Source organism: Erpetoichthys calabaricus, chromosome 1 (assembly GCF_900747795.2).
Source record: "Erpetoichthys calabaricus chromosome 1, fErpCal1.3, whole genome shotgun sequence".
NCBI classification, from domain to species: domain Eukaryota; kingdom Metazoa; phylum Chordata; class Cladistia; order Polypteriformes; family Polypteridae; genus Erpetoichthys; species Erpetoichthys calabaricus.
Genome location: NC_041394.2, coordinates 57,872,509 through 58,016,687, shown reverse-complemented (window position 1 = coordinate 58,016,687; position 144,179 = coordinate 57,872,509). Strand labels below are relative to the sequence as shown.

The following is a 144,179-nucleotide window of genomic DNA, read 5'->3' as shown; positions in this document are numbered from 1 at the left end:
CATAATGGAAGCACTTCTTTATCATACGGAAGCCTCCCAAAGCAGTGATGTGTATTTTCAACAGCACCCCAAGGACCCCGACAGGGTCACTCTTCAAAACTAAAAGTCTCAGGCAAACCTGTGGAAGTCCAGTCTGGGACTAATCCAGAGGAGCACTGCCACCTCTTATACTTGGGGATGAACAGTTCAGAATTTCCCAGTCCATCTATTAGTCTTTTATCCTGACTTGGATAAGAATCAAAAACCATAACAGCCAGGATGCACCTCCTCTCATGTTGTTCCTTCCAGCCTGGCAAGAAGTCACCTTCTATCCCAGTCACGACACCAGTCCATCCACAGTGGCTCTTGAAATATATTGATTTACAAAGGTCCTTGCTAGGGTCGTCCTCAATAGGATCCGTGATCATTTGCTCACCTACCAGCGACCAGAACAGTCTGGTTTTACGCCTAAGAAGTCTACCATCAACCGCATCCTGGCACTGAAGGTTCTCATGGAGTGCAAACGTGAATATTGGCAGAGTTTCTTTGCAGCCTTTGTCGATTTTTTGCAAAGCGTTCGATTCAGTTGATCGAGCTGCCTTGTGGGACACCCTGAGGGTTCGCGGGATCCTCTCGAGGTTGCTGGATATCATGGCCGGCATGTACACTGATACTGTGAGTGCTGTGCAGAGTTGAGGCAAGACCTCTGTATTTTTCCCTGTTGATTCTGGGGTTCGTCAGGGGTGTGTTCTTGCTCCTACTCTGTTCAATGCTTGTATGGAATGGGTGTTGGGCAAGGTCGTGGGGTCCAGCGGCTGTAGGGCATCTGTTGGTGAAGAAAGGTTCACAGATCTTGACTTTGCTGACAATGCTGTGATCTTTGCGGAGTCAATGGAGGCTCTGATCGGGGTGCTCGAGAGACTCAGTGAGGAGTCTGAGTGTCTGGGCTTGTGAGTGACCTGGATAAAAAACAAGATTCAGGCTTTTAATGACTTCTTGGACACAGCCATCAGCAGTGTGTCTGTTTGCAGAGAGAATGTTGACCTTGTCGAGAGGTTTACTTATCTTGGCAGTGTCATTCATGTCTCTGGTGATTCTTCCTATGAAGTCAGTAGACGGATTGGGAGAGCATGGGGGGTCATGAGGTCGCTGGAAAGGGGTGTGTGGTGCTCCTGATATCTATGCAAAAGAACGAAGGTCCAAGTCTTTAGAGTCCTGGTTCTTCCTGTCTTGTTATATGGTTGTGAGACATGGATGCTATCCAGTGACCTGAGACAAAGACTGGACTCCTTTGGTACTGTGTCTCTTTGGAGAATCCTTGGGTACCACTGGTTTGACTTTGTGTCGAATGAGCGGTTTGTCACGGAGTCCCGAATGAAGCACATTACCTGCATTGTGAGGGAGCGTCAGTTACGGCGCTACGGCCATGTGGCGCATTTCTCCAAGGGTGATCCGGTTCATAAGATCATAAGATCCTCATTGTTGGAGACCCGAGTTGCTGGACCAGACCATGGGGTTGCCCACGTAACACCTGGCTGTGGCAGATAGACAGTCATTTCCGGAGGGTGGGACTGGACCGCGTGTCTGCCTGGGGGGTTGCAAACCGGGATCCTGAGTTGTTTCGTCGTGTAGTGGGTGCGGCAATGCACTGTACCAGTGCATGCTCCCCAACTTGACTTGACTTGATTAGAGACAGGATTGTGACATGCATTATATAATAAGAACTAACTACTGCATTCTAACAGCATGGGGGCAATATCACATACTCATCAGAAATGATGGCAGCATTGCTAGTGTGCCTGGCATCTGGGTATACTACAACCCAGCTCCTATCTTTCCAGTTGCTATGCTTTGGTATCAATTACAAAACTGCATCTTATGTTTTACTGGAATGCAGCAAGTATTAGTTACTTTCAGATAATTCAGAGCTTTTTTTGTATCTTGGTTTTTAGAATTTTCATCATCATCATCATCGTCATGGTTTTCATTCCTCTTTTCCAGTTGTTTTGGTTATTTATGTTGCTACTTGCACACTAGTAGCTATAACACTGAAGTAGCTTCGGCCTTTTGCCATTCATTGTTTTCTGTCCTGGGTCCTACTCCACTCATTGTTAATTTTTAATATTATGATAAAACCAATGGAGGAAACAACTCAAAAATAAAGTGAATTAATATGAAAATAAAAAAAAAGATTTAAGAATTTACAGAAATGCAAATATTTCCAAAGTTCTTATAAATGCACACCTTACACTATTGTACTTTTCTAAATATGGAATAACAGAAGAAAAAAAAGCCCAGCTCTTTAAAGATTGATATCAGTTAGAGTGACTGATTGTGACACTGGTTTAAATTAAAACCTTCAGCTTTCGTGGACCCCAGGACTACAAAGCACTGTATTGGGCGCAAGGCAGGAACCAAAATTCTGGATGGGTTGCACACACATGTAGTCACTCCAGCCAGATGTTCAATGATTTTCTTATGCCACAACAATAGACTTAAAGGAGTTCTTTAACAGTATTTTAGCATTTCTTTTAAACAATGTCTGTGTTATGGCATCTGCAAAGATTTTTCTTTTTGCTTTAACATCAGGTGGTTTGATGGGAGAAAGAGAAAGAAAGAGGAAAAGCTGAAGCTTGCAGTTTAATGGAGCACTTTGAACATAGAAAGAAATTACCGTAACCATCCTGAGCTATTTGGAGGGAGCTGTGCATGCAACTTTTTATATATCTGTCCATTTAATGCTGTAATTTTATGATTACTTTAGGTATCAATAGCAACCAGTTTTACTTCGTTTCACTGCCCTTGGTGTTTATCACATTTACGATCATCACAACCTTCCTGCTTATTTGGAAATGGTGCAAGAGGAGTGGTGAGTTTGGAAAATGCAATGATTTAAAATTATTTCTGTTCTAAATTAGCTCAAAAAGAAAGGGCTAACTTGAGCTACTAAAACATGACAATAACAGTACATTAATGACATTTTAATTACATAGAAGTTAACATTTTATTAAGTTCTGCTAAGTTGATGAATTTCCTGTCAGTATTAGAAACAATCTTGGAGGAAAAGTGTACTGTTTTCTGTGCCCTCCAAACTTTAAATGTTTGAAATGTACTGTACCTTTAATTAAAATAAGGATTACTTAAAATGATACAGTACTATGAAATAATTCGAGGTGCAGACCTTACTAAGGTGTGCAGATTTATTCAGTAGAAGTGGAACAGGAGCAAGAGCAGCATGCTACCTTTTTTTTTACCTGATTAAATTTATTTGAAATGGGAAAACACTATAAACATTTGGTTGTTATTTTTATTTGTAATCAGTGTTCATTAATATTTTGCTGTGATTTGTTAATTTGATTTAAAATCAGTGCTTATTTTTGTTTCTACAGGGAGAATGGGAGGTAAAATTGACATTGACAAGGTAGTACATCCTTTTCATATTTTAGACACCCCAATGTTACAAGCTAAATGTTGGATGTAATACGTGAAAACACTTTTTTAAATTACATAAACAAAACCCACACATTAGTCTATTGACATTGTTACAGCCAGTACAGTGGAACCTTGGTTCACGACCATAATTCGTTCCAAAACTCTGGTCATAACCCGATTTGGTTGTGAACCGAAGTAATTTCCCCCATAGGATTGTATGTAAATACAATTAATCTGTTCCAGACCATATGAACTGTATGTAAATATATTTTTTTTTAAGTTTTAAGCACAAATATAGTTAATTAAACCATAGAATGCACAGCATAATAGTAAACTAAATGTAAAAACACTGAGAAAACCTTGTACAACAGAGAAAACTAACACTGCAATAGTTTGCGCTATAGCGCTACCAACTGCTGGCTAAAAACACTTTTTTTAATGAGTTTTAAGCACAGGGAAAAAATTAACATTTGAAAAAATCCATAATTTAATAAACCACCAAGAAAAGTAACATTGCAGCAATGTACGCTACGAACCAATCGCTCTAAACAGAAGTGAAAACAAAAACAAACCCAGTGCATTCTTTAACAGCCTTTTCTCTATGTCCAGCCCTCTCTCTCGCTCGCTCGCCTGAGTGTGTGTCTCTCTCGCTCGCCTGAGTGTGTGTCTCTCTTGCGCGCCTGTGTGTGTGTCTCTCTCTCGCGCGCCTGTGTGTGTGTGTGTGTGTGTGTGTCTCTCTCTCGCGCCTGTGTGTGTATGTGTCTCTCTCTCGTGTGTATGTGTGTGTCTCTCACTCATGTGTCTCTCTCTCGTGTATGTGTCGCGCTCTCTCGCTCTCTCTCTCTTGCTTGCTGCACAGGAAATGCACAGGGAGAGACTGAACACGTACAAACCGAAAGGGAAACTGGCTTGTTCGTATACCGAGTGTGGGGTTGTGAACAGATATAAAAGTTTGGCGAACTGGAAGAAAGATGCTGTCTGAAGAAGTGCAGCCATCCTGAGAAGCCATGCTGAGTGTGTGTCTATGTGTGAGTGTGAGTGACTGAATTAGAGACAGACTGATATTAAACACTTAAAAAGAACAATTGACGAGACCCATTCACCTTCTTATATACAGTTGGCCATCAATCTCAGGAAGAATCTTGACTTTGGTGTTACCTCTGAATCCACGTCAGTGTTGTGAGTCAGAGGCACAATATCAACATCAAATACTCAATGTCAGAAACAGAAATACAAATGAATATTTATAAATTTCCAATTTTAGTTCAGTGAACAAAGTGCTAAACCATATTTCATATAAGTAATGGAAGTGATTAATAATCGTGATTATAACTACTCCACAACAGTAAAATGTATAAGTTCATGCACCCTTTAAATTGTCAAAAAAAAAAAGAAGCAATGGCTTAACAGGGCTCTAGCCTTCAAGCCCCAAGTCGGAACAAACAGCACATGAGCAAAGGTATGCCGCAAACATTGAAAACTGGAAACAGTGGTGCCAGGCACTAAAGAAATTTCACATACTCCATAAAGAAAAATTTTTATCTCAATAAGAAATTGTATTATACACATAATTGAAAAATTGAAAAAGATTGTGATATCCAAGTTTACTACTTATCTAATGTTTGTAGCACAGCGCCATCTGCTGGATGATGTGGTGCAGTGCCCCATTTTCCTTGAATAAAGGGATGCCATGGTTAGCAACAGTAAACTGGCCGTCTTCATAAACCACATTTTAAATACAGGAAAACTGGACAAGCACCTTTTTGGTTTAATGTACCTGAACTTTGAAACTGATTACCACTCTTTTTTAGACAGTCAACATCAGGACAGCTAATACGTTTATGAAGTGCTGAGAGCGTAACTTTTTAACTCTTTGATTAGTTAGAATAATTTTTGTATTTTGTACATCTTCTGTTAGAATTGTATTTGTTTCAATTTAATATAGAGTTTTTTCTTGCATTGCTTGTTTTTAGTGATGACCAAAATTAAAATTGAAGTAGCCAAAGTGCTCAGTGGTATAGTGGTTAAGGCTTTGGACTTTAATCCTTCATTTTGTGGGTTAAAATCCCACTATTGGCATTCTGTGACTGTGAGTAAGTCACTTGACCTACCTCTGACCCAAAAGAAAATGTATCCAATTGTATCATAAATGCTGTAATTTGCCTTGGACAAAGGCATCAGTGACATAAGTAAATGTCATTGTTTTGTGTTGCAAAAATATATTGTGCTCTGCTTCTAGCAAGATTCCTGCCTGGGAGCATTTTTGTGCATTAATTCCATTAATTCTGCCACTCATTTAGTACTTGAATAATGACCACTAATGAAAAAAGAAAAATCTCCAGAAGTGTGCATCTCCTCAACTAGGATATGGCGGTGGAGGTTTGGCAGTGACAACTGTCCATGTACTGAGTTTTACTGTAGAGAAGACACAGTAATGTGTACAGTACAATAGCATGTTTTAGTGTGTCTTCATGTGGAAAAGCTCATCATATTTTTAAAAACCGTACTGTACTCCTCCGCATAGAGGCATAAACAGAATTGATGTCACTGGAATGTCATGGATTAAATGCTTTATGCAGCCTTATAAAAGAGCACAGTTAAACACAAACATGTGATGGAGGTTTTAGGAAGAAGTATTCCTTGATTTCCACCCAAAAAAGAACTTTAAAAGCTCCCAAAAAACTCATTAGTTAGTTTAGCATTTCACAATTGCAAAATTAATGTTAGTGTTAGTTTCACAAGTCTATATTAATTCAAACTTTCCTGTTTTGCTCATCACTATTTGCTTTAATATTTTGATTTTAGGTAATTTATTTTACCGGTTATATTATATTTTATTATACAGTGCATTGTTCTTAATATTCTGTATTTTTTCTGTTTGTAAATAACTTTGAACTGCTTGTTTTCATGAAGCGTGCTGCATAAATTTATTATTGTTATTACTACCATTATTGTGAGTGATTGTGTCCATAAAATGCATGACTCCCAGAAACAGCTGCCAAGACATTTCTTGACACAATGTTGCACTATATTTTGGGTAATAGTATAGCTGCATTAATATAAAACGGAAGTACTTTGAATATTGTCATGTTTCTGATTTTTGCAGAATGAGCCAGGTGATGAAGAACCAGAACTTCATTACGCAAGCCTGCAAAATCTGCCTGTCAAAGACCAACGCACCCCTGAAGAAAATCACAATACAGCATTGTATTCTTCAGTGTCAATCCGTCATGAAAAAGAGCAGGACCAAAATGTAACAGCATTGCACCAAGAGGCTTAGCAATGCTTCATATGTTTGACACCACAAGTGTTTATTATACATTTCATGTCTGGTTGTGCAGTTTTGCCACTTTCTCATAATAAATACACGATAAACTGAATTGTTGATCACATGTTTGAGATTCCAGATTATGGTATACATGGCAAAGGTTAAATGCCACTTCACTTCATTAATATAGTCTATATGTAAAAATATGATTTATGTAATTGGAATAATCACACCTGTCTCTGATTATTGTATTAAATTAATTATTTACAGGTTTGCATTATTTAGTGATAACCGCTGAGTGATAAAATGACACATTTAAAAAACGTGGAAAAGATGGTTACTGGTTAGGAAAGCACTTACTTCAGAATTGAGCAGACATATTTTAGAGATTTCTTGTAATTATTAATTTTTATGAATTGATCAAGAGATTATTTATGACATCTAACTCTAAATTCTAAATGATGATGTTTTATCATTTTCTACCGAGTTTTTTCCAGTTATAACTTTGCCGACTCAGTAGATAATAGTTTATTCATATTTTTAATTCCTTGTGCAATATTTAATTTGCCATTTGGCCATTTTGTTCTCAGCCTTATCTCATCTTTGAATTTCCAAAATCAATCATTTCTCATAAAATGGAAAAAAGTTTTTGATAAAAAACCTCTAAATTGGCTTGACGTGACTCAATGTGGGTGTATTGTGCATGTGTGTGTGTGCCTTGCCCTACATGATCCACAGTTTGTTCCTTCCTTTCTTGCGCCCAGTGCTTTCTGGATAAAATTTGTCCTCTGTAATCTTAAAACCAAAATGAAACTAAGCAGGTAAAATAATCAACTTCTTATTAGACTGTCTGCATCAGCTACTGTAACTTCCTAATGGCAGGTACTCCTTCTAATCTTTTAGTTGGTTCAGAACTGTGCTGCAATAGTCCTTAGATAGATCCACAACAGTGAGCACATAACAGCCATCCTGCTCTGCCTTCACTGTCTCTCTCTCTCTATTATAGGACTGAATATAAAATTCTGTTGCTAACCTAGTAAGCTTTAAATGGCGTTGCACCAGACTACACCTGTATCCTCCTTCATCACTATGCTCCTGTTCACCCATGAAGGCCTACTGATTCTGGCAGTCTTGTTGTGCTCCAGACTGTCCTGCACTCTGTGGCTGACAGAACCTTCAGCTCTATTGCACCCAGACTTTGGAACAATCTCCATAAATTAATAAGATAAACTGGCTCAATTCATTCTTTCAAAAAATAACTTAACACTTATTTTTTTAGGAAGGCATTTACCTTACAAACAATATGATCGTTCTTTCAGTTTATCCTTTTTGTCAAGACACTCAGGATGATTTGCATCTGTATCTCAAATTCTGCTATTTGTTCAGGGTTTTCTTGTAGGGTTTTGTATTTTTATTCTGGTTTATTGCCTCTTATTCTATTTTAAAGCTGTGTTTATCCTGTATTTCTGTTTATTTAGTGTTTTCAGTGTGGTGTAGACCCTGTTTGTTCATTCTAAGTTTCTGTGAAGAGCTTTATATAAATAAAAAGTATTATTATTATTTAATTTTACATTTTGACAATATGAAAAGACATTTGTTGTATCTATTTGGCCTACATCTGTAGTTCTGTGACTTTTTCATTATCACTGACCATGAATCCCCAGAGGTTTATTTTTCTACTAATGTTACTGGCTAGAGATTTTCATCTACTCCGTCATCAACTGGCCATATTTACATTGTAATGTTAATGGAATTTACATCGTCATAACTTGTTTCTCAGCCATTAATATTAACTTTTTAACGTAATTTGTGCATTTATTTATGTAAATATCGTTTGGCTTAGTAATCTACTGTTAGTATTTAACAGTATTCTATAAATATATGTTAGTGTACTGTTATAGGAGAAGAATTATATACAAGTTAAAATGAATTGAAAAGTTTAGAAATTAGAATGGTGTGGTCTTAAGTGTACCCTATTAAGGTATGACACTCTAAGGGTGTGTGATGGCACTAGACTCACTTGCTCTTTTTCAATTACATTTTCCATTCTATACACTATACCATGGGTGGCAAACTCCAGCCCTGGAGTGCCACAGTGGCTGCAGGTTTTCATTCTAACCCTTTTCCTAATCAGTGACCAGTTTTCACCGCTAATTAACTTCTTTTTCCCTTCATTTTAATAGCCCTGCTTTTAAGGATTCAGTGCTCTGAATTAATAATTTTCTTCATTAAATGACAGCCAAACAGAAATCAAATATGAAACAAGTCAACAGTTGACCAGCTAAATTGGGGCTTCAAACTCCAACTAATTTCACTCCAACCAGTTTCTTAATTAGAAGCCGATTCTTGCTGTTAATTAAACTCGTTATTTAATTCTATGGCTTGTTGCTGCTCTCATTCTGATACAGCAGACATTTCCATAACTGTTGATTTTCTGTTTTTTCTAAGTACATTGTCAAAATGTTTTGGGGACCTGAGAGATCAACCTTACTGAGACCTTCACCTTTCTTTATTTTCAGATATTGTGTGATGGGCACGGGTGAGCTGGTCAGGTGGCACCTTGTTTTGTGTCTCATTATTGTTTGGCAGCTGATTAAAGAAAAAGAAACAACTAAGGGGCCTAAATCAAGTTAATTAAAATGAAGGCAAAAGAAGTTAATTAGCAGCAAACACTAATGAAGAAGATGGTTAGAATGAAAACCTGCAGCCACTGCGGCACTTCAGGACTGGAGTTTGCCACCTCTGCACTATACACTCCTTATCATCCATGTCATGCCAACTTCTATAGAAACTTCTTTTTAATTTAATTTTAAAAACACACTTCATGTAGTATGAAGTTAAAATGTAATTGTTGAATAACTAATTTGCTCATAACTTTAAGCTTTCTAATATATTCCATTGACTTTCTGGAAGTGAATTCCTTTATTTTACTGAAATGTACAAATACAAAAGTTTCTAAAAAAGTTGTAACAGTTTTTAAGCTGAAGTTTTCAACATTCTTTGTTGGTACTGAAAGAAATGTTTTACTCTGCCTTAAGAGCTAAAAAAAATAATAAAGATATAAATCATGAGCAATGGCATTCTCTTTGTGTGTCGTTATGGCTTTTCTTCTAAATCCAGAAGACATACACATCAGGAAAGTCAGAATTTCTCAATAAGCTCTGTATGAGGAGAATTGGTCTGTCTGGCATTAACCTGTCCCCGAGTGAATGGCCCCTGCATTCAGGGTGGGTTCCTACCTTGTGATCAGTGCTACCAGTCTGTGTGACCCTTAACTGGATGAATCAGAAATTTGTCCTTATTCTTCAGTTAAGTTCACTTTCACAGCTTATGTCTATGATGTTAATGGACAGAGGACTGACTGCTAGTCCATCTTTGCCGGGCTCATACCTTGTGTCCAGTGATTTTGGGATAGTCTGTGTAACCTTACAACTGGAATGAACAGCTTCAGAAAATAGATGGATAGAAGGTATCAGGGTCCAGACAGTGTATAGAGTGTGTAATTTGGAAACTTATTTTCATTGCTGCTTGTAAATGGGTCTGTCCTTTTTGTGTAATTTGCTTATGATCTCTTGGGCATCATTGCATTTTTCACTGCTGTGGTTGAGATGAGACTTAGAACCTCCAAATATGAGATGATGGCTCTCGCAAGCAAAACAGTAGCTTGCTCCCCCCCAACTAGGTATCATGTGATTGCATTCTCATCCCAAACTATAGTGGATTACACTACTGCAAGCAAGCATGGAAGATTCAACCAAAAGAGGTAGGCCTAAAGCCACTGCTGAAATTAACACTTCAAACTCAGCCTCATTTATTTTTTTTCTGCTTTGATTTAACTGGCTATAACCTGATCATCCTTCACTCAATATTCATGTTCTTCCCCTCAAATTAAAGGGCAGAAAATTCTCTTTCAGAATTTTCACACCTAGAGAATTATTTAAGTTATACACATATGTTGCAGCAGAAAAAACGACAAAATTCAGTAATGTTTTTACCAAAAAATGCACTTTCAATGTTATTCTTATTTGCATAGGTGTTGAAATAAGCTTCAAAACACTATAAAAGTGACAGTAAATATATGAGCACAACCAGAAAAAAATATTTATGAAATATCTGCATGTAATATGTCTAGTTTTACTATTTTGAAGAAGTACAAAAATCAGAAATCTTTTTCGATGTTTTTACTGTTTTCAAGTAAGTATCCAAAGCACATATATCCTTTACTGACGACCAACGGCCTATGTAACAACTTACTATGTCACAATTTCTATAGTTAGTAAACAACAATTATACCGTGTATCCAAACTACAGCCCTAAAAATTGCAACATTCAAAAACAGCTTTACAAAATAAATAAATAAAATTCTGAAATTCACAAAGTGGAAAACATAGAAAGTGGAAGGTGGCATCATTTGATCATTTAGTAGACAACAGTCTGTCCATCAAATTGCACACAATTGAATCAGGAAGCCATTTTGGGGAAAGGTGTTGCTATGATACAGCCATTCGACCATCTTTGAGGGGAGAAAGAAAAACATTGCAACGTGGTATCGGAGTACGCAACATGGCATTTGAATGGTAAAATGTTCTACTTTACTTATAGCAATGAGGAAATCAATGATTCTTTGCAGTTTTTTTTTAAGAATTTTGAAATATTTTTAGTGCCACAAGCAGGTCCAAAACAAAAATGCTGAGTTTAAAGGGTTAATAAAGGATAGACATATTACTGAGATAGCCAGTCATTTTATGGGATTTACATATTCACACTTTCCACCTAACTGGTTCATATCCTGGGTTAATAGTGTTCAAATCTAACACTCACAGGTTAATGGAGAAGCTCCTGAAAGTTGCACAAAGGATATGTGGCCAATGACAACACTGTTGAGCTTGGTTTTTCTCTATTGATTGGCCATTATTGAAGAACCAGGATATAATGGAGAAAATCTTTTATTTTAGGCTGGTTGTGTTCTGGGCGGCACGGTGGCGCAGTGGGTAGCGCTGCTGCCTCGCAGCTGGGAGACCTGGGGACCTGGGGACCTGGGTTCGCTTCCCGGGTCCTCCCTGCGTGGAGTTTGCATGTTCTCCCCATGTTCTCCCCGTGTCTGCGTGAGTTTCCTCCGGGCGCTCCGGTTTCCTCCCACAGTCCAAAGACATGCAGGTTAGGTGGATTGGCGATTCTAAATTGGCCCTAGTGTGTGCTTGGTGTGTGGGTGTGTTTGTGTGTGTCCTGCGGTGGGTTGGCACCCTGCCCGGGATTGGTTCCTGCCTTGTGCCCTGTGTTGGCTGGGATTGGCTCCAGTAGACCCCCGTGACCCTGTGTTCGGGTTCAGCGGGTTGGAAAATGGATGGATGGATGGATGGATGGTTGTGTTCTGTGCTAAAATATCTATAATATGTAAGCATTAATTCAGCACTGTTATGCAAATATTACTTCCAATTAAATGAAAGGACAACACTTGCAAGGACAAAACTGCACTAATCTCTAAGAATTTCTACCTTTTGTTCAAGTTATTTCAGGATAAGTTTACGCTAGGACCAAAGAACCGCCAATCAAAGCTAATCAAATGTGACTGTCAATCATAGGGATTAGATCACTAGGAGTTACAGTGATTGGTTAGCATCTAAGATGACTGATTTACATTTGCTATAAAATAGTGATAGTAGAGCTACCCCTGCTTATGGCAATAATACTGTTGTTTTGCAAGGGAACTCTTTGATTCAGCTGCTAGTCAGAGAGTGAAGCTTGTTTCTTCCACATCCTCAGAATGTTTGCATGTAAAATGTATATATATCTATATTTCTATTGAAGATGTTCATGGTACACATTCTGAAAATATATGAGGAAGAGGTAAGTTTTTATATTGGAAAAGGCCTTTCAAATGTTACATTTGTGATACCTACAAATTAATTATACCACCTAACATTTACAGTTTTTTGCCCTAATGTGCCAGTAATTTCAAATATTTTTTCATGTTACAACATTATTGAAGCAGAACTTGCAATTTAGGGAAGTGATGACTTTTATGGCTAATTCTAGTAAATAAACAATACTGCAGATGTTGTTCTTAATCCCAAAGGTATTGCCACGTTTGTTACATGTCAATTCCTCTCCCATAGCTCCAGTGACTTAACTCTATATACAGCTTCAAGGCATGTAAGGAGCAAAAGATTCATATATACATCTTGAGAATGTTTAATTCACAAACACTATAATAATTCAGACTTTATTACATACCACAGATTAACAAAAAGGGTTACAACTGCATAAACATGTCAGAAATGAAGTAGGCGATGGACTGTTTGTGCTCGATTGAAATCAAATTTGTCCACACTTTTTTGCCTCATATCACACATGGTTTTAATGCATCCACTCCCATACCTCTCCCAGCTATTTTTTTCCAAGCTACATTAAACAATTGAAGTCATTAGATTTTTATTTTTTAGTCCTAGCCTACATTAAACCACTGAGTAAAGCATAGATTTAAAAAAGGTTAATAACGATACCTCAGTTAAATTATTTCTCCTCTGAGGCTCCTCATTGTTACCAGCATGGAAGTCTATTATAATCTGAAGTGAAGAAAATTGTTATAATGATTTAGACAAGAGAAGCTTCCCACCTGGTATGTCACCACACCTGAAATACATGCAAAGATGCTTAAAGACCTTAAAAACGTGTTGCATAAACAAAAGCTAAATAAAAGAATAGCACAATATGCAAAAAAACAGAACAAATAACAACACCTCTGCTTCCCATCTGGGTTTGCTTTCAGAGATTGTTGTCCTGTCTGGCTGATAGGGTGGCTTAGTGATTTTCACACATTTAAGGTACCAATACACAGCCTTTGCACTCAGTGGCAACTGGTGAAAAATATTTTGGGGGGAAGCAGCACTTATATATTTTGTAGTGCTTTTCACATCTATTTATTTTATAGTGCCTTTCATATCTATCTATCTATCTATCTATCTATCTATCTATCTATCTATCTATCTATCTATCTATCTATCTATCTATCTATCTATCTATCTATCTATCTATCTATCTATCTATCTATCTATCTATCTATCTATCTATCTATCTATCTATCTATCTATCTATCTATCTATCTGGCCATTCCACGTGCTCTCATTGTCCTCATCATAGTGTCAATGCACATCTTGGCCTGTCCAGTAACAGACCCATAGGACAAATCCAGGCTAAAATATATTACACCCTTTCCACCATGCTGCCCAATCTGATGCCAGCTTTTCCATATCTGCTGTGCTTCGCAGTCCCCTTATTCTTCCCATAACTTGCTCTATAGATGTGGAAAGGAAGAGGTGCATCTGCCACCAAAATTTTATACTACACCTGGCTCAAAATTGCCCAATCCTCTGCCAACTTGCCCAGTTCCCCAATCTGCCAAAACCCACACCATTATGTCTGCACCCCCATCTCTTTAATCTTCCAACAACATGGAGTTCTGTCTCTCCTATAACACATCCATACCATAAATCCAATCCAAATCTTATTCTGCCTCTGCTAATGCATTGTCTAGTCCTTGGCCATTTCCACTACATTCCATAAATCCATATCATACAATCACTAACCCTCTGATTTTTCTGCATCCCACCCACAGAGTCATTCCCATCCTAATTTTATTGTACACTTGCTGCCAGTCTGCCCAGTTCTATGCAAGTTTGCCAGGCTTACCTCACCTGGACACAAATTCACATTGTAAGATCCACAGATCCCCACATCTAAAAACGTAACTTGCCCCCAACCTGTCTTGCACTACACCCACAGGACAAGTCCAACCTAAATCTTATTCTGCCTTTACAATCAAGATACCTATATTTCCTTTAACATAAATTTTGCCCTCCTTTCCTTCATGCCTGAAAACTTCTCAGTTACTTTCTGCCTAAACTGAGTCATTTTACTAAGCCTGCCAAAACATTTAGCCTCATGTTATTGTCTACATCAGTGTTTCCCAACTTTTTTGTCTGTAGTGGCACACTTTTTGTACCCAGAATCATCCCAAGGCATGCCACTATTTTACTAATGACAAACACGTTATATCTCATACAAGTGTTCAACTGCCAGAAGGAGCGGGACTATTGGAGAAACCAGTAAAAAAAGGAGTTCCAAGATGAGCGTTTGCAAACACAGCACTTAGTGAGTACTTTGGTGGCATCTCCAAGCTGCTTCGCCGCTTTTCCTCCCCCTTTCTGCCTCAAAGGCAACTCGTATGCCTATTTTTCACCAGCCCTTAAGGAGCTTGCCGGCAATCACACACCCAGGGCAGATACACTCTAGCAGTCAAGAGACATGTCTGAAGTGCTCTACTTTATGCTGCTTCGATTTTTCAGAAAGATGTTTTAGGTCTTGTATCCCCATCATTGTCCACAACACTTCGGTACCAACACGTTACTTACACCACATCCAGTTAGCTAACTCCATTTGTCAGAGCAAGAGAAGGATAAAGACTGCATGTTGAGCCTGTACCTGGTCCTGTGCCTTCCCAAATAACTTTACTGTACATTACTAAATAAAAGTGGCAACTGGCTGTACAACCAAGTATTGTAAGCAAATAAGGATAAAAATTACATATTAAAACCAAAAATGAGATTGGAAAAATTGAGAAGACCAGGGGCCTCATGTATAACGGCGTGCGTAGACGTAGAACTCACACTATAACATGGCGTAAGCACAAAAGCGGGAATGTGCGTACGCACAGAAAAATCCAGATGCAGGAATCTTTGCGTACGCAAACTTCCACGTTCTTCCGCTACATAAATCCCAATCAGCGTGAAAAGTAACGCGAGCGCCTTCTGTACCGCCCCAACTCCTCCCAGAATTACGCCTCTTTGAATATGCACATCAATATGTGAAAAGACAATGGGAAAAGCATGGGGGAAAATATAAGAATTTCAGCGAATACCAAGTGGAGGCAAAGGAAAAACGTACTACAGTATTTGTTGGTTTAAACAGTGGGATAATCAACAAAAGGAAGTTGATCGAGTGACATAGTGTCGGAGAAGTTCACAAAGTCGCACAGTGCCAGAAATAAAAAAGAAGTCACATATCAAAGTCGCTGTGAAAAGGCGAGTCGTAGCCCACCATCTGAGTGTCATATGAAAGCTTATTAGGGTACAGAGAAAAAAATAACAACAACAGCATTTATTTATATAGCACATTTTCATACAAAAAAGTAGCTCAAAGTGCTTTGCATAATGAAGAAAAGAAAAATAAAAGACAAAATAAGAAATGAAAATAATTCAACATTGGTTAACATAGAAAAAGAGTAAGGTACAATGGCCAGGGGGGACAGAAAAAACAAAACAAAACTCCAGACGGCTGAAGAAAAAAATAACATCTGCAGGGTTTCCAGGCCACGAGACCGCCCAGTCCCCTCTGGGCATTCTACCTAACATAATAGGCACACAGTGGGGAAAAAAGCACAAAATGTCAACTTTAATCTCGAAATTTCCACTTTAATCACGTAGTTTATTTTGTCATTAAAGTAGAACATCATAAACTTCATCTTAAAATCGTTTATTTTACTAGTTTCTCAAATCCCATTGTAACTAAAGTAGCATGTTAAATGCTTTGTTCTGTATTTGATCTTCTATGTGCTCTGTGTGTATGAATCACTACGTGCTTCTGTTCTTTCTTTTTCTCCGACAGGACACAGAATCCATTACATTCGTGATATTACAGCTCTCTGAATAATTAAAATACTGAGATGTATATGTGATATCTTTTTCATAATGAAGGAATGAAAGCATGTTATTAAACATGGGAACACGGTGGCAGTTATTGTTCATGTCTCACGCAAGAGGCTTTCAAACATACTAACCTCCAATTCCTGTCCTTACTTTTCTTTCTCTAAATACCCAATCACCACACAATCAGCTCTGTAATAGACGTTAAGCCATCTGTAAGCTTAGAATGCTGATTCTTCAAAATTTTTAAGGAATATTGAAATATGTTCGTAGTACATGTTTAATTATTCTATCCGTCTATCCTTCCAGTGTCGCGTCAGCACCAGCAAGAATACAGCGCAAGGCAGGAGCAATCTGCTGTGGCAACCCTTAACGGGAGTAGCTGAAAGAAGAAGAAGATGCAGTGAGAGTAACAACGCTAAAGCAGTTATGATATTTGGAATACTATGGCTATTCCCTGGACCATTATATTGTTACAGGTTAATTACAATCAGATGCATTACACTAATAAACAATAGGCAGTTAGTTTCAGTGTATTTATAAAGCCGCATCAGGAATGTGGGTCTAAGAAAGAAAGGGTAACCACACAGGAACAGTAGCACTGCTTTGACGCTGAGTGCCGCCAGTCTGCAAAACCGAGCGGAGAAATTGTGTATGCCAGGGTATGAGGTAGCGTGGAAATGTGCGTGGCTTTACGCCAAGTTTAGGTTTTATACATCGCGATTTGAGCATGGAAACGTTCGTACGCAACATTTCTGTGCGTACGCACTGTTTATACATGAGGCCCCAGGTCATTAAGCCCTGCAGAGCTTGTCAGTTCCTAATCTCATAATCTGTCCAAAAATTGTTAAATTGAGACTTCCAAATGTGTATTGAATGTTTACAACTACTAAACAACTTATATGTCAGTTTGTTGTAGAAAGAAATATGCATATTATATATTGTGGGGAACAGCCCAGACACAGACAGGCGGACACCGAAGGATCGAACACCAACACACGTTTATTCATTTTAACACAAATAAACAGCACACACACCCCAGTGCCGCAGCACCAATCACCCCAAAGTCCAGGCCTCTCACAATACCTTTTCTCTCTACTGGTCCGCCTCCACTCCTCTCCTCTGAGCTCCGTCCTTTCCACCCAACTCCAGCCATCGAATGGAGGGAGGCGGCCCCTTTTATCCCCACCCGAATGTACTCCAGGTGCCTCCCAATGAGTGCCTGCCGGCACTCCCCGGTGTGGCGGAAGTGCCGGCTGTGCACCTGGAAGCACTCCGGGTGTCCCTGGTCTTGTTCCCCTCAGCACTTTCAGGTGTGGCAGAAGTGCTGAGGGCCAGGGCTTCTCAGGCATTGACCACGGGCCCCTGGCGGTGACCACGGGCCCCTATAGGGTTGAGCTTCTAAGCTCTGTTCCCATGGTCCCCAAAGCCACCAGGGCAGTCACCCCGTCATGGTCTGGAGGAGACGTAATCCCTCATCCAGTCCTTCTGGATGTCCCTGCTGGGTACCACCCCCAGCCGCTTGCCACAATATATATATTGTAAAAGAGCCCGGCCACAGACAGACACAGGACCAAAATGTCCAACACAACACACATGTTTATTTTACACTATTTACTGTATTTACATGTTTGCTCAGTCCTTGGTCCTTTCATCTGCCTCCATTCCACTCCACTCCTCGCAAGCTCCGTCCTCTTCCACCCGACTCTGCTGCCCTGAATGGAGTGAGGCGGCCCCATTTATAACGCCCTGGATGTGCTCTAAGTGCCCAATGATGAACTTCCGGCAGCACTCCCCAGTGTGGTGGAAGTGCCGCCCTTGCACCCGGAAGCACTCTGGGCGTACACCATCCCTGGTCCGGCAGCACTTCCTGGTGTGACGGAAGCGTTGTCCTTCAGGGCTCTAGGACCATCCAGGCGCCCAGGAAAGAGTAGGGCCACTCTCCCAGTCCGTCCTTTCTCCAGGTGTCCTGGCGGGGCAGGATTCCTGGTTGTCTGCCACAATATATATATATATATATATATATATATATATATATATATATATATATATATATATATATATATATATATATATATATATATACATACTAGAGGGCTCTGCCCCCTGTGCGCTTCGCTCCCCAACCCCCGGGTTTGGTTAACCGGATATACAATTTAAAGAGATTGTTGTTTTAGTGAATGAATTATGCCCCCAGAGCTGCATGTGCCATGCTGAATGATCTGCATGTTGCGCTGCGCGACAATCATTTAAAAGCCTGTACACCAGCTGTCCTTTAAACCAGCTGCTGCTTTAAAGCCTTACAATATCTATATACTTCTGACATATCACCTATGTCCATATATTCAATCTCTTTTTGCTGTTCTGTTATTTCACCGAGTAATAATTTCCGTTTGTTTGTGCTAATGTGATCTGTATTATCTTTTTTTTGACACTTTCGAATTTTCCTACTTTCATATTATGCAACCTGCTTTGCATGTGTATCGCGCCAACATTTTTCAATGTCATTATGATGTCTTTTATTTCTGACCCAGATTTGACCTATGAGCTTTTCAATTCCTCTTGGTCCGGGCTGATTATTACTGATTATTTACACATAGATTATTATTGTTCTCTTGTGCCTCCTTTTTTGCCTTCTTTTCTCCCCAACGCTTTCATGTTTCTTTTTGACGCGCTGCTCTTTCTTCTTCTCTTACTCGTTCACGTGCCATCTAGAACGTAAAACATTTTTAAGAGCTGGGAGCACATGAAGTGTGTCTACCGAAAACATTCCAGCAACTGCAAGGTTAGATGTTTTAAATTGTTTGTAAGCTGGGCGTGACGTGCAAAAATCACCATCTCACGGGTCTTGCTTCCTAAGATTGCAATGATTAGTCTCATGTGACGTCAAAGTATCTCTCCGAGATGATCACGTCTCGACAAAAGATTTTTTTTATATAATAGATAAATATGTTGTGAAATAATGAGCTTTGACACAAAACAAAGGTTTGGGGCAGCCACCATATACTTGACCTTGGCTGCAAAATAAGGCAAAGTATTCAGCACAACAATGTGCAGAACGGAGTCCAAAATAGAACTGATACAATACAATACAATGCAATTTATTTTTGTATAGCCTAAAATCACACAAGAAGTGCCGCAACAAGCTTTAACAGGCCCTGCCTCTTGACAGCCCCCCCAGCTTTGACTCTCTAAGAAGACAAGTTAAAACTCCCAAAAAAAACCCTTGTAGGGAAAAAATGGAAAAAACCTTGGGAAAGGCAGTTCAAAAAGAGACCCCTTTCCAGGTAGGTTGGGCGTGCAGTGGGTGTCAAAAAGAAGGGGGTCAATACAACACAATACACAGAACAGAACAAATCCTCAATACAGTATAAAAATAAAAATTTTACAAGTATGGACCAGAATTTAACAGTAGATGATATCACATAATATGATTTGGATTTGTTCAGAGTCCTGGAGACCTCAGCTTTCAAGCTGCCTCCCCCATTTGGCCATTCCACAGCTGAAACATTGCTTGGCCATCCAATCCGATGAAAGGACCCCTCTACCCACGATTCCTGCGATTCTCCATCAGGGATGACTTTACCTTAGGCAGGCAAAACAACTTGGCAGGTGGGCCATGGCACCAAGTGCCACATTTGAGTACCGAAGAAGAGAAACAGAATAGGTGAGAGTTAGTAACAAATTATAACTATCAAGTTGCTTATGTTTTAGCGCTAATGACTAACAACAGAGATGCAGTCTGTACAGTTAATCAGCACCTCTAGTCAGGATATGCTAAACTGAAGTAGTGAGTCTTCAGCCAGGAATTAAAAGATGAGACCAATGGGGCATCTCTTATAGTGGCAGGCAGACCATTCCACAGTTTAGGGGCCCTGTGACTAAAAGCTCGACCTCCCACTGTTATTTTATTAATCCTTGGAATCATAAGCAGACCGGCATCTTGAGATCTTAATGTGCATTCTGGTTTGTAAGTCATGATAAGTTCAGACAAGTAAGCCGGACCTTGGCCATTTAATGATTTATATGTTAAAAGGAGGATTTTGAAATCTGCCCTAAACTTAACCGGGAGCCAGTGTAAGGATTTAAGAACTGGAGTTATGTGTTTGTACTTTCTTGTTCTTGTAATAATTCTTGCAGCAGCATTTTGGATTAACTGGAGGCTGTATAAAGAACAGTTTGAACATCCAGTGAACACCGCATTAGAGTAGTCAATCCTACTAGAAATAAATGCATGAATTCATTTCTCAGAATCCTGTTTATTTAGAAAGCACCTTAATTTCCCAACATTTTTAAGATGGAAGAAACATGTTTTGGACAACTTTGTAATATGCGCTTTAAATGACATGCTAGAGTCAAAGATAACTCCTGGATTGCGGGCTGATTCAGTAAAATTAATGGTGATTCCAACTGAGTTAAATGATGACAAAATATTGTTGTGATCAGTGTCATTCCTTCCAATAATTAACATCTCTGTTTTATCTGTGTTTAAAGACAAGTAGTTCTCATTCATCCATTCCTTTAATTTACTAACACAACTAATTAAAGACAACATCAGAGAAACTTCATTTGATCTAAATGAAAGGTATAACTGGGTGTCATCTGCATACGAGTGAAAATTAACATTATGTTTCCTAATGATAGATCCCAGTGGAAGCATGTAAAGTGAAAACAGTAAAGGTCCCAGTACTGAGCCCTGCGGGACACCATATCTCACTTCTGTGTATAATGATGGAGTACTGTCAGCGCATTTCTGTACATATTGGAATCAATTTGGTAAATAAGAACTAAACCAAGCGAGCACAGTGCCTATAAGCCCAACATTATTTTCTGGCCTGTGCAGTAAAATAGAATAGTCAATGGTGTCAAATGCTGCACTTGAGTCTAACAACATAATTACAGTGGAGTTTCCTTCATCAGAGGATATCAGAATGTCGTTTACTGCCGTTTCTATACTATGACCAGTGCAGAAACCAGACTACAATTTCTCAAATAAATTGTAATGCGTAAGGTGTGAATGGGGCGGCACGGTGGCGCAGTGGGTAGCGCTGCTGCCTCGCAGTTGGGAGACCTGGGGACCTGGGTTCGGTTCCCAGGTCCTCCCTGCATGGAGTTTGCATGTTCTCCCCGTGTCTGCGTGGGTTTCCTCCGGGCGCTCCGGTTTCCTCCCACAGTCCAAAGACATGCAGGTTAGGTGGACTGGCGATTCTAAATTGGCCCTAGTGTGTGCTTGGTGTGTGGGTGTGTTTGTGTGTGTCCTGCGGTGGGTTGGCACCCTGCCCAGGATTGGTTCCTGCCTTGTGCCCTGTGTTGGCTGGGATTGGCTCCAGCAGACCCCCGTGACCCTGTGTTCAGATTCAGCGGGTTGGACAATGGATGGATGGAAGGTGTGACTGAAGCTGATTTGAGACTACTTTTTCTAGTATTTTAGAGAGAAAGGGTAAATTTGAAATAGACCTATAATTATTCAGTATGTGTGGGTTTAGGTCTGACTTTTTAAGTAATGGTTTAATTACTGACAATTTTAGTGCATCAGGTACTGTGCCATGCAATAATGAACTATCGATAATGTTTAGAATAGGCGCTAATCAACAGAGGAAGGAAGTAGGGTTTTATACGGAGGTTTGTAGATGTCGTCCTCTGGGCCTGGACAGGAAGTGACATCTTCGTATTCAGGTAGGATTTCCTGTGTCTGGTCTGTGAGGACAAAATAAGAGGGTTGAATGCACCCCGTCGCCCCCTAGCTGGGCATTGAATTCCTTACTTTTGGTCCCTGTGGCTGGCTCCCATGCACACGTGTGTGACTATATATATATATATATATATATATATATATATATATATATATATATATATATATATATATATATATACAGTATATATATATATATATATATATACATATATATATATATATATATATATATATATATATATATATATATATATATATATATATATATATATATACTATATATAAATATATATATATGTATAAACTTTATATATATATATATACATGTACATATTGTAATCAAATTAATGGACAAAAGAAAAAGAACAAAAATGTGAATATCGTCATATTCATCAATCAAATATCTGGGAGCTCTGTCTTGTAGAATTTCTAGGGTATTCCTTCAGATTGCCAACATGTAAAGGTCTCAGTCTGGAAGGGGCAAGGCTTCATAAATGTGTCAAGGGAAGGGCTAGGTGTTGTCTCCAAGGAGTCATGCTGAGCTGTGCAGGAAACAGGAGAGAATGTTACTGTCAACACCCCCTCCTGCTGTATTTTTACTTCTTGCAAAATTTACTTCTAAACAGCTACCATTTGTGCCTCAGTTTTGTGTTGTGGATCTTATTTTAAAGTAACAGGAAACCTCAACATCACTTATGTGTTTATTTCTTGATTTACATTACTGGGTAAAGGGTATCAGAGGAAGGTGAGAAAAAAACTACAACATGCTGCTGTTGTGTTTGTGTGAGTGTTCTCTGCTGATGGTAATCTACTTCTCATAGGCAGTAAAGGTGGAGAACTAAGGGTACTGAACCCCTTGCTTGTGGAACAGTTCCAGGTGTAAATAAATAGATTTGCCACAACCACCTCATACAAGTTTCTTTCTTCACACTGTCAAAAACTCCAGCATTACAACTCTTCCCTTCTCCATTCCACCCAGATGAGCTTTGTTTTTAATTTACTCTGCCGATTCTGACTCCTCAGTTAAAGCAGAGCAGCTTCCTTTATACCAGACTCTGAAGTACTTCTTGTACTATCACATTGAACCCAGTAAGCACTTCCGGTACTGGAACTCCCCTGTGACAGGATAGCCTGCCTCCAGCAGCCCCCCCAGTGGCTCCCGAGGACCCCAACAGAGTTGACCACCAAAACTACAGCTCCCATGCAGCACTGTGGTTGTCCAAATTGGATGCATGCCAGAGAGATGCCCTGGGAAGCAGTCTCCGCTTGTCCAGTGTAACAGCCTCCTGCTCATCCCATCTACCCATTCCTTCCATTTAAAAGGCCTCCCAGCCAGATAAGGAACAATCCATCCATTTTTTTCTATTACACATGTTGTTTACTGTTGGCAGACACAGTTGTCTGTCATGTGATCTGCATTGGTCACAGTTTTACAAGGTGGCATGATAGCCTCTGTGCCCAAATTTTGACCCTAAAATTATTTTGGTAAATGTGCAATGAAAGCTAAAGAATACCAGTTTCTGTTTTAACTTTAGACTATGGATGCATTTCTTGCATATCGGGGTTGTTTCTCTGCAAGCATGTCTCAGCATTCTTCTGTTAAATTTCTTCTAGTTGTTTCATTTAAAAAAAAATATAAGCTCACATCATAAAACAATTTGGAAAATGAAATTGTGCCATCCCTCAAACATTTGTATAGAATTTTTTTTTTTTTTTTTAATGTGTGTTACTTTTTCTGGAAAAAGTCAAAGGTTGACTGATAGTCTGTTGTGTCAGCTGCTTTGTGCAGGAGCACATTGAAAGTAAAGAGCAATCAGGGGGATGATTGGTGGAGTTCTCAGGGTGCACACATATGTTATTACAATATGCATTCTGTTAACATTTTTAAATTAAAACTGTTAGGAGTAAAATATCACTTGTCCAAGCACTGTAATACAGTTTATGGTGCTAAGAAACACCACCACATTCAACCAAGAACCACCTCTCATCCATACCTCCACCCCCACAGATAAAAAAGTGTGCAGCTCCATCAGCCAAAATTATGCTCTAGTGCTGTTGCTGTCAACTCTAAACTAAAAGTTTACGACATGTGCATGTGTGTTCAGTAACCTTTATTTCTGTTTTTTGTGATTGAGAAGCACCCTGGGGTTCCTTCTTTGGGTTCGCAGTAATACTGCCTTGAAAAGTGATCCTGCCCTGAATCAAATGGATTTTGACAATGAATAAGTGAAGAAAAAATAGAAGTGTGTGAGTATTTACTTTTACTAGGAATGGTGGGATTTAGTTTTCCTCTTCAGGTTGTATCCAAAGCTTTCCCCTATCTATACTTCTCTACAATAATTTCTTCTCTGTTGCTCACATTCAAGATTTTGAAATGCATTTCAATGTGCTTTCCTGAAGTTCCTATGCTATGACTCCGCTGTTGCATTTAAAATGTTTAATAACCAAATGTATGTAAAATTTTATATTAAGAAATACCATTTTAAAAAGACAATGATCTTAAAGAGTGTAAACTCTGCTCTAGTGCAATAACGAGTACAACACAGCAGCACACCACAATGTGAGGAAAACTTCAAAGAGAAAGAGATGTGTGATAAGAAAACAAAGCACAGTGAAGAGAAGCGCCGCTGCAAAAGTTCAATGCCTGCCCAATAATAAAGTAGGTTGATTAGGCTGCACACATTTGCTGGCCTTAGGCCACAGATATCTATAATGTAGGAAGGTGACTCATTGATTTATTCTGAAACAAGCTCTTTGAAGGGTGGGTCATCAAAAATTGCAGTCAAACAGCAGTGACTACTGCTAATACAACACTACTCTCAGAACTATTCATCTGTTATGTAGTGCCTTTTCTACAAAACAACAACTTTACCAGCATCTGAGTGCTTCATGTTTTCAGGCTTGGATTCGCTTTCCCTGCAATGATCTCCTGTGGGATGAAGCAAAAGAATGACAAATGAATTCAGGTGTGAAGTCAGCCCAGCTGTGTCAAATAGTGCATCTCACTAAGAGATTGTTTACTGCAGTGCTGGATTGATTTGTTCCTCTCTCTCTCTCTGTCTCTCTCACTTCTCTCTCTGCTCTTTTTCTTCACTTTTGTTTTTCTAACACATTTCTGAGGAATCTTTCATTGCCATGTTTGGAATTTTCTGCTCACCCTGCCACTTTCTTTTCTCTCTCTCTCTCTGTCTCTCTGACTCTTTCATAATCTGCACCTTTCAGCACTGACATGACCACACTATTCTTCACTCATGTCCTGCTCAGCAAGCTACACTGTGGTTATCATCCCTCTTCAGAACAGTCGGAGGAGTAAGGAAGCACTCAGATTCTTCCTCTGGGTAGGTTTTCGTTCTTCTGTGTGTCTCTTTTTTTAAAACAGCTAAACAGAGTAACATGCAATTGGGGTCACTGATAAAGTGTGAGGGCTAAATGTTCTGTGGACCCAGACGTTTCTTGTGTGTACATATTTGGATGGAGTGTGCTGAATCCCTGTCCTTATGTGTTTCACCTATACTGTACTTAGTAAGTGACATACCCAAAGGGAACCGTATGTGAGTGTGTTAGTGGTTCTGTGCAATATAGACCTTAAGTCAACCAGTGCAATTTGTACATTTAACCAGTGCAATTTGTATATATAACAAGCACAATTTGTATATTTTATAAAGTACTTTTATTACTATTCGGTTTGTTATTATTTTCTCTCTTCTTGTCTTTTTAACTCTTATGCCTCACACTGAGTCGACTGCACCTTCAATTTTGTTGTTCCTTTGTAAAAGTGACAATGACAATAAAGATCTATCTATCTATCTATCTATCTATCTATCTATCTATCTATCTATCTATCTATCTATCTATCTATCTATCTATCTATCTATCTATCTATCTATCTAAGTGGAAAGGTTATCTGACAGAAATCTATTTTAGGGGTGTACATCAAACAGCTGAGAGCTGAGATAGTAAAGATTGGGGATGGCGTGTGTTGGCCTTGTTTTAGGGGGAGGGAAAGATCTTAGGCATGTGAGGTCACTTAAATGCACTGTAAACAGATTCAAATACAAGATGTCAGGCAATTTAACTGTTAGGCAGAGAAGGTTGATTGTGATAATAAAAATAATTATTAACACTGACCTACTCATGCTGGAAAGCAAATGTGCTTTATTTATTATCTGAGCTGTAAATATTACCGTTTACATTCTAATCACCTCTTATAACTGATATTACAGTATCAACCTTACTTTGTCTTTAGACTCCAAAATAACTATGTATAATTTGTATTTGGTGGGTTTATCTGTTTATTTGTCCTATTAGCTTTTATTGTCTGTATGGATTAATCTGTACACCCTTGGGAAAGATTATTTGAAACAAACTGTAAACAACAAAAATCAGTTTTGCTCAATGTTTTTATTATGAACAATATTCTTATACTCACATCAGTACATGACATGAATTGCTTGATTCTTGAGAAGCATCTGGATGCAGTTTGGCATGAAATTCTCCAATTCTGAACAGTCTTGGAGGATTCTGAGGTCTCTGTACCAAACCTGAATTACGGCCTGAATCATCTTATCCATTGGTTGTGCAGTCCATTCCACAAAATCATTGCTTACAAACAGACCACAAATTTTCAATTGTGTTCAGATCACGAGAGTTTCATTTGATTCTCATCAAAAATTTCATTACTTGTTTCAATGTGTGACACAAGGCCAGAGCCTTAACCACTACACCACACTGCCTGTCAATAATATTAGCCCTTTGTAAGAAACCTACAAGTACAATATACAGAAAAATACAAAATTAGTTACATAGTATTTCTGATACACTTATATAACTGACAACACTATTATAAAATTTTCCAGGTGAAGCCGGGTAACACAGCTAGTATAACTATTTAACTGTTATGTAGTACCTTTTCTATCTACACATTATTGTGAAAGGCATGATGTCAAAAAAAAATGTAATTTATATAAAGATGTAGAAAGCAAGTATTTAATACTAAATGGTGTCAAACATTTTGACCACACCTTAAATTTCATAACACTAACAGAAAAACTAGCACCTAAACAATTGAAGAGCTCAGTTCCAAAATCAGCTAAGTACAAAAGATACATTTTGGAGATAAATAGGAAAATCTGTGTCCGTAAGCAGATTTTGAAACTAAATCCCTAAAACTATAGCACTACACTGTTGCAATTAGCAGGTTTTGAAGCTCAAACATATTTTCGGCGCATGACCAACTAACTGCATGAAAGTCACAATCACGTGTTCACTAAATTTTACCAAAAGGTGTAATTAGCAGATTTTGGAACTCACATCTTCAATACCACATGTCATATTTAGCAGTTAAGTGCTGCTGCCTCACAGTTTCAGCGTCAGGGATATTCAGTTGTCTAATATTGGCAGTCATGACTAATTGTGCTTGTTTTTGTCTTGCTTCCCATGTCTTTATAATGAATAAAGCAGGTTCAGAAAATGAATGGATGAATTTATTGGCTACTGGATTCTACACCTTCTTTAATATCTGACTGAACATTAAATTATTATTGTGGAGTGCCTAATGTATTGATGGAAAAACGTCAATGTATTTATTTATGTAATTTTCTTTTCATCTCCCAAAATATGGCAGTTATTTTCATTGGTGGTTCTCAGTTGCCGATTGTGAATGAACTCAGGAATGCATGAGCTCTCTGGTCCTCAGTTCCTGTCTTGTGGCGAATACTATGGGGATGAGCTCCAAGTAATTGCCTCCTGATGGTTCTCATTTATGAAATTCATATATTCCACTTCTTTGCTCTGGAACATAATTTATGGACCTTGACAGTGCAAATCCAATCCACTGAACTGGTGTTCTACCATTACATGTTGAGTATTAGAGGGATTCTTCTTTTAAGGATGTCATGATCACTGAACTTGGGCAACTCTTTCTCCTTTACTCTCCTTTTAGCTTAATATTACTACATGCATTACGTCTGTCTGCCTTTCTTCTAAACAGCTGAAACTGTTGAAAGAATTAGAGAAAGAGAAGGATTGTCTCTGTAATGGTCTTGAAGTCTTGGAGAGAGCCCGCCTTTGGTTCTGCCAGCAAATCTACAAGCTGCAATGTAAACAGCAAGTGGTTGGGACCAATACATTGGACTGGGTGAGTTTTGTTGATCAGCAAGCCAACTTTATTCCATAGTTTGAATGCAATAATATTCATTGGTACAAGGCACATTTTTTCAAGACTATCAAAATGGTCAAGAACGAGTCTCACTTTATAGAGCAGAGTGGGCAGTTTCATTCTTGGAGTACTTCAATTAAAGAAATTGATATTGTAAAGCTAAAACAGATACTATGAAGATTTGCTAATGAAATAATTATAGTAAGAAGAACATTTAAAATAAATAAATAAGGAATACAAGATAACACTAAAGTTGCTGAGGCCATTACTTATTTAATCAACAAGTGACAATGTGATAGAGGCATTAAATTTGTTTCTTTTTGTTTCTACCAATAGCTTTGTCCAAATGATAAATGAAGATAGGAAAACAAAAATGTCATGAAGCCAAAGGCTTCAGAAAACAAGTCTGGGGGTCATATGATACAAAATTTGGTGACATAGCCCAAATAGCCATCTCACCCCTTCCTGGTCATTCTGCTCTTACATTATCTAAGTTATGGGCAGTGTGTTGAAGTGCAGAAATTGGAGAATTGAATGAAACAAACACAGTTTTTTCATCTAAACAGCTATGAAACAGTTCACAATCTCTGCAAAAAGTAAAGGTATTCCAAAAGAAATGTGTAATATTTATTCACTTGCTGTATTTAATGTGGATCATTGTTTTATCCAAACAGACATCAAGTTTAAAGTAGAGAACAGCAACAGTAAAGTGTGTGCACAGGGTACAATTTAAAATGCTTACAGTTTAAAATCACCATTTAACACATTGTGCACATCAATAGCACAGAAAAATGGGAAAAAAACAGTGCCAGTGGGTTCTCTGTATTAATGGCAGCAGATGGTGCTGTTCTAGAAAAATTAATTAAGTACTTATCTTGCCTCAATAATTTAATGTATTGTTATAATGTTTGTTGCAAACTCAATTTAGTTGTCACAATCCTTTTCCTGTTTTCCATGATATGCTTAAAGTAATTTCTAATCTAGAAGAAATGGAGCATGAAATATGAGAAATATTCTGTATTTCTGGTACCACTTTCTTTCCACTCAAGCAGTCCTTTGGACCTTGCTGTGTTCTCAGCCTACTGTTGTCCATGCATATACGCGTGTAGTATGAAATTTTCAGGCTTGAAGGCTAGAGTGCTTTAGAGAAACCAATTGTTGATTTTTTTTTTGGTGACACAATTTGAAGGATGTTTGAATAATAATGCCAAATAATACATTTTAATTTAACTTGCACATTTCACTGTTTTGGAGTAGTCATCATTATCATGAATTACCTAATGAACAAAAATTAGGAATTTATGAATACTCATGTATGTGTCTGGTTTCGATGTTGAGTATTTTGATGTTAAGATCTTTTAATACTGTACTTTGATGGCTTTGCTGCATGACAATATGTTAACTGGTATTTATTTTATGTGATTTATAATTGTATTATTCTACTGACATTTTATTATCACTGGTTCTGGTAGTCTAAAACATAATGAAAAGCATTGCCTCTTCCTTCCTCATGTGAGGTTACTAAAGGCCACCTTCTTTCTCTGCAACGCTCCAATGCCTCTGCCACCATTCCAGTCTCTGCTCGCTTGAGGAGTGAGACAACACTGCCTATACTGTATTCCCTTTCTCCAACTGTCAGAGGCAATAAGCCAGGATCTTTCCTGAGATTGCTTGCAGCTGTGTACCCAAACCAATAGACTTAAGCAGTTGAGTGAGTCTAGCAAGTGTTGCTCCTATAGTGCTTGATCACCTCTTATTCTCACTCAGTCTCATTCACTCACGCAGCCACTCACACACGAACCACCTGCATGGCTCCTCATGATGTCTCTGTCTTTTCTGACAGCTTCTCTCTCTCTCCCAGGTCCCCACTAAATTTTTTATGCTGAAAATGCCAATAAAAAGTACCAAGAGAAGAGCCACGCACAGTTAATGTGTAGCAACCATAACAAGGGTCAGAACTAAGTATACTTTAAGTGTAACACAGCAATTATTTGTAAATAATTGGAAAAATGGCAAAGACATAAGATGCATAACTTTGTGCTTCCTGTTTCAATGTCTGTTCTTTTCACTCATTTGTTTACTTACTTACTCATGAAAAAAAAGATTTATTGGATTTAATTTATATTTGCCCCTTTTTAAGTAAATTCAACATAGATGTTTCTATAAGAATACTAGGAAAAATTGGCTTGCAATTCATACATTTTAAAATCCAATGAAAATGTTAACTTGAATAAGTTTTATTGTAACAATTGAAATGAAAACCAAAAGCTAAACCTTAATAAGTAAACATTGTGAATTAAATTATCTCAATATATGTGTTTATTAGACTCAATTTAATTGAGTACGTTATACCAACTTGGTGCTTCCTATATTTACTTAAAAATAAGGAGGAGGAGTGTGTGCAAAACACTGCTTAAACTTTAATATGCACCTTCAACATAGATGTCTGTCTTGTAAGTATTACAAATTTACTTGCAAATAAATGTTCATATGCTAGTGTATGATTTGCTCTTTTTGAATAATCTTAGAATTAATTTCTATGTTGTACTGGATAAGAAGAAAAAGATACTTTTATGATATAGGGTGCATGAAACATTATCGTAAATCACCTTCCATCTGCAGTGTGGGTGTGGGTCTCCTTTTAGACATGTGGAGACATGTTGTCTACTAACGTTATGGTTGTTTATGCAAAATATAATTTTTTTATCCAAATCTGGGATAGTCATGTACATAGGTAAATTAACTTAAAATAGTTTTGCATTAGTTCATGTTTGAGTGAGTGAGGCAACACTAGTTATTATCACAATAAAGTAAATTTCATATTATCATATCAAAAATTGCATTAATAGCTTTGTTCCAGAGCCAATACATTTTCTGAAGATGCATAAAAACTCAGTTCCAAAATACAGAATTTAGCTTTGTGTTTAGCTGAAATCTGAAGACCATATTCTTTGATACGTGCATGGGTGCAGTAGTTTCTACAAAAGATGTCTGCTTGCCATAGTAGTGAAAAGGCTTTGATGTCAGTTTGTGGAGAAATCACTTCACATGAGTTCACAACTTAACAAACTGTGTTGGGTTAACTGAGCATTGACATTACGCAAAATTACTCTTTCACTTTATGCATTCCTCCTTTTTCAGTATTTAATCCATGTTGTGTGTTGAACATACAACTACACCTTATGTAAATCTGAAAAGTTTATTTTATTAGTACAAGATATTGATTCTCATAACTAATGCTTGTTGAGTTAAAGAATCATTTTTTTCAGTGAATCCACTTTCATGATCATAATCCAGAATATTTTTGAGCAAGATGCACAAAATGGTTAATTAAGAATAAACCTGATTTACAGGCAAAAATTGATTAATAGTTAAAAGTGAAAACCTTCGAATAATGTTACTATTCAACTCCAGAGCTAATGTTCAATAAACATCAATGTTAAATTGCTGAAATAATTTTGACTTAAAGATTAAAGGTTTTTTAAAAGACCTCTACTGTTCAGAGTAACAATCATTTATTTTGTGCAGAAACAAGAATATTGCTGACTAGTCCATTCAATTGCTAATATTGCTTTTGTGTCAAGCGTGTCTCTGCAGGGCACCATCATCACCAGGCTCGTATTCAAGAAATGAACTTCTGTCTTAACAAACTCTCAAGCCTTATGAACATGAAACCTGCTTCTTATCAACTGACTGGCACACATGATGTTAAGCAGGAGATCATCTCTGCAATTCAAGTCAAGAATAGAATGTTAATGAAGGTTGTATCCTTTTCTCTTTTTACATATAAAACAGTGCTGTTAATGAGATAGCACAAAAAGTTCTTGTTCTGCTTACCAGTTAGTTTTATGAACCTCTTTATATTTATTGTTTGCTATTTGCTGTATTTTATGGATTTTGTAGCTGTGGCTCCCACTGCCTGGTAATTTATGACCTTTTTTATTATGTAAGTGGATTATAAACTTGTTACTAAAAACTTACTGTTTACATTTTTGCCCTTCTTGGTTAGTTGTTGGCTTCTTTAGATCTGCAAACACATGAAAGTATATGATGCTATGTGATGGTGCACTGCACAGCTGTCCTGCATTTTGGTATTTTCTGAGGGACTATTCTGAGTGCGTATTTGTCTGATTACAGTTTAATATTATTTAATAAACTGTTAGCCATCTGAACTAGCGTGGTGCTGAGATGTCACCCATTACATGGCTGCACTCGGGTCCTAATCTGGGATCCTGAGTTGGTTTGTCATGTGGTGGGTGCGGCAATGCGCTGTGTCAGCACATGCTCCTAACCTCTCTCTTTCTCTCTCTTCTATTTTAAAAAATGCATTTACTGAGGCAAATGTTGATGGATAATGTTCAATTTAACATTGTTAGGGAAAGGAATTCTATCAAAAACTTTGAGAATAGAATGTTAAGTTTCTTTTGATTTCAAAAAATGAACAGCAGTTGCATGTGGCAAATCTGGAGGACCTTGCCACAAAAACACTTTATACAATTAAACTGCATTTATAAGTCCTGATATAATGTACCTGATTACTTGAATGTGCTAAGCATTTATTGAATAGCCACATTCATTTAATTAATCGGCCCCCACAGGAAGACAGTGCTTTAGACAGTCATAGCTTATGTCAGGCCGAAGTTCAGCTAAATGCACTTCCAACAACAATAAATGACAATTTTTATCAATAATCCTTGTGTTCCAGCAGAGGTTCTCACCAGGTTCTGAATTTATTTATCTCTTATATATATTACTCTTCTGGTTCATCCTGCTTCCACTTAAAAACCGGTCCCTCCCACACACTGCCGACGCGGCATTTCTTGATTCCTATTTGTACTCTTCCAAACCCTTCCCCACGCTGGCCCGACACAATGCTCCGACATGTCACACCGATGTTGCAGCGAATTTCGTCAGAGAAGATGGTGAACCGCCTGCCGAAAGGGACATTTGCATCTATCCCATAGGCAACTCCTGTAAACAGATTTCCACGCTCAATATGAATTGCGATCCCATGGTTTACCCACTTTTATTCCCTTACGGAGATATTGGCTGGTACAAAGATTTACAACATGTTCCCGATAAAAGAACCGCCAAGCAAATAAGGCTTACTCAATGCCAAGTTTACGTGTACAGATTAACAATGAGGAATACATTTAGTATTTTGCACTCCAGCGGCAAACAATTCCAACAGTTTGTCGTAGATGCGTAGCCTATGTTAAAACAGATGGTGCGTGTCTCAACTATCTCAGATTACATCAACAAGATCTGCGCGTGGAACAATACAAACGACTATCAGACGCACTGCAAGCAAACGCTGAAAATTAAAATGTGCGTGTAGGCAAACTGATCATATTACCGTCCACATTTTCAGGAAGTCCAAGATACATGCAACAAAACTATCAGGATGCCATGGCCATAGTACGTAAATTCGGAAAGCCTGATTTATTTATCACTTTCACATGTAATCCTGCTTGGCCGGAAATTCTGCATGCACTGTCGGATACCCAAAGACCAGAGCACAGGCCTGATACTAGTCTTCAGCCACGGTCAGTTGTACGTGGCTTTTTCTACAGTTAGATCTTTTGACTCATTATCTGTCTTCTCCACCAAAACACCTATGCACAACTGCGTCTTTCAAGAAGTATTTATTTCTTTTTGATTTCTGAATTCCTTTCTCACCGTTTTCCGTTCCTATTCTTACACCGCCGTATGCTACTGCGGGCGTTGGCTAGTTTAACATAAAACAATTAAAAGATTAGCAAACTGTATTCGGGACTATTAGTGCTGGGCATAAAAAAAAGGTGTGAAGTGTTAATTAAAGAAAAGAAAAACAGACATGGTAAAAAATTAAAAAATCAACAGAGGAGTCGATTGAACATGAAATCCAAAAAAATACCAAAACTAGAGACATAAAAACATACCAACAGTTATTTGCTGTTTGATTAATCATTATTAATTGATTGACAGATTTCTGCTAGCTGTCACAAATAAGTAATTTTAAAATTTGCTACATAGTGACACAATTAAAGGGTTTACAACTAAAAACACGAAACTGGTTCTAAAAGGAAAAAAATTAACTAATTTTATTTAGATAGATCTCTTTATATAGTATGTTAACCAGATTTGCCTGAGTATTTTTTTGCAAATAAAATGAAAATTGTTTAATAAAAGAATGTAAAGAATTCACATCCAGCAATCAAATAGTAAAAATCAGCTGCCTTCCTTCAGTAACTTGAATTAGTATCCTTTAGTCAGTTAACCAGATGATCTTTGTTGCTAGCTTCAAGCCAGCCCTGGAAGATTTAACAAAAGGGGGTCCCGCGTATTCCAGTACAAAGTTGCAGAGGTTGGCACCAATTCCCAGAAACAAGGGGTACAAGGCAGAAGTCTACTTTAGGAAGAGCTTCTGTCCATTACTGTGGCACAATAACTCATACAGTCATAATGACCAGAGCAGGACCAACTCAGAGTTACCATAAATAGAAGTGCAATCAGTATACAGAAAGAATATGGCAGTATTTCTAACTCATGACTCTGAAACTTTGAAGCAGCAACATCATCAAGCAATATGCAGCTGTGTGGCCCATCTAGTTGATCATTGTGAAAATTAATTGACATTTACTGCATTATTGCTCTTAGACTTGTTTGGAGTTTTGACTGCTACTTCTAAAGATTTCTACCGGATATTTTGGAGTACATCAACACTCTTTTCTGTAAGTGTTTCATTTACCAACAAGTGTTCCAGCCAAGTACATGCGCCAAATTACTGAATGATGGTAAATAACATCAATTTGTAACATTGGGGTGCAGGACAAGTAGGAAGCAGGTCTGAATGGGCTCACACCTCCCAATACACATACACACACACACACACACACACACACACACACACACACAAACACTTACCCAGGCAAATTTTGAATTGCCAACTGAATAATTCAAATATTTGCTCCAGTGACGATACAGAACATATCCCATGGTACTCATCATTCATTATTGGGAGAAGAGTGTTGTGATATACAAAAAAAACACATACACTAGTGAGTAGGTCCAGCAATAGAAAGCACATTCTGCTTAACTTGGATGTGTTGACAATAAGGTGTCAGGTAAAATTAAAATAAAAATGAACAACCTATGCGCACATAATTGCTATTCATGCATACTCTTGTTGAACGAAACCTATTAAAAAATGTAGTCAGAACATCTGCAAAATCTGAGAAGTAAAGATCTTGTTAGTTCCAGATTTTACTCAATAGGCACATGAATTGGAAAATGATGGACGGGTAACAGAACATTTACATATACATGACATTGAAAAATACAAAAAAGAAAATGATTATTTAGTAAATATCAGTGTTAAATAAAATATTAAAGAAAACTACTTACAATCAGAATATCCCTTTCTGCACTGAATATGTTTACTTATTAAATCTCAGTTAAACATTTATTTTGTAATCAAAATACATTTCGATTCGTAAATGAGTTTCAAAAACATATTTGAATAATCATGTTTTGCGATTTGCTGCTTGTACAACATACCTTCTCTGTGGTATACAGACTGTACACTATTCACACTTTTTATGGGACCAGGCAACAAGATAGCCCACCTGGGTACACTTATTCTGTAAACGACTCATTTGTATTGTATTGTACTTTTCTATTATTCTTTTTTAAAGCTCTAAATGGTTTTTACTGAGCAGGCTTATATCACTGCTCTGTAAAACCTGTCATATCCTAACATACAAGTTAGTTGAACAAAACGGGTGTGTGCTAAATAACACAGAAATCAGAGCCCAAGCTAATTTCACATTCTTTGGTCTAGTGACAAATTAAATACATTGACACAAATTAGCCTTTGATTAGGATACCGGATTCCATGAAAATCTGCGTACACTGCCATCTTCTATGCATTGATGCTACCTTATCTTAAGTTATTCAGATATCGTAGGTGTAAATATCATTATTGTAGGAGTATGGGCATAATTAATATTGTAGTAAAAGGCTTGCTGACTTAGGACTCCAGTAGGGTGCTTTTTAAATTGATTGTGCATCACTTATTATGGTTTGTGTTACACTTAGGAATCAAGTGAGAAGACACTGAAGATTTCACTTTTGGAGCAAGAAAGAAATGACCTCATACAGCAACTGAATGAACTTCAATCTCATATCAAACATGGATGCTTGCCTGAAAATGCTGTTCCCCACTGAGATAACAATTTTCTGCAATGTTCTATTCAGATAAAAACCTAATGTAATGTTTGAGTTATCTTAAATAATACTAGAATAATTTTACTTTCCCAAACTCCTAAAATTCAATGACAAATTCTTCTTCTTTCCTATATCTGTCCCTCTGTCTTTAGGTCATAGTCTTTCTTTTGCCTAACTTCCCATCTGAATCCAGTTCCTCTACTAATGGTTTGGATCTCTCTTTGGGTAGCAGTACTCCAGTTCTTACTAGTGGGTTATCTCTGTTAGGCTGAAGGAATTTTTTTGGCACTTCAACTAAGTCCTACTCTCTGATGAAGAGCTAAGTACCATTGATATAAGCTGCTTTACCTGCACTCTATGAAAAGCAAAAAGTTAGCAGTTGTTTACTGAGCTTAAATGTTACTTTCAAGTACTATAATGCACACAGGCTTCATTTCAGTATACTTTACTCTTTCTCAGTCTGATGACAAGATTTTTTTTTCAGGAGCAAAATTCACAATGATACAGTATACACCCCAAGTTGTTTCTGTTTTCCAAAATTCCAGTATGAATAAGATAAATACTCCATCTGAAATTGTGTGTGTGTGTTTAGAGGATCCCTTAGCTGACCATCCCCTATGCTGAACCATCACTGTGGCGCCACAGCCACTGCAACTACTTAGCAGCTGGGCATCCCAGTGCCGCAGTTAGTAGTTTATAAAATTTGGAGGGAAAATACTATAAATCATACAAGGGATTATCGACTACCCACCATATAAAAGAAAATTCAAGAATTGTTTTTATTAAGTTGTTGCAAAAGTGCCAGAAGTAGAAAATGATTTGGCAAACAAGCATGCATGTTTTACTTTTAGAATATTTGTTTGCAATAAATCAATACAAGACAAAGAATTGTTGGAAGAGAGCCAAAATGAAAACATCTGTAAAATCATCAAAAAACTTAACTCAATAATTAATTAACTAAAATAAGTTTATTTATCTTAATTGTTCAATTAACCACAACATAGCACAATGATGAAATGGAACTGAAACAAAAGAAATTTCATATTAGTATATTAACTGAAAAATGAATATTTTAAATGAAAAGAAAGAAACAAATGTATTTGGAACCAATAATAATAACTTTTTAAACTTCAGAAAAAAGGTAAAAGGATTAAAGTTAATTGTCAACACAAATTATATCCACCAAAAGGGTTCTCTACTACAATTTCTTAATTTAAGAAAACCCCACTACAGAAAAAAACAAATCTCTCAATGATCAGAATTAATTTTTAAAAAAAGTTAAAAGTTAACAAATTCTTTACCCCCCCTCCCCCCACAAAAAAAACTTATTTAATTCAAAAGCCAAATCTATAGAGTTAGAGTAATAATTCTCCAAAAATGAGAAGGCTGAAAAAATAACAAAATTTTCCCACATGCTCATTGATTATTTTAAGGCAAGACAAAAAGAAGAACTGCTTGCAGACAGTAAGTTAGCTTCTGGTGCCCTAATGACAAAGCACCTAAAATAGAAGGAGGCCCTGCCACCTGGGCTCCTCAACTAAAAGACAAGGCAGGCACAAAAAAGCACAACTATAATATATAGAAAAAGCAGTTATAATAATTACTGAACAATAGGACATTTATAAATATAGAACATCAATAAATGAAGTAAAATCAAGAAACTGAAAAGCACCAACAAAAACACTAAAGAAAAAAACAATAACATCAAAAATAAAACAAAACAATATTCACATAATGTATTCTGTTACTGAATAATTCACAATGTACCGTATTTACTTTCAGTATGTATAAAGCTGATGGTGTAGAAGGATTGTAATTTTGGAAAATGTGTTTATAGAGAAAGTTTCCATATATTTAACCTTATTACTTTTTTATTTAACCTTATTATCTGTTTTTCCTATGGATTTTAGACTGTTAGGTCAGACAATAATCCAAAAACACTAATTTATAATAAAATGTATGAATTACAGTATATATGTTATATTATTTATGTGGACACAATACAATAAAAAAACAAAAACAGTTGTGCTTGTTTCTCTTTCTTAAAGTGGGCACAATCACATGTGCTTGATCTCCCTTTTATTTTTGCTCATAAAATAAATCAATTTGGAAAAATTGTTTATTTCTAGCTATCACATGCTGCTAGAGGAATTCTATTGTTTTATTCAGTGTGCTTTGATGTGAAAGTACTCAAATGCTGCTGCTTATGGCAATTAAAATCACCTTATGTTCTCTTTCTTTCTCTCTTTACCTATGTAACTACTTCAATCTGTGTGTTTATAATATTACACTAACAGAAAACGTATTTCATGAAAAGTGCAAAAGTGGGAGAAAAGGACAAAAATAGGGCAAATGGCTCAAATGTGTTATAATACACATTAATAATGCCTTTTTATTGTTTTTATTCTTTTTTTGTTTATGAGATGCAGGGGCCTCGTGTATAACACCGTGCATAGAATTCACACTAAAACATGGCATACACACAAAAACATAAATGTGAGTACACACAAAAAATCCAGATGTATAAATCTGTGTATATGCCAACTTCCATGTTCTTCTACTCCATAAATCCCGGTCAGTGGGAAGTGTAACACATTGCACGTGTCTGCCGCCCTACCCTGCCTCCTTCCAGAATTTCGGCTCTTTGAATATGCAAATCAATACAAATAACCTCTTAAGTTCTGCGTTCTGTGAAAAGACATTGGCATGGGGAAAATAGAGTGGAAAAGTTGCACAGCGCCCGAAATAAAAAAGAAGTTGTCAGATATCAAAGTCTCCATGAAAAGGCGAGTCATAGCCCACCGTCTTAGTGTCATATGGAAGCTTATTAGGGTACAGAGAAAAGAAAAAGAATAGGGACACAATGGAAAAAAAGCTTGAAATGTCAACTTTAATGTTGAAATTTCCACTTTAATCACATAGTTTATGTTTTCATTAAAGTAGAACGTCATAAATTCCATCTTAAAATCTTTTAATTTACTAGTAACTAAAGTAGCACTTTAAATGCTTTGTATTCTATGTATTCTTCTATGCACTCTATGTGTGTGAATCACTACATGCTTTTTAAACTGGCTTTCTCTTATGCCGATAGGACACAGAATACATTACATTCATGATATTACAGCTCTCTGCAGAATTTAAATACTAAGATGTATGCTTGATATCATTTTCATGATGAAATAAATTAAAGCATGTATTAAACATGGGGGCACAGTGGTAGCGACGAGTTGGCGCCGTGTCCAGAGATTGTTCCTGCCTCCCGCAGGATGCTTGCTGTGCCGTACGCTACCCTTCATGAAATAATTTATTGCAGCAGAACTTCTCTTTCAAATGTATTAACCCCCAATTCCTGTCCTTCCTTTTCCTTCTCCAAGTAACCAATTGCCACACAATCAGCTCTATAATAAATGTCAAGCCATCTGTAAGTTTAGAATGCAGAGTCTTCACAACTTTTAAGGAACATGAAATATCTTTGTAGTACATGTTTAATTATTCCATCTATCTATCCATCCAGGGTCACGCCAGTTCCAACAAGAATACAGCATAAGGCAGGAATGATCCCTGAACAGGGCTCCAGATCAATGCTATCACTGCACCCCATGTATTCAAATGTTTAATTATTAACAATACGCATTATTTAAATTAAGTTGCAATGTATCTGTATAAGGGCGGCACGGTGGTGCAGTGGTAGCGCTGCTGCCTTGAAGTAAGGAGACCTGGATTCACTTCCCGGGTCCTCCCTGCGTAGAGTTTGCATGTTCTCCCTGTGTCTGCATGGGTTTCCTCTGGGTGCTCTGGTTTCTTCCCACTGTCCAAAGCCATGCAGGTTAGGTGCATTGACGATCCTAAATTGTCCTTAGTGTGTGCTTGGTGGGTGTGTGTTCTGCGGTGGGCTGGCGCCTTGCCCGGGATTTGTCTTTGCCTTGCGCCCTGTGTTGGGTGGGATTGGCTCCAGCAGACCCCCATGACCCTGTGTTAGGATATAGCGGGTTGGAAAATGACTGACTTTACTGCATTTCATCCTAAAAATGATATCAAGAGCTCCAAGAAGATAGTGCCTGGAAATCTAAATTGACTTAGAATCCAGTCATCATCATCTGTAAATACTGTACATGCTCTCTTCTATTGAATTGAATTGAATTCCTTTATTGTTATTGTATGGTACAATGAGATTCAATATGCAAATCCTCCATAAAGTTATTTTCCTATAAAATGGTAAAATAACAACAACAGCAACAATAATAATAATAATATGATAAAAAACAATGGAAAAATGCAATATGAAAGCATAAGTGGCTCAGGTTGTGCAATATGTCAACTGTAATGCAAGTTTACAGTGAGGTAAATGTACTTATAAGTACAAACAGTTCTACTGGGAGCACTTCATGGACTGATTGAGTGTGTTTATAGCTCTTCGGATGAAACTGTTTCTGAACGACGAGGTTCATACAGGAAAGCCTCTGAAGCATTTGCTGAATGGGTGAAGTTCAAATAGACTGTGCCCCTGGTTGAGGCAGCGCATGCAAGAAGCTGTACCAAGATAATTCTCTCCGTTCTTGACACAATCTGCCGTAGAGCTTTCCGATCAGCTGCTGTATAGCTGTGATTCCACACTCAGATACAGTGGGTTTAAATACTCTGAGTGGTGGCTGAGAGTAACAACACAAAAGCAACTATAGTATTTGAAATAGTTTGTCCATTCCATGCACCATTATATGGTTACAGGTTTATTACATCCAGATGCCTTAAACTAAAAAAGATATGTCATTAATTTCAGTATATTTGATAAAGCCGTGTCAGGGATGTGAATCTAAAAAAGAAAGGGAAGTCACCCAGGAACAGTAGCACTGTTTTGACGCTGGTTGCAACCGAGCCGAAAAGTTGCATATGCTATGGTTTGAGCTGGCGTGAGAATGTGCATTGCTTTATGCCAAGTTTAGTTTTTATACATCGCAATGTGAGCATGGAAACAGGAGTACGCAACATTTTTGTGCATAGGCACCATTTATACATGAGACCCTAGTGAAGTGTCAACATGACTAGAGTTGTCACATTTGTGATATCTCTAGCAGTAAAATAGGCATAAATATGGTGGTGTGAGGTCCAATTTGGGTTATCTCTTGGTAACATAAGCAACAACCAATTTTTGTGACAGTTCATTTTTACTCAAGGAGCCCTAACACAAGATTTCATTTCTGTTCTGAAGTATTATTTTACTTTAACTTTGATATTTTTTTCTCCCTTGTGCTTTGTTTTCTCACCTTTCTTGATTTCCTTTGTACTCGCATGGTGTGGAACTTGACCCGGACACAGACAAGCATTGAAATCACCCCACACACATTTATTGAGGCGTTCCATATTTACAAATCACTCACAGACCCCCAATACCCCACAGTCCAGGCCAACACAATGCCTTCTCTCTCTCTGTGTCTTCAGACCGCCTCCTTCTCTCCTCCAGAAACCTGGTCCTTCTTCCACCCGACTCAAGTCCATCTCTGAAGGGAGGTGGCCCCTTTAAATAAGCACACAGATGTGCTCCAGGTGTGTTCCTGGCTATCTCCCACTGACACGTCCCAGTGTGGCGGAAGTGCCGGCTGTCTTCCCGGAAGCACTCTGGGTGTCCCTGTTCCTCTTCCCCCCAGCACTTCCTGGTGTGGCGGAAGTGCTGAGGTCCAGGGTCCTCCAGGTATTGGGGTCCCCTTGGCGGTGACCATGGGCCGCTACAGGGTCGAGCTTCCCAGCTCTGTACCCGCGCCCCCCAGGGCGATCACCCCCTCGAGGTCTGGAGGAGGCACAAGCCCTCCTCCGGTCTTCTCGGGAGTCCCGGCTGGGTACCACCCCCATCCGGGTACCACAATGGCTTTTACTTTGATTGTTGTCTTGCATTTCCCACTCTTTTGGTTCACTAACAAAAATTCTCAGAGACTCTGTTTCTTGACACAGATCAGCGCTTGAAGTCTTGGGCAGGTCCAGCACCTCTTCCAAAAGAATACCAATACCTTTCCTCAGTGTACGATTTAGCATCAGAATCTCCTAGTAAATCTTTAAAGGGGACACCAATCCCCCAAAAAACAATTTTCAATCACTTGTTGATGTTACCCGGCACTGAAAGCTTGACAGGGCACAATGAATGTTACTGTATCACCATCAAAAGAGTACTGCCAGTAACATAACACTGATAAAATGTAAAACCTAAGAAGAAAATACATAAGAACAAAAGGAAAACCTAAGAAGAAATCCAAGAATCACAATCTCTAGACAGTATCTTTGATGAAGTAGAGGAAATCCAATGATCAAAAATGCAAAGCAAGAACACAAACAGGAATCAAAAACTAAAATCACTGAAAGTGCACAAGTTATTACCTTAGGTTTATTAAGCATATATATTTTATAGATAATGTTGTGATCACAGGGAGACCATCTAAAAGCAGGCACAAAGATGTGTGGTCAGAAATTAAAACACAAAAGTTAGGCTTAATTGCAGTCAAAGAAACAATTAGGAGCCAATTAACAAGAAACTTGAATGAAAACTAATCAGCTAAATCAGAGACAGTCATTCATTTGTTAATACATTAAGTTTTTTGTCTCAGTGGTTACTTAAATGGTCAATCCAATATTGTCAGGTTTCTGCTGCTCCTGGTCCCAGTCGTGTCATTCACTTTTAGCAAATCAGCTTTACAGTTAGCCTCTGGCATCATTAATTAAGAAGGAACATCATGCTTGAAGGCACACAATTTCACATTTTTAATAAGGGATACAAAATGGTTTCCTTAAGAATTGTCTTTGTGAATTGGAAAGTACAAGACGTTTTTGTTTCTGCGATCAAGAGATTTTGCATTTGTTTTATGCACTTCTTTGATTCTGACATCAGAGGCTCAGTTACAGCTAAAAGTGAATCCAAGAACAACAGAAACCTGATATCAGGTTCACAGTTCTGAAATAATATATTGAAATATGTGGACAAAAGGTGGTTTGTTGGAACAAACAACCTTAGTTCTTATTTTACTAATAAATCTTATTATTTAAATAAACTAAACATTAAAACATATAAAAACATATATATTTTCTATCAGACGGTTGTGGCAAGTGCCCTCTTCTATTCAGTGGTGTGCTGGGGAGGCAGCATAAAGAAGAAGGACGCCTCATGCCTGGACAAACTGGTGAAGAAGGCAGGTTCTATTGTAGGCACGGAGCTGGACAGTTTGACATCTGTGGCAGAGCGATGGGCGCTGAGCAGGCTCCTATCAATTATGGAGAATCCACTGCATCCACTAAACAGTGTCATCTCCAGACAGAGTAGCAGCTTCAGCGACAGACTGCTGTCACTGTCCTGCTCCACTGACAGACTGAGGAGATCGTTCCTCCCCCAAACTATGCGACTCTTCAATTCCACCCGGGGGGTAAACGTTAACATTATTCAAAGTTATTGTCTGTTTTTACCTATATTTTTATTACTCTTTAATTTAATATTAGTTTTTTTTGTATCAGTATGCTGCTGCTGGAGTATGTGAATTTCCCCTTGGGATTAATAAAGTATCTATCTATCTATCTATCTATCTATCTATCTATCTATCTATCTATCTATCTATCTATCTATCTATCTATCTATCTGTCTGTCTGTCTGTCTGTCTGTCTGTCTGTCTGTCTGTCTGTCTGTCTGTCTGTCTGTCTGTCTGTCTGTCTGGCTGGCTGGCTGGCTGGCTGGCTGGCTGGCTGGCTGGCTGGCTGGCTGGCCGTCCGTCCGTCCGTCTATCTATCTATCTATCTCTATCTATAAACAAATAAAACCATATCAAAAATACAAAACATACTCCAAAGGCCACCTAGATGCATTAGTGTAAGTCTTCTCATAGTAAAGTACTTCAGTTTTCTCTCATATTTTTAAGTCATCAAGATTAAGATGACTCTAAACTGGGCCTGTGTGAGAGACTGACTGACCAATGCTACTGAAACAGGTCTCCAATGACCATGCAATGAAACAAAAAAATTGATAAAACGAATGAATGAATAAGTAAACAAATGACACAAAAAAGATACAGAGTTGGTGCACCACTTTGATGAGTTCAACTGAATTTGAAAAAACAAAGAAAGCATGCAGTAAATGTGGATCAGACATGAATTCTGAATGGGAACTGAAATAAGATGGCCAATTTTTGGGTTATGAGATCAAGTAGCAAGAAACGGAGGATCCAGACAGATGGACCCAGAAATTATGTCAATGATGGAGTGGATTTCAATCTTCCATTGTGCAGCGGGAGGAGAAGAGAAGGCATTAGCACACAGCATCAACCCCTGGTCTGGTGGGCAATTACCATCACCAAAGTCATTAAGCTGTCTCCCATGAGCATGCACGTGGCAACGGTAACCATCATGCAAATAACTGACCAACACAAACAGGATTTGAATGCTTTCTTATTAGCAATTAAATTTTAATATAGGTGCCTTTATTTAAAAAATAATTAATCAACAACTATTTCTAAAATTCAAGTACAGAGCAAACACATTTTAAATTTACTGTGGAATTAATGCAAGTAAGAACTAAAAAGGTTGTAATTGAATTGCAGTATGCATCAAAAAGGAAGAGGAAACGATTTCAGCAATGTGTATTCATTCATAAACATTATTACAAAATATACATTTACCATAATGAAATATAATATTGCAACATAGTACAGTTAATGTGAAGTACTGTATATAACTTTTAGTTGTAGTGTACAACATTATTTGGACAAGTTAGAAATTGTACGCATGGCGTAATATTTCGGTGCATTCAGCAACTGAGTTAACTGATATGAAAGTTGGAGCATTTCACATTTTTATTTGTTTCATCCAAGAGTCAGTTATTTTTTTTATGAAATATTTTTTTCAATGATGAGTCCGTAACAGAAGAGAGGGAAATGATAAAGAGTTGGGGTGCCCAGACAGCCACCCCACATATTTGGAGGCAGCGAGATTAAAAAGCACATACAAAATATTGCAGAGTTGTCTCTACAAATGCAAGTTCAAGAAAGAACTGTTCCAAGATGGCAGAACTTCCAGTTTCAGGCCCTTCTGACAGGAAGAGGCGTGTCCAGGTGGATGGACACCGGAAGTGATGTGAAAGGTGCCCTAGCTATCAATCAACCGGGAGAATAAGAGGGAGGGATTAGGTCACAGTGCCAAGCCCTGGAGTAGTGGTAGGACTGCAATCACTAGGGCCCTTTAGCTGACCATATGTGAATGTGCCTGACAGAGTCAAATTCAAAAATAACAGACTGTCATTACATGTGTTAGTTGACTGCATTAGATATGAACGTTTTAACAGTGCTTTACAATGTCAGTTGGTTAAAAATGTAGCCTAACTATGCTTGTGGAGGCTCAAAAGCTTTGATATACAGCAGAAATACTTCCAATTCAAGTAATGTAAAAATGACATTGATTGATATGTGGTGGTGGGTCTGTGTCTGTTTTCAGTTTTCCTAAAATAACATTTTTGAAAGTATACCCAATAGAGTAATACACTAGAAGAAAAATATTAATACAAAATGGCCAGTATTAGCATAAAATTAGAAGTACTAGGGTGTTGTACCGTGTTAGCCATTATGAATGTAGAGAAAAGCCAAGCAAAATGACACCTTTTATTGGCTAATTAGTTAGCCAATAAAAGGTGTCATTTTCCTTGGCTTTTCTCTACAAATAAAAGGTGTCATTTTCCTTGGCTTTTCTCTACATAAAATTAGAATAAATAATACCCTGTGGAAGAAGAAAAACAACTGAAATAAGTTGTCCATCTAGCTACTAATATTAGTTAAAACCCAGTAATTCATAAAAATTTTCTAAATAACTAAGAACTTTGAAAGGAGGGGATATATTGTATAATGAGAATACAAAAGGTGGCAATTACCTTTAATATTTTAATTCCAGTCTGAAAATTCACAGACCCTTCTGGTACAAATAAACCAATATGCACGCTCAGTTGGTTTTATGTTATACAGTGGAACCTCGGTTCACGGCCATAATTCGTTCCAAAACTCTGGTTGTAAACCGATTTGGTCGTGAACCGAAGCAATTTCCCCCATAGGATTGTATGTAAATACAATTAATCCGTTCCAGACCTACGAACTGTATGTAAATATTTTTTTTTTTTTATTTTTAAGCACAAATAAAGTTAATTATACCATAGAATGCACAGCGTAATAGTAAACTAAATGTAAAAACATTGAATAACACTGAGAAAACTTTGAACAACAGAGAAAACTAACACTGCAATAGTTCACGCTATAGTGCTAGGAACCGCTTGCTAAAAACACTTTTTTTTTTAATGAGTTTTAAGCACAGGGGAAAAAAATGAACATTTGAAAAATCCGTAATTTAATAAACCACCAAGAAAAGTAACATTGCAACAATGCAGGCTATGAACCGATTGCTGTAAACAGAACTGAAAACAAAAACAAGCCTTCTCTACCTTATGCGTCCCTCCCTCTCTCTCTCTCTCTCTCTCTCTCTCTGGGGGTATTTTTTGTACGTGGATTAGTCATTTAGCCGGATGTAATTGTTGACAATTTGGCCTGATCCTGGATCTGTCGGTTTTTTGAAACTCTTGCTGGAAGTGTTGTCATAGCAACACATCCTAATCCTCAAACCTGCTCGGAGCAGGTTTGTTCTACGTAAACAAGGATTAGTTTACACACGTAATCGGTGACGGTGCATGGAAGTCATCCAGTCATGGCTTCGCCGTTCATGAATGAGCGACCAAATGATATCGGTGCGCAAATTATACGAAGAGAATTTCATATAGAGAGGGTTTTGCGCGTATTCGAAGTGAAACTCGGCGAAGTCGGGCTCTCACAACCACACAGACAGTATGCATTGCTTTGAGGTTTTTTTGCAAGCGGTACTTTTTTTATATACTGCAGGCGATGTGGAAAATCTCTTTAAAAGTGCAGTTTGCCAGGCAATTTGTAAAGTCTGTTTGGCTCTGAAATGTTTCCTTCGGGTTTTCATAGTGTTTCCTGGACACCTGCGTGTGCAGACAATAAAAAGGCATTTCATGCCATTGCAGGTAGGTAATACACAGACAAAAACACCCACAGTTCCATAAAGAATCTCACAATCAGCCTAACATTCTCATTACCAGGATTTCCAAATGTGATTGGAGCACACGGGACTGATCAGAGTGGAGTTTGATCAAACATTATTTGGAAAATGTACCTCTCCTCCTGATGAATAATCAGACAGTGTCTTCATCAAATATTTGACCTCTCGCTCTCTCTTGCTCGCTGCACAGGAAATGCACAGGGAGAGACTGAACATGTACAAACCGAAAGGGAACCTGGTTTGTTCGTATACTGAGTGTGTGGTCGTGAACCGAGGCAAAAGTTTGGCGAACTTTTTGGTCGTAAACCGATTTGTACGTGTACCGAGATGTTCGTGAACCGAGGTTCCACTGTACCACTAAGTCATTCTCTGAGCATGTGTTAACTGTAATCTTGCTCTGTACCTGCCATTTGTGGCACAATCAGCCTGTTTCTGCAGGTTTTATGCCCAGCAGCAGATCAACTAAAGTTCTCTTTCTGAATCTATCTTTTAAATTAATTAGGCAACTTTGCTGTGTAAGTAATTACTTCTAACAGCATTTACCTACAGATTCTTTACGATAATAATTTGCAGAAAATTTTAGCTCAATCAGATCAGTCTTATAGTCTTATGTATGCTTATATAATTGCTTTCCTGTTCCATTCATTTCCAGAGAAGTTTATTTTTTTTTGTACTTATATGGTTAATTTACACAAAGTAGGAGAAGAGGGGTGCTGTGGAATGAGCTGCTTTAGAGTGCATGCCCTTTCCCTGCTGTTGCATTGGGGATCTGAGCGGAAAAAAATACGGAATATAAAAGTTGGTGAAACCACTGTCAAGGTAAAATTGAAACAGTAAACTAATTTGTACTAGTCACACAGAATGTTTCTTTGTTTTAAGACAAATGAATTTGCCAATGCATTTCAATGAGAGATTTTGAAATTTGAAAAGTATGTATAGGCAATCTGTTCCATATATCTCAATTAAGAACTGACGTGTCACAACAGATTTCCCTGAAGAATAAGTGTGCGAAATTTCAACAGAATTAGGCAACTGCAGTCCATAGGTGGGAGGGTGATTTTTTTCATGTGGACAGTGAAACAGATAAACAGACATGTCCATCACTGTAGGACTTCTAAAAGGCTTATCTGTGCATACAAAGATGAAATAACTACAATAAAAAATGTCTATGTACTTATTCCACGTCAGTTGATAATTATTTTACGTAACCTTCATAAATACTGTACAATCATTATTATGAAAATGATTGGTAGAGTTTATAGGTTCATAAGATCAACAGAGTACAGTGAAATTCATACTTGCACATGTAATTGTGTAAAGCACAATCAACATGTAATACATCACCACTGTCTGGTGCCATAGTTAGTGAGCTACCCTACCTTGAATTATAATCAGTTACATTGACAAAAATGGCATAAATGTTTTAGTTGTATTAAATAAAAGACTGAAATTAAAAGTTTATAATAGTTTAATTTTATATAGTGTAAAATGTCATCATCATGTTATTTTATTATTATTTAATACTGTTGATACTGCAGTTGGCTGCTGTCTCAGTGCTTGTGCGTCTCTGGTTTGTGTACCTACTCAGTAAATGTCATTTTCAATGTGTCCTGCTAGTAGTAAAAAAAAAAAAAAAAAAAAAGGCAGGGTATTTGTGCTAAATTGATAAGACGTTACAGGGCATGAATGTCTTCATGCTGATAGGAAGATAACCATAACAGCAAAGTGAGGGTTGAAGGCGAAAGTGAATATAATTGTGCAGGTTTAAAATGAGAAGCTTCCACTCAGCCTGCAGCTGTTTCCAAAAAAATATTATCAATCAAATATCATTTATCAGATATATGTATTTTTTAGTATAATATTCTTTATGTTTTGTAATTTTTTTATACAGTACTTTTAATTACACGACTTTCACCTGACTTTTTTACCTAGCAGTTTTTGCTCATTTATTTTCTGGAATCTGCTGTTTCAGACTTGGTCTTCCTTGTTTTAGGGTTATGCTACTGTAAACCGAATCTACTGTCATCTTTCTGGCACAGTTAATGTTTGACTAAGTTGAGTTGCATAGTCAACATGATATTCACCATGAGGATTCAAATAATTATTGTTGGTTCAATTTTGGGAATTGCTGTAAGCAATCATTCAGGTAAGACCTTTTATTATAACTTTACTGCTAATTGTGCAAAAGCATTTTTTAATGTGTTTTTTTATCTATTAAACATGATTAAAAGCTTTGATAATACTTTTTACCTTTAAATTCACATCAAAAGTGAACTGGGCTTGTTGGTGAAGTGGTTATTGCTGGTTCCTCGTTGATCAAATTTGAATCTCCTCCTGGTTTTGCTATTTTTATTGCTGATTCCCAAAAACACACAGGTTAGATTCAGTAGCAAATACGGATTTTTCTATGTGTGTGTGTGTGTGTGTATGTGAGTGGCCCCTGCACTGGGCTGTTAACTTGTCCAGGGCTTGCACCTTTCTTGATCCTGATGCAGCCAGGATGACCCTGAAATGAATTGAGTGTGTTTGAGAATATTGTGTTATCAAAAGCGGATTCCAAAAATCTATAAAAAGTTGCACAAAAACTCTTTGCTTTATAGTTTATGTGAGCTATGAATAAAGCTTTGATAAACCTGATACTCATCACAGAAATAAATAAACATTTAACAGATAGACTTTGTTTGAAACTCGACTGCTACAAAGTCTTTTATCAATGCCATTTAAAACTGGAAGACAGCAATGCTAAAACATAATTTCAGTGCTGAAATGTTTATTAACTATACAAAGCATTTAAAGTGAAGCAATCAAAATGTGCAATGCTGTCTCCATATCCCTGAGTGTCACCAAGGTATTTATTATATTGTATAGTTCCAGAAGTAATCTGAATTTATGTTGAGGGATAAGTTCAGTATTTTTAAGCCAAAATTATTTCTTCACAATTATGGTATATATTTTGCCATGTAAAAATGCATTCTAAAAGTGAAATATATTTTTAAAATTTTAAAAAAGTAACTAGCTAACTCTTGAATTTGGTAATGTCTTGAAAGATACTGAACCTTTCCTTTAAGGGATGGGGCTGAAACTACAAAGGTGTTTATGGCAGGAAGATTATTTTTGTTCCTTTAAATTGACAACAATAGTTTGCTTTCTAGCCATTTAACATGGGTATCTTTATAAAGTCCTCATTTACTCTTTACAAAGTAAGCACTTTACTTTTCTTATCATATACCTGCCAACCCAAATATAGCATTGTATAATTTTTGGTGTTATTTTATCTTAAATTCTGCCATAAAAAAATAACACTTTTTTTTTACTTAACAGAAACAAAAATAACAGCACCAGGTTCTCAAGTCGCATTCCCTTGTGATTTAAAAAATAATGTCTTGCACTGGATGTGGCGTCCCGGATGTGTTAACAACAGTAAATCGTTCCACGTCATTTATACTACAAGAAAAGAAAGTGAAATTCTTCAGTTAGATAGATTTATGGGCCGTTTACGGGTGATGTTTGATCAGACATCCGGATTTTATACTCTCCTTCTCAGTGGTGTGGTTGTGAGTGACTCTGGAAAGTTTTCTTGTACAGATGAAAAACGAGAAGGAACACATTACAACTTGGAGGTTTCTGCAGGTATTGTAAATTAAATATTTTATTCACACATTGGCATTAGAAGCTTAATAGAATTTTTTTTTTGTTTTTTACTCAACAAGTATTGCTAATGGGTGGCACTGTGGCACTGGTCCAGGTGACGGTCTATGTTAAGTTTGAATATTCAACCTGCATCCATAGGCATTTTTACTTGGTAGGCCACTTTTTCCTCACATCCCAAAGAGGTTAATTTGTCCAGCATGAGTAAGTGTGAGTGTATCTTGCAATGAACCAGTGTCCTGTCTAAGACTCTTTTCTGCCTTATGCCTATTGCTGTTGTGCTGCTGTGGCATCCCTAGACCCTGTACTACAATAAGCAAGTTATGGTATTGCATGGATGTGTTGATGTTTTAAAATAAGTCATAATTTGCTTAAAAGGTTTCCTATTATTATTATGTCAAAACATTCAAGTTTTGACACAGAACACTGACTTTGCAGTTATTATCTGAAGACATTACAAAGTGTTTATAGTGTTACTATGAGAAGTTAGTGGATGCCTAATGCCTATTTTCTGCCCAACAATCACTATACAACTCTCCGCATATGCTAGTCACTGTAACTTGTCGTTGCTTGTATAACATTGTAAAATGGCATACATACAGTAACTGTGCTTCAATTCTATTACATACTACCCATCGATCATGATGTCTTTGGAAGCTTTAATGGCTCTTAAGAGACAGTTTTTGTATTACTTGAGAATAGGCCAGGTTTTCCCAAACAGGTGGAACTCCGTCATTAGTGTCTTCCTTAATGTGTGAACATCCTCAGGCTAAAGACTGTTAAGTGTACTTGGAACCAGCATTTGGTCTTTTACCTCTTACCAGTGTTTCAATCGAAGTACAGGTTTAAAGAAATTTATAAATATTACAAAGTAATAATAGAGCTCAAAATGACAATATTGATATCAGTGATGTGTTTAATGTAGAAAAATCAAAAAAGTAAAAAATGTAAACAGAAATTACTGGCTAAATATAAATAGAGACATGGCAATGTGAATTCTTTAAGTGAAGGAATCCAGATATGTCCAGGTGACTTCACTAAAAAGGAAAGCAAAAATTTTATCCAACAGAATTCCTGGGAAAAGGAAACCTATTTTAAGTCCATGTCCATTTAAAACGGACAATTTCACAGTTGTTTATCTACAGTTTTGTCTACCTGGGCCAACAGACTATCCTATCACCTGACAGTACGAAATGTAGTACAGAAAAGAAGTCCACTAACCTTCTCCCTGGAGTTCCCAGATACTAGACCAGAACCATACACTGAAAAAAAGGGAAATGGCAGGTTGTTGCATTTACAAGAATGTATTTACTTTATAGTACATGTATCGTTTATGTTCCACTTTTGAAAATAACTCGATCATGTTTAATTTATTGAATCTTGTGGGATGTGCAATATACTAATTTCAGTCATTTAGGTAGAAGTCAAAATAGTTATGTTTAGTCCTGACCGGAAATTAATAAGAACCAATCGGATTTATCATCAGCAGAGGTTGGATAACTTGGCAGGAAAGTCATGTGACTTTCAAAGAAGCAACAGGTTGTTCGTTTGAGTTATTGTCACTGGTTAAGGTTAGTGAAATAAAAGTTAAAAAAATAAAAACACACACATACAATGAGAAATATTCAGATATTCATTTAAAATACATAATCACACAGACTAACGTTACTCCGTTTTGTGTTTTTCTTTTATCCTCTTTTAATGTTTGATCAAGGCCGGCATGGTGGTGTAGTGGTAGCGCTGCTGCCCCGCAGTAAGAAGACCCGGGTTTGCTTCCCATGTCCTCCCTGTGTGGAGTTGTTTCATTGACATGAGCCATGTTTAACATAACATAATTAATTTAACAGAGAATGAAAAAGTTCAATTCATTTTATATAAAAATATGTTGTTTCAGAATATAATAATTTAGTGCATTAAGCATAATTAAATTATTTTTGATAAAAACAATTTTATTATGTGCAACCGATGTACATATTTTTTTATTTTAATCTGACATGCCATTTTTTTCAATGTACCTTATCAAATCAGCAGTTCCACCAAGTATCACAACAGGATGCAGAGAATAGACTACAACTTTTGTTCATTGCCTGATCTTTCTCTGGGGTCAAGTTCAAATTTATCATCACTTGCACATAGCACAATGAAATTTCATATTTACAAGGACCATCAACAGATGTACACTAATGAAGAATAGATAATGGATAACACAGACAGTGAACAGAATATCATACATTAAATTTAACATTAGGTGATATATATAGGGCGGCATGGTGGCGCAGTGGGTAGCGCTGCTGCCTCGCAGTTGGGAGACCTGCGGACCTGGGTTCGCTTCCCGGGTCTTCCCTGTGTGGAGTTTGCATGTTCTCCCCGTGGGTTTCCTCCAGGCACTCTGGTTTCCTCCCACAGTCCAAAGACATGCAGGTTAGGTGGACTGGCGATTCTAAATTGGCCCTAGTGTGTGCTTGGTGTGTGGGTGTGTTTGTGTGTGTCCTGCAATGGGTTGGCACCCTGCCTTGTGCCCTTTATTGGCTGGGATTGGCTCCAGCAGACCCCCGTGACCCTGTGTTCGGATTCAGCAGGTTGGAAAATGGATGGATGGATGGATAATATATATAAGAAACACTAATACAGTTGTCAAAAAGAGTACGTGTTGAGTAGCCTTATGACCTGTGATTAAAAAGTGTCCCTAATTCTTGTTGCATGAGTGCTAGTGGTCCTATAACATTTGCAAAAATAGACTAGAGAGAGAAAAATGAGGTCCCTAGTTATACTGTTTGCCTTTTCAAGAAAGCATACATTATATACTCTAAGTCATGGAATGAAGGAAGCTTTGTGACAGCAATAATTAGAGTGAATGTCAACATCCCATGTAATGCTGAACAAATGCCATACCAGAATATGATACAGCTGTCATATGATGGACACTATTGTGGATGTATTCAAGTTAGTGGAGACATCTGGACTTTCTCCAGACATCTTAGGAAGCAAAGCCATTAGTGAATTTTCTTGATGAAAGATGAAATGTGTTCACTTCATTTTGTTAATAATTGCAAATACAGCTAAGTTAAACACAATGAAGAGGAGTATGGTGGGGCTCAGCACACTGCCCTATGGGGTGCCTATGTTGAGAATTAATGAAACTACCAATCTACTCATACAAGAGTTTGACGAACTTGCATATATTACTTCCCTCGAGTAAGTTATTTTCAAGGTTTAAGAGTTCATTATGTCTTTGCATGCATTACTGTATATCAGTGAATAGCCACCTCACCATCACCACAAATTCCAAGAAACTACTATACAGTACTTTCTATTATGGTGAGGTAATTGTCTTTTGGTAGTGTTCAGTAAATATACATGCCTGAAATATATGCTTCTTGTAATATTAAACAAAGGAGAATTATGAAGTGTTGGGGTACCTTGCAGGCAAACCACATATATTTAAAAAAAGATTGCAGTAATAGACAGACGTCTTTTCACATACAAGTCAGCAGATTAGATTGGCTCAAGATGGCGGTGGAACTCCTTAAGAGGAAGCCAGACCGGAAAAGGTGGGTCCAGGGAACCGTAGCTCGGAAGTGACGTAACTGATGCTTCCAGTCATCAGATCTGCAAGGGAGAGGGAAGGAGAAGCATTAGGCAAGATGGTCAATACTTGATTTTGGGTGGAATTACTATTAGATGAGCCCTCAAGATGACTCCCAAGTGCAAGTGTGTGATATCCTAAAGAGAAAAATATTGTTGTATCTACTCATAAAGTGAAGCCAACAATAATAAAGGGTGTACATGCATTGCAACATTTTGATTCTCTATCTTATTCTTAAGTTTTCAGGTGGATATATGATCCTTCGTATAGTACTTTGTGGTAATGAAAATGATACAAGGTGCCACCCTTTTTATTATGAAGTAATAGAGCCCATTACCAGCAATTAAAGAAAATTAACAAAGAATAAATAAAACATTATGTTTATAAAACTGACACAGAAAAAAAATTTTTTTATCATTTTTTTGATAATGTAACTTTCAAATTAGCTTATATTACTCTCTTGAATTCTTGAAGCAGCCTCCACTTGATCAAGACATTGCAAGCTTTGAACTTTCAATATGGGACATAACAGGGACATTTTTCCCAGTCACCACTCCTCCTTCATAACATCTGAGAACAATTCTGTTCTCCCAGCAAAGCAAAAAAAAGAAACTGTCATCTAGCTGGAAAGGAAAAGTGTACCTTGAGGCTTACATGAATGTCCTTAATTATCAAGCTTGCAGGAAATTACAGTTAAGAAGGAAACACAAATATGTGAATACTAAATGATATAGGTGTAAGAAAATTTTAATAAGGTCATGTCCTCGACCAGGAGTGGTTGCCTGTTCATGACAGACCTTTCTTTCCGCCATATTGGTTTATCTACAGCTAGTTTGTTTCTTTATTGTTTCAGTTGTTTTTATACGTTCAATAGATAGATAGATAGATAGATAGATAGATAGATAGATAGATAGATAGATAGATAGATAGATAGATAGATAGATAGATAGATAGATAGATAGATAGATAGATAGATAGATAGATAGATAGATAGATAGATAGATAGATAGATAGATAGATACTTTATTAATCCCAATGGGAAATTCACAAACATAAAATACTGGAATTCAACAGTCTCATATTGCCAGTCATCTGACCGTGACTCCTGCACTTGGTTTTCACTTAGCTAAACCCCACGAATTAGTTCATTTCCAGAGATCCCTGACACCTCTCTTTTACAACAGGAATAAACCATTGCACCGATTTTGACATGATCGATTAATTCAAATAAAAAATGTGATTTAAAACTTTAAGTTGTAACTGTCAATCCTCAATAAATGCCTTGCATATTATTTTGCACACAAGTAAGAATTTCACTCTACCCTATACACATGAAATAAATACACTGAAGAAACCCTACAAATTATAAGTTCATTTTTACAGATTCATCAACTGATTTTCACACTGTGACAGGTTATGGGAAGTAGAGTCTTTATGTACAAAACTACTACAGTATTTCATGAATATTGTACAGTAAACATGTAACTTCTGTATTTTTCTAAGATATCCATATGTTGAGCTTAGCTGCAGCCTTTATGCTGCGATGATAACAATGATATGGACCCATAGCACCCTGCCAGAATAAATGATCTGATCTGAACATGGCATGTTTACACTATAGTCTTATCTAGATCAAATGGTAATTGGATTATAATTTCAATTTTTAGAAATAAACACATCCTATGTGGTCTTGCAGTACCTTCATGTGATCCCCTGTAAGTAAGCAGTGAAAAGTAAGCAACTTTACACGTTCAAAAAGTGTGTGGTTTTATTTGTTACCTTAGTGTTTAACTTTTTTTGTTTTTTTTTCTGGTTATGAATCCAAAACAAATACTACTGCCTAGTAGCAGGCTGTGCAAGTTTGGGACCACTTTTAAGTATGCCACCCATTAGTTGAACTTCTTTCACCAGAAATGTTTACTTGTAGGCATTTACACTAACAACTCAACTCAGCATTAGAACAATAATATAATATTGTATTGTACTTAGTATGGTTAACATTGTTTTTCAGAACTTATTCTACAAAAGTACATCTTTCACAGGTTGCTACAGAAATGTTCAACTAAAGGCAGAATGGAACAATAACGAACCCCGAATTGGAAACAGCTTAAGAATGACTTGTTCCCTTTGTTCTAATGAAAGTGATTCAAACACAACATTCTTTTGGTTCTTCAATGGAAACCCAATAGAGGGTTCACCTGACTTTACAATTAAAAATCAGGAAGTAACAATAGAAAATGTGCATGCTAAACATCAAGGAAAATGGAGCTGTGGATATCTGAAAAATGCTTCCAGCACTTCAGAGTACTGCCTGAGTATTAATCATGAAGAGAATGGGAACAAAAGGTCCACACTAAAATTCATTTCTAGTCGCGAACTTGTGAAATCTGCTTTGTGGTCTTTGATCCTAGGTGAGAAATTTTCATTAGCAATATATTGTTACACAATAAATATGAGTTTACTAAATCAATGAATAATGATAAAGGCACCTGTTATGCCGCACTTGATTTATTTGACCTTTACATTTTGATGTCATTATTGTTAAAGATTGCACAGCAGCCACAATCTATAGCAATTTAGGTTTAAAATGAAGAATTTATGACTGCTTGTATGTATAACTAGGTGGCATCCTACCTTTTATTTCTTCAACATTACATTTTAACATCTATAGTACTTGAGGATACTCTAATTGTAGGGAAATCCAATACAAGCCACCATGTCAGCCATATCCTGGCATAGGTAATCTACTTGAAGCTAAGCATGTGTGGGCCCAGCCAGTACTTCGATGGGCAACCATCTAGGAAAAGTTTGGGTTGCTGTTAGAACACGAATACAAGAACATCACAATTCTGTGAGAAGGAAGGACCAGTGGTCTTTGATACTGTTTATGCACCATACAATTCAACCAGACACAAGTTTAACAGGGACACAGTGCTAGTAAAATTCAAGTGAATCATGGCTATCTAATGAAAACGCCACTAACAGACACTTGGACAGGAAGCCTGTGTTGTGATGTGCAGGAGTCTCAAAAGCACAGGTGCCAATGCACTTTCAAAAATTGCCCACTGGGGGGGATAAACACCATCAAATACCCTGACTAGATGCCCAAAGGGCCAAGGCTAATCTTTATAAAAATAAGAGATTTACTTTAGCAAAAGTCATTGCAAGCCCCAAAGCTCTGAAGAGCACAAGGAGATGCCTGAAGAGCCAAGGCAGACACAGCAAGCAAGTCCCAAAACAGAATCCAAAGGCGGTGGTCAAAACATAGCAGATATTTAAAAAATATCAATAAACACAATCGCAATATGAAATCCAGAGGCAAGGTCAAAAACAGAGCAGAGGTTCAAAAACTCAGAAGATCGGAAACAATAACAAATAAACAGAAAACTCACAATAACTCTGCACACCCAAGCACATTCAAAGAACCGTAGGAAACTATGGGAGGCCCTCCCCTAAATATACATATTTATTAAATGTACTTCACAGCTTGGATAGATCTCTCTTGCTACAGTAAGTTCAGGGCAAGTATACCATTTTCCATTGTTCTTATTCAATATCAGAAATAACAGGAGAGGTAAGTATCTTTTTGCTGTCATAATTCCAGATGCATTTGAATAATTATGATATCTGCAAATTCCTACAATATAACAAAAACTCACAATCATTTTGTGAACTAATTTTACACGCAACAGATAGCAAAATGGTTCCATAGCTGAGTATTTTTGTAATAATTACCAGGCTTCTGTATACCATACAGATGATTTTTTTAAAATAAATGTTTATTTCTTCCATTCCAGGTCAATCTCTTCTGATAACCCTAATTGTTTCCTCCTTGTTTATCTTCTCCGTTATTCTGATAATTGGAATCTGGTTCTACAGAAGTATAAAAATTGAAGGTTAATATCCTCATCAGCAAACCTATAGAGTAAGAAGAATTTCTCCTGTGGAAAAGTGAAAGAAATGGTAAAAGAAACCACCAATGCAAACTATGTGAAAACCCGTTTTAAAAGTGCAGTTTAAATATTGAGTAAATTAAATTTTTAAAATCAGCATGTTTTATTTGAACAACACATTTTTCAGAACAATCTTCTATTTAATTACCAGTTTTAATTAATTTTAATGGCTTAATCCACCTTAATAAAATGATATGTGTCTGTGTGTGTCTGTGTGTCCGTTCAGTTGCTAGGGTTAGGAAAAAATGTAAAACTAGGCAAAACATATAGAACAGTCAACATATTAAACATGATGATAAAAATACTAAATGTTCTAACAATACGAAAATGTATCTTGTTGGCTTTTTCTGTTATCGTGTGGTAGCAATGATGTGGTAGCAACTTTTCTGCACCCACTTCAGGCCACATGAACAAGGTTTATAGCTGTAATGCTGTAAGACTGGTAACTTTGTGTGATGGGCAATGGATAAGTGAATCCATCCATCCATTTTCCAACCTGCTGAATCCTAACTACAAGGTCATGGGGGTCTGCTGGAGCCAATCCCAGCCAACACATGGCGCAAGGCAGGAACCAATCCCGGGTAGGGCACCAACCCACCGCAGGGATAATTGAAAATAATGTAAATTGATGTGAACATCAGGAAAGTTCCAACACAACTAGGCTACAGTCGCTAAACCTAGCCAATATGATAGCAACCACCATCGCATTTTCCCAGCAAACCACTTCAACTATAAGAATATTCAGTTTGACAAACAACAAGAAGTAATGAAAACTGCTGGCTCTATCCAAATAGGAAAAGAATACCATGAGGGAAAGAGATCTAATGCATATTATTGTACCTGGCCAAATGGGCAACCCATGTATCAAATAAAAAACATGAGGTCTATGTTGATTGCTTAGATGGGCAGCACAGCTATTGATGTTATTACTATAAGGCAATCACATCCAGGATGCAGGCCTATCTATTCCTTTGAGCTGTATGGAAAGGCTCCAGCTCCTTCTGCCTTTGTATGACTTAACAGAAATAAAAACAGAATGAGATTCAAGTCTTTAACCTAATAATAAATAATATTTAAAATTTTACAAACGTCTTGCAATAATTTTTTAAGCTCCACTTCTCTACTTACAACTACAGGACTCACTCATGCAAAAAAGATCCAGTTTCACCCACAATTTACAACAGAAAGCAGCGTAACTGTATGTCTTCTGCCTGTGGAAGGAAGTTTACATGAACAAATTCCCCACAACATTAATTCCAGCCAAGAACTGACAGCAGGATGCAGGTGGCATGTAGCAGCAGCACTACTAGTACCCACTACATACCACTCCACCTGCTAGCATATAGAATTCATTTATATTAGGGGTCTCAAACTCTCAGCCCGCGGTCCATTCCCCCGTCATCTTCCCACCGGCCCGCATATGACGTCAACAAAATAATGCAATCCGGCCCGCGACGGTAAATTTACTTATTTGAGTTAATCGCTAAGACAGGAAAGCCATTTACCGAAGGGCAGTTTCTTAAGGGCTGTATTTTAAAAATAACTAAAATATTGTGCCCAGATAAGCCAGGCTTGTTCAAAAATATTTCCTTATCAGCAAACACAGTGGCAGAGTGAATAGGCGAGTTATCAAATAACATTTATGATCAGTTACGCAAAAAAGCTGAAGTTTTTACTGCGCATGACGAAAGCACCGACAAAACCGACACTGATCAACTGGCGATTTTCATTAGGGGTGTTAATCCCCAATCTGATGTAACTGAGGATTTGTTAAGTTTATGTCCGATGCACGGCCGTACCACAAGCAATACAGTATATACAGTGGTGTGAAAAACTATTTGCCCCCTTCCTGATTTCTTATTCTTTTGCATGTTTGTCACACAAAATGTTTCTGATCATCAAACACATTTAACCATTAGTCAAATATAACACAAGTAAACACAAAATGCAGTTTTTAAATGATGGTGTTTATTATTTAGGGAGAAAAAAAATCCAAACGTACATGGCCCTGTGTGAAAAAGTAATTGCCCCCTTGTTAAAAAATAACCTAACTGTGGTGTATCACACCTGAGTTCAATTTCCGTAGCCACCCCCAGGCCTGATTACTGCCACACCTGTTTCAATCAAGAAATCACTTAAATAGGAGCTGCCTGACACAGAGAAGTAGACCAAAAGCACCTCAAAAGCTAGACATCATGCCAAGATCCAAAGAAATTCAGGAACAAATGAGAACAGAAGTAATTGAGATCTATCAGTCTGGTAAAGGTTATAAAGCCATTTCTAAAGCTTTGGGACTCCAGCGAACCACAGTGAGAGCCATTATCCACAAATGGCAAAAACATGGAACAGTGGTGAACCTTCCCAGGAGTGGCCGGCCGACCAAAATTACCCCAAGAGCGCAGAGACGACTCATCCGAGAGGTCACAAAAGACCCCAGGACAACGTCTAAAGAACTGCAGGCCTCACTTGCCTCAATTAAGGTCAGTGTTCACGACTCCACCATAAGAAAGAGACTGGGCAAAAACGGCCTGCATGGCAGATTTCCAAGACGCAAACCACTGTTAAGCAAAAAGAACATTAGGGCTCGTCTCAATTTTGCTAAGAAACATCTCAATGATTGCCAAGACTTTTGGGAAAATACCTTGTGGACTGATGAGTCAAAAGTTGAACTTTTTGGAAGGCAAATGTCCCGTTACATCTGGCGTAAAAGGAACACAGCATTTCAGAAAAAGAACATCATACCAACAGTAAAATATGGTGGTGGTAGTGTGATGGTCTGGGGTTGTTTTGCTGCTTCAGGACCTGGAAGGCTTGCTGTGATAGATGGAACCATGAATTCTACTGTCTACCAAAAAATCCTGAAGGAGAATGTCCGGCCATCTGTTCGTCAACTCAAGCTGAAGCGATCTTGGGTGCTGCAACAGGACAATGACCCAAAACACACCAGCAAATCCACCTCTGAATGGCTGAAGAAAAACAAAATGAAGACTTTGGAGTGGCCTAGTCAAAGTCCTGACCTGAATCCAATTGAGATGCTATGGCATGACCTTAAAAAGGCGGTTCATGCTAGAAAACCCTCAAATAAAGCTGAATTACAACAATTTTGCAAAGATGAGTGGGCCAAAATTCCTCCAGAGCGCTGTAAAAGACTCATTGCAAGTTATCGCAAACGCTTGATTGCAGTTATTGCTGCTAAGTGTGGCCCAACCAGTTATTAGGTTCAGGGGGGCAATTACTTTTTCACACAGGGCCATGTAGGTTTGGATTTTTTTCTCCCTAAATAATAAAAACCACCATTTACAAACTGCATTTTGTGTTTACTTGTGTTATATTTGACTAATGGTTAAATGTGTTTGATGATCAGAAACATTTTGTGTGACAAACATGCAAAAGAATAAGAAATCAGGAAGGGGGCAAATAGTTTTTCACACCACTGTATATCAGCTTCTGTGTGACGCGATTGAGCTTGCTGGTTTGCCATGGAGCAAACTGGCAGGTATCACCACAGATGGAGCCCCATCCATGACAGGCAAACAAATCGGACTAGTAGCGGAGGTTCAAAAAAAAAAAAAAAAAAGAAGAAGAGGAAAACGCTGATCCAGCAGTAGTTCCACACTGCATTATTCATCAACAAGCACTGTGCAGCAAATGCTTAAAATTTGAACGTGTCATGTCTGTTGTTCTGAAATGTGTTAATAACATCAGGTCAAGGAGTTTACAGCATCACCAGTTCAGAGCCCATTTAGAAGAAATTGAGTCAACTTATGGTGATGTACTTTACTGAGGTGCGCTTGCTCAACAGGGGTAAATATCCTGAACAAATTTTTTGTGTTGAGAACAGAGGTGAAAAATGTCATAGCAGATGGCAGAATGGATGTTCTTGAGCTGGAAGATCCAGAATGGGTCATGGACCTTGCTTTCTTAGTGGACATTACACAGGAGCTGAACATACTTAACTTGAAGCTCCAGGGCCCTGATCAGCTCATCACAGCACTAAATGAAAGTGTGAAAGCCTTCACCACAAAATTGAAATTATGGAAAACACAGCTTCCTACCAAAAATATAACTTCCCAACATTTAGATGTCTTGTGGAAGTTGGCATGGCATTCAGGAGTGATACATATACATCTGCTATTGAAAACCTACTGCAGGAATTTGATCACAGTTTTGCTGACTTTAGGTCACACCCGCAACACCTTGTAGCTGTTTGCAGACCCCTTTTCAGCAGATATGGAGAGTGTTCCAAGTTTGTTCCAAATGGAACTTATGGACTTGCAGGGCAATAGTCAGCTAAACTCTAAGTTCAGAGAGGCACAGGGAAAAGCAGACTTGACTGCTCCATTCTTTTCAGAGCTGTCCAAAGTGTTTAGACAGGTAATGTGCCTTTTTGGAAGCACATATCTGTGTGAGAAACTTTTCTCAACTATGAACTTTAATAAATGCAAGTACAGGTGTAGGTTTACTTATTCTAATCTTAAAGCTGTACAGAGTTTACACTGTAAACTCCATTATGGCAAATGTGGCAAGGCTATGTGAGCAGAATCGCTGCCAGGTTTCTGGACAGAAATAAAATATAAGTTCAAATATATTCAGGTATTGCATGTGTTAGGTTAATGCAAAGTTTTGTTAATTTATTTAAGTTAATTTAATGAAAAAAGAATTGCACATTTAAAAGTAAGGTATTGAGAGTACAGTTTGCTTTTTGAAAAAATATGGCACCCTGCCCGGGATTGGTTCCTGCCTTGTGCCCTGTGTTGGCTGGGATTGGCTCCAGCAGACCCCCGTGACCCCGTATTCGGATTCAGCAGGTTGGAAAATGGATGGATGGATGTTAATAATGTAAATAAAAATAGATTTAAAGGATATTATCTCTTGTTGTACTTGAACATTCATGTGGCCCCTGTATGATATGACAATACTAGCAGTGGCCCAAAGCCAATTTGAGTTTGAGACCCCTGATTTATATATTTGAAAATTAACTCCATTATAAAATTGTACTTGTAAATGTTTTGCCAAATATATATAATTATTTACAAATATTATATATAATTAGTTATAAATATTACATTTTAACAACATTTATTTCTATATTACGTTTTCATTCATGAAAATAGCTCAAATTGCCTTTCTAAAATAATAACTAAACAGAGTCATAAAACAAAGTACAAGCTAAATATCAGGTATTTGTATCAGCAAGGAATCATAATGCCCAGCTTAATTCCAAATTGTGCTCATATTGCCAGGAAGGCCAGGAAAATAAAAACCCACCTGAAGGGCATTCTACAGTCATGAATGTCTCACCATTAAAAAGATACTCTTGTGTGGCTCTCTTCATTTCCCCAGCATCTCAGGTGGCTGCAACATACTTAGACCAGATAACAGTGACATATTCCACAGACTCGTGGAAAAAAGGAAACACACAAACTTAATTATTAGTGACCAGTCTATAAAATAGCAAATAAAATTGCATTTTTTAAAAAGAATAATTTTTTTCCATTCATTATGAAGGAATGCTAGTGATTTCATAAGTGATCAAGAAATTCAGCTTAAAGTGGTGGGCTTTTAGTAGTTTTTTTGAAGTGTTCAGCTGTATGGGCCTGGTATATTTTTAATGGTAAGGCATTCTACATTTTTGGTGCATAAAAATCGAAAGCTGCCTCAGTTTTTTATGTTTCACTCTTGGAATACTCAGCAAGCAGTGTTAGAGAGAGGATCTAAGATTACAGTTAGGAAGCATGGGGACAATCACTCCAAAATATAGTAAGATACTAGATTGGATAGAGACATTCACACAATTAAAAATATTTTTATCAATCCTAAATGACACAGGGAGCCAGTGTAATGATGCTAAGACTGGGAGATATGTTTGCTGAGATTTTCTCCTTTTAGTTAAAATTTTTGCTGCTACAATTTTAATTAATTTCAGCTCACTTATATTTTTTGGTAATCCTTGTAATAATCTTAACGAATAAAGACAAATGCATGTATTAACTTTTCAGCTTCTTGTAGTGATATAAAATATCTAACTCATTTGATGTTTCTTAACTGAAAGATTGCAGTCTCAGCAATATGCTTATAGTATCTATCAATACACCTTTACATATATATCATGTTATATGACATTACACAGTATAAGAACAAGACTAAATTAATTTAAATAAATATCATTTACTCTTTTCTTATTTAATATATGCATAATTCAAGTAGATGTTAATAACTTTATCCCCAATTTCTGCCCTGTCTTGGTTTCTTCTATTTTTTTCTTTCTGTGCTCTTCATCAGGTATGAAGTGGTGTCACTGTCATTCTCTCCTTGGCAAGTGCTTAAGCTTAAATTGTTGTTGAAACAAAGGATGTTGTATGTGGAGATCAGCTTGAAACATGACATGACATGAAACACCATTCACTCTGGACCATAAAGTACTGCATTTTAAAAGGTGCAAAATGTTCTTTTCTTTGTGTGCTGATTGGACTAACTTTGATAAATTTAGGACAGTTTTATCTACTAGACGTAAATGAAGGGAATCGCTTATGTAAGACAAGCAGCTGTGTAGTATGGTGTCTTAGCAGACAGTCATCGTGAGTTTTCATGGTGGTAATTCCTGATGTAAATTTGACTTAATAAAAGAAACAAATGTGTTACATATAGTGAGTGGAACACAATCATCACCTCCAGAGTTACTACCATTTCTAATTTATATAAACATTTTACAAAAAAATGTAACTAACACGGTGGTGCAGTGGTAGCGCTGCTGCTTCGCAGTTAGGAGACCCGGGTTTGCTTCCCGGGTCCTCCCTGCGTGGAGTTTGCATGTTCTCCCCGTGTCTGCATGGGTTTCCTCCCACAGTCCAAAGACATGCAGGTTAGGTGGATTGCCGATTCTAAATTGGCCCGTTTGTGTGTGTCCTACGGTGGGTTGGCACCCTGCCTGGAACTGGTTTCTGCCTTGTGCCCTGTGTTGGCTGGGATTGGCACCAGCAGACCCCCATAACCCTGTGTTTGGATTCAGCAGGTTGGAATATGGATGGATGTAACTAACAAATTGTTTACATTTGTAGATGACACAAAACTATAATTTCTGAAACACACGTGTGACTCAGTAACCATTTGCATGGTTTGAGACAAAAATTTTGATATTTCAGAGAAAAATACTAATCTTCAGGTTTTCTATTTCATCTATTTACTGAACCCTTTTAATTTAATTTTAGGATTACAGAGAACCCATCTAAGGTTAATTCATTGAATACATTTGATAAATATGTTCTTCCTCCACATATTCATGAATTGTATTAAATAGAAATGGATGGATGGATTAAAAGTGTATGGTAAATGCCTCCTGTCTCATAAATTAAAGTATTTTTGTAGTGATTTTAAAATAATTTCAAATAACTATTGCACACTATCCACAAATATTTATGCGACACAACTTAGTAAGAAATTAAATTTTACTTATTTTGAAAAATGTTATTTGTACGGTGCCTTATTAATTAACCTCTTTACAAAGCTGAATATGTTTTAACCTTTACAGAGGATAGCAAATTTCCTTTATATTATAAACATATGCTAAATGATTTTTTTTCATTGAAGATTTTTAAAGTTGTTATCAATATATTCTTTTTGTTCATAACTTGTATCATTCACAAATGAAAAATACAGAAATAAAATTATTTCCTTCAGTATGCCTCAGTGTGATCTAACTATTATGTTGAAATCAAACACACTTTGTCAGCTTTGAACTTCATTGATATTCTGTTATAATTCTGTTCTTTTATTCAATCCTCCTAGTGTTTCTAATGTAACCTGACTGCAGTCTTTTTTTTTAATCTTGCATATAATGCAGTATATTTTACATTTCAGTAAGATGATTTTGGCCTGCTATAGAGACACTATGGACTTTTAAAGCCAGATTTTGTACCATGCAGCAGATTTACATTTTACAGCACTGGAAATCTGAAAATGCCCGAGCAGCATCAGATGGTCACTTGTCATTGTTAATCATTTCCTAAGCCTTGATGTTATAAATAGCACACTGAACACTGGGTGAGCTGACTGAATAACTGCTTGGGTGCAGCATTACATTTATTTACTGATTTGGCTAATGTGTTTATCCAAGACAACTTAGACTTTTCTTTTTGTTTTTCTGATTGGAACGCAGGCAGATGATATGACTTGCACTTCGTTATGCAATTTCAGTAAGGAGATTTGAAGCCTTAACCACTACGCCACACTGCTTATGTTGAAATATATAAAGCTGTATAGTATAAAGGCAAGGTCTTAAAACTTAAAGTTCAGGAAACCATTTTTTTCCTTTTTTCCCTTATACATATCATTTTTAATATTTTATATCATTTCATATCTGAAAGGGGTGGTCATGTTGCCATGTCAGTAGTTTGCTGTCTTTAGACATGCTGTATCTCAGTTCTAAAGCGGTAAAACCACTATGGTAATAAATGCTCCTCATCCATACACTTTCCTAGGAAGTCCTTTTAACAAGCCAGCCTAAAATATTGTTTAGGTCAGGCTTGTAATTCTGAAGTTCTTCTGTCTCTCTGTGTTTCCACCTGTAAGGATTACATCTGAAGAGAATCAAAGAATGTGTTGTGAAACATCATCTACCTGTCTGCACCTCATCATTGAAATCCTGTACTCCTTTGGGACCCAAACAAAGCATCTGAAATGGACATTGTTAGTGGATGTTTCCCTCAAAATTGAAAGTATGCTGCAAATGGAGGAACATAACCAGCTAAAGTTTATTCCTTCTTTCAAAAATTCTAAAAAATACATCTGGTAGACAACAGTTGATTGACAAGAAGCTACATCAGCTGATTCCAGGATAAAACAGTCAATTGAGAAAATAAACTCATACATGATGGAAAAAAAAAGAAAAGAAGTGATTGGTGAATAAACATTTAGTGGGTACTGTTATGATTTCATCCAGAAGGGAAACTGTCTTTAAAATGATGACCAAAACCAAGACATTTAATTCAATTAAATAAAGACAAAAGAAAGTAAAAAAAACAATCCAACAGCCCCAAAAATGCAAAAATTAAAAATTCAAAAATTGAAAAATCTAAGCATAAAATTCAGAAATTATTCAAACAAGAGCAGAGTTGTAGAATAATTCAATTTAATCAAAGCTAAATCTCCACTAAATCAGTTTCCAAAGTCCAAAATAGCTTAGTGAAAATTTGAAAAAACAAAACAAAACAAAAAAAAAAACAGAATGGTTGCAGGAACACAAAACGTAATAAATAGCACAAAATGGGAAAAGGAGAGTACAACATGGAAAAAAAATACTACTGCATTAGGAGATTTAGATGGCTTCAGGTGCTACATGGTATTCTATCATAAGCCTTCTCCAAATTAATATACATCATATGCAAACCTTTCTGTTTTACTCAATGTTTCTTTATGGGCTGTCTCAATGCAAAATCTGCATCCTGACATAAAATCAAACTGCTTCTCCGCTGGTCTCGTCCCTACGCCTTCTATCTATAACCCTTTCCCAAATGGTGACATCAGCTTGATCCCTCTACAGTATAGTTACAACAATCCTTATTCCTTATTAAATGGGTACAACCACTCCTCTCCTCCACTCATCCGGCATTCTCTCATGTTGTGGATCATCTGCTTTTAACGAAGGTATTTCTGCTTCCTCATCCCCTAAACTCTTTCACACTTCCACTGATTTTTCATCCTGTCCTGTTGCCTTTCGATTCTGACTGCTTGAATTTCCTCCCTTCTTATTCAAACCCAGAATTACATATAAAATGATTTGTAAAACGTTTTCGTTAATGTGATATATATTTTTTACAGCTGTGTACATTTTTGCTCAGTATAGCATTAACTTCTCAGTATCAGTCAGCAATCCAAAGGAGACGTAGCCAAGCAGAGTGATGTTTGTGTCATTCGTGCTGCACTTTGCACTTAAATAATGTGTTTGATTTACTGTGAGTTTGAAGTTTAAAGTTTTGCAAGTTAACTCCTTTAGAAAAATGAGTATAATCCAAGAGTACAAGTTGTGAAAAGAATTTATCTCACTCTCATTATATTAAAGAATGGATATAGCCCAGGATGCAGGCATTACCAGTGTTTTATAAGTATTGTTATGTGCTGTTTAACAGCTACATTGAGGATCTATCAGATCGCGAAAAGTACGTGGAGACTGTCGCGTGACAAGGCTACGCACGCCGGATCAATCCATAAACATATTCTATTAGCATAACTCCGCCCATCTGCATTCCTTCCTGCGAGGACCTTCAAGTGAATGTATTTGCATAAATGCCGCCACTCAGGCAGTGTTTTGCATAGCGCAGCACTGTGGCGAAAAGCAATTTTTGAACGTATGACTGATATACGGTACGACCTAATCGTGGCTCTAGTCCTCTCCATGAAGGAACGGCACATCTACCCTTTATAGGAATTACTTCTTGCATATATACATATAGTTGAAATAATAGGTTGTAATGCTGCTAGAAAGTCTCAGGCATTTCAGTGGGCAACTATATTTGAGTAGTCAGGGGTCCTCTTCGACAGGTAGCTCCGCCTACACACGTGGTCATATTTTGCAGTGAATTTCATCAGAAACCGGCTTTATGAAAGTGTAAGTGAGAGGGGCGATTTGGTCTTAATTCTACAAAATTCTAGGTCATTAAAATCTTCAGCTGTCGCATTACAAGTGAGTGCCTGTTAAACATTACTTCTTTAGTTTTTTGCAGTTTTGAAAGGGCCAGAGCTCGTCAGTACTCTGCGTATTGATTACAGCAAATGAAAGTTAAATCGCGAATACATTTGGGAAGTTCCTTAGTCGATCTGATGTAATACTTAAGTCCTTTGTAGCGCTACGCGATCTTCCGATTTAATGTTTCACACAGTCGTATACACTGAGCCAGAAATTGCAAGGCTTATAAAATTTATCTTAGCATGACTCAGATTTCCAGCTGTCAGTTACAGGTATATTTAAGTTTATTAATCAATTATGATTAAAGTCGCCTTCTACATGGAAGATGCAGCATTCGTTCCGAATTTTCACATTATTTGGAAGAATCCAATTTATTTGGTATGCTTTAACGGTACATTATAATTTTTGTTAACACTTGTCACGGTAACAATTTGATAAGTCCATGGATGTCAGCTTACACGTTGCTAGACACAAGTTTACATATATTTAGCACTTTTTCATCATTGATTAAACTTACTGTCTTCTGTTTTTCTCAAAGATGAACATGTTGTAGTTTACTATATGTTTCTTGTATTTGTGTTCATTATATGCAGCTATTACTATGCAGCGTTTTATTAAAAATGTAGATTTTTTTGGCATTGCGTACAGCAGTAAAAAATGACAGCTGATTAATAGCTGGTTTATAATGGATAACTAAACAAAATTGTGACTGTGAACATTGAATTACAGTTTTTATGTAGAATCCACCCCATTCAATTTATTTTGATCGCCCTGATATATATTTGTCCCTTTTCTCCAACAGATAATTTCGAATTGTACTACTGCACTGTGACAGAATGTCAACACTTTTTATCACGCCACATGCTGATGACTTTCGCTGCCAAACTGCACTCATTGCAGCCGAGTTTGCCGCACCTTCCTTCAAACCAAAAGTCAACAGTGAAGGAGGGGCATCTCTAGGCCGGAGGCTGCCTTGCTTGGTGACCAGCGATGGCCTAATCATTTCAGGTGCTGCAGCGGTGGGATTTGTTCTGTTTCCAGAGCATCTTAGTAGTTCTGGAGAAAAAAACTCTTCTTTAGTCAGGCAGTGGCTTAGCTTTTCAGAGAATGAGATTATTCCTGCAAGCTGCGCCTGGACGTTTCCTGTGCTTGGAGTAGTGAACAGCAGTAAACAGGTTAGATGTCAATAATAAATATTAGAAAAATATATTTTGACTTTTAAATTTAAAGGAGTACATTTTTAAGGAGTCTAAGTGCAATTGAAGTAATGTGTGTGTGTGTATACATACACACAGGAGCAAAAGTGAATAATAAACTGTTACACTTTTTGTATTTATCTCGGAGAATACCCAGTGTGTATTAATCACCATCTTTCCCTTTGTACTTGGATATGACTGAAGCACAAATGATGTAATATAACCAAGCTAATATAGACTTGAATGTGTGTAAGACAAACAGCCCTCACTTATCTTTATTATTCTTTGTGTTAGAAAACTGAAACATTTTTAACGGGTTCATTTTCAGCAATAATGAACTGAATTATAATTTAATAAAAAGCTGAAATTTTAGTCAAAAGCTGGCATGAGATAAAGACTTAATGCCTGAACTAATGCATTACTAACATAAATAGTTTCATTTATATATGACAGATTTTAAATTATCCTAAATAATGGTCTACATGTATGTGTGCAATTGAGTAACTGCTGTAATTGTGCCATGGAAAATAAATTTCCTAAGATAGGGTACATTTCCCTACAAGTTAATTTTATTATGTATGTAACAAGTGTAATTATTCTGTTGTGCCAATTTCTTTGATTCCTTCAGATAATAGATCGAGCTGAGGCAGATTTAAAGAAGATACTGAATGTGCTGGACATGCACCTTAAATTAAGAACTTACTTGGTTGGAGAGAGTATAACCCTTGCTGACATTTCTGTGGCCTGTGCCCTGTTGCTTCCATTCAAATATGTGAGTAATAAGTGATGTTTGGGGCATTTTTCATTTTAACACATTTTTTTTAGTTATGTCTGTTGATTATATAAGTTAGCATGCTCGTAGCCCTTCATAAGTGAGCATTAAATTTAATCTTAAGCACAGTAAATTTTTTGACAGACAAAAAATAATATAAAATTAATGTACATTAAAAATTAATAATGGAGAAATAGGGAACAGGAAGAATGTATGTTTCCTTTCCCACACCTAGTAAATCTTAGAATGAAACACAAATGTATACAGTAGTTCATTCCCAAATGCAAAATACGTATATAAATTTCTCCTTAAATACGTATATAAATTTCTCCTTATAACTGTTTTGTATTGTAAATTGATGAAAGCCTGGTCTATATTACATTTCAATTTAACTAAATATTCGCACTATTACAAGATTATGTTTGTATAAGAGCGGTGTGTTGGATACTTGTCTGGTCACCTTCTCCATTATTAGAGCAAATTATTATTAACACCCACATATACTATACCTCCGTATTTTTTCCCATAATAACATTTTTGTATTTGAACTGGGTCTGTGAATATGTATATTGACACATCTTTTACTGATTTCAAGGGGAAGGAAAACTTGCAGTGTATTGTGTGCAGCTAATACACAAAACCTACACACAATACAATTAAGGTGAAAATTAGGGTTACAGTAGATAAATAAATGTGTCCATTATTTGGTTAATATTAATATTAAAATAGAAGGAAAAAACCTAGCAAGATTTTTATGTTGTAAGAACATGCTGAATAGCATATGCAAGTAAGAATTTAATTCTGTTCTGTACACATGACAATAATGATTCTGTAAGCCTGTAAGAAAGACGTCTAATAGTGGTCCCTGGAACAGAGTGATTGGATCAGCCTTGCGTTGAAGGTGATCTTTAGGCTGACTAACTATGGTGTCATGTGAAGAGTGTTAGATAGCAGCTTGGCAGCTTTCTGGGGTCAGAAAAAGGCATAAAGCAACAGCATCTGGGCGGGTAGCTGCTATCGTCCTGCACATGTAATGATGTGATTGCTATTACAATGAATAGATGGCTAGATAGATAAATACTTTATTAATCCCAAGGGGAAATTCACATGCCATTAGTGTACCATTCACATAGTACAGGCCATTTGAAATAAAGGGTTTAGCAAGTTACCTTACCAACAACAAACATGTTACGTTTTATGTATGTGCACCCACACCATAGGAAAACTGGACATAATGCCTCAATGGTTGGTTATTGGCTTTAGCCACAGCAAGCATGAGGTAGTGAGGCTTGGTCAAAAACTTCCTGACCTGATGGTCAGTTTGTTGAGAAATGACAACAGCTAGCCAATAGAATCTGGCAAAAAAAGTTCTTCGGTATGTAGCATGGAAGTAAAATACAGTCAGTGCATCATATTCATCGTTTTTGAGGTTTAATATGTTTGTCACGTCAACGCACATAATAGTAACGACATTGGGATGTGATTTATTGTGCATACAATTGACATGTAACTGGTTTGGATGCATTTTCCTACTTGATCGAAGGTGTCCTCATTTCCTAGTTTCTCTGAAATGTTGCGTATAGTATGCATTGGTCAGAGTTGCCATAAATATACTCAAGCTTTTGCGTCAAGTTTTCTTTTATAAAACCTGATATTTGTATGGTAAATTGTGTATGCACAGTTCAAGCTTCTTTTTGTGCATACACAAACTTTACAAATGATGCCTCTGAATTGGGCAATGTTTATCTATTCTTACAGGTTCAGTTAAATTTTGTGGTCAGTGGAAATGAACCTCTATGTTCACCAATTTTCTATTTAATTTAAGTCTGGTCTCGGTCATGGCCACTCATTCACCTTCCTACCTTTAGGCCATTCATTACATTGGATGTTTTTTGCAGTGTGTTTGTCATGCTGCTGAGTGAGTGTTTTTTTTTTTTTTCAGAAACCGGTTTCTAGTTTTTAAATTTAAATTGTTTTGGTTTTTTTTGTGTTGAATTGAACACCTTCATATCTGAATCATATATTGGGTCTGTGTCAAGTTTGGTTATATATTTAATTATTCACATCTGGTCAGGTTGATAATTTCTTTGAGACCTATCCATTTCTATTTTAGCTTACTTTTAAAAACCAAATATTACAGCACATGTGTTATCAGGCTTGTTAGGCGTATTTGTAAATCTAGTTATATATAAAAGGAGATTGTTCTTATTCATTAGCATTTGATATGCATAACACCATGTTGAAACGCTCATTTTGAAACAGTTTAATTTGTTTTAGAAGGTTGACTGTACGCTTAACACTCATTTTTAAAACTGTCCAGCATATACTATACTTCATTATTGGAATATGGATTGAAAAACATAATGATGACTTTCTAATATATTTCAGATTAGAAATAAATGATTTTATTTATTGTTTTCTTCAGGTCCTAGACCCTGTTGTACGAAAACCTTTCATCAATGTCACCCGTTGGTTTGTAACCTGTGTCAATCAACCTCAGTTTAAGAAAATTCTGGGAGAGGTGAAACTTTGTGAGAAGGTGGTCCAAATTAATTCGAAAAATGCCAAGCCCACTGAAATCCTGCAGTCTAAAGGTAGTAGTTGTTTTTTCTTTATTGAAATAATATTTTTTTTTCTTTTCAATTTGATATTTATGTAGTTCTTCTTTTTGAATTAAGACTAGAAGCTAGTTCTTCATAAATGGGTGCTTTTTCAACTTTGGCAGGGAGAATGGGCATGTTCTCTTTAGCACGGCTAAATCCCAGACTTAATGTAGCTGCTCAGACATGTTTGTTTTAGATGAGTAGGGATCTTACAGCACTAACATTTTACAGCAAAGAAATACTGTTCAAACTTATTTAAGTAGAAAGTTCTGGTTAAAAAAAAGGTTGGGTCAAATCCTTACCTAGCAGATTTGTTTACTTTGTTTCAATGAAAAGTCAATGTTTTGCTTCGTTTTTTTTTTTTTTTGTTTTTTTTTGAAAAAAACATTTATCAGTAATCAATAGTTTAATTTTAACATTTATATACCTAATATATGCTGTCAGTCTAGTTCAGAGCTCTAGAGAGATGGTGCCTGTACTTGACAGTGCTGGGAGTAAAGCAGGAATCACTCCTGAACTGGGATGCAATACATCAAAAGGTTATGCAGACAGGCACACTCACTAACACCAGGCCAATTTAGAGGTGACAGTCAACATAAAAGTGTACAAAATGTAAAGTTAAAACTTTTTTTTACATGAACTTATCTTGTAGTTTACTAAAGTAATAGCATTTTGATGTGTTTATTTTTCAATCATGTAGGTGTTTGTCATTAAAGGTATTATTTTTATTGTCAAATAAATATGCAGCATTTATCTGTTGTCAAGTAAATATTTAATCCTTTCACAAATATACTTTCAAAAAAGCATTATGTAAAATGCCATTTAATACTTTCTTAAAATAAGCTATAAAGTAGTATACTATGTACAGTGGAACCTCAGTTCATGTTCGTCTCTGAACATGTACAAATCGGGTTACGACCAAAATGTTCGCCAAACTTTTGCATCTGTTCACGGCCACACACTCGGTTGACGAACAAGCCAGTTTCCCCTTCCGGTTTGTATGCGCTGATGATTTCCGCACATGTTGCATTGTTCTCGGTCAGACGTGCGTGCTTTTGCTGTGAAGTCTTTGTGCGCTATTATGTTTCCCTTCTGGTTTGCATGCGCCGATGATTTCCGTACGTTTCAGTCTCTCCCTGTAGTACATTGTTCTCGGTCAGACGTGCATCGTGCAGAGGGACTCTACCTCAAAACTGTAACCTTCTCTCCACCCAGCTTCCTGCTCACTTCCTTCATGCCAGAACTCGACTCATGCAAGGTTAGTTTTCTTGGTTGCTTATTAAAAAAAGTGTTTACATCGAGCGGTTCGTAAGGGTATAGCATGAACTCCTGCAATGTTACTTTTCTTGGTTGTTTATTAAAAAAAGTGTTTACAGTGAGCGGTTCCTAAGGCTACAGCCTTGAACTCCTGCAATGTTGGTTTTCTCAGTGTTATTCAATATTTTTACATTTAGTTTACTATTACACTGTGCATTCTATGGTATAATTAACTATTTTTGTGCTTAAAAATCTTTAAAAAATATGTATTTACATACAGTTTGTACAGTCCGGAATGGATTAATTGTATTTACATACAATCCTATGGGGGAAATTACTTCGGGTCACCCGAGGTTCCACTGTATTTTTTAATATATGCTTTAACTAAGTTTGAGGTATAGCATATTTACTTAGTAAAGTGTTTTGGTTTAAACATGATATGTATTATTTTATATTAATTAAACATTCACTTTCATAAACATGAGTGGCTGATATTTTTGCATTTTTTTGCTACTCTAAGCAGAAGATTATTTTTATTGTGGTATGTATTAGTGTCCTCATGGAGAGTATTTTTTTTTTTCTGAACAATACATTAACAAAAGAAAAAATCACCTTAAAAAGTTCAGTACAGGCATAATTTCTAATTTTCTGTTTCAACATGGATTCTTGTATTTATGTCAATTGTAAGTATTTTTGTATTCCTTTCATCTTATGTCTAAGGCCAAGACATTCCTGCCGTTCCACCTCCGAAAACAGAAGCCCAGCTAAAGAAGGAAGCTAAGAAAAGGGAAAAACTGGAAAAATTTCAACAGAAGAAGGAGATGGAACAAAAGAAACAACATTCACAGACAGAGGTATAGACTGTGTACACACAGATGGGCGTGCAAGCATTACAAAGACATTTTGCTAGTGTATAATTTGGCACTGACTCAGTGCAGATTCCCATTCATTTGTTTTTATTCTACCAAATATTCTACCAAATTGGTAGCAAAAGAATCAGGATCTTGCTTAAAATGTTAAGATACATATATATTGTTTATGTCTATAGTTTTGATATAATAAATCTGTGATTAAGTAATGCACTTTAGTTTTAAGAGCGATCTCTGGAATGCCCTCCATACGAGTCTAGTCTAGCCATAGTCTTGGTCAGGAGAAGGGGTCATCAGATAGTATCCTTCTTTCAAGTGTTTCAACTTCCTAACCACAACTGCCCATTTGGTGAGTTGGAGTGGTGTCCAGCTCACTGCCCCTCTCTTCTTGGCTTCCAGCTTATTTCCTCCCTCTTGTACCAGAGGCAACAGAAGGTTTTCTCTGGTGCCTCTCTGTCTCTGGCCTTCTATTCTTCTGTCCCAGCCATTTACTCCCATCTTGGTCAGTAGACTCAACACCAACTGTGCAGGAAATCCTTGACACCTCCACTAGAAACGGCCAAGTGTGTCATTCTCTGTCTTTCCAATTGTTTGTAAGCTACTGGTATTTGCTGGCTTTCCATTCTGCTTCCTCCTCACAACCTGCTTCCCACGGTACTGTCAACTGTGCTATAATTGTTTTTCCTTCTGATGACCAGATAACCACACCTGGCCTCAGAGTAGTAAACTGGGCGGCCTTGGGAAACTGGATCTTCCTTCCTAGGTCCGCTCCCATTCAGTGGCCAACAGAAGCAGTGTGAGTGCAGGATTTCCTCCATCCTTAAATGTGATTCTGTGGAATGAATTTTGCTGTGGCTTGGTGTTTCTTCCTGCTTTACTGTTCCAAAATATTTGTAGGTATCAATAGTACCTTCCCATGGTGACATCTGTACCTGCTTTGGATAAGTAATGTGTTACATCCAGATAGGATGTGCACCATTGTTCCCCTCCCGCCACACAGCTTGCTCATTTGTTCCTCCCTCATCCACCACCTGTGCAAGTTCACTGATGTAGGGAAGGTGTCATATACTGCTTTCAGCAGGAAGGATATGAAGAATGGCTACTACTTCCACAGATCAGTCCAAGTGATTTTATTATTTAGGAAGGTCTTCCCTTGTCTATGTTCCTTATGTCCCCAGCTCAACAGCCCATACTTTCCTACTTTCATCCCCCTGGTTCCTCACTTCACTTTTTGCTTATGCCCACTGCTGGAAGTGGGATGTCCTGAGGCCTTGTCTCCCGATTACAATTAAATCTCTCATCCTAAGTAAACATTCTGCCCGTTGTACAATGGTATTGGCTGTCCTATTGCCGGCGTTGAACAGGGATCAGAATGAGTACTCTGGCTGCACAGCCCCATAGTCAGACAGCTGTGATGCACTGTGTTTTCTGACACCTTTCTCTCATGACCAACATTATGTTTTACAGCAAATTGTACTACAGTAGCACTGAATAAGTGAGACTTGGGGACCCATGACCCTGTTGCCATTTTACTGGTTGACCTCTCAACTGGACCACCTTTGGGAGGCACTAACCATTGCAGACTGAAAACACCCCACAAGATCTGCCATTTTGGAGATTATATGACCCAGTCATCTAGTTGTCACAATTTGGCCCTGGTCATAGTTGCACAAATCCTTTTGCTTGCTTATTTTTCCTTCTTCTAGCACAACACCTTCAAGAACCATCTGTTCATTTGCTGTCAAATATTATCCACACCTTGACAGGTGCAATGGTAACAAGCCTCTTACAGCACTCCATTCCTTTTACAGATGTTTCATACTGTCAGCAGCCACATCAGTCTTGGCAGCAAGCCATGTTAAGAGAGTCACACCTTGCACTTTCCTGGCAATCCACATTTATTGATCTTCCTCAGTCCGTCCTCCATTTGTTTTTTGGTGGTGGTCGTGGTGGTGGTGTTTTTGTCTGAGAGTGTTCTGTTTCCATTTAAGAGGATTTTCCTCATTTTCTCAATTAAGGGAATTGTTTCCTCTTGGACAAACAGCTTGTACCTTTTAAAAGACAAAAAAGTTGGCCTTTGCTTTTGCTGAATTGAAGATTGATATTCTTTGTGCATACTCAAGCCTGCATTTATTAAGATGTATTATAGGCAAATGACAGTGGAGAACTCAATCAGTGTATGGTATAAAGTGAAAATAATTCCTTAGCTTAAAAATGGAATCAAATCGGATTCAGATAATTCAGATAGTGCAAGAATTTTTATGGGCAAAGTTTTATAGTCTCCTGTAAATATAAGGTATTAATCTACAATATGTACTGGACTCAGTTTCTGATGCTCAACTGACAATAGCATTAAATATATTGATTTGCGAAAAATGTTTCCTAATTTTCTTCCAGAAAAAAGCAAAACCTGAGAAGAAGGAACTGGGAGTGTTTACCTATGACATACCAACTCCAGCTGGAGACAAAAAAGGTAAAAGCTTATGTTTGGACAGTACTGATGTGCTAGCTCATGCTTATCACATATTGCATGTAAAACTGTATATCAAGATCCAGAAAACATTTTCCAAAATGTTTATTATAATGATTTCGACTTCATTTGGAAATATCTGCTTAACAATAAGTTTGTCCTCCATTAATCCTGGAAAAAGCCTATAGGGATGTATGTTAGCTGTACTATCCATATTACTAACTGAGAATGCTAAACCGGATGGACGCAGGGACATCCGGCCATGGGCCGTGGCCGCAAAAGACGTACTGCGCAGGCGCCCCCCCCAAGCAACGGAAACGGGCCGGATAGAATGCAACGTAAACGCACGAAGCCATTGCACACGAAACGGGACACACACAAAGAAGAGGATTGAGACACACAACACCCAAAGCCCCCCTCCAGTAACTGAAATAAGAAATGAGGCCACGCGCCCCTAGGACACCAAAAACAAAGGAGTCACACGCAGGCACACATAGCACACGAAATGGTTCGCACACAAAAAGGACGATTCAGCCCCACGACACACAAACACCCCCTCCACTAACAGAAATAAAAACTCAGGCAACAAGCCCCCAGCACACAAAAAAAAACAAGCCGCGAGCGCCACACAAAGCCCATTGGACACGAAACGGGACAGTCTACGGACATAGCACGCAAAACGTACACAAAAACGACGACTCAGACCCACGACCACACTAACGATTGTGCCAATTAGCTGACAGCGCATTCAATAATAAGTCCACTTTTCATGAATAATCATTGGGATTAATGAATGTCATTTGCAATCATTGTCATTCACTTAACTTCCCTGAAGAAACAAATGGCAATACAAGTAATGAATTTACACGTTGTTGTCAAAAAAGTCAAATTACACTGCCTCCTTTACATTCATATCCTGCATATCTACAGAAGCTTCTAACTAACGAAGTACCTGAAAATAAAAACTTTATGAACTGCATTACATCCTACAATAGTTCATTTGATTTTGCATCTACCGGAGTAAATATCAGGTCACCAAAAGGCAATGACCCATACTGCTTTCGCATCTGTGGACAAATATTACATCGCATTGGAACAGTGCACCCTGAAACAAATCAATAACGCAAATATGCACAAATCACGTCGGCACCTACAAAGCGCTTCTGAAACCGCGGAAGAAAAAATGTCTCGGCTCAAAAAACACGTCACTCCTTATTCCAAATACCGGTCCCAATCACAGAAACATCGGTATCCACTATGACAATGCACAATGACAATGCACGTGACATCCGTCTTGCCACACTATTAATTATAGATGAATGTACAATGGCATCCAGTCACTTACTCAACACCATTGATAAACTTCTACAAACGTTGATGAATAATAATATTCCCTTTGCGGGAAAGGTACTTTTATTAGGAGGAGATTTTAGACAGTGCTTAACTATTACTCCACTTACAATGCGCTCAGCTATTGTTCAGTCCACCTTAAAATACGCGGACAATTGGCATTGCGTTGATGAATAATACTATTCCCTTTGGAGTAAAGGTACTTTTATTAGGAGTAGATTTTAGACTGTGCTTACCTATTGCTCCACATGCCATGCGCTCAGCTATTATTCAGTCCACCTTAAAATACGCGACGACGTCATATAAACAACACGAGACCGAACTACAATACATATACAGCCGCGAGACCTGATTGGTGATAATACGACGAAACGAACAGTGCGCATATTAACAGTGAGTTCGATCCTACTTATTACTTATCCATATTCCTAACGATAAAGATCAAACAAGTCATCAATTCACGATCATGGATACAAAACTAGACAGCTCGAGTAACGGGACCACAAACACGAACCCGCATCAAACAAAAAAATTCACCTCGGCGCGCTTCTAAAAAAATTAGGGAACAAAAAATGTTACGCGAACAATTGGCTTTGCTTTCTAAAGATACACTTGGTACAAAACATGCGATTTCCAGATCCCGAATATAACAATTGGTTATTACAACTAGAACATTGTACACTCACCAATACAAATGGACTTCACCCAGATATTATTACAATTCCTCAACCTTTCATCTGCGACGACTTACTTACGGAGATATTTGAAACAGCGGTCTCATTAGACCAAATGCCCCTTTTAACACAACGAAGTATATTATGTCCAAAAAATATTACTGTTGATCACATTAATAACCAGGTCATTTCATTACTTCCTGGAGAGGCACGGCTCTTTCTAAGCTCTGACAAAGTTGACTCTTATGACGACAATGACCATCTTCATTTCCCCTTAGCATATTTGAACACTATTAACCCAGCCAGATTACCACAACACAGTCTTAGCCTTAAAAACGGAACAATACTCATGCTACTAAGAAATCTTAACACTAAACAGGGTTTATGCAATGGTACACGTTTAGTCGTCTACACCATAACACACAATGTTATTCAAGCAACAGTTCTTACAGGATCACATGCTAACAATACTGTTCTAATTCCTAAAATTGACCTTACAAGTACTCACCTGGAATTACCTTTTACACTTAAACGGAAACAATTCCACATTAAACCTGCCTTTGCCATGACCATCAACAAATCACAAGGACAAACCATGCACAAGGTTGGCATCTACCTATCTGAGCCCATTTTTGTACATGGACAACTTTATGTGGCCTTCTCACAACTTCGACGTTTATCTGACGTTAAAGTTAAGGTCATAAATACTCCATGCCAAGGAAAAATCATTCAAAGTCAAGACACCATCTTTACTACTAATGTTATTTACAAAGAAATTTTCCAATAAACCTTTACACTGTGCCAAACACTTTATTGTTTGCTTCCTATCTGCGTCATCTACACCTTCACACTATGCTATATCTCATTCATACATCACGCTCTTTGTAATTTCCCAACACCAGGGGTTGGCGAGCGAAGCGAGCAGGGGGCGGAGCCACCTAGTGTTCTATAGATTTTGTAAATTAGCTGGTGCTGAATGTCCATTGTGAATAGCTTGGCATATTTCACCTACTGATGCTGCACGTGATTGTGATCTAGTAACTAAGAAAGCTATTACATTAAGCAGATTTCACTGTCATATTGCTACAGCTATTTCAATACATTCCCTTGTGACATTTACCATTATCTCACTGAAGAAACACATGCGCAAATTAGTGAAAGGCTAATACTTTCAAAGCAGCAAAATTCAGATTTTGGTACATGTGATTTCTCAGTTTTTTTATTTTTAATAAATTTGCAAAAACCTCAAGTAAACTTTTTTCACGTTGTCATTATGGGGTGTTGTATGTAGAATTCTGAGGAAAAAAATGAATTTAATCCATTTTGGAATAAGGCTGTAATATAATGAAATGTGGAAAAAGTGATGCGCTGTGAATACTTTCCAGATGCACTGTATACAGGGTATATATATAATATATATATAAAATATGTAATAAAGCTGTCCTATTAATAGTATGCATGTGATACTGTCATGAATGAAAATGCCAAAATAAATGGATGCCAATACTCAAGCTGATATCTGCCGTCTAGTACCATGCAAAATTAGAAGTGACCTAAATCTTCAGTCTTTTTCAATTCGTACAAGTTATATACACTCATTCAAACGTACACATACACAGCATCTAATAATTCCTTCCTAAATGCACTATACAAAATTGTTTGATCATAATATTGTGTCCATAACTGATGAATCATTGATACGGGAGTAGCAGCCGGTCACTAAAGTATATACATGTTCACTTTCAATTATTTATTTATTTTTTTATTTTCTTAGACATGGTTTTATATTGCAGACCAATACTTTGAAACATAAAAGCAGACAAAATCTCTTATATAGAAAATAGAAGTTTTTGTAGCCTGTCTTTTCCTGTGACCCGATAGCAAACATATGCTTAGATTTTGAATATGTAGCTATAGGGTTTCAAAACTCAAATGTGCCTGCTTCTCTAAGGCGATGCACTAGAAGTGGACCAGCATAAGTACATCTTTTTATGTATTTCTTTCCTTTTTTTTAAATTACAGAGCTTTTGCCACATTTTGCAGCTTTGTTTTAACAAAATGTAGGTGTATACATGGGGTGATGCTATATATTTCTATTTCAGTTTTATGGTTATATGTCTTTACATGCATTCTAATTCTGTCTTTTTGCAAACTATGAATTACAGTAGATCCATCAAGAGCAAGGTACAGATAAGTGGCAGTCTGAGGTAGTGGTGAATACTATGTATCTGCCAAATCAGCATAACATAGATGTTGGGTAGAGGTGGAAGAAAAATAATGTCACATTTAAATTGGGCTGCATTTGCTATTTATTCTGTTTTTTTTTAAATATTTTATCGTAGTATATCATTTAGGCTTTATATAATGAAAATTAGCTTTGATAGAATTTGTACTCAAGCTATTTATATAGTATCTGCATAAAGTGAGAATTTCTGGTACATTTGTTTATAGGAACATTTTTTAGAGTGCAATCATAGAAAAGTAAAAAATAGTATGTACTGAAATTAGAAAATGACAATCATAGAAAAAAACATCTGAAAGTAGGAAAGGAAGAAGTAAAACTGATTTTATAGTGCTTTGTTAGACAAAATCTGTATAGTTTCAGAATTCTTGAAATAAATAACTGAAAATCATTTACTTCAGCAGCAACTCCTGTCCATGAAAATTAAATTTACCTTGTTTTTTTTCTCCTGTAATAACAGATGTAACATGCACAATGCCAGACTCTTACAGTCCTCAGTATGTGGAGGCAGCCTGGTACCAATGGTGGGAGAAGCAAGGTTTCTTCAAGCCCGAATGCGGGGTACGTACGTTACTAATGAATTTTTGTGATTGTAGATATGAACTTTTATTATTATTATTTTTGTAAAGCATTATACTATAGGAAAAAAAAATCATATTTCAATTAAACATCTGTTGTGTAGCTTTCAATGCATCAGCTAAATCAGGTGTTGCTGTGAAAAAACTTTACTCCATCTTTGTCACAGAGCCCAGATGAGAAGACAGAGCATTTCTTTATTTGCGCAAAAGCACAAAGGTCTAGGTCTATGGAGATACCGATAATTTTAACAATTCATCTGTTTTTATACTTTTTTTGATTACCACTACCTCATTTAATACATCATGTCATCTTACTCTTGATTTTCAGAACTTTATTGTCTCCTCCAATCAAATAATGCCACCAGTTTTTTCTGACTTAGTTGACTCTCCCAGTATTTTGAACATGGCTTTGTTATAAGGGGTGTTTAGCGGATTGTCCTTTTAATCTGGTGGGCCTTCCCATCAGTTTATTCCTGCTTTCTGAAAGGTTGTTTGTTACTCATTTACTTCATTCTAACCTCGGAAAATTACGTTGGTAGCTTTTCTAAGACAAGGCAGAAAACTCTTGAGATTTCAGCTTTAATTTACATTTAATTAACCCTTGAGTTACATTCATCCCTTTTCCTTATGTTTAATACTTCATTCTGTTATATACTTGTAATAAGTTGTAAAATATTATTATATATTAACTGAAAATTCTATTGCATTCCCAGCTGATGGCAACCAGTTAGTAATCATGACATCATTGCAGCCTCATTTGGGTGCTAGCAGGGCAGCTGAGAAATGTCATGTGGCAGGTGATTATATTGGGTTTTTCTGTCAGTGTAGTATTGTCTTGAAGGCGATGTCTCTGTAAGTAGACTTCCAGAGTGACTGTGATGAATAAATAGGCCTACAGTTTTGAGTCTTTCTCAGTCTTGACTGGTGTGCAAGTATTTAAATCTTGAGTGGAAGCTGGCAGGGAGATAGTTTTTGTCCTTTTTTTTTTTGTTTGTTTTTTTGGGGGGTAAAAGTACAGTGAGTGTGAAGTTTGCATGCATTGAGGAACTTCAGCTGCATTTGTTTAACCACAATACTGAGCCCCAGCTTTTAGATCTAGCTGTTTCAGAGGAGTGGAAGAACTGCTTTTTCTGGATGGTAAACACTATTCAGAATCCTCTTTTCCTGTACTGTTAGTGAAATTGGTGCTACAAGTATTAAAATATTCACTTTTTTATCATAACAGTCATTGATTGGCACAAATTCAGTTACTCAATGTAACATTCAAAGTTTTCTTCCAATATTTATTGTAAGGCTATTTCAAATCTAGGCTATATGAGTATAAATGCAGAATTATGTATGTGTTTTTTATTTGGTGTTTTGTGCACAATACAGTGCCCAACAGGGTAGTAATATAAGTTTTGGACTTTAAGGTATACAGCATAGCGCTTGGGTGGGTTTCAGTCTTTTGCAAAATACAGTATGTAATAGAAATTAATGCCAGGCTCCTGGTTGCTAGTCATAAAGTCAATTAAGACACCTTAGTGGAATACATTTCATTACAATAAAGTATAAAATAAAGAAATTTAATTATGTGCCTTAAAAAGAGTAATGGCATTCAATACCAAGAATACTTTTAGCTGGATATAGGAAGGTAAAATCTTTATTGTATCTGCTTACATTCTCCTGCATTGGTTATTCATACACAGTTATTGTTCAAGTATTTAAATTATGCTGCTTGCTGTTTTAGGCATCTTAGATAAGAATTAAATGGCTGGTGAGCCCAGTAGTCCAGGGACTTCAGAGCCAAAAACAAGTGGTCAGGTGGTCCTTTGATGTTTTTTACATTATGAAAAAGCAGTACTGTAATGATCAGGCAGGGGATGCAGAGGGTCACTAAGACCTGGGCTTTCAGAAGGCACAGTGCATTATACAAATAAAATATCTAAGTGAGAGGAAGTGGCCCAGGTAAAATGGTGGAAGGCGTGCAACAGACCGGTTTGAGTGTGGAAGGGACTGGAACAGATGCGCTTTTACTCAGCATTGGTAATGGAACGCAGAAGTCACACAGGGCGGTTGCGTCACAGATGAGGATGAGCAGGAGCAGCACAGTATTTGCGAACAGCATGGAGTGAACAAGTGAGTAGAGGGACAGTGAAAGAGCGGAATTTTTCTGGACTGTAACAATAAGGCAGAAGACAGTACAGAGAGGTTAGATGAGTCTGAGTGTGATTAAAGTTAAGGTGAAGACAGTTGCTTTTATGTTGGCTTCTCCACGTAGTCCCTTCCTCCTCAAACAGGTTTCAACCACCAGAGGAGCATGTCTTTCTCAGGTCAGGACCCAGGAGCACTATGCTGTTATTTCCACGGCTCACCATTTGAAAACCACATGTTTAGAATATAATTATCAAGTTGTTCAAGGTGATGAAAAATTGAGGAGAGTACAAAGGATGTTCAAAATGTTTCCACACTTTTTTTTTTAACTCTGTTCATTAAGAATTTCAAAAATAAGTTACGTCACTTTTCTACATAGTCACCTTCCTTTGCGATGCAATTTTCCCAGTCACATGACACTCTCAGACACGACCAATTACTACTCCTCCCGCTTTCAACATTTCCAAAGAAAATGTAAAAATGTAGAAACTTTTTGAACGTCCCTCGTATTTGCAGAGTTTTAACACAAGTTTTAAGTATGCCCATTCAAGAAATGCTTATTCTTTCAGTTAAATCAGTCATCAGCAATGCATTCAAAGTCAACAGTCGTTTCAATCATTGAATTTTTACTGTGCCAATCTGATAATTAATACATTGGCCTTGTTTTCTTTTTGCCTTCTTTTCAACTTACCTTTCAGGAAGGCATTCAAATTCAAGTTGTACTTGCTCAAGCAGTATTTTGTTAAAAGTTCAGGTTTAAGGTCACTGTTTAAACTTTAACAATGCCAGTATTTTTTTTTTAATTCTTGTATGTCGATTCTAAATTAAATTTGTGATTCATTGTGTATTTACTACATGATTTTTGTATTAATTTTATTTTTAAGTGTTTTAATATTAGATTTGATTAACTGCAATTAATTATATACATTTATGCGATCAATTAATTTTTTTTATTGATTCCCAGCCCTAATCTATATATTGTGGACTGCAGGGGGCGCACCAGCTCCCCAAACCCACCACCGACAGACTTAGAACACAAGTTCAGTAAAACACATTTTTTTATTTTGTGTGTAGGACAAAACTTCCGTCAACGCACCACTGAGCCCCATACCACAGACGCCACAATATTCAATACAATTCCAGGTTCAAAAATGATTTTTATTCGACAAGACATCTTCTTCATATGAACACAAGAAAAATAAACCAATCCAAAGTTCTCCTTCATCCTCCACGAGAACGTTGCCCACTGCTTCCCGACTCTAATTCAGTTTAAGTGAGGCAGCAATTTTCCTTTTAAGGTAGACCCGAAAACTGCTTTTGGTCACCTGTCCAAGTCCTCTAAAGCACTTCCGAGTTATATGAAAACCAGGGCAGTCCTCCCCCAGCAATGCCCTCTAGCTGTCCACAAAGACCCTGACAGGGCTGTGTCTCCATATTTCAACTCCAAACTCTGATCGGGTTTAGCTCTACAGCACACTGCCACCTGCTGTATGGGAGAATGAAGTGCAATATATAAATGTATGTTTTTGAGTTTGTTATACTTTTTTCTGGATTATTATTTTGTTCCATGCTGAAAAAAAATTTGTAATACCCTTTGCATTATACAATACCATTCATAGAAAATACATTAGAATTGTCCATTTCTTTTAATCCAGTACATATCCTGTGAGTCTTGATGTGGGAGTCTCTCTAATTTAGCACCACGTACATTAATACACTTCCTTTTGCAGAAGAAAAGCGTCTCAGAACCTAATCCTAAAGGTGTGTTCATGATGTGCATCCCACCCCCTAATGTAACTGGTTCTCTCCACTTGGGCCATGCTCTCACCAATTCTATTCAAGACTCTCTTACTCGTTGGTAAGTATATGTGACTACATTTTAGTGTGGGCATAATACCTGTGGTTATTAATAAAAGCAAACAATATTAATTTTTTCCTGTTCATTTTAATTACTTGCTGAAAGTTTTTATGGCAGTATTCTTTTACATAAAGAGATTGCCAAATTGCAAGAGGAATCACCATTTTTTGCAGTATCTATATATCTCCCTTTGAGCTTTTATTAGTAAATTTGGACCATTTTATTTATAATGGTCCTCCACCCACTGCACAACTGCACTCGGGCCCTAATTTGGGATCCTGCGATGATGTGGTGGGTGCAGAAATGCGCTGTATCAGTGCATGCTCTCAACCTCTCCTCCATAGTTTATACTGTTGGAAAGCATTATTATTTTTAAGGTACAGTAGAGTCAAACTGCTGCTATTTTTTGCCTTAATTCTTTTTAAAGATGGTAGTAGTAGAAGATATGTTTTCCCAAATTTTTTGGAGTACACTGTGGAGCCTTTTTAGTTAGACGCTGATCATTTCTTTGGATCACTCATTAGTCTGTGGTGACCAGATGCAGGTGTGAATGGGAAATCATTTGAAGTACTTCTTCATGAACACCTGTAAACAAGTCTAATTAAGAATAAATTGATTTTAAATTGATTTAAAAATTTATAGATTGATAAATGAAATATGTTACTAATCAGAAACAATTGCTACATTAAAAATGTGCATTTAGTAGAGTTATAAAGACAAACATTTCCCAGTACTACAGCCTGTGGTAATTTTCAACAGATACTGTAGTGATACTCATTATGCATCCTTTTTGGAATGAGTTTTCTGTTTTCTTATATTTTTTTTACTTAATCATATCTGACATTTCTGTAAAAGTTAGTCTTATTTCTATGTATTTTTGGTAGGTCTTTTTATTTTCTGACTATTCAGCTATAATGTTACATTTTTAACAGGCATCGTATGCGTGGAGAGACCACATTGTGGAATCCAGGCTGTGACCATGCTGGCATTGCTACACAGGTAGTAGTAGAAAAAAAACTGTGGCGTGAACAGAAGAAAACACGTCATGACCTTGGCAGAGAGGCATTCATCCAAGAAGTGTGGAAATGGAAAAATGAGTATGTATGAGAAATTGTGGCATTAAATTGCACTAAGCAATGGGACTAGAATTTAAAAAAAGCTGTAAAGTGACATCCAAAATTGAATTAGTTTTGATTTTTGCATTGCTAGTACTTAGTGTCACTATTTCTGTGTATGAACTTTATGCATTGCTTCAATAGTTAAATGGTAGAATATTACAAATGAGCAATTCAATTAGTAGCAGTGTAATTTCCTTTTTTCCTTCCAAGAGTCTAGTTTCCGAGTGTCGGTCCTAGTGGACTTTACTGCTGTCCTGCGGCAGAAAATTTTTTTAGAAGAAGCTTTTTTTCTTTTATTAACCTGATAGTTTCATGAATTTATTTAGTAGTTTCTGTACTCTTCAGAACTTGGCTTAAAATACTAAGTGTGTCTTATACTGACATGTCCGAATTTCTGTAAGAATAGATTATATTATACATTTGGACGTGGCAATATAAAATTTTAACATGGCACTGTATAAGAAAGGTGAGTGCAGACTGCACTTGTTTTTATTAAGTGGCAAACAGTGTAACACAGTGTTTACAACTGCTGAGTTGCTGCTTCTTGAGTATGAATCCTGCATCCAACTGTTGACCTGTGTGTAGTTTACATACCAAGTCTACATGGGTTTTCATCATAGGCTCCATTTATCCCCCTCTATGCCTAAATATGTTTGTGTTATGTATTGTGTTATGTTTTATTTAATTTAATTCTTTTTCACTAAGCCAACCCTATTACCTAGATCTTTCTTTGTGTGCTGCTTCCTTGGTAAAAGTAATTTTTATAACAACAATGCAAACAAAGTAATACATTTGTGATAAATAGGGAGAGCTGAAGGTGGACAAGAAAATTAAGGTCATATTGATAGATTTTATATTTTCACAAGGTCTGTATCTGTATATGTTCTGCATCAATAACCTTAGTGCTGATCCAAAAAACCAATAATCTAACACAGTCACAAGTAGAAATTAAGCTGTACCTAAAAGATCTGTTATAATGACAAGGATCTGTGCTAGTATTAAGAAGGCTGCTGGTTCGAATCCCCGTCACTGCCAAAAGAGATCCTACTCTGCTGGGCCCTCGAGCAAGACCCTTAACCTGTAATTGCACCAGGGGCGCTATACAATGGCTGACCCTACACTCTGACCCTAAGGTACAGTGATCCTTCGCTATATCGCGCTTCGCCTTTCGTGGCTTCACTCTATCGCGGATTTTATATGTAAGCATATTTAAATATATATCGCGGATTTTTTGCTGGTTCGCGGATTTCTGCGGACAATGGGTCTTTTAATTTCTGGTACATGCTTCCTCAGTTGGTTTGCCCAGTTGATTTCATACAAGGGACGCTATTGGCAGATGGCTGAGAAGCTACCCAACTTACTTTTCTCTCTCTCTCTCTCTCTTGCACTGACTTTTTCTGATCCTGGCGTAGGGGGATTGAGCAGGGGGGCTGTTCGCACACCTAGACGATACGGACGCTCGTCTAAAAATGCTGAAAGATTATCTTCACGTTGGCTACCTTCCGTGCAGCTGCTTCGTGAAGTGACATGCTGCACGGTGCTTCGCATACTTAAAAGCACGAAGGGCACGTATTGATTTTTTTATCTGTCTCTCTCTCTCTGCTCCTGATGGAGGGGGTGTGAGCTGCCGCCTTCAACAGCTTTGTGCCGCGGTGCTTCGCATACTTAAAAGCCAAACAGCCCTATTGATTTGTTTGCTCCTTTGAATTGGAAGATATGTTTGCATTCTTTTAATTGTGAGACGGAACTGTCATCTCTGTCTTGTCATGGAGCACAGTTTAAACTTTTGAAAAAGAGACAAATGTTTGTTTGCAGTGTTTGAATAACGTTCCTGTCTCTCTACAACCTCCTGTGTTTCTGCGCAAATCTGTGACCCAAGCATGACAATATAAAAATAACCATATAAACATATGGTTTCTACTTCGTGGATTTTCTTGTTTCGTGGGTGGCTCTGGAACGCAACCCCCGCGATGGAGGAGGGATTACTGTATACGTAAATGAACAAATTCCTAATACAAGAAATTGTATAAAGAGAAATAAAGAACAAAAACAAATAGTTTCTCAGGGCATGGAAGGGCGATGTCCTTGAGAGAAGTCCCATAATTTAGTTTATATACAAACTTTAATGTTGTATAGAGTTATGCAATTGCATGACTTAATCATATGATTAGCCTTATTGTTACATTTTGGAAGAAAATGTTAGAAGCAAAATTTTATAAGTGTTTGATACTACAAAGATCAATGCTGTTTGCCTTATAGAAAGGGAGATCGCATTTACCATCAGCTAAAGAAACTGGGATCATCTCTAGATTGGGACAGAGCATGTTTTACAATGGATGATGTAAGTACTAATTTTTATTACATGTTGTGTGTCATCAAAGTCCCTGCTCTTTGAGAAGTCATGCAAAATGACAACTTTCATTGGCTAACTAACAAGAATACAATATACAAGCTTTCGGGGCAACTCAGGCTCCATCTTCAGGCAAGCCTTGCTCCTGGAGCGGTGGCAGGTGGCTCTTTTTATGCTGCACCTGGGAGTACTTCCAGGGGCCCATTAGCATGGTCCGAAGAAACCTCTAGATGAGGTGGGAGCCTGACAAAGTAGAGCACAGCAGTGCCTGCAGCACCACTGAAAGCCAACAGGGCTGAGCTCCCAAACTCCAACTCCCAGCATGTTGTGTGGAAATCTGTGGCAATCCAGGGGAGATAATTCCCTGAGCACTTTTCTCCCCCAGTCCTTCCATTAAGAAGGCATCCTGGCTGGGCAAGTGGGCTAGCCTTCTGCCATAACAAGGTGTATGTGTGATATATATATATCCTCTTTAATAAAATCCCTGTGTGCGTCCAGGTGTCCGTGTGTGTGTGTCTTCTGGTGAAGTGCGCATGCGCGGGGCACGGTGCGATGCGCGATATTACTGTCAGAGAAAGTTACAGGAGTTTTACGGAAATACAAACCAGTATTACTGCGAGAGGAAATGAAAGGTACGCAATACAGTGACTCATATTACAGCCACATACAAACCAGTATTACTGACAGAGAAAATTAAAGGCATATTACCGACGTGCACGCCTGTATTACCGGCAGAGAAAATTAAAGGTATATTACAGACGTACAAGCCAGCGGACATACAAGACAGTATTACTGTCACAGAAAATTAAAGACACACAATACACAGCGGCAGCCCACGAAGAACGGTCAGCTCAGCAAGTAAACATCAACAAAAGAAAGGCTGAAAGAAACAAAAATACGACCAACAAAAAGAATGAGGTCAAAGTCACTTGCCATTTAATGTAGACTGTTCCTACTTATGTTTATGCACTACTGTTCTAGCGCCCGTTATTGAAACGGGCTAAATGGCTAGTATATATATATATATATATATATATATATATATATATATATATATATTGTAGCAGTTGAGGCTCTTGTCCACCTCTCGAACCCTCAGGTACCACTCTTGAGACCAGGTGAAAGTATAAATTATATTTATTTTATAATAATACGGTGCACCAAGCACTCTCCTCCACACACTCATAAACACAATAAACAATTCTCTCTCTAACTCTCCTCCTCTCCCAGACACGTCGCCACCCTACCTCCCAGCTCAGCTCAATGTACTGGGCTTCCCAGAGTCCTTTTATAGCCCCTGACCCGGAAGTGGCTTCAAGCCAAACCCACAAGTCCGTTTTCCTTCCGGGTCAGGGCAAAGTCCTTTTATTCATCCCGGGAGCACATCGCTTCTTCCAGTCACGTGACTGAGATGCACTCCCGGGTTATAGGGCATGCCAGAGCCCGCTAGCCCCCCTACAGCGACTCCTGGCGGCCCCCAAGGTATCCAGCAGGGCTGTGTCAAAACACTACAAAGTCCATGAGGCCCTGCTGGAACTCGGGGCACAAATATGCTGTCCGGAGGGCTCCTCCTAGCGGCCTGGGGGTGACGACCGGAGTCCATAGCCGGTCGTCTGTCACAATATATATATATATATATATATATATATATATATATATATATATATATATATATATAATATAATTTGTGTGTTCAAATTACAAAAACAGCAGAGTCATAGATTAATCCCTAGGCATGTCATTTACATGGGGCTGAATATCTTTGGTGAAGAAACTTCCATTGTCTCTTTTGATAATATTGTATTTCTTGACACAAAGGGGAGATTCCTTTGCCCCACTAATTTAATTGGTAATGATCGAAGAGATCAAAGCAAACAAGTAATTTTGATAATTCTAATTGGTTACTTTGAAATATAACACAGTTTTTAAAAGCTTAAAGTTTCATAAAATGTGTTTAAGATTGATCTTATTTTGGATTACAACAGAATATAAGGAGTCTTGGTTTATTTTTAATGAAACTTGCTTATTTTTCTTTAGAAACTGTCTTATGCAGTACAAGAAGCTTTTGTGCGAATGCATGAAGAAGGTGTGATATATCGCAGCAAGCGACTGGTGAACTGGTCTTGTACCCTAAACTCTGCCATCTCAGATATAGAAGTAGGTACCCTTTTGTATTTCAACCTCAGATAAGTTAAATTTAGTAAATAATTTTATGGAAATCCATATAAATGTGCCCAAAATATTGGTCATGTTGTTTATAAAATCAGACTTTTAATTATTTTCTGAGTTACTTTTAAAATATCTTATTCAGTCTACATCAAGCAGATTTAGTTTTTCCTTCTTTTCAAATGAATAAGCCAACATTATTAACTAATTAAAGATCCTGTCATGCATTGCTACATAAATTGTACACATAAATGCAGATATGTTTACAGCTGCAGTGTTTTTTTTTAAGTGTTGCTGCCCAGAATTCTAAACATTGAAATGTGGATTATTTACCTTTTTTAGGTGGACAAGAAAGAGTTAAGTGGACGCACACTTCTTCCAGTTCCTGGTTATAAAGATAAAGTAGAATTTGGTGTTTTAGTCTCTTTTGCATATAAGATTGATGGTTCAGGTATGATGCTGATTTCTTTTTTACTTTTTGTTTATTATTTATCATTTGTATGAAATTTTTTTTTTTTTTTGCAGAATTTTTCATATTTCTATTTCCTTATCCCAATTATTCCAACTCTTTTGGTTCATTTAACTGTAGCCTATCACTGCAGCATCAGGCTTCTGGATGGGCAGAACACTCCTTAAGACTGACCAAATTTAAAAGTAGCCAATTAACTTAACACACATTTTAAAATATATATAATGTGAACCAATGAGCAGATCTTGCAAAACCAATCTGTTAAGACTTTTTAAACAAAGAAATGTAGTAAAATACAAAAATAAAGCAATCTAATTAGCCTTTCTAAAAGCTTTTAATATAAATACCACCTCAACAATTTGAAATTTGAAACTAGAAGCTTCTGGCATCAGAAGCAACTTAAAAAACTAAATTACAGTTTGGTTAATATACCAGAGAAATACAATCATAGCCATGGGCCATAGGAAAACAACAAGGTAGTAATCTTCTAGAAATTGCTAAAATCATCTGCAACAGTAAATCTTTCATTATTATTATTATTTCATAGGGTCTCATATGTTTTATGACTCTTTGTGGGCCCTTTAAAGTTTTTTTTGATCAGTTCTGTTCCATGTGCATAATTGTTATTTATTCTGCCCACACCACCCTGCTTAAATCAGTGTTTCTCAGCCTTTGTGCTCCTGCAGCCCAGTTTTTTGCCATTTTAAATTCATTGAAGACCCACCAGCTGAAATTGCAAGCTGAACACTGGGTGAAACAAGCACGATCCAGTGGTTGAGAAACATAGCTTTACACAGAACTCATGTGTGGCCGCAGAGATTCAAAGATCTGTTTATACTATTGCATTAAATCTGTTTGCATTTAAAGCATGCACACAGGTGACGCACAGTTAAATCTGTTTGTACTTTTAAGTATGTACACATGTGACACACAAAAGACCCAGAGAGTCTCAGCTACAATAATCTGTACACTGTGTGTGTAACATACTGCTAATTTAACATAAATTAAACAATAGCACTGTAACAACCGCAAAAAGTATAGTAACCTGCTCATGAAAAGTATAATTACAAAGAAAGGTAAGCAGAATCTATCGAATACACAGTAAATTAATTCATAAATCAGTATATTTAAGTTTTTATATAGATTATAATAATATGGAATAGCACACTATGATAAGGAAAACTTATAAATAAGGCAGAGAATATGTATGAAAACCCCAATTGACAAGTATATTGCCATGAAATATATAGGAACAAAAATAAAATACATAAATTTATAAAGTATTTCTAAGACTGAATCTTCTACCCACTATTGATTATCTAACATGTCTTACAACAAAACATAACAAACCCAATAAAGAAAATTTTACTATTTTACAAGTGCCAAGAAAATTTTACATAAAGCCAAGTGGCCAGCCCCAAATGGAGTCTTAAGTCGGCTCATGACTGTAGCACAGTTAAGAAAAGAATGCACAGCAGAGTCCTTGTGCCTGTGTTGTTGCTCTTTCTAAATCATATTAATCATGTTCATTCTGTTAGAGTTGTTAAACTAGTTAAATTCACACATGTTGCTGAAACTGAACTGATAGCAAGTATCTGAGGAGTCTGCAAAGCAATTGGGGAATATTTTAAAAATGAAATTGCCGTAGAAAAGTAGAAAGCTCTACATACAGGTAAAAAAAACATGTATTTATAATTAAAGTTGGGCAATGCTGGCCTACTGGAAGCAACCTCTGAAAAGGGTTGAGATTTATATTGACACTGTATTTTTATTATTTAGGAAATACCAAGAAACGATCAAGAAGGCAAATAAAATGTTTGTAGTTTATGCTGTAATAGATGAACATAAATCAAAGTATACCATGCACAAACGCTGTTGTGGGCTACTGAGACTATATCTGTAGAACTGTGACTACAGCTGCACATAAAACTACAAACATACTTTAAAATAAGAATTTAGACTTTATAAATTTCTGTAGCTTTCATGAAATTAATTGGGCAGTTTTTCAAAAATATTCTCAAATGAAATATTTATTAAAATTGATGCAAGGGAACTTTGATTTAAGCATCGGATAAGCAATTTTACAAACTGTTTCATAGACCAGCAAGGTATTGACCAGTGTAGATTGTTAGTGTAGTGTAGATTGTTTGTGCTGAAGTCTAGACTAGTGCAGTGGATTGGGTACTGGGGTGGCAGTAATGGCTTCATGTTAGTGGTACTTTATCTGATTTAAGAAAAAAAGAACACTACAAAAGTAACAATGCATACATGTAAGCAGCAAAAATAGGTTGTGAAGCGAGTGCAACATTAAAAAAAAGAAATATAACATTGTATTCATTAATTTTTGGTTTCCATTTCAGATGAGGAGGTTGTGGTGGCCACTACACGTATTGAGACCATGTTAGGCGACACAGCTGTGGCGGTTCACCCACAGGATTCTCGATATCTAGTAGGTTATTATTTATAATACTGCATATTCAATTCAGTTTATTATCGTCAATGAGTGTAAGCTCAGAGCATGTAACAAGTTCAGAGGTAAAATGCAGTTACAAACTTTACATATTGCTAATGGCAGTACATAATGTATGTTGTATCATAAATGCATATGTTATTCTTGATGGGGAAACTTTGAAAAGTAATATATATTTTTTCATTTGTTAACAGCATCTTAAAGGAAAATATGTTGCTCATCCTTTTTGCAATCGAAAAATGCCAGTTGTATTTGATGAGTTTGTGGATGTTAATTTTGGAACAGGTAAAAGGTCCATTTTATTTTATTTATTTATTTTTTTTTAAAGCAACTAATTATTGACCTTTTTAATATATGACTCAAGAAATGAGAGAACTTTCATTTTCCTTATGTCAAAAACAAAATGAGTACAACTGCTTATGCTCAATGCCCAGTATAGAACAACAATCCAATATACATAGCATTTGCTCATGAATAAAACATTTGTTATTCAAAACTCTTAGTACTCGCTCAATATTGTGAGCCCAGACTGCTGAATATTTGCTGCCTATTATCTCTGCCTGCCATCTCCATTGTTGCTATTTGGTGTTTATCTCATCCCAGGTGTAATTCCTTAAATAAATATGCATGTGTTAGGTTTTTTTGCCATCAGAAAGCACCTACTGTTTCTTTCTTTCAGCTATAAAACTGTACGTGTGCATGTGTGTGTGTGTATATATATATATATATATATATATATATATATATATATATATATATATATATATATATATATATATATATATAATAATATATATTATATATATATATATATATATATATATAATAATATATATAATATAATAAATAGACATAGTGTACTGTACACCGCAGAAGAGCTTTACTTTTTTCTTCTTTGCCTCCTTTCAATCAGGTGCTGTGAAGATTACTCCTGCTCATGATCACAATGATTATGAAGTAGGCCTAAGACACAATCTGGAATTTGTTAACATAATTGATGATGATGGTTTTCTAATCAATGTACCAGCACCATTCCTTGTAAGTAAATTTATTATTAGAGAATACTCAACAACAGTTGATTAATTATATTTCATAGTCATTTTTTTAATCACATTTAAAGTATGATGATATAAATATGTTAGATTTATGTGTGATGGTGTGGGTTGGCTCCATGCCCCCACTCCAATTTTGGGAACCTCTGGAACCCAGCACCATCGTAGTCATGACTGGGATGAGCTTGTCAGATTAGGACAAAACACACACACAAAACAAAGGGTAGGTGCAAGGGTAAATCTAGTGCTTTTATTAAAAGAAAATCCAAGCAGAAGTGCCCAAAAAGTGCAGCGCAAAGTCAGTCAGTCATTCTCCAACCCGCTATATCCTAACACAGGGTCATGGGGGTCTTCCCGGTGCTTCCCTTTAAAACTGATGCCTCTCTAGATTATCTTATTCAGACCTCGCAGCTTTCAGAGACGTTAACCAACAGGAGCAGACACCCTTCAGTCCTGGCCTGTGTCCCTGTTGCCCAATCCTCTGCGTTTCATGGGGAGCCACTGGACTCACCACCATAGAGTTCCACCCAGTAAAAGCGCATCATCCTTCCACCACTACAGACCACTGGCTCCACCTGGCAAGAGGATACTCCTGCTCCATGGTCCCTAGTGATCCTTGAGCCCCCACCTGAGTGCTAGCCACACACTATTTCCTGGGGCTCCATTTCCGTTTGTCTGCTTCTCTCTCTAAACACCGGCTCACTCCTGCTTCTCCCTTTCTCTTTGATCCATTTGCCTCTCATCTTTTCTCTTTGTTGTCTTCCCTGGATCATTCTCTCTTTTTTCTCCGAATTATTTTTTTCCCCCCTCAGTCCTCCTCGTCTTGTGCCAGATCTTTCTTATAGGCCTCCGTGGCACAGCGTGTCAATTGCACACCGCAGGAAGCAGATGAAGCAATTGAGACAGACTGCACCCTAATGTGCAGGTGCGTCTCGCCCCCAGTCACTCCACCAGTTGCCCGCAGCTGCATGAGTATGCACACCCACGGAGAACCATCCAGTCAAATAATTAATTATTAACTTACTAATAACAGACTCCTGATTATGAAGCTGCGGACTTGCCAAACCACGTACCCCTCCCCAATTCATCAGTCCCCCAAAGCCCCCCCTCCCTTAGACACTAGTTGCATAGGAAGGTTCAGTGCCACAACCAACCCTGTGCGTCTGCAGCATGGTCCAGCACTGCACTAAAATCATCAATAAAAATACTAAAACAAACCCATTCATAAAACCAAAACCTAAGTCCCCTCTGTAAAAACAGGACATTAAAAGAAACAAGAACTTTAAAATGACAATAAAGCAATCAATAAATAAATGTCCATTAAAAAACTTCAGTCTTTAAAATGTCCTCCTCTGGTTTGAGTCTTGTGGGTTCTTTAAAAAGGCAAGCACCTAAACCTCTTGCTGCTCCATTGTCCAGTCTTCAGTCCTCCCCACCATGGCTCATCCTACCGATGCCACCAGATGTGACGGTGTGGGTTGACTCCACAGGCTCTGTATGTCCGGAGCTTCTTGAACCCATAACCGTCAGTAACGTTAACCAAGAGATGAGCTGGCAAGTGAGGATGTTCCAGCACTATTCTTTGTAAGTAAATTTATTGGAGAAAACTCATCTATAGTTCATTATTTATATTTTTTAGACATTTTTAAAATTATATTACAAGTGTGATATAAATACAGTATGTTAGCTTTATGAGCTACATCACACTGTTATTTAATAAGCGAGTCTGCAAAATGGATAGATAGCAATTACAAGATTAAATAGTTACTACTAATAATTTACAATGTAAACACCAAAAATACAGTAAAGTAAATGCCCAAAATTATAAGAATAGTTGTATTTAAAGGCTTTTCAGTGATGTATTTTGTTGTAGTGAAATTATCGGATTGAATTTAAAATTTAAAGAATAAAGCATTAAATAATCTGTGTATATCTTTAACCTTTCAGGGAATGAAGAGGTTTGATGCACGTAAGGTTGTTCTGGAAGCCCTGAAACAGAAAGGCCTCTTCAAAGAAGTTAAAGACAATCCCATGGTGGTTCCTGTTTGCAGGTGAGCAATAAGATGTATTTGGATTAGGCTCAGAGGTTTTTTTTTCCTCCACAATCACAGCATGTATTTATTTGTTCCATAAGCTTGTGTTAAGTGAAGCGTAATCTTTACATTAAAAAGTGTCTCTTCCAGCCGCTTACAATGATGTCCTGTGGGAAAACCTGAAAGCTGTCATCTAAACCAGGAGTAGGCAACGTCGGTCCTGGAGTGCCACAGTATGTGCAGGTTTTTGTTCCAACCCAGTTCTTAACGAGAACTCAATTATTGCTGATGAAGCACATATTGCTTAAGTGACATTTTAATGCTTCATTTTAGTGGTCTCGCTTGTTAAGGTTCTCCAACCTTAATTGCTTATTTCAATCTTAAACTGCTGCATTCAGTGTTTTAATTGCTCCTTATTAGCAATAAGATGTAAAAGACAAAGCAGCCAACAGTTCTCCAGCTAGCTTTTTTCCAATTACATCTGTGTGTGTTCATCTTGCACGGTTTGATTTAATAAAACACTTAATAGAAAAATGTGACAGACTGAAAATGATCTGTTTTAGGCTTCAAATCATTTGGATGATATCCTTGGAAAGGAAAAAAATCTACGATATAAAAGCCTTACATTGCACAGACTAACAAGCCATAAAATTAAATAAGGTCTGAGATTGGCAATGATTGGTTTCTAATTAAGCAATTGGGTTGAATGAAAACCTGTAGCCACTGCAGCTCACCAGGACCGACATTGCCTACCCCTGTTTTACATCTTATTGCTAATAAGGAGCAATTAAAACACTGAATGCAGCAGTTTAAGATTGAAATAAGCAATTAAGGTTGGAGAACCTTAACAAGCGAGACCACTAAAATGAAGCATTAAAATGTCACTTAAGCAATATGTGCTTCATCAGCAATAATTGAGTTCTCGTTAAGGAACTGGGTTGGAACAAAAACCTGCACATACTGTGGCACTCCAGGACCGACGTTGCCTACCCCTGATCTAAACCACAGCTTGTGATAAGCAAGCCACAGTGAAAACAAGTACTGCTGCACAATATCTGGAATTTAGCATATATCCATTGGCTGTCTAGCACACACTACTTTTAACTAAAATGTCTTCAAAAATCACATACATAGGGTTGAAATAAAATAAAAAATGGTGTGTCTGTAGTTGTCATTACTCTTTTAAAACAAAAGTTTTTAACATGCACTGTAGATTTGAACAGTGCTGCTATCCATAAGAAGGGTAGTAGACTAACTGTTTGGTTACACTCTCCAAAACAAAGGTATTTGTCCTCTGTACGCATTCTTTGACATTTTTCACATGCACAGCATCAGGTAGAAGTTGTTTAGTTTCACCATAAAACTACAGGCTGTGTATATTTTGCTCTGTGTGTCTTCCCAGTTCCTTCTCTCCTTCTCTCTTTTTTCTTAAGTTTATTCATTAAATTCAGCAATGAGGCTAAACATTTTATTGTTTATATAGTCAGACATATTGAGTGAGAGCTAATTTATATCTGTAGAAAAACTAAAGTTCACCTTGAAAAAAATATATAGCCGTAGTACTCGTGTAGCTATCAAAATATGATAACAGCTGCAGCATTCATGAAACCAGCTACTAGTGACCACAGGTTGGAAAGTTGCTGCATTTGTTTAGGAAAATTAAGTGATGTGGGTAGACCTGACTTTAAAAATAACACACTTTCCCAAAAACAAATTATATCTGTGGAAAAAGGTACACTATCACACTTATGTTGTGCTTTTCCAAAAACATGAATGAATATTTGAGAATATTCTCTGCATCATACTGAATGTGTTCTGTAAAGGTTAGGGCTTTTGTATATTTCGTCTGATGCTTAATTGACTGCCATTATAAGCCATTTTTTCATGTATAAACAGTTTTAAGCTAGTGATATAGTTTCTGAAATAAATGTATACCATAATTGTGAAAAAATATGTTCAACTTCAAATGTACCAAATTTATCCTTCAATTAAATAGTTTAAGCAACTGCAAAGGAGACAGGAAGTGTATCATAAAATTGAGAAAGAGGATTTTAAATTACTAGAATACAGAATAAGACAGTAACGAAGAGGGAGAGTTTGAAAAAAGTTAGCTATTTTGAAAATTTGCAGGCGTGGCAGCGTACCTACCCGAATTACTTTTATTTTAAAATTGATCTTTAAAATTTGCCCTGTTTCACTAGTACATGGACAGAGCCACAGGGGACAGCTAGTATATAATAAAATATAGAAATAAATAACCACGTAATGATAAATAGTTAATTGCTTAGGTAATAAATAGGTAAATTTTACAAACAGAATTCCAGTTTTTAAAAAGTAATCATTAATTATTATATGTTTAGTTATTCAAAATTCAAAAGTGTTTTTTTCTTAACTTCATCTTTGTGAAGTTAGAAACAATTTCTTTTAAATCCATTGTTTGGGCTAGTTCATCACACAAATGACTGCTGTATTGTAAGATAAGGTTTTTCTAGAATTTTCACTAATTTCACAAAATATTCATGCTAATATTAATATATGTAACTAGTCATTTAGCCCGTTACAATAACGGGCGCTAGAACAGTAGTGCATAAACATTAGTAGGAACAGTCTATATTAAATGGCAAGGGACTTTGACCTCATTCATTTTGTTGGTCGTATTTTTCTTTCTTTCAGCCTTTCTTTTGTTGATGTTTACTTGCTGAGCTGACCGTTCTTCGTGGGCTGCCGCCGTGTATTGTGTGTCTTTAATTTTCTGTGACAGTAATACTGTCTTGTACGGCTCTATTCAATAAGGGCGTGCACAAAAAGGCGAGCTTCAAAAGGACGACCTCAATTGAGCGCGGCGAATAAAGACGTTCATAGATAATTTAGTTCAAATGGCTCTGGAATATGTGAAGAGCAACAAAGGTGCAGATCTTTATTTATGCGCGCCTTTATTCGCTGCGCCCAATTGAGGTTGCCCTTTTGAGGCTCGTCTTTTTGTGCGCGCCCTTATTGAAGGATACCGTCTTGTACGTCCGCAGGCTTGTACGTCCGTAATATACCTTTAATTTTCTCTGGCAGTAATACAGGCGTGCGCGTCGGTAATATGCCTTTAATCTCCTCTGACAGTAATACTGGCTTGTATGTGGCTGTAATATGCGTCACTGTATTGTGTACCTTTAATTTCCTCTCGCAGTAATACTGGTTTGTATTTCCGTAAAACGCCTGCAACTTTCTCTGACAGTAATATCGCGCATCGCACCGTGCCCCGCGCATGCGCACTTCACCAGAAGACACACGGACACCTGGACGCACATGGGGATTTTATATATATATATATAGATACTAGTAATATAAAATGACCATAATATATGTAGTGTTAAAAAGTCAATTCAAGAATGTCAATCTTGTAATGTGTTTGCTTTACCAGTTCAGCAATTAGACAGAAATCCAAACCTGAAGTATTTTTGTTTCTCATCTGGTGGAGTTAAACATTGTCAGGACTGATAACAGGCACTAACTAATCCTTCTAAAATCGAGCATAATGGCAATGCATTGTTCTTCCAATGTAAAGGAAGAAACAGAAAGAAAAGTATATGTGGAGAAGCAGATAGATACAGTACATCAGTCTTTGAAGTGGCACCAAAAATTTGTAAATTAGATTAGATTGGATAAAATAAACTTTATTAATCCCAAGGGGAAAACATTTTATCAAATATAGTTGTCAGTATTTATTCTCCTTGCTTGTTGTTGGTAGCTCAAGATATCCAAGAGACTTTATAATGCAGAGTACAGCAGCTTAAATATTTGTGACAAGAAAGTTTTTAAAGCAGGTTAGCTATTCTAAGTTAGCTAATAATTTCTTTATTGCTCTTTTATTCATGTTTTTATTCACAAGTAAATGTCATTTCTTTTTTCCTTATAGTCGTTCAAAGGATATTGTGGAACCTTTGATGAAACCTCAGTGGTATGTGAGATGTGATGAAATGGGACGACAAGCAGCTGAGGCCGTTCGGTCTGGAGAGCTAAAGATTATTCCTGAGGCACATCTTAAAACCTGGTTCAATTGGATGGACAATATAAGGTAAAAGAAAAGTACATTCAAGAAATAGACAGTATGACATCTTTTTGTTACACTCCATTTACCTCCTGACATGAAATACTGTTTATGTCACTTTTTAACTTTTTTGTAGAGACTGGTGCATTTCTCGGCAACTGTGGTGGGGCCATCGAATTCCAGCATACTTTGTGACTGTAAATGATCCTTCTGTTCCACCAGGAGAGGTACATATTACATTTTTGTCTTTTGGCATATGTGAGCAGCTGACGTTGAGAGAAATAAACAAGCAGGAACAGAACGTTGCAGCTGATGTTGAGAGAAATAAACAAGCAGGAACAGAACGTTAAATCCTAAAGTAATTTTATGTATGTATGCATGTAGTTATTTATTTATTTTGATGCTCAATTTTATTTGTTTTTGGGCTTTGTCTTATCACTGTGTTTTCTTAACAAGGACTGGTACAAAATAATTTATAACTTTGTTTTGTAAAACAGGATATAGATGGAAAATACTGGGTGAGTGGACGCAGTGAGAATGAAGCACTGCAAAAAGCTTCTCGAGTGTTTGGAGTCTCTGAAGACAAGATCTCACTTCGACGGGGTTAGTGTGCAGTGTTCAAAATAACCACCATTAATGAATCATTCTCTTAAGAGTGTGGAATTCATTATAAATATGCATTTGGTTTAGAACTGTACAAGTTTCCTGTATTCTGTGCCGGTTAGCATAATATTTAAATCTCAGTTTATAATAGCTACTATACTGTAAAGCAGTTTTATTTTAAGTTGTTCATAATGTTAATTTATTAGAAAAAGTTGCAATTTTGCATATGGTAACCGGAAGTTGTTGAACGTATTTACATTTTATAACCACTAAATAGAAAAGCAAAGCCTATTACCAAGCTATCATCATTCATAAAATCATAGGGACTGTCACCCTAACAGCTGTTTCACACCAGCCTGCCTGAATCTGTATTTACAGTGGTGATGGTACTTTAGATGAAAAAACTTAAATTTTGGTTATGTTATACAATTTTATTTTATGAAAATGTTTAAATAATATTACTGTGATGTTGGGCACAATTACAACTCATCTGTATAAAAGGCTACTTTAAGTTTGCAAACTCCATGTTGAAGCAGTTTACAACTAGCATTGTTTGTACTTCAAAGGATTTTAATGATAAACTATCTTCTGCTGCACAGGTGGCTTTTTAAAATAGACCCCAGTAACTGGAGGCATAACTTTGACAGACTGGAACATGTGTCTCATTTTTTCTACAACATCATAGAAAATGTGAAAGGATGTTTGCTGTCTTGTTTTCTAACATTTTTCTCTACGTCCTTTGGTAAAAGCAACATTGAGTAATGCCAAAATTTCATTGCTGGTATATTGCTTACATTTTGAGTGTCAAAGTATTTTTAGGTTTCAGTGACCTTCATAGTTTACTAATCAGCATAAAAATAGAGATTTAACCCTTCTTACATGTATTTATTTATAGATGAAGATGTTCTGGATACATGGTTCTCTTCTGGACTCTTTCCTTTCTCTATTTTTGGCTGGCCCAATCAGGTATGAGGAAAGCAAACACTTTTATTTCAGTTTCTAATATGATAGTGTGTGTGTTTGTTGGTGTGTGTGAATCATCGCCTTATCATGATTGATAATGACCTTAGCAGCAATGTTGTCCAGGGCAGTTGCCCCTTGTAGGGTCACCCAGGGTAAATTAGTCCTTGGTGAGAAACCAGACAAAGTATATTTCAATCAATTATTAAAAGTTTTACTAAGAACCCAGAAACCTTGTCCTAAATCTAGGCCTGGGGGGGGCTAGAGGTTGTCGTTGAGTGGCTGGTGGTTGGGTCTGTAACTGTAGGGCCCAGCTGGGCATACTCAGTGGGCCCAGCACCTACAGGAGAATTCATAAGTGTCCAGTATGTTGTGGTTCGGGCATCAGTCAAACACAAGTACTTTTGTGGACTGATCCCTGGGTGTGTTATCGTGATATTTCCCTCCCCTTACATGCACTTGCCAGGTTCATTATTGGATTGGTCTACTCCTGCACCTTAAGAATAACACACACATACATACTGTAGATATACACATACACTCAGACCCTAACCACAACAATGCCATATGAATGGCATACACACAGCTGGTTAACTTTGAGCACTTTAAAGCACAAGTGCTATAGGAATAGCACAACTTGTCACTCTCTTATTAACCAAAGATGTCTTACTTTACGTACTGTTCCCTATTATTGGGTGGAGCTCTCACCCTCGGCCTTAATAAACCTCACAGCACAGAGCGCATGGCAATCCTCTGAAATATCTACTTTATTACTTTAGTCACTTCAGATATAAAAACAAAGTATTGAACTTTCAACAATAATATGGTATTTATTACATGAATAATGATAATACCAAACAGAACAAGGAATAGTCTGGATATGTAGTCTTAAAGAAAGCTTACTGAAAGAAATTAGAGATGTCAAGGATGAATGTCCCAGGGTGACGTTGATTAGCAAATGATGTTCATGAAATGCCAATAACTGACGATTTGATGAAAATGGTCACGTGTCTTTGTTTTCTCTTCTGACGTTACTCTTCCGTCGTCATTGTTCCTCTTCTGACTTCGCTTTTAGACGAGGCATATTTTATTATAAAATTCTACCATGGGTTTCGTAACATGCGATTGCTACATGAACCTGATTGGCTGGCTTTCAATATGATGAATGCATTTCTAAGCAATAAAGTTTCTAATGTTTTTTAACAATCTCCAGTCTGAAGCTGTAATTTCCAGTCCCATGGCATCTCCTTCTGGTCACAGATTGTAAAGTAATCGGGTACAGCTTGAACCATTGCATGTCTTCCTTTCCCAAGCTGTAAACCAAGTTAGTCTTAGTGCCTTTTCCTTCACAGATGATAAAATCATCAATACAGCTTTAGGTGTCTCCTGAATTCCTGCTCGATTCTAACAGATGGTACTGGTACAATTTAGGAAAACAGATTGCCTTTGATGTTAACTGTCCATGTTAGTGACCTGTATTTAAGTTCATCAGTTGTTTTGTCTTGAGCAAAATACTGTATAATGAAAATATAGACCAAAATTTACAGATTTTGTACCCCTCAACACCGGGTACTGAAATGAACTCTAGGGACATGGCATGTGTCCTCTTTGCAGGGAAGGAACCTGAGCCCTTCAAAATTGCATGGAGGTCAGGGAAAGTTCCTCTAGATTGGTAAACTTGGGTGCTGGTCCCCATCTTTAAGAAAGGAAAATCCTGTTGTTGATGAGATGGCGAATCCAGGAGGAAGAATTCAAATTTCATCCTGGTTGCGGAACACTGGATTAGCTTTTTACTCTTACAAGAATTCTTGAGGTTTCATGGGAATATGCCCAACCAGTCTACACATGTTCTGTTAATTTGGATAAGACCTATGACCACAACCATTGATGTCCTGTGTTTGGGGGTGCTTTGAGTGTAGGGGTAGGCATACTGTTACATGCTTTTCAGTCCCTGTACAACCAGAGTGAAAGCTTCATTCGCTGTTGCAGCAGCAAGTCAGACTTGTTCCCATTGGATGTGGGTCTCAGCCAAAAAATGGATGGTGTCCAGTTTGGTGACCTTAGGATCACTTTTTGCAGATGATGCGGCCCTGCTGGCTTCATCGGACTGTGACCTAAGACGCACAATTGGGCAGTCGGTAGCCAAGTGTGAAGTGCCCAGAATAAGCTGAAAGGCAAGCGGCAGAAATGAGGTTCCTTTGCAGAGTGTCTGGGCTCAGAATTCGGGAAGAGTTCAAAGTAGAGTTGCTGCTCCTCTGCATCAGATGGAACCAGTTGAGGTGGTTCATGCATCTGATTAGGATGTTCCCTGGACGCCTCCTTGTCCAACTGGAAGGAATTTTTCTGTCACACACCAGGACATGTTGGAGGGATTATATTTCTCAGCTAGCCTGAGAACACCTCAGTGTGCCCCCAGAGAAGTTGAATATAAATGTGTGTGTGTATATATATATATATATATATATATACATATATATATATATATATATATATATATATATATATATGTATATGTATATGTATATATATATATATATATGTATATGTATATGTATATATATATATATATATATATATATATATATATATATATGTATATATATATATATATATATATGTATATGTATATATATATATATATATATATATATATATATGTATCTCTCTGTATATAAAAGAAAATCCTGGAATGGAAAGCAAATGCAAGGCTACCATACGTGATAATCTCTAAAGACATTTTAAAGACCCGTGAGACCAAGGACACTTGCCACGGTACGTCTCGCGGGGACCGTAATCATGAGACTTGGTGCCAAGAGATTGTCCCAGGGCCGTAGCAAAAAGGACAGCGGCTGCACAGGCTTTAAAAAGATCGAAGGGCAGCACGACAGCAGCTACCCCAACTGAAAGAAAGAATTCAACCACGCCCGGGGCCAGAAATAAAAGACAGGTATTGCTTTTACAACGTCACGCAAGAGCAGGCAGTGAGCCATCATTTAAAACAAGTCAACAGACCTCTAAGCTAGCAGTTGTTGGATTGCTTTTGGCAGGCAAGCATCATGTGCTCCGAGCTCTTAAAACAACGACATGCGACAGGCAGAAGAGGCAGCTAGCAAGCAGCAAAAAGACAGCAAATGATCTAAAGGCATATCCTTAGCTTATGTTCAACCGCAACACCCTTCACAACACGAGCAGTATTATACGTCTGGGAAGAAAGAGATGTAACCACGCGCAGGGCAGGAAATAAAGAAACAAGTATTGTTTTTACAAAAGTTTTTAAAGTAAAAGTGAAAATAATGCATATGTAACAATTCACAAGAAAATAACAATCTCTTTAAATTGTAGATTGCTGCCTAAGGTAAAGTCATCCCTATTGAATGGGGATGTGGGAATGAGGGGTCCTTTCATCGGATTAGCGCTATTTCAGATGTGGAATGGCAAAATGGGGGAGGCAGCTTGATGAATGAGGTCTCCAGGACTTAAAACAAATCCAAATCATATTATGTGATATCATCTAATGTGAAATTCTACTCCGTACTTCTAGAATTTTTATTTTTATACTATATTGAGGATTTATTCTGTTCTATGTATTGTACTGTATTGTATTGACCCAATTCTTTTTGACACCCACTGCACGCCCAACCTACTTGGAAAGGGGTCTTTCTTTGAACTGCCTTTCCCTAGGTTTCTTCCATTTTTTCCCTACAAGGGTTTTTTTTTGGGGGGGTGGGGGGGGAGTTTTTTCTGGTCTTCTTAGAGGGTCAAGGCTAATTTATGTACCTATGGGTTGTGCTTATTCCTGTCTATATTATTTTAGCCATTTGTATTACATTTTAAACTTGCATTTATTATACAGAATGAGGATTTGCAAGTGTTTTACCCTGGGACCCTGCTGGAGACAGGCCATGATATCCTTTTCTTCTGGGTGGCAAGGATGGTTATGCTGGGACTTAAGTTAACAGGAAAGCTACCCTTCAAAGAGGTGAGTACATTTCTGAATGCACCGCTAAAGAAAACTTTATTGTGTAGAGGCTGACTAACTTGCGCCGTAACCTGTGAGCTTGCTTTTCATACAGTTTAGTGAATGTGACTTACTGAATTATGTTGAAGTCAATGCTGTTTTTCTTAGATCTTGAAAAGGTGCTGACTGTGTAAAAGGATATTCATGCAATAGTTTTGCAATATGCTTATGAAACCTAAACAGTTCAGTAATTGATAATGTTGTATTGCACTGTTTCTTTATTTACCTAGCCTTTACTATATTGTTATATGTTAATATATATTGCCAAGATCTGACTAAATGTAATGTTATTGCAGTGAAACCAAATGTTTTGCATTGTTGGTTATTTCGATATTTAACTTGTGTTGTCATTTGTATTGTAGGTATATCTGCATGCTGTAGTAAGAGATGCTCATGGTAGAAAAATGAGCAAATCTCTTGGCAATGTTATTGATCCCTTGGACGTCATTACTGGGATTTCACTTGAGGTACTGTATTTTTGTGTTTATTTTTTTCAAATCATTCACTTTATAATCAGTAATTTCAATAGCTGGGATATTAATTCATATACAGTAAGTATATGTTTGCATATATAGAGTCAGAGAATGCATAGGTCAGCTTGTACCTACACAAAGGCAGGGTTGGGAAGTAAAAGTAATTTCATGAACAAAGAAAAAATGAAATTGATGTACATATATAGCAAGGATCAAATGGAACAAGTCTGCTGCCAAGAAAAGATAACTTTCCTGTCAGAAGCCACATTAGTCCTCCTTTGCCGTAGTTGTGCAGGGTGTGGTTCTAAATTCACATTTTGGGGAAGTGTAGTGTAGACATGATGTGTATAAAGTGCTACTGAGTCAAAGAAAACAGTTACATTCGTGGCCCAGAATGTATTTTCTCCTCTTTTTATATCTATATATAGGAGTAGGCTCTGGTCTTATAGTACTGCTGTGGCTGTAGGCCCTCAAACTCACCAAGACTTTCTTGATTTACATTTACGTTTATTTGCTTAGCAGAAGTTTTTATCCAAAACGACTTACAAAAGAGGTTAACACAATTGAATAAAGATCCGTCTGGGGGACTCTTATGAACATGTGTTACAGAACAACGGTGTATAATTGATTATGACAAGTGAAGATCTTAGAACAAAATACAACTAACAATTAATAGAATGCAAAACATAACAGCTAGTGTCATGCAGAAATTCACTAAACAAAAGAGTCTTCAAATACTTCTTAAATACACTCGGGGAGTCAGAGTTTTGAATGGAGGTGAGCGGCTCATTCCACCAGCCAGGAGCTATGTGTGAAGAGAGTCTGGACTGAGATTTAATACCAGGCATAGGTGGCATCACCAGATTACCAGACTTGAGCTGTTGAGAAGGAGCATAGGACCTCAGATATGTCTCCATATATGTAGGATTAGACCTACTGATTACTCTGTAGGCAAGCATCAAGGATTTAAACTTACTACGTGCTGCTACAGGAAGCCAGTATAATGATCCGGAGAGGAGTGACATGTACCCATCTCAGCTGGCTGAACACCAGACATGATGCTGTATTTTGAATCATCATAATTATAAGCTGGTTCTTGTTGTTACTGGGAAATGTGACTTTTTTTAATGCCTTCATGCTCCTTTCATTCTGCCATGTCATAAATTCCTTTCTTTATGTGTGAAACTTTTCTAAGTGAATCAAGTGAATGTTCTTCATAGAGAATTGTTAAAACACTGTGCCTTGCCATGTATTCAGAGTGTTAATTTACTCCTTAATTTTACTGAAATTGTTGCTTCTGAAAAATCAGATAAATAATAATATAGGCAGCTCTTGTATCATATGTTTTTGCTGCTTGGTCATAGAATTCAAGCATATTATTGAAATACAGTCTCCCCTATCAATAATATATCTGTTCTTAACATGTGGTGCTAAATCTTTTCCTTAATAATTGCTTCCATTATTTTATCCATAATGTATGTTAAGTTTACTGGCCTTTATTTTAGTGGATCAGCCTGATCCGTTTTTCGTATATAATGGGATAACATTTGTTAGCTTCTAATCTGTAGGAATATCCACATTATACATTGATTTTTGAAAAATACGCATAAAGCATTTATATGTGTACTCACAAATCTCCGTAACACTAGAATTACCAGAGTCTATGAAAAAACTCATATATCCGGCCCACCTTAAAACCATTCTCACCTCTCTTTTGTGTTCTAAATGTGCCGATTAAGATGAGCAGCAAGTAGCCGGCTATTCTTTCCCCCACCGTCGCAGATCGTTCACTAAGTTTTCCCAGCTCATGCCTTGTTTGATTATCTGGGAGTGATTGAAGTGCTGGAGTTTTAGAATGGAAATAATAGATGTTATTTGGAACACACACATTTCGTTTGTGTTCTGTTTCTACAGTAATCTGTGTAAACACATTGTTAAAACAGAAACTTTTTCACATTTTAGTAATAAATGTTACAAAATGTAGGTATAAACTATAGAATGTGTGAAGCCTGACGTCCAAACATCAAATAAACACTTTCACTAAAGGTGCAGGGATGACACAACACCTTCCGTGGTGTAATGCTAAGATTTGCTGACTCCCTTAGAGACCAGAGTTCGATTCACCGCTGGGGAGGAAGTGTTTTTTTATTCTTTTTAGCCTCAAACGGACATAAAATTTATAAATTGGTATGCACTGTAAATCATTAAGTTTAAAATGTCGATCGCGGTTATTTCTGTTGATTAATTCATGCTTTTTTACTTAGAGTCAGAACAGGAGCTTATTCAGCTTCTGATCTGACTCTAAGTAACAGCACCAGTATAAATCACACCCAATCTGACGCTGTTCGTGTTCAAATAATATTGCATTACTTCGACAATGTTTTCTGATTGGTACTATTCGCGTCATAAAATGATTTCTTCAAAACGTCACATATATTTGTCTGTTTCTTTTTTTAAAATGTGCGGTGATCACCGCCAGCATGCTGTAGCACACAGCAACTGGCCACCTGCATGTTCTTGCGCGCACTGAATATGCTTTTTGAATAAGACAGCGCTATATGCAATCATCATATTCAAATGTTAACAGTTAACAGTTCACACACACACACACACGCAAGGATCGTCTTTCCTACATTTACAACGTGTGTACCTGTTACAATGTACACACTTCTCTCTATGCTGTGGTTTCTATTACACACCTGAAAGAAAGACGATATATGTGAAAACATCATCACACTAAATGCAATACTATTTGAAAACGAACAGCGTCGGATTGGGTCTGTATTTATGCTGGAACTGGAAATTCTCTGATGTGGAATCAGATCTGCATGGTTGTGGGTGTGAGTGGTGAATATAACTGGGAATTACTGTGAATGTGAGTGGTGTTTTGAGATAATGAATAGAGCTGCAAATTACAGGTGCGTGTTCAGTGTAATAGGAACCATAGCACAGAGAGGTGTGTATACTGCAACAAGTACACATGTCGTAAATGTAGGAAGGGCACTCCTTGGGTGAGCTATAGCGCGTCTTTATGTGAAAACAGCAGTGTCAGATGGGGAGTGTCTGATAATTGCATATAGCACTGAAGTTACTGCTCTTTACTATGCTTTCCTCTGCATGTCTTGGAGTACAAAAGAAACAGCAAACAGCAACATGTGGGGACTGGCAAGATTGGGGGGAAAAAAACACGCGGTCGTATGTATCGTGATACACTGCAGAGCTATAGCGCGTCTTTATGTGAAAACAGCAGTGTCAGATGGGGTAGGAAAGGATCCTGAACGCAACTGAGAGAATGAAAAGTGGATATAAAACAAAACAAAAACAAAGCTAACCTTTACAACTATCATAAATTACACCAGCTGTTTCAGACTGAAATCAAATGTATCTTTTTATTCTAAAATAGTAAAAATAAGAGAAGTTCACTTCTCAAAAAGGAGTCGTACAGGATCGAACTTGTGACCATTTGATTCCCAGTCAGCAAGTGATACTGTTGCGCCACGGCGGCAGGCATAGTATATGAGTGTCAATGTCGCACACTAAGGCGGCTTTTTTTTTTTTTCTGCAGTTATATTTTTGAATAAAAGCGCACTTATTCTGTTATATTTGTACCTTTCGTGAAAGTGTTTCTTTGATATTTGGACTTCAGGCTTCATACATTATATAGTTTATGCCTACATTTTGTCATTTACTAGTAGAATATGAAAAACGTTTCTGTTTTAAAAATGTGTTTACACAGATTACTGTAGAAACGGAACACATGAAATGCGTGTGTTCCAAATAACGATCTATTATTTCCACTCTAAAACTCCTCTTCACTCCCAGATAATCAATCAAGGCATGAGCTGGGAGAAGTTCATGCATGTTCTAAGTCGGTGGGGGGATGGAATAACCGGCTGCTTGCAGCTTGTTTTTATCTGCACATTTAGAAGACAAAAGACGATGTTGGAGAGGTGCGAATGGATTTTAGTTTTGTGTTTTATTGAAGAATTTTATTTTTGTTTTATTTTTGTAATCTTTGCCAGACCAGTTGACACATTTATACTAGGAAAGTATTTGCAATGGTTTCTGAAAATATCAGTTTTTAATAATTGTTTTTGGCTATTTTAGGGCCTTCATGCTCAACTTGCAGACAGCAACCTAGATCAAGCAGAAACTGAACGTGCCAAACAAGGACAGGTAATTTCTTTCTTCCTTACATAGTGGTAAATTAGTTTTTTTTTTAATCACTGTAAAGTGTTTTTAGAACAATTGCCTGAGAAAAAAAGACACTGCTGTTGGAGACATGAATAACAAAAAGGAGTGGCATACAATATGGATTTTATTCTGAAGTAAAATGTAACTTCTGTAATTTGAACTCATTTTTATTTAAAGACAAATGATAAAGGAGTGACAGAAAATTTAAAAAATGCTACTTGTAGACATTATTTCAGAAAGGTATCTGTTCTATTGCTGAATACGAGCATTTTGCAGGCATTCACAAAACAGAATCACCCGATGCTTGCAGAATTAATATTCTTTGGCCTTTGCCTTCCATATCTGGGTCAAGACGTTTTTTGAATTTTGTATTTTTGGCCGGCTCAATTTTGTACCCTTTTACTTATTTGTTACTTATACTAGCTTCAGTAAATAAATATGGAAATGGAAAAAAGTTTTTATAGGCTCTTGATGATAATGGAATGATTTGTACTGTTTGAATTAAATTATGTGCTTTTGTTTAAATAAATAAAATTAGTGCTCTGCCCCTGCTGTTAAGCATAATTGAGTGTCATTTTATCCTCCCGTCAACTTGTCCTTATTCTCTATTAAACCCACTTAATGTGTTTCACAATTACTATTATTATGTAGTGATGATCATTATGTGCCAGACCCTGATTGTACTTTAGGAGTAAAAGTGCAAAAGCATATATTAAGTGCTAAAACCAACAATAACCTGTAATTTATTAATGTATTAAGATCCAGGGCTCTTAGGTGTCATCAGAAAACAATGGCAATGGTGATTCATCGTTAGATTCATAGATGGCCAGTGAATGTAAATTTAAGTCATTCTGTATACTGTGGAGCTTAATATCTGTACATCTTCAGATCAGTGCCTGTATTTATCAAGTGTCTCAGAATTACTTCTAGGAATTACACTAAAAGTCTGAAAAGGATAAGAATCTGTCCTACCTCAGTGTAGGACACGAGTAGTCCTAATCCCACTCCCAGCAAGGGGTAGGAAGCCATATGGAAAATGAATGATGCCATGATTTTACGGGAACTCTTCCTCAACTTGGCCTTATGATAACATTTTCTAGTCTTCTGATACTAAGGTTTAAAGATTCACCACAAAAATAATAATATTCAAAGTAGTAGGAGAGGAAGAAGGCAGATATTATTCTAAGCCTCATGTAATTGTTGACAATTTGCTACAGCATCACAAATTACACTGCAATGAGCACTGAGATGCACACCCCAAATGATGGTAAAGCCAGATAAAAGACATGTTTACTTAACAATGAATGATTCATAGCTGTACTTTCAGAAGAATCTCCTTCTGGCTGTTATGACCATGGGAAACCCCTCATAATATAATAATTACTGAAACTAGCCACGGCTCTAAGTCATGTTCACTCCAGATTTGTATGCCGAATCCCTCTCCATCATTACCCCTTATCTTCTGTGAATGTTCTAATGGTTCATAGAATGCATAGCTCGATGTACCTGTGTGACATTTTGCTGTCAATAACCCTTCCAATCTCTTAACTTCAGGGAAATATTCTGGCTATTACAATGTAGTTTGCATTCATGGCCACTTGTTTGTTGATACTGAGTTCGCGCTTGTGATTCACATTTGTGTGTTCATCCATACTTGGGGCAATGATCTTTATGTATGCACCAATTTACCAAAATGCAGCATTGCAATACGTTAAGTGGAGTCGTGAGGAAATGTATAAATCTGTGTATTACCTGACACATTGTAAGGCCATTCAAAGTTTGTGCAAAATTTGAGAAATTATTGAAGTGATATACCAAAATCCTTGCTACTGCAAAACTGTATTTGACCCATTGGCCAAAAAAGTAATGTTACTACCAGCACTTCCATTTCAGCTAACAGCACATGGCTTCTCTATGTAGATGGATCTATATTACACAACGTACAAGGTTTGTTATAAATATTATTCAATCTCTATCAAATCTATAACTTTTTAAGAATTCATTGTTGTACAGCATTCCAAAACATTTTTCCTTTCTCAAGATGTGTGTGCCGATCTCTGCCTGAAGACCATATTCTGGCAGTTTCTAGTGAATCAGGACAGCTCACATGCTATCCTAAATTCTGGTGAAGTTAGGAGTAGTTTCCTAAATTAGAAAAATTGATAAAATGCTTTTACTCCTTCTCCTAAGAGTAGGACCAGATTTCCATCACTCTGAGATTTGCAAGCCTGTTGGGACTGTTTTCTTGCTCTGAGATGCTTACTGAATATAGGCACAGTTCTCTAATTTTACTGAGTAACTGACCCTACACTGATATTTTGTTCTCTGTGATATTTTTAACTAAAAGCATTTTAGCTAAAAGTCAGTTTTTAATGTGATTTTTCCTTGTTTGAAAAAAGTCCCCCAATCATTCATATCAGGAGCACTGCGCAATACTGGCTTGTATGGCTGGGTTGCACAAAAGAAGCCAACGCACAGGGGGAAAAAAAAAAAAATCCATCCGACTGGACATCTGGAGTTTGCCAAAATACATGAGTGTGTAGAGTATAGGAAAAGGCTTTGTGATCCGATGAGACCAGCATGGAGCTCAGCTGGCTGATATGGTTTTGATTTACTCTCTGGGCAAAGAACAAGGAACAAGCTTCTGTCTTCATGTGGAGAGAGGAGAGCTGTACATAAGGCACTGGCCACATGACAGTTCCTGTTAGACATAAAGTGCACATGGGTACTTGTGTTTATTCCCTGTGACTCGTTGTTGAGGAGTTTGCATGTGCCCCCCAAGTAAAATAAATATGAACATGAAGATGACTAGTTTCCTTACACTGTTCAAAAACCTACATTTTGTGGCTCTAAATTGACCAAGTGTAAGTGAGCATAATTAAGTGTGTGTGAGTATGTTTTCTTCCTTGCTTAAGCTTCAGAAAATAGTTATATATGCACAGACACACATGCCCTTACCAATGTTAAGGTTATTTTAATTGTTCAGTGGTGGCATTGGAATACTGTACATAATCATGTGAAAGCCAAAGTCTTACTTAGTACATCAGCACATTGTGCTCAAACTCTTAAAGTTCATGAGACATTGTTTACCAAAAATGGCAGTGTTAGCACTTGAAAAATACTGTACCTGGAAGTAACACATTTCTTTGTTAAGGGTATGCTGTATTAAAAATCAAAGCGATTTTCCTAAAACTCTCCTTAATGTATTAAGATTCTCATTATGTTTGCTGCATTAAAAATGTGTACCTTACAAACATGTATTTCCACCTTCATACTGCCAAACTTGCACAATTTTTAGTAATGTAAATGTCATATTTAATTTATGGGTACAGTTTAACAAGAAGAAAATATAATTTTATTTGATTTAATTATATTCCTGAACCCCAATTTTTTTTAGTATTTTTCATTCAGTATTTTTTCTGATGTATTATTTTGAAGCGTATTATACTGATTCATTATTCTTTTTTAACGGAAAATCGTTGATGTCTTTTATGTTTAATCCTTCACTTTGGTGCAGCTGAAGATGAGTAACTATACATTGAAATACATGTTTTTCCATGTCAATCCTTTGCAGAAGTCTGACTATCCAAATGGAATTCCTGAATGTGGCACTGATGCTTTACGTTTTGCTTTGTGTGCGTACACCAGTCAAGGTACTGCTGCTTGCTAAGGCATATTTTCAGACTAAATACTGACTTTATTTATTTAGAAAATAAATCACTATAACTACACACCAATGTTGGTTTTTAATTGCAACAGCTAAACATGTATATCACTGAAATTTTAGTGAATGTGTTGATATGTGTTTTACTATATAAATGAAATAAGTGGCTTTGATGAGAAGTGACTATTCAGACAACAATAACATTTATCTGTATACCACATTTTCATACAAACAATGCAACTCAAAGTGTTTTACATGATGAAGAAAGAGAGAAAAGACTAAATAAAGATGAATTAAAATTAGGGAGCACTAATTAACATAGAATAAAAGTAAGGTCCGATGGCCAGGGAGGACAGAAAAAACAAACAAAAAAAAAAACTCCAGATGGCTAGAGGAAAAAAATAAAATCTGCAGGGGTTCCGAGGCCACGAGACCACCCAGCCCCCTCTAGTAATTCTACCCAACATAAATGACCTCAATCAGTCCTCATTGTATTCAGGGCACTCATGGAAGAACTTGATGATGATGGTCATGTGAACTCTGGCCTTTAATTCGTCAATATAGGGACATCACGGTGCTTTTATCAGGTGGTGGTGGCGCAGATCGCCACCACAGAAAACCGGAAAAAGAACAGAAGAGAAAGTAGGGGTTAGTATGGATTTTGGAGCCACCATGAGTAATAATGATAATTAATTGAATATACAGAGCATTGGGATTAAACTAAAATGAAGCTATGAAAAAGCCATGTTAAAATATTGTGTTTTCAGCAGTGTTTTAAAGTGCTCCATTGTATTAGCCTGGCACAGGTCATCAGTTTCTATTCATGATCAAAATGTTATGATTTAAAGGTCCTCAGGGTGGTTCATTCTCTCTAATGTTGGGTGATTTGTACCTACAGATATTTATATTTAAAGTAATTTGGGAAGTTCATTTTCTTAAATGGCTTATTGTCATCAATCTCTCCTACTCAACACAAACTTAGAACATACATTTTCTGTGTATTCATATGTTTGTGTATCTAAATTATTGTGTCCTATTTTAGCTTGTTAACTCAATCTTTAATTAGATTTTTGTTTACATGATTGTTTTACAGTAGTGAGTAGGTGTTTGGGCCAGTTCATTATAAACTGGGGCTTTCATACATATTTAGATTATTTGCTTTTAATGTATAGGTATGTTAATAACTGACTAATTTGTTTATCATCTTTAAGTTTCTGCTTTAAATCCGTTCATTCAGGTCGTGACATCAATTTGGATGTTAACCGTATTCTTGGCTACCGACACTTCTGTAATAAATTATGGAATGCTACAAAGTTTGCCATTCGAGGTCTTGGGGACCATTTTAAACCAGAGTCTCAGTTCCAGGTATGAATATTACAGTCTTTTACTTTGCCTAGTATGGTTTAGAATTCAAGAGGATTTCAAAAATAAATCAAGAAAAAAGCTAAACCCAAAAATAGTTAACATATGTTAACATATAACATACATTAACTTCTGTAGGGAAGATAGGATGACAAAGAAGTCACAATTAAGCTGACCTTCATAGATTGGACCCAGTGACCCTTTTGCTGGCATTTAATTTTTTGGGGATTTGTTTTGAGTAATACTTGGTGTGCAATTATGATTTCTCCTTAATCATTTCTAGTTCATTTCAGTGCCTTGCTGAACCCTATTTTAGTCCTGCAGCACCAATGTCTGCCTGTAGTACACTCCCCTGATAGGTTTTAAAAAGAATATAAAAGCACTGACTCATGGAGCAGAGTTAATATGTGAAAAGATTCACTATTTGACATTATAGCTAATTGACAAGAAAATATAAGATCTTTACTTGATATTATAAATTTCCATTTGATCCATCCATTATGTGATCCAATTGCCACTATACAGGCAGTGTCCAGCACAAGGTAAGAAACTGCAGAGAACACATTCTGTCACAGTGAGTTAATTTAGAATTGCAATTAAGCTAATATACTCTGTGTGCTTTTAAGGAAAGCCATAAATCCTACAGATATCATTTTTTTAAGAAAGGGAGAATATGCAACATGAATTAATCCTGCAGTTTTGTTATGTTGTAGCATTTTACTAAGATTTTCAGAATACTGAGTGGGTGTTAATTTTAACTTTTAAAATATTTTCAACTTTCCAGTGTAGTGATATTTTCTGATTGGGTGTTAATTTTAACTTTAAAATATTTTCAACTTTCCAGTGTAGTGATATTTTCTCCCATCTATTTTGTCATTACATTGACTAGACCAAAAGTATTAATTTCCTCATTTTTTTCACCTTTAAGCCAAAACTTTTTACATTAGTTGCACCCATCATTAGTCCACTAAAACCCTAATATTACAATGTTTAGGTCACTGGGTTTTGGAAAATGTCTGTGGATTATTTATGTAAAGCACAAAAAGGTCCCACACAGGGGTTAAAGTAAATATGTAGCAAAATGTAGTATTTTTTACACATAGTAAAAAAACAGACCTTGACATGGAAAATAGCTTTAAATATATGTGTAAGTCACATATGTAAGTCATATGTTCTATGACTTTAATTTCCTTAGGTTTTACATTAGATATAAAATTAATTAGGTGAAAGTTTATTGTTTAAGATTTTATTTAAATTGAAACTGATGTTTATTTTTTACTTTTGTTTATGTAGTTAATCTGACTAGTGAGGAAATTGTTTTCAATTGCACTTGATCAAGTCACTTAAACTGCCTGAGCTTAAGCTGTAAAAAATTTATCAGTAAACCATTGTAACGTATTCTGACAGCAAGTCACCTTGGATGAAAGCATTAGCTAAATGTACAATAATGTAGTTATTTTTTAATATGCACATATACAGTATCTGATATCCTGATAATCATTAGATATTCCCATTTCGATACATTAACGTATTTGTACAAGTATCAAGTTTTGTTCTGTTTTTTGACCCCTATAGATAACTGGTCAAGAGAGTCTGATAGACTCTTGGATTTTGTCTCGTCTTTCCCATGCTGTGGTGTTGTGCAACGCTGGATTTCAGACTTATGATTTTCCTGCTATTACTACTGCTATTTACAATTTCTGGTTATATGAACTTTGTGATGTGTATTTGGTAAGTTTTAAATGTTTCAATCACTTGTTTCAAGAACCCACATCCATGTTCCTTAAAATCATCAGCCTGCAATGTTCTTATTAGTAATCTTAATTGCTGCTTTATTTTGTGTATGGTGGCAAAGTTTGAACTTCTCATTTATTGTCTTCCTTTCTTTAGGAATGCTTAAAACCAGTCTTCAATAGTAATGATGCCAGAGCAATATTAATCTCTAGAAATACCTTGTACACATGTTTGGATGGTGGTCTTCGCTTGCTAAGTCCATTTATGCCATTTGTGACTGAAGAACTTTTCCAGAGATTACCTAGAAGATCAGAGCAAGCACCTCCCAGTATTTGTGTGACTCCCTACCCCGATTCTGCTGAGGTAATTTTGAAAAAAGTGAACTATAACCATACTGAAAATATCCAAAAGTGGAGACAAATAGGAATAATGTATTGAATCGCCGTTTGCAAGTTTTACAAGTATTTCATAATCTAGTCAAGTCTATCACAATAACATCTTTATGTTCTTCCATACATTCCAGATATATTTACAAATGTGTAATTTATTTTTGCTTTTAAGTTCTGCTGGAGGAATGATGACATAGATCGAAACATGGAATTCATCATGACAGTCATTAAAACGATTCGTTCATTGCGGGCAGATTATAATCTTACAAAGACCAAAGCAGACTGTGAGTGTACATTAAATGCATTTATTCTTGTGATTAAGAAAAGCTTACTTTTTTAATAATTACCTGCTTCCTGTATAACTAATAAATATTTCTGTCATTTTGAAATGCATATTGATTATTATGCTGCCAGTACGTTAATTATTATAGAAGTAGTTGTAATGGTGAAAGTCGACTATTGAAGCTTCATAAATAATGATTATGGGGGATCCAAGAGTGACACATGCCAGATAAAGCTGCTACAGACTATTCCTTATTCTGGCTTCTGTTACAAGGAAAAGCATCATTCAAGTTGTCTGATGGCTTTATATATGAGCAAGACATTGAACATGATTCCAGGAGAGACTGGATTGACATAAAAATGATTAGACGGATCACTGGAGTTTTGTTGAGAGAGAGGGGAACATCTGAGAGAAAACAGTGGCATAGATGCATTTTATATGTGGGGGATAAAAGAGACGAATGTAGCTCAAGCATGTAACTAAGAAAATGACTGCAGAGTTTCACTGTGATATAAAAAAGGCACAAGGTGCAATAATCTGTCTAAACGTATTTTGTCAACTTTCCTTTCCTTTCCATTGGTATACTTGTCTTGCTGTTGCTGGTATCATGAGTTAATGGTATCATCATAAAATCCAGAGAAAGCTTTGCTCTTCAATTGGTGCTACTGGCAAAACTATGCCATACATGACATTAAGGTGCCATTTTGTGAAAAGCACCAGGCAAGCAAAGATTTCTCATCTTTTTTTTTTTTTACTGACCAGATAGAATTTCTGTTCTCGGTGCGTTCAATGTTTTGAAAAATATGTTGAAATAAGCAGTAAACAAATTTACACAAATTGGGCAAAGAGCATGTATCATGCAATATTTAGGAGTTACTAAATTAAACAGGTATAAAACCATCTTATCTGAAATCTGAAGGAGGAAATGACTGTTTTAGATTGTTGGAGAAGCTTTTTTGTGTAGTACAGTATCAACACACATCAGGAATGCACAGAAGGTATAAAAATGGATTGATTGTGTAATTATTGCTGTATTTGTCACAACAAGTTCTTTAATATGTTTGAGGTGCCATCCAGTAAATAAATGAGTGAACTAAAAGTACACACTGTCAGTACTGATACACTAGCACTGTGAAATGTATAACATTATATACTGAAGCACATAAATGGATACTTCAGCACCTCCTCGTCACCCTGAACTGGATAACGGATGAGAGCCCAACATAATTATGTTGTATTTGAAAATACCTGCTTGTATTCGGTGTTTGCAATGAATTAATTACCTGATGAAAAATCAACAGAGATGTTACTTTAGATATAATGGATTGTTGCATGTTTTCTTGACCAACACTTATCATATTGTAGTATTTACCACAAACAAACATTAGAACATATAAAGAATGAATTACGTATAAATACAGAATTAATACTGCATTGATTCTTGTTATGAACCCTGATCCGTCCCCGGTGTATTAAAGATCTGCTGCCTTCTTGACAGTTTGTACAGTTAATCAGAATAAATTAAGACTGTGTATACTGTGCATTGTTAAATGTATTTATGAGCTGACTAAAATGTGCACTGTCTTCACTTTTAATAGGTTATTTGCAGTGTCTGGACTCGGAAACCGTTGCTGTTGTGACGCAGTTCATTTCCTGTATTCAGACTCTCTCCTCCTCAAATACGGTATCGGCATTCAAAGATGGAGAACCCCCTGCTGGCTGTGCCGTCGCTATAGCATCTGACAAGTGTACAGTAAACTTGCTGCTTAAGGTAAGCCAACAGTGATCTACCCCACACCAGTTGGGCTCAGTTGTTGACTTTGAGACTCAAGTGTTCCAAATAGTGTTAAGGTTTGTGGTCCTATTTTATATGCGCAAACTCCTAGGGTACTCTGTATAGTTCACTCATATTATGGGGCTTCAGAACATGTTTATTACCTCACTCAGCTTAAGATTATTAATGACTAAAAATTTAAATGATGTAGACAAAACAAATTAGATTTAGTGTGTTTTTTTACCAGTACTATATATGTTAACAACAAGACAGTTTGCCCTTTTTCCCAACCATTTTTAAGCCATATGTGCAAAGGTCTTGGGAGAGTCAAATCCTTTAGTTTTCTGGGGCTTGTTGATGTTAATGAAGCCAATGAGTTTTCATTTAAACCAATTTACTACACACCCAGGGGTTAATCGATGCTGAAAAGGAGATCTCCAAATTAACAACAAAGAAAAGTGAACTGCTAAAACAAATTGAGAAGCTACATGAGAGAACATCCAAAGCAGACTACAGAGAAAAAGTACCTCAGAAAGTGCAGGAAGGGGACTCCGAAAAGGTGGAACTTCTTCTTTCTGTGTTTTCAGTTTAATGTACCTGACAAAATAAAAAGCAGCTTTTGACAGGTTGTGATAAATTAAAAGTCCAAAATATGAAGTGTACCGTTTGATTGTTTTAGATTGTTGTAGATGCATGTCTGTTAAGAGTTTTTTTATCCACATGGAATAAGCAACCAGGACATATTAATACAGTCATGTGCCAACTTATGGCTCCATGTAGGACCATCTATTTGGTCATATGTGGGTCACAAAGTGTACAGGTTATTGTAATTGAGGCTCTGGCATGTTTCACAGGTAGGCAACCTTTAACTGCCATTACAGTGTAGCACAAACCAATCTTCATGTCTCAGTGGGTGTATACTGGGTCAATATAAAGCGGTGTTTCCTAACCACTGGATCACACCAACGATGGGTTGCAGGTTACAGTTGCCAGTTCATGAGAGGGTTATGGTAGGTTAATTTAGCCAGTGTTCTTAAACACTGGGTGCCAACCCAGGCTGCTGCCAATATGTTGCAATTTGCCATATTTGGTTAGCGAGTAAGTCATGGTGGGTTGCCTAAGCTATAGGGAGCGCTGTGCAATATGTCCGTAAAGGTTGAGAAACACTGGTGTAAGGAAGGCAGTGTGGGCCGAATGCATAAGAATTAGCCATGTGGAGCAGCACTGAAGATAACAAACCTTAACGGGCCCTCCAAGAGTCAGAAAACATATGAGACCCTGTGAAATAATAATAATGAAAGATTTATTATTGTGGGTGGTTTTGACTCTTTCTAGAATGTTGTTGCTCAATCATTTTCCTATTAAACTCTACCATAAATACGAATCGCCCAAACTCCGGTGACCCTATACCAGCACATGACTGTATATCTTTGATTAATATAAAGTAAGGTACAAAGTCAAGTATAATCAAAAAATCCAGATCTCTAAATATTAATACAAATGACTTAACATTTGCTCGGATGTTGTTCAGGTTGTTTATACTAAATTCTTTTATTTTGTTTCAGCTGAAACAGTGTGAGACTGAATTGAGAAAGGTAGAAGAAGCCACTGAAAACTTCAAAAGGATGATCTGAAATGACCTAGTACAAACATCAAAATGACTGTTCTTTAAGCCTCAAAATGTTGGAAGCACAATGTGCATAGGAGATGACCAATATCAGTAGCTGTAAAATTAAGAGCTCAAGAAGTACAAAAATAAACCGTTTAATATACTTGTTTTCCTTGAGTTGTCTTCTGTGAAGATACTACACCATCAGTAAAGCAATAAATTAATCCAGTCATCATTGTTCCGACTGAAGAGTCTGAATATTCAGAGTAAATATCCATCAGCTGCACCAATGATCCGTAAAATCTTCAGTATGCAAGAAATTCTTGTAAAAAGTAAAGCCAAAGAGAAACCTACCTGGAACAGCCCATTGCTCTAGTCATCCACAATTTGTTTCTGTCTTTACTTGGTATTACATTTCAATTTTTGTCTTTACAACACACCTTAAGAATAAATGTGAGTGAATGAATGAATGAAGGTTTGGAAATAGAACAATAATCCATTTGTGGGATTTCTTGGGGTGTTTGTCCAGTATAGTGCAGACCAGAAGTTGCATTGCCTTCTGGTCTTTCCACACTCCATTGTGTTGCACTACAAAGTTTTTCCTTTATCGTTTTGATTTTGTTTAAACATGTTCAGTTTTCAGGGTTGTTTACACCATTTAACAATTTTAAACTACAGACATTGCCTTGCACACTTTGCAAGTGTGCTGGATTTTATTCCAACTTGTATGAATGAGGCTTTCTGTTTCAGGTTTTCATCAGTGAGATGTAAACTTTTTCCCACTTCAACAAGAAAATGCAGGTCAACCCAAACTTGTCATCACACGAGTGAATTTCCTCTTCCTGCTACTAAGACTAGACCTTTCATGCAGAGATGCAACTGATAAATTGGGAACCATTTTACAGTTACTGAAATGTTATGTTTTTACATGAAATTGTATTAGAAAGAATGCTTACTATTTATTCATTTTACATATAGTTCCTACAAATTGATTTTAAAATATCAGCTCATGTACTAAAGCCAGTGTATAGTACTGCACAGCTATGGCAGGAACTTACTTTTTTTTTTTTATATATATGAATCTTTAGTTAATCCCATGGAGGACTAATTTGTTTTCATGGACCATGGCCACAGAAAAGCAGCTACAGATGTAATTCTACTGCCATAAAGAGAATTCTATTGTCATACCTGGTGAGGGAAAGGTTTGCCTTTTACCTGATTTTTTTTTTTTTTTTTTGCCAAAAAGTTGAACTTTAAACTCTTGTTAAAAAATGTATGTTAATCCAAGTGGACTTCTGTATTATTGTAATATGAGCCCAAGCAGGGTTTTCTCCAAGCTGCCCTAAAATGAATACCATTGCATCCAATTGTTGAGTTAGGAAACTTAACTCTAACTGCCACATTAGGTAAATGGGATCTTTGCATGATGTCCTAAAATTTTTGTATATAAAATGAGTTTTCTGAGTGTTATCTGGAATAATTTCAAAGGACCTTCTCCTCTAGTAATACCCACAACACTCATGCTGTATATGGGACCATTTATCTCCCAGCAGAATAATGAATTCTTAAAACATTTCCATCTAATTAAGACTGATTAAGCACAATGATCGAAGAGTGTTACACTAACCTACAGATGTTCACCTTTTATAGCAGAGGGCCATCGGATTTTGTCCTAGTAATTACCTGTTTGATTGGCTGAGTTTGTACCCAATTATGTTAAAACCAGCTTACATTTTTTTTGATGACTGAGTTAATGAACCTTGAACTTCAGTTATTTTACCATACAAAATATTTTTTTTTTATCTTGTTTATATAGAATCTACGAATACACTTTTATTAAAACTGAATCTGTATTAAAATTTACCTCAATGAAATATAAGAGGTTCACACACATTCAATCAGCTTGGCTTTTCTTTGCAGAATATCTACAGTAGTGTTGCACTGTGTTTTTTTGTCAAGCTTTGTAACCAAAATCATACATTCAAAAATGAATGTGATCTTAAACTTCTGCAGCACAGGTGTGACATAATAACATTAACATCAAGTTTACCTTGTAGAGTTTTTATCATACTCCCATTAAGAATATTTTATTTGATGATTGCGTTCTGACAAACAATGGTTTGAATGAAAATTAGCTTTAGAAGTCACCATGGCTTTTGTTTTTTTATGTCTGGTACTTTTTATGCCTATTGTACTATTTTTGTATTAACTACAAGAGCACAATTTATCAGGCTTGCCATTTAAAGGTGATAATGGACAAGGATATGGATGTGTCAACAGTACAGCAGATGTGCTGACCCAATGTGCTTGTCAGTCAATGGACCACTTGTGTGTGTGTGCGCGTGTGACAGCAGTTAATAAGACTGTTCTACAGTACCACATACTGGCCATATAGGTTTGAAAAGTGGAAAGAAGTTCGCAGGAAGGCCTTGGCAAGTCCAGAAAAAACACTCCAAAGAAGGATAGTCAGTTAGTGCAATAAATAACACAGTGCCTATAAAATCATTTTGCATTAACTACATCTAGACACATCAATGGTTTGTAATATAATGTTGAGACTTAGCACCCATTAATATTTCCGTAATTGTACCCTCAGCCGTTCCATCTAAATTAGTGTTTGCTTCAAGCAGCCGGAACTGTCTTGGCCTAAATTTGAGCCCACTGAAGCAGTATGCCCACTTCTTCCATGGGAATGACGTCTGGCAGATTTACCAGTGCTAGTAACACAGACCATAGTGCAATCCAGATCTCAATCTCAAATGGCACACCAATAGAAATAACAGGTGCTGCGATGCCATCACCTATGAATGTCTGTCAGCTCTCCCTCTCTTTAGAAGCAGTTTGACCCTGGAATACAAGTGAGAAATCGTATCAGATATTTAAGGAAAAAAAATCTTTCATAGCAATTCAATTTTCTTGTCCCAAAAGGGTAACTGGTTGGTCAGCATGTGTTACAGAGAGACCACAATATAACATTAAAAGCACATAACAATACTTGTGGTGAAACATTAGTTCAAGCATATTAGACAAAGATTTAATCAATGTTTAGACTTGACTGATGACTGATAAAAACGTTAACTGGTCATCCTATGATTTAAGCTTGTGGATGTTAGTTAAAACTGAACTTAAGATTTAAATGATTATTGTTGGAATAACAGAATAACTGACACAATTGCTTATTAGTCTTAGAACCCTGAGCCTATGACGTGAAGGCAATAACTGAAAATGAGAATGCAGAGGGTGAGTCCTGTCTGACAGGATACTCTCTGCTTTCCGTAATTCTTGTTTATTAAGCAGGCCTGTAACATTTGACTGCTGAGAGCTTATTTATTTGCTCTATTTCATAATTTGAGTTATTTTATTTTTGTTGCAGGCATTAAGATTTCCAAACCAGGCCAGCAGAACATAAATAAAAACAGACTCAGTACCAGATTTATGAAAGAATAACATAATGGTAGTATTCACACTAAAAAGACTCAGCTTCCGTAGACATAATGGGTGGTCTTCTCTTTCACTGGTGTTGTGTGGCCTGTTATAAGGGCACATCAGCAGGGGGCTTGAGCACTGCAATGTCAGGTGGTGCAGCAACGATGTTTAGTGCTTCACTGTGATGTGGTATAGAAGAGGTGTTTAATGCTGCACATCTGTGCGGTGAACTCTTTATTGTAAAGTAAGTGAGAAGCTACAAATGTAATGGTCTCTTGGGGGTCTTCCTTCCTGAACTGTCTGTTCTGTGGATTTCCAGGTCAACTGTAGATCTCAGTTACCTTGTAATAGATAGATAGATAGATACTTTATTAATCCCAAGGGGAAATTCACATACTCCAGCAGCATACTGATAAAAAAATATTAAAGAGTGATAACAATGCAGGTATACAGACAGACAATAACTTTGAATAATGTTAACGTTTACCCCCCCGGGTGGAATTGAAGAGTTGCATAGTGTTGGGGAGGAACGATCTCCTCAGTCTGTCAGTGGAGCAGGACAGTGACAGCAGTCTGTCGCTGAAGCTGCTCCTCTGTCTGGAGATGACACTGTTTAGTGGATTCTCCATGATTGACAGGAGCCTGCTCAGTGCCCGTCGCTCTGCCACGGATGTCAAACTGTCTAGCTCTGTGCCTACAATAGAGCCTGCCTTCCTCACCAGTTTATCCAGGCGTGAGGCATTCCTCCTCTTTATGCTGCCTCCCCAGCACACCACCGCATAGAAGCGCCAGCCTTCTAAGGAAGTATAGTCGGCTCTGTCCTTTCTTACACAGAGCATCAGTATTGGCAGTCCAGTCCAATTTATCATCCAGCTGCACTCCCAGGTATTTATAGGTCTGCACCCTCTGCACACAGTCATCTCTGATGATCACGGGGTCAATGAGGGGCCTGGGCCTCCTAAAATCCACCACCAGCTCCTTGGTTTTGCTGGTGTTCAGGTGTAGGTGGTTTGAGTTGGTCGCACCATTTAACAAAGTCCTTGATTAGGTCCCTATACTCCTCCTCCTGCCCACTCCTGATGCAGCCCATGATAGCAGTGTTGGCAGCGAACTTTTGCATGTGGCGGGACTCTGAGTTGTATTGGAAGTCCGATGTATATAGGCTGAACAGGACCGGAGAAAGTACAGTCCCTTGCGGTGCTTCTGTGTTGCTAACCACAATGTCAGACCTGTGGTTCCAGAGACGCACATACTGAGGTCTGTCTGTAAGACAGTCCACGATCCATGCCACCAGGTATGAATCTACTCTCATCTCTGTCAGCTTGTCCCTAAGAACCAGAGGTTGGATGGTGTTGAAGGCGCTAGAGAAGTCCAGAAACATAATATTTACAGCACCACTGCCTCTGTCCAAGTGGGAGAGGGATCGGTGTAGCATGTAGATGATGGTATCCTCCGCTCCCACCTTCTCCTGGTATGCGAACTGCAGAGGGTCGAGGGCGTGACGGACCTGTGGCCTCAGGTGGTGAAGAAGCAGCTGCTCCATGGTTTTCATCAGAGCGACAGGCCGGATATCATTCAGCTCACTAGGATGTGATACCTTTGGGACTGGGGTGATGCATGATGTTTTCCAAAGCCTCGGAACTCTCCCCTGTTCCAGGCTCAGGTTGAAGATGCGCTGTAGAGGACCCCCCAGCTCCAACGAACAGGCCTTCAGCAGTCGTGGCGATACTCCATCTGGACCCGCTGCTTTGCTGGCACAAAGTCTCCTCAGCTTTCAGCTTACCTGGGCTGCTGTAATTGTGGGTTGGGGTAAACTCTCTCATATGCTGGTATCAGCAGAAGGATGAGTGGAGGGTGCAGTACTCCGAGGTGAGAGTGGGTTAGGATGGTCAAACCTGTTAAAAAAGTTGTTCATCTGGTTTGCTCTCTCCACGTCTCTCTCGATGGTGGCACCCCGCTTCGAGCTGCAGCTAGTGATGATCTTCATCCCATCCCACACTTCCTTCATGCTGTTATTCTGCAAATTCTGCTCCAGCTTTCTCCTGTACTACTCCTTCACCGCCCTGAGCTGGACTCGGAGTTCCTTCTACATGCGCTTGAGCTCATGCTGATCACCGCCTTTAAAAGCCCTTTTCTTCTGGTTCAAAAGGCCCTTGATGTCACTTGTAATCCATAGCTTGTTGTTAGCATAGCAGCGTACTGTTCTTACTGGAACTACAATGTCCATACAGAAGTTGATGTAGTCAGTTGTGCAGTAAACAACCTCCTCAATGTTCTCACTATAAGATCCCTGCAGGATATCCCGTAGTTCCAAAGCAGTCTCTCAGAGCCTGCTCTGCCTCAGGGGACCACTTCCTGAATAAGCGTGTGGTTGTAGGTAACTCCCTCACCCTTGCTTTGTAGTGAGGCTGAAGCAGAACCAGGTTACGATCTGCTTTCCCAAGCGCAGGCAGTGGGGTGGCGCTGTATGCGTCTTTAACGTTTGCATACAGTAGGTCAATAGTAATATTTCCCCGGGTATTACAATCCACATACTGGGAGAAGGCAGGTAATGTTTTGTCCAGCGTTACATGGTTGAAGTCTCCAGCAATTAGCACAAGTGCCTCGGGGTGTTGTGTTTGTAATTTAGCCACATCGGAATGGATGATGTCACCCGCTATCTCCACGTCCGCCCGAGGAAGGATGTATACAATAACAACAATGACATGTCCAAACTCTCTGCGCAAGTAATAGGGACGCAGACTTACGGCCAACAGTTCGATGTCCCTGCAGCAAGTGGAGATTTTACCGTTAACATGTCCAGAGCTGCACCATCTTGTACTGACATAGAGTGCGAGTCCTCCTCCTTTGTGCTTCCCGCAGATACTTGCGTCTCTGTCTGCTCTAACTGTGCTAAACCCGGGTAATTCCACATTAGCATCTGGGATGTTAGCTGTTAGCCACGTTTCACTAAAACACAACAAACTGCATTCTCTGTAGGTCCTGACATTTTTCACCAGCGCAGCCAGTTCGTCAATTTTATTTGGTAGTGAATTCACATTTCCCTGGATTACAGAAGGCACCGAAGGTTTGTAGTGCCACTTTCTCGCCAAACGCTTGGCTTTTATCTTAGCACTGGCTCTGCTGCCACAATACCGCCTTCTTACCTCTTCAGGTAAATAGGGAACCACACCGGAGCGGGCATTTGTTCTCAGCGCTTGAAGTTGACTACTTGAAAAGACGAGTCTCGGCGTGTAAAAATCCATCTCCAAGTAGTAAAAAGTGTCCAGGGAACGAGTCCACATAAAAGAAAGTGGTAGGAGTTAACAGTGAAATAGAGAAAAAGGTAGAAAAATAAAGTCATACACGGAGCTGCTGGAATAGCTGCCACTTGTGGCGGCGCCTGAGTCATGAAAAAATGCCACTACAATTTGCCTTGTCCTATGCTTTCTCTTCCTCACACTGCTCAACACGATTTGCTACACTTTCCCCCAACTCCATGAGATGATCCATGACAATCCTTTCCAAAGCTTCACTGATAGTCATGAATACAGGTCAAATGACCTTAGCAGACGGACAAATATTCACAAAATGGTGGAGCTGTAGTGGTAGCAGTCTTTCAGCTGACTCCCTTCCTGTACTGACGCTGTTATCTCCAGCAACTCCACCGAAGAGTCCATGTATGTTCCCACAGTACTCGGCGATCAGCTGGACTGTACATGTTCACCTTTTTCTGACACCAACATATTATTGCATGTTGCTCACCAGTGGCAACCAATCAATTCTTAATCTCGAAATTTCTCTCCACTGCATTCTGGTCTATTAATCGCGGTTGAGATGTTTCTACACCTTGTTTGGAGTGCACCTGTGGTTAAATCAGTTAATTGCACATTATTAATAAAGGCACATATCTATCTATAGATGGCTTCACATCTGACAATAAGTATCAGAGCAAAAACTAAATTATGAGGTCATAGGAATTGCCTTAGAGCATAGGGACTGGATTATGTCAAGGTGCAGAAATCTGCAGCATTGAAGCTTCCCTACAGCACAGTATCCTCCATAATTTTAAATGGAATATGCTTTGGACAACCATAACTGTTCCTAAAGTTGGCTGCCCAAGCAAAATGAGCATTCGGGGGAGAAGGACCTTAGTAAGAGAGGTGACCAAGCGCCCAATTATCACTCCAGATGAGCACAACAGTACCTGTATACAGATGAGAGAAACTTCCAGAAGTGTAACCACCACTGCAACATTCCACTAATCTGTGTTTTATAGCAGAGTGATGAGACAACACATGATAGCTCTCTTGAGGTTTGTAAAAAGTCACCTAAAGGACTCTCAACCTATGAGAAATAAGACTCTCTGGTCTGACAAAAGCAAGACTGAATTGTTTGGCATCAATTTAGAGGAAATCAGGCACCTCTCATCAACTTTGCAGTACCACTCCAAAAGTGAAGCATGGTGTTGGCAGCATCATATTGTGGGGTTGTTTTTCTGTGTCAGGGACTGGAAGACCACTCAAGGTTGAAGAAAAGCTGAAAGGAGAAAAGTACAGTGATACTCTTAATGAAAACCTACTCCAGAGCACTCTGGACTTCGGATTGGGTTGAACGTCCATCTTCGAAAAGGACAGTGACCCTAAGCACAAAATAAAAACAATGCAAGAGTGGCTTAGGGTCAACTCTGTCCATGTTCCTAAGTGGCTCAGCCAGAGCCCAGACTTGAACCCAACTGAAAATCTCTGGAGAAACCTGAAAATAGCTATCCACTGATGGTCTCTATTCAACCTGACAGAGAGAATCTAAAAAATCCTCAAATCCAGGTACTGTAGCTGAAGCTTGGTGTGTCAGACACAAGAAGCCTCCGAGTTTCATAATCACTGCCAGAGGTGCTTTAACTGAGTACTGAGTAAAGGCTCTGAGTACTGTACTGTCAATGTGATACCTGCAAAAATTTCCATAATCCTTCTTTTCTGCAACAGCAAAATGGGGGAAAAGTAACTGAGTCTGAATACTTTCTGAAGGCACTGTAGATAAACAGATAGCTCCTTGCATGAATGAATACTGTATATAATTATATGTTTATAAATATATAAGATGGGATAAGGCAGCTTCTTTAACGTACTGCCTCCCCCAAGATGCTAGATGGCCACTCCCCATGATTACAGCGGTTACCCAGATTCCCACAGGGCAATATGGAACTTGGAGTTCTTTATCTCAACCCTGTTGGGTACCGTGGGTGCTGCCAGGGGGTGCTGTGGAGAATTTATATGAGATGAGGTTTTCTCCTAACCCAGAAGAGCTGGCAGGCCACAGGAGTGGAAGGGCAGAAGTATTTCCAGGTTGGCCAATATAAAAGGAACTACCTTAAACCCAGTTGGAGAGCCAGAGTGAGGTGGAAGATAGACAAACCTTGTGGAAGGAGTAGAGGGTTGAAGACAGAGAAAGAAGATTAATTATGTGTGCTGTTATTATTTACGTGTGGCTGCAGTGGTAGAAAACGCTGTGTGAAGAGTTTCCTTAAAAATAAAAAGCTCTTGGTGCTTTTAACTTGTGCCTGGTGTCTGTCGTGTTGGGTTTGAGGAGCAACAGTGCCCTCTAGTGTCCACAATATACGCACACTAAGGGGATTTGCCCCCTGTTTGCTTCGCTAGCCAACACCCAGAGATGGGCACTCGGCGCCTGCTTTCTCGTAGCTGAGCCGCTTGAAGGGCATCACGGCGCCCCTCCGTTAGAGAATTGGTATAGAGAAGGGTATGTGGGATGTGGAAGGAAGAAGCTTTGGTCCTTAGTTATTATAGATAGAAAAACAGTTACTTGAGCATTTCACTACAGCTGTCTATTTTAAATACCAATGAATAATAAAATGTAGTAAAACATAAAACAGTAGAAGTAAAAAAGTAAAATGTAATAAAAAGTAAATAAAAAATTAAATTACATTAACGCTTCGTCAAAAACAATATTATGAATTACTTTATCCTCTAACTTACATTCTATAAATGTTGCTTTTTTGCATTTCTCTTCACATATTGTTCAGGATATTTTTCTCTTTCTTGTTTATTGGACGATTCTCTTTGTTCTTGATTTTTACTATATGCAACTCTTTTTTGTTCATTTTCTTTTTTTTTTTTGACGTTCATTATCAGCTCTTGTCGCTCTTTTTCTATCGCGATGTAAAATTTGACATTCTTGAACAGATAATTTGCTTTTCTGCCTTGCCATTATAACCGACTGCACTGAAGGGCAAGTCAGCTGCACTGAGAGTGTGACAGGGTGGTACGGAGAGAGGATATGCGCAGTAGGAGTAATAATTGGGTGAGTGGTGTGGAGGGGAGTGGACTAGGCTGAACAACAAAGACACAGCAGAAATTTTTTTTTATATATACAGCATATATATATATATATATATATATATATATATATATATATATATATATATATATATATATATATTTTATATATATATATGTTTTTTATTGCATGCTAATTATGTTTGTGTGTTGGCGGGGTTAGTTTAGTTAGTATTGTATATTGAACTGAACTGAATGCTATGCATGTCTTACTCTATGTTTCTGCAAGATTTTTCTTCACTTTATATTGTTTGGAGACATTAACAAACTAGCATTTGTTTTTCCTAATGGTAAGAATATCGTTTCTTCATATATAACTTAAAAGAGCAGGCTGCATATAACTGAACTAACACTGCCGGAAACCACTAAAACAACAGAGCTAACAAAGAAAAAGCATGTGATGGCAAGCGTTCTTTGTAAGTGACCTCAGTGTTCCAACAAAAATGTTCCATGTATGCAGAGTATTCAAACGCAAACAGAGTGTGTTGAACTTGACATTCTTTCATTTTTCAATTCCAATTAAACTAGTATTTGAGTAATGTATTCAACTGCAAACAAAGTGTGCCAAATTGCACATTCTTTAACTTTTCTATTCCAGTCAAGATTACTTTATCAAGAAAGGTAAGCTGATAAGATTTATATTGACATTATTTAAAAATTAAAATGTTTATGTCTTCTCTGTACAAACTTGTGCAAGGTGGGGATTGTCAATGCATTATGGAAAGAAGAGGGCTTGATATGAGTTAAGTACACAAATGGTTTAGTTGTGGCAGGACAAAGTTTTCTGTGTCTCTTTGAAACAGAAAAGCAGTGTGACATAAGCTCAATGAGGATAAATCATAGCCACAGACATACTGTATTTGGTTGGGAGAGGAACAATAACAAAAAAAAATAAAGCTGTATGTGCAGGACTTCCACCAGAGTTTGTGAAGCTTTCAGTGTTTCCAAAAGACAATATCTCACAAAGACAGACTGACTAATGTAGTTGGGTTTGAAAGGATCAGCTGTTATTTTGTATTTTTACCTAAGTGTCTGGAGATGGGATGCTGCAGTGGTGCAACAACTCACATCTCCATGTGCCGGGATTTTATTCACCACCAAGCCTGTTTCTGCTTCGACTTACCCTGCATCCCAAAGATGTGTGGATTAGAATGATTATCTATCCATCCATTCATCTATCTATTAACAAACCCAGTTGATTTAGTTCAGGGCTCAAAGCAAGAAGCAACACTAGATCACATGGTAGAATAGTTCAAACTGATCTGAAGCATGAACATAAAGAATTAATGTTGTGTCATGGACATTGTTTAGATGCTGTTCCAGCTTCCACACTTTAGATCACTTGCTCAACATGTTTCACTTTTGCTTACCTATTTCTTTGTAATACAACCTGCTTATAAATAGCAGCTCCATGAGTACCAAGACAGGGTGCAGACAAAGAACTTCAAACCTGTCTCCTGGGCCCATCAGCCCACATGCATAGCTGCTGGTGAGCCTTAGATGTGAACCCTGGCACCCTGGCCTTGGGTTGGCTCATGGAACCAGGGGTTAATTTGGCAAATGGGTTGTCTCTGACCCCAGATGAGCAGAGTGAGGTGGAGCCAAAGATCATCAAAGTGGTGTGGCAGAAGCGGTACTAAAGAAGCCAAATGGTGTTTTTGTTTACTCGCCAGCCATTCCTCTGATTCTTGCATATTCTCGGGCCATTAAAATATGTTTCAGTTTCTCAAAACGAATGTTAAAAAGGAGGTAAGAACTTCTACATTCAAAAACAATTTAATGCAGATATCAAAGTTAACATCTGGTCTCAAACACTAATGACCTTGAAAAATGATGAGTGTTAAGAATCCACTTGTTCGATATTTCAGTGTTATGGTAAGCCACCTTGTCTCACATAGTTGAGTTTGTATGTTGGCTACTTAAAACCTTTGTCTTTTTCCCCGATGTGACCAAATCTTTCAGATGCAGACTGACCACAGACAGTTATAGCACCATGCAATAGGCTTTTGTCAGATTTTAAGGCTAATATGACCAATTGCAGAATATGGAACACAAGGCTGTCATGGTCATCTTGTTCTACCTTTATTTGCTTTATGATTGTCATGGAGAAGGTGGAGGAGTTTAGTAATGATTGTGGTCACCATTCATTTGAATGATTCTGTTTACAAAACAGAATCTTTTGGAATCTTGCCTAACTCGATTAATAGTGTCAGTTGATGTAATTTGTCGTCTTCTTTATCTTGAGCAGCAGGTCAGTACTTTTTCATTAGACTGGTTTATATTTAGAAGAAGTCTTTTTAAAAATGCTCACTTGTGCTAGAAACTTGCTCACACATCCTTAAATAAGGCAACATTAGAATATTATGTCGGCTTTATAAACAGGCTGAAACCACTTTTTTCCAGCAAAACAGGGCGTGTCCTTGTGTGTCTGGGTTTTAAAGCAGTCTAAATGCTCTCATGTGAAAGCCGAAAGCAAACTCTGCCTACGCATTCACTGATGATTCCACTGACATGACTCCCACATTCAAAGCCACAGGCCATCTGATAACTGCAGCACAAAGTTACTGTAATAGTGACTCACACTGTCACATTCCAAGTTTTTGCATCCGACTATCAAAATCCAACTTTTGATTATAAAGTGTAGGATGCTGTTCTTTGCACCATGTGTTACTGACATAACGTCAGACTGCCGTGCATAGAACTGGAAATGGATAGACATATGGAGAGAGTGGACATGGATAAAGGCGTTGCAGTCATTATGAACTGTTACTGAACCTTCTCTACTGAGATTATACTCTTAAAATCTTGCTCTGTCACTTAGTGCCACTGCAATATTGACAGTTAGCTTTGGGATTAGCAGCTATGGGGTTTAATGACCATCTTCATTTTGCACTGTTTAGAATGTACTTAGAATACTGATAAAAACGCAGGAAAGGATGGGCAGCTAAGTAGTCTGGGTCAGGGGTAGGCAACGTCGGTCCTGGAGTGCCACAGTATGTGCAGGTTTTTGTTCCAACCCAGTTCCTTAACGAGAACTCAGTTATTGCTGATGAAGCACATATTGCTTAAGTGACATTTTAATGCTTCATTTTAGTGGTCTCGCTTGTTAAGGTTCTCCAACTTTAATTGCTTATTTCAATCTTAAACTGCTGCATTCAGTGTTTTAATTGCTCCTTATTAGCAATAAGATGTAAAAGACAAAGCAGCCAGCAGTTCTCCAGCTAGCTTTTTTCCAATTACATCTGTGTGTGTTCATCATGCACGGTTTGATTTAATAAAACATTTAATAGAAAAATGTGACAGACTGAAAATGATCTGTTTTAGGCTTCAAATCATTTGGATGATATCCTTGGAAAGGAAAAAAATCTACGATATAAAAGCCTTACATTGCACAGACTAACAAGCCATAAAATTAAATAAGGTCTGAGGATTGGCAATGACTGGTTTCTAATTAAGCAATTGGGTTGAATGAAAACCTGTAGCCACTGCGGCTCACCAGGACCGACATTGCCTACCCCTGTTTTACATCTTATTGCTAATAAGGAGCAATTAAAACACTGAATGCAGCAGTTTAAGATTGAAATAAGCAATTAAGGTTGGAGAACCTTAAGCGAGACCACTAAAATGAAGCATTAAAATGTAACTTAAGCAATATGTGCTTCATCAGCAATAATTGAGTTCTCGTTAAGGAACTGGGTTGGAACAAAAACCTGCACATACTGTGGCACTCCAGGACCGACGTTGCCTACCCCTGGTCTGGGTCATCAAAACTGTGACTTTGCATAACTGTGGCCCCTCAGTGGTTTATTTTCTATGTCTTCCGTTTCTCAATTATAATGCTGGTACTCACAGTGGATAATGACAATCCCAGTCTTTACAGCAATTCAGATATAGCCATTACTCTGTTTTCTGTATTTACTTTGTCCATTTCAAAGTAAGTTCTTACCTATGGCCTGTTGCTCTTCAAACTCTATTATGTTTACTTTCTTTTCATTTAAGGGTTATGTCTTTTTGATCATATAATGATTACAGTACTTACAGTGTCACAAGAAGTTGCAGTAGTCAGTGCTGCTGCCTTATGGCTCCAGCAACCTTTCTGGATTATTACCTTTGTGGAGTATTCATATTCTTCCCATATTGCTGAGGCAATTTTCAAGATTCTGGTTTTACTTCCACATGCTAAAGATGTACCCGTGAGGTTAACCGATGACTCCAAATAAGGCTCAAACTAGTGAAATTGGGTGTGTGCTCGAGTACTCCCTGTGAAGGACTGGCCTCGTGTACAGAGCTGGTTCATGACTGGTTGAATTTGCAGATGATAGTACACTAGGTGGAGTGGAAGATAATCTGAATTATTAAAGATGGACTGGGAGAAAATTCAGACTTGAGCAAATTTGTTGAGGATAAAGTTTGGTAAGTATAAATGTAACCTTTTATATTGAGGAAATAAAACGCAATGGGAGGTTTGAAACTTGAAAGTCTGCCTTATGAGTATACATATTAGCCATAATGGATTCTTCACTTTCTATATTCAGACAGTGTACTGAAGATACTGTAGGATTTGTAGGGTCACAAAAAAAACCTAATAAGTATGTATAAGGAGTACATGTCAAGGGAGATTATGAAAAGCTATATAACGCACTAGTAAGGCTACATCTGTGTTTAGTTTTGATCTCTCTCTCTCTGTATATGTAAACTATAATATATATATATATATATATATATATATATATATATATATATATATATATATATATTTATACAGTGCATCTGGAAATTATTCACAGCACATCACTTTTTCCACATTTTGTTATGTTACAGCCTTATTCCAAAATGGATTAAATTCATTTTTTTCCTCAGAATTCTACACACAACACCCCATAATGACAACGTAAAAAATGTTTACTTGAGATTTTTGTAAATTTATTAAAAATAAAAAAATTGAGAAAGCACATGTACATAAGTATTCACAGCCTTTGCCATGAAGCTCAAAATTGAGCTCAGGTGCATCCTGTTTCCCCTGATCATCCTTGAGATGTTTCTGCAGCTTAATTGAAGTCCACCTATGGTAAATTCACTTGATTGGACATGATTTGGAAAGGCACACACCTGTCTATATAAGGTCCCACAGTTGACAGTTCATGTCAGAACACAAACCAAGCATGAAGTCAAAGGAATTGTCTGTAGACCTCCGAGACATGATTGTCTCGAGGCACAAATCTGGGGAAGGTTACAGAAAAATTTCTGCTGCTTTGGAGGTCCCAATGAGCACAGTGGCCTCCATCATCCGTAAGTGGAAGAAGTTCGAAACCACCAGGACTCTTCCTGGAGCTGGCCGGCCATCTAAACTGAGCGATCGGGGGAGAAGGGCCTTAGTCAGGGAGGTGACCAAGAACCGATGGTCACTCTGTCAGAGCTCCAGAGGTCCTCTGTGGAGAGAGGAGAACCTTCCAGAAGGACAATCATCTCTGCAGCAATCCACCAATCAGGACTGTATGGTAGAGTGGCCAGACGGAAGTTACTCCTTAGTAAAAGGCACATGGCAGCCTGCCTGGAGTTTGCCAAAAGGCACCTGAAGGACTCTCAGACCATGAGAAAGAAAATTCTCTGGTCTGATGAGACAAAGATTGAACTCTTTGGTGTGGATGCCAAGCATTACGTTTGGAAGAAACCAGGCACCGCTCATCACCAGGCCAATACCATCCCTACAGTGAAGCATGGTGGTGGCAGCATCATGCTGTGGGGATGTTTTTCAGCGGCAGGAACTGGGAGAATAGTCAGGATAAAGGGAAAGATGACTGCAGCAATGTACAGAGACATCCTGGATGAAAACCTGCTCCAGAGCGCTCTTGACTTCAGACTGGGGCGACTGTTCATCTTTCAGCAGGACAACGACCGAAGCACACAGCTAAGATATCAAAGGAGTGCCTTCAGGACAACTCTGTGAATGTCCTTGAGTGGCCCAGCCAGAGCCCAGACTTGAATCCGATTGAACATCTCTGGAGAGATCTTAAAATGGCTGTGCACCGACGCTTCCCATCCAACCTGATGGAGCTTGAAAGGTGCTGCAAAGAGGAATGGGCGAAACTGGCCAAGGATAGGTGTGCCAAGCTTGTGGCATCATATTCAACAAGACTTTAGGCTGTAATTGCTGCCAAAGGTGCATCAACAAAGTATTGAGCAAAGGCTGTGAATACTTATGTACATGTGATTTCTCAGTTTTTTTATTTTTAATAAATTTGCAAAAACCTCAAGTAAACTTTTTTCATGTTGTCATTATGGGGTGTTGTGAGTAGAATTCTGAGGAAAAAAATGAATTTAATCCATTTTGGAATAAAGCTGTAACATAACAAAATGTGGAAAAAGTGATGCGCTGTGAATACTTTACGGATGCACTGTATATACATACATACATCATTCAGTAAATAATATTGATTATCTTATTCCACTGGCACCTGTCAAGGAGTGGGATACATTAGGCAGCAAATGTATATTTTGTTTGTGAAGGTGATGTGTTGGAAGCAGGAGAAATGGGCAAGCATAAGAGTCTGAGCGAATTTGATAAGGGCCAAATTGTGATAGCTAAATGACTGGGTAAGGGCATCTCCAAAATGACAGGTCTTGTGGGGTGTTCCAACTACCTACTAAAAGTTATCCAAGGAAGGACAACTGGTGAACCAACGCATTGGCATGCATTGGGAGTGAAGGCTAGTCTGTCTGGTCAGATGGCATTCCAGAAGGCAGTGGCCTTTATCAGCAGAATTCTGCATCCTGCCTTACTACAAAAATGGTTTACGGAATGTTACAAAAAATTCATGGTGTTGATTTGGCATCACATTCCCCAGACCTCACTTTGATGGAGCATCTATGGGATGTGCTTGAAAAGCAAATCTGATCCATGGAAGCCCATCCTTACAACTTTCACACATGCAAAACACAGAGGAAAGGTGCCATGGTTAGTAGGTCAACAGACTGATATGAATGACACTATTATAGATAGATAGATAGATAGATAGACTTTCAAACATGTACTGTATATTGTATGTAATTATGTATCTATTGCATGCTATGTATATTTTTTGTTTGTGTGTGTATGTGTGTTTTAGTTCAGTTAGATGTCCCTGTTGCCCTTCATGGTTCTGTTCTTGTCTACACATTTTGGTTTTCTAAGGCAGCTCCTGAAGCATCCAGTGGTCTCCACTATGCCCTTGGCACGTTTGGCATGAGGTTCTGCAGCAAACTGTTGCAATATTTATGTTTTATTTATTTACTTTTTTAAGTTAACATGCACTGGTAATTTTGGGAATGCAGGTATGTGATTCCAAAGGTTTGAGTCAAGGATCTCAGAAGCTGACACTCCCTCTAATTTTTTTCAAATTTTTCTTGCTTAATATCCAGTAAGCAGAGGGTGTAATTTTCACAGTGACTTTAGCCAAAAGTAATTTTTGTATGATATTTTCTTTTATAGCAAACATAAACTGCTAAACAATGATGGTGCCTTGTCTGTGAATACACTGCCTAGATTCATGGGTTAATTGAATGCTATCCAGAAAAGCATTGTCAAGTCTGTACCCCTGAAGTGGATATGTGGGTTAGAAAATGGATAAAATTAAGGAATGGAAAAATTATCCATCTTTTTAGAATGACTAACATGTAACATTATTGTAATAATTTTAGATTTTAAGTGAAGAACCATACCTTGGTTTCTTATGCTAGACAAGTGCAAGGAAGAAGAGAGGGCTGCAAGCACAAAGATACCAAGCCATGTGGGACAGGGGTCAGATTACAGATAGTGGCAGACAAAACAGAGCAGGAATGAGATTGCAGTTCATGTGAGAGGCATCAGCTCTGACCTTCAGGATGCATTTCAGCTTCAGATCACTCAGAATTATGCATTAAACAAGCAGGAAATTAATAATTCAAGTATGTTAGATAGGCAGATAGATAATACTTAATTTCTCCCATGAGGAAATTTCACTTTTAGCTTGTAACATAAATGAATAAAATATTACCTAAAAAAGATTTTTGAAAACGTTAAAGACCTTATTAAGCTAGTTTCTTTAACAGTTTTTTCAGTCGCATGTTGTCAGTCATTCTCCCTGTTCAGATCAAAGGATCAGATCACATCTGCAGGGTGCAATGGGTGCAACCTGGGAAGCAATTTTGGAAAAGGAAAGCAGTCCACTGTAGGACACGTTCATTCACATTCCCATACGAAACAATAATATTGTATTGAAATGCAGCTTTAAGATTGATTGTCTAGACACAACTGCACTAACTCCAGCCCAGAGCTCAAATAAATGTTATTTTTTTATAAAATAAAGCACCTTTGTACAGGCTTATCCCAATCCAAATCCAAAGTATCACAAAAACAATTCCTTCTTTCCTTTCCACTCCTTCCAGGCAAGCTTTGTCCTTCCTTTATACCTGGCTCCAACTGCCTGATTGAGATAAGGAGGCCACTTTCATGCAGGACCCGGGAGTATTTCCAGTGCTAAGATATTACATGGAGGAAGAACTTCCAGGTCAGAGAGAAGGTACTCCACATAGGGACACCCAACTCCTGCAGCTCCCCCTGCTGGCACCCATGAACCCCAACAGGGCTCTCCTACGAGACTACAGTTCCAAGTAGGATATATAGTTGTGTATATGGGTGCACTGGCCCAAGAAACTCTTGGAAGGCTGCCTCCCTAGTGAATCCATTACACTGGCTGGGTATGGGTCTTCTATCTACCTCCTATTGGATGCCAATCTGTTCTCCTAACATGCTGACATTCTGAATAGATGAAACCTTAGATGCTTTGGAAAGGTTGTCTGTTTTTAGTAAAATGGACTTAAACTCTGGAAATTGGCAAATTCAACTAGAGGAACAAGATAAGGCAAAGACAGCTTTTACGACTGGACAAGGACTTTATTAGTTTCAGGTGATGCCAATGGGGTAGGTAAACATGCCACCAACATTTCAGCATCTGATGCAGTTAGTTTTGCGTGGTATGCCTTAGAAAACATGTCTGGTTTACTTGGATGATAATATAATTTATAGTGAACACTTCCAGCATTCAAGAGAAGTATTTGATTGTTTAAGGGTGGCAAATCTGAAGTTGTAGTCAACAAAATGTGACTTTGTTCAGAAAAAGGTAACATTTCTCAGACATACTGTTTCCACAGCTGGTATTCAACCAGATGGAAAATGCATTGAGAAAGTAAAAAACTGTCCAGTTCCAAGAAATCCAACAGAAGTACGAGCATTCTTCAGTCTAAGTTCATATTATCTGCGTTTTATATACCTGTTTGTGTATATTTCTCAGCCTTTACATGCCCTCACTCAGAAGGAAAACCTTTTCAGTGGAGTGAAACAACACAGACAGCATTCAGTTTTCTCCGAGACGTATTAACACACTCACCAGTCTTGGCTTACCCTGATTTCAAGCATGAGTTTAAGATTTTTACAGATGGTTCTCATATGGCCATTATCTGTGTTCTCTCTCAAGTTAACTGTGACAAAGTAGAGGTTGTGACAGCTCATGGCAGTCATGTACTTATACAAGCTGAGAGGCAGTGATCAACAAATTGTGGGTGATTTAATGGTCAATCTACCATTTCTGTCCATACCTCTCAGATCATTCTTTTAAAAATTAAAAGATCACAAACAACTGAACTGAATTATATACAATAACAAAATAATATGTATCTGTGCTTTAACTGTATTAAATCAAGCTATTATCTATATCTAAAATATATCTCTTACATTACCATAACACAGTATAAAATTGACTCCTTGACCTCAGTATGAGTGTATGGGACAGTTTCCTACCTTCTGCCCTGCGCTGTTGAGTTAGGATCCAGCCTCCAATTCGGGGTTACGCAGTTTTGAGAGTTTATTATGAGAACATCATGAATTTCTGCCGTTTAAGAACACAGAACACAAGAAACTTAAGAAATTTGACAAACGAGAGGAGACCATTCACTCTATCAATCAAGCCTGTTAGTTTAGTTAATAGCTAAGCTGTCCCAATATCTCATCCAGACTCTTCTTAAAGGTTGACAAGGTTTCTACTTCAAACATGTCTTGGTGTTTGTGTCAGAAATCAGCAATTTTGCAATTTAGTGTCAGCAAGCATGCCCTGGACGGGTTTCTAGTCCATGTCACAAACCACTCACTCCAGTTTAACGTACACTTATATCTTCGAGATGTGAGTACAAAAAATAACAATTATGAAGAAAAAAATGGTGCACCACTTTGCCAAACGGCAGAAGTAATTCCACTCCGTTGGG

General features: G+C 37.4%; 2 protein-coding genes across 5 annotated transcripts; both read left to right on the top strand.

The window, feature by feature from the left end:
* The first annotated feature begins 23,782 nt into the window (after positions 1–23,782).
* sapcd1 (suppressor APC domain containing 1) lies at positions 23,783–36,627 on the top strand. 2 transcript variants are annotated; one of them, XM_051934678.1, is made up of 5 exons: positions 23,783–25,041; positions 25,298–25,413; positions 28,065–28,211; positions 31,817–31,993; positions 36,312–36,627. In XM_051934678.1, exons 2-5 carry the CDS (start codon positions 25,327–25,329, stop codon positions 36,438–36,440), a joined length of 540 nt encoding a protein of 179 aa, XP_051790638.1. In that variant the 5' UTR covers positions 23,783–25,041; positions 25,298–25,326; the 3' UTR covers positions 36,441–36,627. The 2 variants fall into 2 exon arrangements, with proteins under 2 accessions (XP_051790638.1, XP_051790636.1); XM_051934676.1 differs by lacking the exon at positions 23,783–25,041 and having other exon boundaries at positions 25,077–25,413.
* Positions 36,628–49,423: 12,796 nt separating this feature from the next.
* Positions 49,424–124,309, top strand: vars1 (valyl-tRNA synthetase 1). Of its 3 annotated transcripts, XM_051934589.1 has the most exons (34): positions 49,424–49,662; positions 50,838–51,146; positions 56,793–57,161; positions 58,548–58,713; positions 70,187–70,559; positions 71,209–71,352; positions 73,778–73,946; positions 75,933–76,066; positions 78,479–78,554; positions 83,278–83,378; positions 87,259–87,386; positions 88,319–88,483; positions 90,764–90,845; positions 92,892–93,011; positions 93,363–93,471; positions 95,850–95,938; positions 96,154–96,244; positions 96,873–96,997; positions 98,959–99,062; positions 102,952–103,110; positions 103,220–103,310; positions 103,581–103,686; positions 104,582–104,652; positions 108,500–108,625; positions 109,027–109,131; positions 113,245–113,313; positions 116,906–116,984; positions 118,233–118,360; positions 119,933–120,088; positions 120,248–120,454; positions 120,653–120,764; positions 122,362–122,534; positions 122,947–123,096; positions 124,103–124,309. In XM_051934589.1, exons 5-34 carry the CDS (start codon positions 70,221–70,223, stop codon positions 124,169–124,171), a joined length of 3,777 nt encoding a protein of 1,258 aa, XP_051790549.1. In that variant the 5' UTR covers positions 49,424–49,662; positions 50,838–51,146; positions 56,793–57,161; positions 58,548–58,713; positions 70,187–70,220; the 3' UTR covers positions 124,172–124,309. The 3 variants fall into 3 exon arrangements, with proteins under 3 accessions (XP_051790549.1, XP_051790555.1, XP_028656097.2); XM_051934595.1 differs by lacking the exons at positions 49,424–49,662; positions 50,838–51,146; positions 56,793–57,161; positions 58,548–58,713 and adding an exon at positions 69,220–69,381; XM_028800264.2 differs by lacking the exons at positions 49,424–49,662; positions 50,838–51,146; positions 56,793–57,161; positions 58,548–58,713 and adding an exon at positions 69,502–69,656.
* The last annotated feature ends 19,870 nt before the right edge of the window (positions 124,310–144,179 follow it).

Bases quoted from the DNA above. Each gene is read 5' to 3' on its own strand.
- sapcd1 (XM_051934678.1), top strand. From the start codon at position 25,327: ATGTCCTGCTCAGCAAGCTACACTGTGGTTATCATCCCTCTTCAGAAC. The intron at 25,414-28,064 runs GTAGGTTTTCGT...TCTTCTAAACAG, and splicing joins CACTCAGATTCTTCCTCTGG to CTGAAACTGTTGAAAGAATT. The intron at 28,212-31,816 runs GTGAGTTTTGTT...TTTTGTGTCAAG, and splicing joins GGACCAATACATTGGACTGG to CGTGTCTCTGCAGGGCACCA.
- vars1 (XM_051934589.1), top strand. From the start codon at position 70,221: ATGTCAACACTTTTTATCACGCCACATGCTGATGACTTTCGCTGCCAA. The intron at 78,555-83,277 runs GTAAAAGCTTAT...CTGTAATAACAG, and splicing joins TCCAGCTGGAGACAAAAAAG to ATGTAACATGCACAATGCCA. The intron at 90,846-92,891 runs GTAAGTACTAAT...ATTTTTCTTTAG, and splicing joins CATGTTTTACAATGGATGAT to AAACTGTCTTATGCAGTACA.